Source organism: Mytilus edulis, chromosome 14, assembly GCF_963676685.1.
Source record: "Mytilus edulis chromosome 14, xbMytEdul2.2, whole genome shotgun sequence".
Classification (NCBI taxonomy): domain Eukaryota; kingdom Metazoa; phylum Mollusca; class Bivalvia; order Mytilida; family Mytilidae; genus Mytilus; species Mytilus edulis.
In genome coordinates, this window is record NC_092357.1 from 32,287,148 (window position 1) to 32,431,326 (window position 144,179).

Genomic DNA, 144,179 nt, shown 5'->3' on the forward strand with positions numbered 1-144,179 from the left:
ATCAACTGTTTTCGCTGAAGATAAACAATCTTTACAGAAAGTTAAAGACTGAGCAACACAAATCGCGTTTATTTTGGATGTTCAGCCAGTGACTCAAGTGACAATGATGTGATGCCCTAATCGAGGAGAAAAGAGCATGCATGTGAATTAGACATTTGTGGTCATGATCGACTCAACTGGGACACAGATATTTCAATAACGGGCAATCAACTCATATTGACATTTATAAAACATTCAAGTGATGATTTAAACTTTGACGGTAGATTCTTCAATACAATAAACTGAAATTTCGATAAAAAGAGATAAAAATTCTCAATTGGAAAGCTGAAATCGTCTTTTTGTTGTAAACTATAGTTAACAGCACACTCTCATTGATCATTTCTGGTGCTGATCAAAGTATGCACCAAGCAACAATATTTCAAGCTTTTAAATACTGTGAATTTATTATAATTCGTTGGATACCGATTTTCGTGGGTTTCGTGGATAAATGTGAACCATGAATTCAAATATTATTCAATTACAAATTTTTATAGGTTTTGAATGCAGATTTCAGATGCAGAAACCAAGAAATCAAATACCCACGAAATCACAAGTTTTCCTTAATCCACGAAAATTGATACCAACAAAAATAAATAAAATCCACAGTAGCGCATTTTGATTTATAATTGAAATTTATTCTAATCAAATTAAGAACAGACCTTACAAAACTAATATCTAAGCGGAAATATAAACACCAAGTACACGCCTATCGGAATTGTGTCGTTAGTAAATGATCGAAATCAGTAACAGGGAAAAATAAAGCACTGGCTACGGTTACATGGAAATGTAACAATAATAAATCAAAATACTAGATGTCTTAATTTAAGAAGTCTCCGTCTGTTATATGTCATATGTTTATTTTCTTCATTATTCATTTATTGTCAAAGCGACAACAACCCGAACATAGAGCAGACAACAGCCGAAGGTCACCAATGGGTCTTCAATGTAGCGAGAAACTCCCGCACCCGTCGGAGGCGTCCTTCAGCTGGCCCCTAAACAAATATGTATACTAGTTCAGTGATAATGGACGTCATACTAAACTCCGAATTATACACAAGAAAAAATCATACAAGACTAACAAAGGCCATGCAAAGGCTCATGACTTGAGAAAGGCGCAAAATTGCGGCGGGGTTAAACATGTTTATGAGATCTCAACCCTGCCCTATACCTCTAGCCAATTTGGAAAAAAACAAACGCACAACACTACGCATAGTAAAACTCAGTTTAAGAGATGTCCGAGTCCGATTTCAGAATCCATGGAGGACGTACTATAACAAAAATCAAAAAATTGTATGTTATACTTGTATGTATTGTAAATATAAGATAATGTCTTCAACTTTTATTATTTAGTACATATTACTAGTCCCATCGAGCATTGCTGTTTTTCATGTAACAATAACGCAATGTAACCGTAGTCTCAATGATTATTGTTACATTCGTAATTAATCAGTTCCTTATCCAACCATGCATTCCGGCATTTAGTCCCCAATGTAACAATAATATTTTTATTATTGTTACATTTCCATGTAACCGTAGCCAGTGCCGAAAAATAAACTACTTTACAACAAAATAGATCATTTAAGCATTCCAATTCTTTATATGTTACAGTAAATAGGTGAACACGTAATTACTAAACATTTCAGTAAATACCTGTAATCACTAGTCAATTTAGTAATTACATGTATTTACTAGTTGTTTCAGTGATTACAGGTATTTACTGATTTTTTTTGTAATTTTTACAGCTATTTACTAACCTGATATTTTTGTTTAAAAATTAAAGACATAATTCAAGATATCAAATTAGAAAGTAAAGGATAGGGATTTTAAGGGCTTACTTAAGGATCAAGGATTATAAGGCACATTAAAAGTGCATACTCTTCAGTGTTTGTGAATTGAAACTGGAAAATGGTTGTTTTATAAGTTTTGAAACTCCCTAAAAATCATTTTGAGCATGCAAGACAATGATATCAATCCAAAATTGAGAAAAACATTTTTGAGAAATTTATAGGCAATTTAGCCAGCTATTTTTTAAGATAGACATTAGATTATGGCAAACTTGGTTAAATGATCTTGATAATTCTTAAAATCTCATAATTTTGTTATATTAAAATCTCCATCAGGCATACTCTGCATATCAACTTGGTCAATAACATGAGTTAAATTCCTTTTACAAAATAGGTTTAACTACGACTTCTTTTGTCAGACATTTGCGATGAAGCTGACATTCTTAACAAACAAATTTATACAAATTGATGGCGGTCACATTTTCATATTTCCGTATTTTTATGAGTTCTTCAAGACCTCCAAACTTAAGCTTATATACCTCCAACAATTTTATCACCGTTTCTTCCTGTATATAATGATCTTTTTGTGGATTGACAAAGTCAACTAAATGGTCCATCCCTTTTGTTTTACTTTCAATGATGACATTCTTTTTCTTTTCGTCGAGCCTGCGTTTTTTGTCGCAAAAGCGAGACATAGCGAACCAACCTAATAATTCCGTCGCCAGCGGTGTCCACAAATATTCGCTCTGTGGATATATTTTTTAAATTTTGATAAGTTTCTCAAATTATCCTGAATTTCTACCAAACTTGAACAGAAGCTTCAGTTGTTTATGATCAAAAGATAAATTTCAAGAAGTAAATTTTTTAAAAATAAAATAAAGTTTTTCCATACTTTCCTTATAAAGGGACTTAGTTTTTATGCCAGTTAACATTACATTCACACTGTGGTTAAATTTTTTAAATTTTAATAAATTTCTCAAAATATCCTGGATTTCTACCAAAATTGGACAGAAGCTTGTTTGTGATCATAAGATAATATCTAGAAATAAAGTTTGTAAAAAAAAACTATCCGTATATTACTTATTTAAACGGACTATTTTTTTCCAGTTAACATAACATACACTCTGCAGTTAAAGTTTAGATTTCATAAACCATCCTGAATTTTTAACAAATTTGGAGTAGGTCCGGTAAGACCCCTTTTTGCCCCAAAATATAACAGTTTTACAAAATTGTTAAAATATCAATTTTTAGTTTTCTATTGGACAGAAGAATGCTTCTGCTACATAAATATGTGCCGTTTTTGACAATACAATGCACATATATCGGGTTGTAGCACCATTAAGTCATGCTAAATTACTGAAATCTTCAAAATTGTAACATTTTAGTTAAGTTTTAGACGGTTTCCGTGTAAAACAAAAGTGGCCGCATTCGTGTTCATCCTTAATATTGAAATGTAAGTTGTATTTTATGATAATACATAACATATATAAAGGTTGTGGATGAACACGAATGCGGCCACTTTCAATTTTGACAAAAACCATCTGTAAAGTGACGTTTTTCGGCATATTTGGTAGATTTTTCATATTTGAGCTTGAATCATATCGTTTTTAATGACTAAATCAGTTAAAATCTTTCACATAAACTGATTGAATCAAGTGAAATAGCCACTTAAGTGTTTAAAAAGTGGTCAAAATCTTTCGTCAGATGAACCTGAATTTTGAGGCCAAAATCAGTCCTTACCGGACCTACTCCAATTTTGATAGAAAATTCTTACAGAACTAGTCAAAAGATAGTATCTAGAGGAAAATTATAAATATTTTTTTTCCCTATTTTTGTTGGGCCTGCGACTCACAGCAAAATTAGGCGAGACACTGGGTTCTGCAAAAGCCTTAAAATTTTGATAGCTGAATACTCACCGATTTTCTAATTAGTATTACCATAACTTTTGATCAGTTGACCATATTACTACATTGTTTTAACAGTTAGTAAATAGCTGTAAAAAAATCATTTTAAAATCAGTAATTACTGGTAATTACTGGGCAGTTTTAAGAATTACTTGTATTTACTAAGTGCATCGGGAATTACATGTAATTCCTAAATTTTAGTAATTACATGTAATTCCTAATTTCACCTATTTACTGTAACATATATATAACATATCTATTGGTTAATAACATATTCCAAAGCTTGTATTTCCATAAAATAATTTCTTGAAAGTTTTTTGAGGCTACGTTGAACCAATGTTGTTAATTAGTTAAGTCATGCAAGTTCATAATTTCCCTTTGGATAATTGCTGATGCCGTCATGATTAGGTTGACTCAATACACGAACGTTTCTCAAAAAGGTGGAGGTCAAGTGAAAACTGTGTACAGTCCTAGGCATGAAAACCTTGCAAGGTACGAACATACTTGAAATATTTGTCATAGTATTACTCATAATTAAAGAGAAATTCACATTTTTTTACAAGTCTTTCATCTTTTTTCATCGTTGTCACAGAATAATGAAGACAATGAACATATGACATATAACAGACGGAGACTTCTTAAAATAAGACATCTAGTATTTTGAAGCAGCCATCTTCAGAAATAACAAGCTTTTGAGTAATTACTTAACGCAGCCATACAGCAGGATAACTATCCTTAAGTGGAAGGCTAGTCAAAATTCATTACGTTTATAACCAATGCGCATATTTTTGGTGTGTTGCAATTTTCAGAATACATTTGTTTCATGTTGTACGTAACAGTTCTTAATCATGTTATTTTCTAAACAAATATCTTTCAGTTGATACGATATTCCATGGCTTATATTTCCTATCATCATTTCCTTCATGGAGGGTTGCTGCTCAAAAGGTAGCTTTTAAGCATAAGCAAAAGAGGTGAAGTTGAAATCAACCTACGTACATGTTACAGACGCCATAGTTGGTTGAACGTTATGGAATTTATGTTTCACAGATTACAACGGATATGTTCCAATTGTTACTACAGTCTCGTCCTCTTTTGAATAAGACTTATCACCTAGTCTGTACTATCATGAGCAACACTACAGGTGTCACATATCGAGCAGGATCTGCATACCCTTCTGGGTCACCCCATTTTTTGTTGGGGCGTGTTGCTCAGTCTTCAGTTTTCCATGTTGTGTTTTGTGTACTGTTGTTTGTCTGTGGGCTTTTTCAATTTTAACCATTGAATTGTCAGTTTTATTTTCGACTTGTGAGTTTGAGTTTTAGTTTGGTATATTGGCCTCTCTTTATTAGATAAACTGTGAATACATAAATACAAGGTACCAATTTTCATTGATTTTGTTGGTATATGCTGTAGATTAAAATGAGAACAAAGTCTGAAACTTTTAATAAATTTACATTTCCTTCTTTTTTCCAAACATCCATTTAACTAAATAATAACAATAATAATATTTTCATAAATATTAATTTACAAAACTGATTTATCTGCAAGTACTGTTGTTCATCGATTATAATAGAAAATTGGTCTATTAAACCAATATTAGTCAACCAAGATAAATATTGTAAAATTTTTGAAATGAATATAAACAGTTCTTACTTAATTGTTTGATTGGCTTAGAACATACATAAAAAGGTTCAATGATGAATGACTGCAAAACTGACTGTTTGAGACCCTCATGGGTAGTAAATGTAGTGACTTTTTTTGTAGTCAAACACCCTTTATAAGTAGTATCACTGCAAAGTGCCCTATTATGATCAAGCAAAATGTTTTTCGCCATATACAGTGAACTTCAAGGCATTACTTTTCAAGTGCATGTATATTGTATGGGCTTTAGGTTATAAAACATTACTAGGAACTAATAAAAAAAAATTTTTTAAATTTTTCTTGGTGTTCGAGGCTGTGTTTTTATCAACCAATTTTCTCTTTTGACACTTTGAAATTCCATTCATTCATTACACACCCAATTGAAACAGTTACCTCTTAATATATTGTGTATGTAAAAATGTATCATTTAAAAAGGTGGGGTAACAGATCCACAGCTGCATCCCTATCAAATAAGAATGGAAGTAGATCACCCTCCCAAAAAGAAATAACTAATTACTTTAAAATGGGAAAGCATGTGATGTCAAACACATGACCTTGTTCAGATTCCATTATATGTATAATTCAACCTGGCATTTGTAACAGAAGATCAATAACAGTTGCAGACATAAACCTTGTATTTCAGTCAACTTTCAATGATTAACATTTATAAATGTACACCTAAATGTCTGTGATTACTGTATAATAAATTACATTTTAATTTTTGATTTTAACACTTTATTTTATTTCTTTGATTATCATACATATCACATACATTCTTATAACAAATAGGGTCTTGCCAGGTTTATCTACAAGAAATTGAAAAAATTTCTATGAACAGACAATATTAACAAGTCATTATAATTTGAATCAAGTACATTTAATTGAAAACATTTTGATTATTTCCATCTATCTTTAGACTTGCAAAAAGCATATAATTCAACTCTTTAACATTTTTTGTGACCTGCACAAAGCTACTAACACTAAATAGAATTTGAGCCAGCAAATTCAGTCAAATCACTAAAATATTATAATCTATTTCTAAATGAATCAGCTTTTTAAAATAGATTATTATTACTGTGAAAAACAGTTCACTAATGGATTTTTAGCATAGTCTTCTGATAAACAGTATTTATGTATTGCAAAAACAAGAATGTGTCCCCAGTACACGAATGCCCCATTCGCACTATCATTTTCTATGTTCAGTGGACCGTGAAATTGGGGTTAATCCCTCTAATTTGGCATTAAAATTAGAAAGATCATATCATAGGGCACATGTGTACTAAGTTTCAAGTCGATTGGACTTCAACTTCATCAAAAACTACCTTGACCAAAACTTTAACCTGAAGCAGGACAGACAGACGGACGAACGAACGGACGCACAGACCAGAAAACATAATGCCCCTCTACTATCGTAGGTTGGGCATAAAAACCCAAGGTCAGCCGTTCAAGTAACATGGCTGCCAAGATTAGGGCATTTACAGTACAATGAAATAAGTACTTGTTCCTGAACATTTGTTATCCTAATATTTCATTTAATAACAAAATAAAGAAAAAAGAAAGCATCATTGGCTAAGATTTTTATAAATCATGTTTTGAACGACACTGTTATATTTTGGTTGTTTTGTTTTAAGTTTTTCTCCATCTTCATCCAGGAGAAACCATATACAAGACAATATTTTGTGTGAATATCATTTTGAAAGTGTTTCACTCCATAATAAATTTTACTACAATATGTTCCTTAACAACCAACAGGTCTACGGAAATAAAGTATCTTTACAAACTATGCATAAGGCATAAATATAAACTGAAAAATATAACAATCTGTTTTTTGTAACAATGATATATTATAACTATTGCCTATTTTTCTAACACTACAAATAAGTACAATTTATCACAAAATAATGAAAGACATATAGTTATTCTTACAGCCATTTTGAAAAAATAACAAGATTGCACGCATTTTCTTGCGAAACATACCTAAGCATACAGCTACTCATAATTCAAAGAATCTGATAGATCCAAAAACGGGTAATAACAAAGTACTAATCAACTATCAAGCTACTGAATTAAGTGCCAGTCTTTGTAAGAATCAGGCAATTTAAAAAAAACATCACAACATGGCTGTAAAAAACCCACCTACCTAGCCATCCTATTTTAAGTAACACTCATCCTGAGTTAGAAATGGTAGGTCTTTAGTGTCTGCGTGTCTGGTAACTTGAGAAATCTTTACACAAACTTTGGTTAGAATGATAGTAAATTACAGAGTTAGCTCCCCTTAATTGTTAATTTATAGTACATTGTAACCAAATTTTATCTCCTATTACCAGAACAGGACAATGAAACGAATGGTATATTTTTGCATCATTATACATTTTGAACATAAATTAATGTCAACCTGAGTGGGTTTTTGTTTGTCATGTCATGTCATTGTTTCACCACTGCCTGATTCTTAGGTATACTAGCACTTAAATATCAAGTAATTTCTGAGAAAAGTGTTTTTATAACACTTGTTGGACAAACAGATATTGTGGATTCATTTTTTTTCGTTGGATACCAATGTTCGAGGATTTCGTGGGTACAGACGAACCTCGAATTTAAATATTCAACAATTAACAAATTTCCTATAGGCTTGTTTACACACTATTACAAAACCACGCATTTAAATATCCACGAACATGTAAGTTTTCCTTAATCCCAGAAAATTGGAACCCACAAAAATAAATGAACCACAGTAGACAAGTTGATTGTTATAATACCCCTCTCTTGGAGTAGGGATATAAATCATTCTATGTGAATAACATAAAACAACAACTAAACTGCACTGAAAATTTTATAGAAAAAAAACCTTCCAATACTGGAAGTTACAGTTATCAAAATTCAAAAGGAAGTTTAAATAACATCGAATAGTACATGCATGATGTATTAATATTATAAAATAAGTAGCTAATTATGAGAAAGCAAATCTCGTTCACCATATGTAAAATTTATATGACACTATTCTTATACTCCTGTGAAGAGTTTACAAAATCATTATAAACCAACTGCAACATAATAATTTCAGCACCTTAAAGGAAAAGAAATTTTAAGCACCTTTCAAGGAAATTTTTTTTTAAGCACCTTTCAAAGAAAAGAATTCTAAGCACCTAACTATGAACAAGTAAACAGTCTATAATTAATAAACACATTCTCAATTGAGCATATAACAATGACTATCTAACAAGAGCCCCTTTTCCTTAGCAGTCACTCCCTTATTTTTGAGAACATGACAATTACTATCTAATCCTCTCTGCACAGTTGGCTACAAGTCTAATGCCCCGGACTAGTTAATTTTATTTGAACTAGTAAGTATTTGCAAAACTTGGTTTAAAATCATAAGAAATATGTCATTATTTTTGTCTTAAAACTATTTGGATTAGATTTAGGTGCAGGCTGATAATCCTTCTATGCAATCTTTGGATTATCTGAAGTAACAGGACACTTTATAATTTGAAATGTTTAAACAAAAGAAATAAAATAATGAAATTAACTGTTCAAGCATCAAATGCATTCTGACAATAATTTCAAAAGCCTAAACCATCACAATCCGATTGGTTGAGCACTTTTGAAAAATAAACAAATAATTAAACAATGGCCTAGCATCATAACCTACAATACCTTAAGTTCTAAAAGTAATAAATAATACAAATAATTGCCACAAAAGCAAAATATAAATTAATATTTTCAACAAAAATAAATTAGCATAAAAAAAAACCCCCATTTATAATTTAAATAAATCACTCATAGTTTCAAAGAAGGAGCTGTATCATAATGGGTTCTCTCCCTTTAGAAATCAAACTTATACAAGTGTTTGTCTACATGTACATGTATCATACTTTGATTGAATTTGGAACATTCAATTTATGAGATAAATTTTTTTTTTCTATTTTGTAGGGTTTTTAATATTGTTGCAGATTTAGCATAGGCATTTTTTTCAACCTGACCAATATAAGTATACTATGATCACAAAATAATATTTACGTTTGAATGTAAACTGACATCTTCATATTTTTTTCACATGAAAATTTTGAGGTTAACAAATAGTGCATTCTCCTTTAAAAATAATATTGACTCATTTTTGCAATGTTTGAATTTTTATAAACAGTCTTAAGTAAAAATATAAATTGGAATATATAATTTGTTGATATATTGGAAGATTCATGCATGGAAAATAAACACTTAATTGTAACATTTAGAGAATTTATCGACTTCCTACATAATGCTCATGAACTAAAAAGAAAAATTCAATGGGTATTTATGATGATATTACAAAACTGGTGATAAAAAAAACTTTCCATTCTCAATTTCAAGATTTCTGAACATGTTTAAATTTGATTTGGGATTTTTGTTTACCAAACATTTGAACTGGTGAGTTGCCAATACTTGTCTTCATGCCAGCATAATTGTCAGATTTCACCAATGGTCTCTCAAGCTTTAGAAAGCCTTATACATATTTTAAACACGAAAATCAACTCTTACAAACTTTATAAAACATACAAAAAATGCTGACAATATCTTTTTGGTTAGTCTTAAAACATGTTGCATAGCACCATAACAGTGATCAAGATTCATTTTTATCAAATTCATATAATTAATCTAAAATGTTCACCAGTGTTCATCCTTTCACTGAGTGACCTTATAACAAACTCAAATACAAGCCAAAGTCTGCCTTCTGCAACCTCAGCTTTGTGGCGCGGAGGGGAGACAAAAACCTACATGTCAGGTTAATAACTTTCTTTTTGATTTATTGAAGATAAATCTAAAATTACACTTTCCAAAATGTAACTTACAATGATAAAGGAATTGCAAATATGTAAATTTATAACACAAATAAATAACTAACAAAACATGAGGTAACTCCCTACAGATGGAATGTAATAGTTAAGTAGCATCAAATTTCACCTTAAGTAGCATTAAATCTCTCCTTTAGAAGTCACATCAAATTTTTACTCAAGTCACACCAAGTTTTTTCTTAAGTATATCAAATATATGCCTAAGAAGCATTAAATTGCTCAATATGTCAGAAAAAAATATCCTTAGGTCACGTCAAATTTCTCCTTAATCTAGTTGCATCAAATTTCTCCTTTAGTAAAACGCTTAGAGAGTATTTATATAAATTAATCAACTGTAGAGCATTAAATTAGGCCATTAAAATGTCAATCTCACTTCAAAATTTACCCTTATATATTTTCTAAATTCATGGTTAACTTAAGTTTCCTGCATATAAAGTCTGAACTCGAATAAATTGTACATGATTTCTTTGCTATCTTAATCCTGAACATAAAATGGTCCTTAACCTTTCTTAAATATATATTTTTCTTTTTCTTTGTTAAAAATAAAATAAAATAATAATGTCTTATATAAAAGAAATCTACAATTTTGAATTTTCTTGTTCAGTCTTTCAGAACTGAATTAAATGTTAAAAATTTACCCAATCCGTTAATACCAATTGGCACCTGATATTCCATTGACTTAGTTTAAACATTATATAAAAAATTTCGTTCTATTGAATTACTGTAATTATTCCTTATTTTCAGATTTTATTGGTTCATGGAAAATGCAATAGTTCAAGAGACTATCAAAAACTAAATATAACAAAAGTCCTAATTTGGCTTCTTCAAGGTTTAAATTTCTTAGTTTTATCGAATTATGAAAACTAATGAAAAAAGATATCAAAGTGCTATTCTTGGAAAGAATATCAAACTGTCCAAAAATGATTTTGACCTTAAAACTTTACTTAAGTGAAGTCCGCAAGTTAAAAACTAATTCATCAAAAATGTGAACAAACATATTCTCAAAACTGAATTGTTTTACATTCCGTCTTAGGAAACAAAAATCATATAAATAAATCATAATTCAGTAGACTCGTCTTCTTTGTTTATATATACATAATCAGAATACACAAATGGAATGCTATTACTACGTAAATACACAACTTCTTCATTTTCCCCAGAATTCAACTTTTTTGATTTGCCAGTGTTATTCATTTTTAAACTCTTATTAGATTTGCTATCTGTGTCCTTTAGGTTTTTCAAAGCAATATGTTCATCTGTGTTTGGGCAACAAATACACATCCCACTGTCAGCATCTGAATCCACATAAGAAATATAACTGTCATCCAAATCTTCACCTATAGAGGAAGAGTTGTCTCCCTCAAATAAACTCTTCGATGTTGAAGGTACATGTGGTACTGGGAATGTTTCTAACAGTTGTGGTGATTGGATAAGACTGTAACGATCCCAGCTATTGGTTGAAACTGTACTGATCATGCTCTGTCTAATTCTTTGAAATCTTGTTATACCCTTTGACTGGCAATAATCTGCAACAAAATCAGTTTATACTACAAATGGAAGTTGCTAGGTTATGAAACGTACAAAAACTGAACAAATCATATAATCACATGTATTCTATTCTGAATATTTAAGTGATTATATATAATTAATAGTATCAAGCTTTTAGTGTCAGATAATGTTTCACATAATTCAAAAGAGAAACATAAGTTATGCATATAATTTGTGAAAAATACATGTCAATTTCAACACTTTTACCTAATGTGAATTTATCATTATCAAAATCTTGCATGAGGTCAATTATAGAATATATCATTTTTAAAAATGAATATCGGCTGAGGATGAAGTCTGAGGCCAATACATCCTCATACTAAGACTATAATGTTATATTTGACGATGGAAGTTTTTATCAACCTTGACTGGCTATACGGCCCTTGCACAGTCGGTTATGCTATATTGTTAAGGTTAATAAGCCTAAATAGTGCCGAAATTTATTTGATTGGTTGATTCAGTCTATGTTTGTAAATACAGTTAAACATGTGACTCTTATAGAACAAATCAAATTAGTTAGAAAATATATACAAAATAAAAATATATCAACATAATAAGTTTCTGTAATATACATTACCATCTATAATTTCTTTTTCTTGTTGTTCAAGTTCTTTTAATGCCAATTTCTTGTGAGCTAGAATTTCCTAAATACACAAAAAAAATCATATAAAAAAAGATTCATAATATTTCGGTAATCTCAGTATTATATCTATGTTTCTGGGTAGGGTGTCAATTATCTATGCTTAGGTAACCTTTAATTGATTGACAACAGACTGCTAAACTTTTTATTCAGTGAAATAAAAATAATGTGGTTAATTTGTTACTGAAAAAAAAAATATCCTTCAAATTAATTAACCTTCAATCATATGTCAGTCATGAGATGGGTTGAGTTTTCAAAATGTTAATCCTGATGCTCTTCAACTTTTGGCCTATTTAACTTTTTTGATTTGAGCATCACTGATGAGTCTTTTGTAGACGAAACATGCATCTGGTGTATAAAAGTTAATTCATGGTATCAATGATATGTAAGGCCTAAATTAAAATATTGTTTGTTTGCCCTTTTCCGACCCTATGTTTTGAAACAGGGTAGGTAGGTAGGTAAAACATTTTATTTTTTTCCCCAAAAAAATAACTTGGCTCGGTATATTATTTGTCATGGGTAGGCAGGTAGGTATAATATTTTATTTTATAGATAAAACTCTGCAAAATGTTATTTGTGTCCGTTTTGTTTTTGCAAATAAGTTTTCTGGGACTATTAGTTTAAAAAAAATATCACGTAGAATGTGAAGCTAATTTATATGCACTACTATTTTGTTTTCAAATATAAAAAAATAGAGCTGTGCCGCATATCTTCAACACGTTTATATGCCTGGAACTTTCATAGCCAGAAATTAGTAGTGGTTTTGCTAATTAATATTCATAATATGTAAATGAGAATTGTACCACGTGATAGTAGTTTGAACTGGACTGGCTTGATATCATTAAAATCTTTAAAACACGGATATTATAAGTTGCCCGTCACAGAGTCCTTATTTACAATCACTTTGTTATTTCCGTAAAGTTGTCAGGCGGTCAAAATCAAAACAATGAACGCGAATTTAGTGAATTTTTTCGTGCTTTCGTGAGTTTATTCTTCTTGAAATAGTGACATTTTAACTTTACGTGGGAACCTAGAGTTCAACGACTACACATACAAGGTTTGGACTTGCTTATTCTTTGGAAATTCAAGTTTCAAATTTCACCCGGCAACCTGTTTTCGTAATGACCTTAGTAGCCAATTTTCAACACGAAGTCTGCAAATTTGACGTTTCAGCCATTTTAGCCTGTATTTTACACTGCAATATGAAAGGCCTCTCGCTTCGATTTTTAAAATAGCTCAGGAACCTGTATTTTTGCAACAACAGTCATTATGTTTCGTTTAAATGGTGTATATTTTTGTGTATATTCATTTTCTGCCCCGGCAACCTGTCTATCACTTAAATTAAAATTAAAACAGACATTTTTTCAAAATTCCCTATCATTTTAATGTAATTTCCGTGACCCGTATCCGATTTCTTTAGTATAATATTCAAATAAGCAAAGTGGCGTTGATTTCTGGATATGTGAAGAGTTTGGAAATCAGTTTGAACTTGCACTTTTATTTTGTACTACGTACCTTGTATGCTTACCTTAAGATTTTCTGTAAAAGATAACTTTGTACTGATAAGATATGTCCGGGCAGACATACATTACTAGTAGAAAAAGTCCCTAGAGTGTTAAAAACATCGTGTGTGCCTTTGTTTCCAATAAAAATGCTACAAGACTTTAAAAAACTCTGCAATTGTCACGTATTTTACATCGCATTCATAAATGATCTGTATGGACAACTTGGCGATTTTACTGCCAGATATTCTCCACTTTACAGGGTTTTGTCACTTTCGGTTCATGTCAGATATAAATAATATAGCGGCATCGTTAACATAATCATCCTGATCTGCGGATCAAAAAAGGCCATCCCTACATAGAATACAACGTCCGTTACAAATTAGTTTGTACGCACGTTGATAATTTTGTATCAAACGAACTTTTTTGAAAATGAACCCTGCTCTTTAAGTATAAAGGTACAGAGAAGCGTTCACATGCTGAACATCGATTTCAAACAAATGCTTTGAAACTTCAAATGCAAGTGTTCATGTCAAACGCTCAGGTGATACCAAACGGACTGGACCTTATACGTTGAAGATAAAACCCGAGAATTCCGGATAAAATAGTTTTGAGCGGGAAATACAAATATAAGATTTTTGGTAGGAACGAAAAAATAAAATAAAATAAAATCTTGCTGGTAAATACAAATAAAAGATTTTCAGGCGCAACGAATTTATAGGGTCGGTCGGTAAAGGGCAAACAATCAATATTTTAATTTAAGCCTAATATTCTGACTTCAAGCAGATCGATCTTTGGTTTGACTTCCTACTGCTGTTTGTTTAATAGCAACACAACCATGACAACAGTAATTGAGATGGTTTAAATTGCAATTAATTAAATAATCTGACCTTTAATCTAAATATTCTGTCATGAAGTTCTACCTTCTTACAACAATCTTCAAACATTACAACCATCCTACAATTAAAACATAAAATATTTTCAAATATAAAAAAAAAACGTGTATCTCTACAAAACTATTGTGTGTTTCATTGTGTGGTTTGTCTTGTGAATATAGATCTGTGCTCTTTACCATTATTCTGAAAACAAACTGTTCAGGCTTGTATACAAATCTCGAGGGTTATACCTTTGATCAAAGTGCTTGTAAGCACTGAAGGGTAAAGATAACTTTAATTTATCAGTGGGATTTCAAATTAAACATTACATTGTATAAAGCATTGGTTGTAGTTGATTCAACTAAAATCATAGACAAAGGGAGATAACTCAAATGTTAAATTGAATTTAAGGGCAAAACATTCTGTAACAATAACATCATAGATATGTGTACAAGTTATGTAATTTTCTTGACAAGTAATGATAGGGTAACTATTCTTTTACTACTTGTAATGGTTGACCTTCACCTTTGATCTTGACCTTGAAAAATATAGAATTCATTTCCCCAATTACTAGAAGCAAGATTGGAGCCCTTAACATGTCTACAAACTAGAACATTCAAAATCATGTTGTGACTTTGACCTTTTAACTTTAACCTTACATTATTACTGGATTCAAACTTAGTAGTTCAATATGTTTGAAGAAATTTTGATTGAAATAAGAAGCAATCCTAAATATTTATTTCACATTTTTGTGAAATGATGATAAGGGCTGTTCCAAAAATAAATGTATGGAGGGGGAGGAAGGCACTTTTTATTTGACCCCACCATGCATACATTTTAAATAGGATATTTCATTTAAATGTTCAACAACCTTTTATTAAATAACCACCACCCATCAAATTTCAATTAAAGTGCCTTCCTGCCCCCACCATACAATAAATTCTGGAAAAGCCCTAAGGATTACAATATGAGAAAGGAGAATGTGATTATAAAAGGTATGAGAATAAGAAATTGAAAGAAGGTATGAAAGAAAGAAAGGAAGTACCTCATTGAGTCACCACAACCTCTTATCACTCTTACTAATTCTTTATGAGAATTTCTGTCCACCGATTCACCATTTACTGAGAGTATTACATCACCTGTTAAAATAGTATAATATACATATAGTAAATTAATCAAATGTAATAGAGCCCGAGGGTTCTGATGAACACATATACCCCTTAGAACAACAAATAGTAAACAAGACTATTACAGTGGAGATTCAGATTTCATTTCATAAAATTCCTCGAAAAAAAAAATGGTATCCTGCTTTGCTACTAAAGTAGGTGAAATCATAGATATGCTTACGGTGTCAAGCGTAAACCCAGGGCGTTTTCTGGCTTCTTGGCCGCTTCAGAATGTAATAAAATTTGATAACAGGAAGGTTTCTAGGTGCAACATGCTAGTGTTTTGGCTTATTATTGTAGAAATTACATGTCAATACATTCTGTAATTCAAAATGTTGGCTTCCTTTAACATTTGTTTATAGTTATCCAATAAGAACGACTGTTACAAAATAATTGCATTAGCATTATTAATAAATCAAAAATAAATAGTGAAAACTGTCAAATCTATAATTTTTTGCTACTAATCCTGTGAGATTTAACTTTCATTATATACACTTTATGTTACTTGTTTCACTTGATAAATAATCTTAATGAAACTTGATACAATGAAAATAAAGAATGCATAAGATGTTGAACTTAGCGTACACCAACTTGTAATTCAAAATATTGGAAAACAGAAAGTATGTATCTGTCCAATAGAATTAAATAAGTTTTTACTGTACATAACAATTAACAATATTTAATTAATTAAAGAGCATGCCTACATATGTGAGCTCACATCTATATGCTTCACATCTTTAGTCATATTTAATCTTTGTGTTAAAGTAAATTCAGAAATTATTGTATGCATGCATATAATATTGCAATATTTGAAGACTTCAACTAAAATGCACGATTATATTTTGCAATTTCAAGAAAAGCTTCATACAGATATTTGTATCCATGTATCCATGGTGTTGATATTAGAATGTAAATTGTTATTATTGCAGAACTTGCAACCTTGCACTAATTTTTTAATTTAGATTATTTTAAGAAGAGATTTATACATAAAATAAAGCTTCTAGTGATTTTCTCGATTTATAATGTAACCATACCTTTCCTCATTCCAGCCATGTATGCTGGACCAGTAATCTCAATGTAGTCAACATAAGTCATTATTATAATGTAACCATACCTTTCCTCATTCCAGCCATGTATGCTGGACCAGTAATCTCAATGTAGTCAACATAAGTCATTATTTCAATCTCGTTCGTTTTCTTGTGTTTAATGCCATAAGTCTAAAATAAGAAATAACATCAAATAATGAACCATTTGTTGTAAGTTTTGAGGAATGTTGATTTGTTTTGTTTTGTCTTTTCTTTTTTTTTTTTTTTTTTTGGGGGGGGGGGGGGGGGTTTCTACTACTAGATGTTGATGTACTGTGACCTTTAGTTCTTAATTTCTTTGTCATTTGGTGTCTTGTGAAGAGTTGTCTCATTGGCAATCATGCCACATCTTCTTTTTTAAATGATGTAATTTTTTAAATTGACCATTGGTATCACCTCCCCCCCCTTTTTTTTTTTACTCAAATCTTACCTGCAGAGTAAAGCCCCATGAATTATTAATCTTCTTCAGGAATAGAGTGCGCCTTTTAGTGTTGTCATTGGGATGGCTCTTTATGGATCGTTCAGGCTCTAAACAATGAAGATCAGCACCGATAGAGCTACTTGATGGAATCATTGGGATTTTCTGAAATAAAATTAAAATACTATACATAAAATCTTTGAGAGCATTTGCTTTACAGAAAATTTAGCTTTGCCCTATATAACCATGATTTAGTTTTTTATATCTTTGAACCTATATATATAACCATGATGGCTTTTAATTCAGATGCCAGTCATATATATCATTCATTAAAGAAAAAAATCTATAAGTCTGTGATATGATTGATTGCTGGGTACTATTGATAAAAATAAAAGAATGTGTAAGAGGACAGGAATGCCCCTGTTGAAGCTTCAAGCAAATGGAAATTAGGACAGAAGGAAGGAAAGACAGAAAGTCAAGGTTGACATTCTTTGCCTTTTCGCCAACAGCAGAGGCATATAATAATTAACTGAAACATTTTTAGATGAAAATAATAATTGTATGTATTGTTGGGAGCAATTAAAAGAAATACTATGCTATAGGCATGTTAGAGTTTATGGTAAATTCAACAATGTTCAATATCTAATTCACAGGATTTCATGCTTGTAACTTATTATTCACTTTGTTTCAGGTGAATCGTTGAAAAACCAATGATCATGACACTATTTCTTTTTTTTTTCATTCATTGTAAAATAGCCATTCTATTTCCTTTTCGTCAGTACACATACCCCCTCTTTACAACTATCATATAAATGATCATTATGATAATGATCGATATATATATGTATATACCGAAGCTAATCAATCATAAAAGTAAAATCTATAGTAGCTCTGATGTACATATCATTTACAATTTTCAAAGTATACAATGGTAAGAATAAACAATATTTTCTGCTATTGACAAACTATTTTGAGTGCTTGTAATCATGCTGATGTTACCAATCAATAGTGTTATAAGAAATATAGATAGAATTCAATGAAAACTGGCCAATTCTTATTGGGTTTATCAAATCTAGAACTGGAGTGCAATGTGACGACAAAAATATCTTGTATTGCCAATTTCATTGTGATGTCCAGCATATGTAACCCATTTTGATTGAAAGTATATCTTAACTTGCAAAGCAAAAGAACTGGAGTGCAAAGTGACGACAAAAATATCTTGTATTGCCAATTTCATTGTGATGTCCAGCATATGTAACCCATTTTGATTGAAAGTATATCTTAACTTGCAAAGCAAAAGAATTTCAAATTATAATTCACTTTCTCTCATCTATCACTGTCTATTCATTAACTTGTGACACTTTTACTATATTATTTTATTGAATCAACAAATTATGCCAAAGGATTTGTGCAATATTTGATCTCTTATAATCAGTAATGTTCCTAACTTTTCAGAAACTGAAAAAAAATGGGTTTGTTAAAAAAAATAACATATGACTTGAATATTAAGTCAGTCAGTCACAGTCCATGCACTATGTTTTTTGGTGTATTTTTTAGCTACAGAGCAGTGTATAAATTCACTTACCTAGATGCATTCGATCATTATCTATCAAAATTAATTATACAGTCATGAATGTAACAATAAGTTACTCGACTGACGGGGAAAGACACTTCCTTACATCATTGTGTTTTTCCTTTAATTTTTCAATAATCAATGATAATTGCACAGTTACAACATTGTACAAAAAGACAGGAAATTCCGATTATTATGATACAATTTTCCTGTACATTTAATCTTAACAATAGATCAATTATCTTTTGCTTGTATTAAACAAAGAGATGCAGGATGAGGACAAAATAACCTAAAATTTACCTTTTAATGTTTTAGCAGTTTACAAAACCCTGCTATCAATATGAATATGTATAAAAAAACTCAAGCCATGGATCTCTGTCATAAAACTTTACTTAGTGCTTGGAGAACAACATTTATGATCCAGTATTTTGATTAGTTGAAAGTTCTGAGTACATGAGTACAATAATTGATAAATTTGTATAACTGCAATACTGCAAGGTCACTTCCTATAAAACCTAAAAATTAAACATGATCAAGGAGTCCTTATGTTAATAAAAGTAATATTGTTTCATCATTTGAGATGACTGTCAAATGATATATAAACCAACACTAAATAGCTAAATCTACTTTTGTCAAGTATGCCATTCACATAAAATTGTACTTCATGTGTCAAATGTATCATGTGTACATGTATGATGCCAATAATAGAGTATTTGATACATAATACATGATTACTTAGTAATCTAACTACATGTTCATCACGTACATGTTTGTCTGAATTGGGTACTTTGTTTCTGTAATCTTAAAATTTTAAGTTGTTTTTCTCTTTCTTTTAATTTTTGGCCATTAATTTCATGATTTGCTATTTGATATATAAATATATATAATATAAGCACCACATTTAATATTTCACATACTGGAAACTGAATCGACACATTTAACATTTTATCTGCATTGAGGTCTTAAAACTTTTCCACTTTTTTTCAGGAAATTATTTCTACTAATTTTCTTTACAATCTATTAATTAGCACAATATTTTTTTTTATTATGATTATAAAAGTTCAAATATATAATATTTTGGCACAAATATATATTATTTAAATAAAAGTAGTAATATTTTAATTTTTTAACCCTTGAAAATTAATCTAAATTGGCTGTTAACCAAGAGATATGTTTACAATTTTATGCAAATATACATGACTTTCTTTGATCTAAATAATTTGTTATTCAAAATAAACATTTAATCCATTTATATATATATATTTTAAATACTATGATATACCCTTACATCATAAATACACAGGTAAAGCTCTATATCAAAAATTTATCATTTATATACAAGTATATAACTATATATCTGTTAGTCATGTTTAAAAGGTCATCATGCATGGGGTTATCTTGTTCAGATCAATCTTAATTTACAAAATATTACAAACATCTTGTTTTCACCATATGTTCATGTCAGATGTTTAAATAAATTAAATGAGCACAATTTGTTAATCAATTTTTTAATAAATTTTATATGCATCTTATGTTACATTCTTAGGCTACATTTGCTGTTAATGAAATATGTTTTAGAGTACATTGAGTTTTATTGTTTACATCTTTGTTAAAATCAAAGCGCAAATGCACTGAAAATGGCAAAGTTGGTCTAAATATGTATTTTTTAGGTTTCTGCCTGGAACTGCTGCTTTGAGTGGAAACGTTTTATGCTGACTATCAAAAATATTTTGTCTCAAATTTGTTACTGAATATTTTGAAACTAATATGTTCAGCCATATACAACATGTATAATGATATATATAGCAAAATTAGAAAATCTATCACATGACAAATTTACTGAAAAGGTCTTAGATTGGGTCTTAACTATAATTAAATAAAATTTCTTCTACTGTGAAAGTACTTTAATTCATGGGAATCAATTTTCAGGGTTTAAACAACATTTACATGTTCGTCGGTTTTTAACTTCGTGGATTTTAGTTTTCTAAAAAAAAAACGAAGGAAAAAATTGAAGATAATAGAAACGAAGATTACAAATTGTATAGATTGAAGGAAATTGGATAAAGTCATCCACGAAAACCACGAAAATTGGTTCCCCACGGATAAAAGTACTTTCACAGTATTACAGTCCCATCAGAATGCATGTAGCAAAACAAATCTTGAGTAAAAATAGAGAAGTAAATTTTTAAACAGAATCAAATGTCAACCTCGTACTTAATTTGGCTTTTTTAACCTTTTATTAATCGAATGACACTGATTAGTCTTTTATAGACGAAACGTGCATCTGGCGCAAATACAAACTTCCAACATGTCCAACCCTAATATCTATGATGAGTTTATTTACCAACTAGACAGTTACTTTGTACATTTCTAAATAGAGAAATTTAATATAGCACTTTCTCAAGAATGTAAAGTTTAAAACTGAACACATTTAATATTATACTGTTATAAGAGAGATATATATATTGTACAAGATCAGTCATTCTTAAAAATCAATAATCAGATGATTTTAAACACCTGGATTAAATTACAAATCATCAACCACTTTTAAAGTAAAAGTTAATTTTAAATCCAGAACTTGAAATTCTGACTTTCTATATAAGTATATATAATACATATATTTTCCTCTAATTCTTTGACAATTAATCCCTTTCTGCACCCATTTTATTAATTAACAGCTGCACCATGAGTGCATGATACGCCCATCGTCTAGTGTGAAGTTTTATGCAATAATAAATAGTTTCTGAGATACAGCGCGACAATTGTGAAAACCCCCTTCTTTTTTTTTTATACAAAAACTCAATAACTCCCAAAAGATTTTTGAATCATCACCAAAAAAGAATACAGATCTTTATATTAATATAACTAAGAAGTGTGTAAAGTTTTAAGAAATAATAATTGATGGGTTTTGAGATAGAGTGTGACATGTGAACACCCCCCCCCCTTTTTTTTTTTACAAAAAACTCAACAACTATAAAAAAAAATTTGAATCATCACCAAAAAATGTACACACCTTTAGACATGTTAGAATAATATAACTAAAAAGTGTGTAAAGTTCAAAACAATAATCATAAATTGTTTTTGAGATACGGCGCGACATGTGAACAAAACCCCCCCCATGTTTTACTCAAAAAGTTAAAATCTTATTTTCACCAAAAGGTATAGAGATCGTTTGGCCATTTGACCATCATAAGAAACAACTGTATTAAGTTTCATGAAATTTGAATAAGTGCATGGTTCTTTAGTTACGGTGCAACATGTGGATACTGGACAGATGGTCGGATGGACGGAAGACAGACATTTGAATACCATAATACTTCCCTTCAAAATTTTGATGGGCATATAAAAAATGTAACCAACATGTGGTTGCTAGTGATCTCAGAAGATGATTGGATGAGTTTAAGGGTCATAACCTTTATCAGCTCCCAGAGTAGATGAATAAAAATATCGTGCACATCATTTCAAGATAAGAGAAATTGTTTAAATTCCACTATTAACTCACTGTAGTTGCCCAAACTTTATGCATTTGATTCCTAGCCAAAAACTAATATGGCTTCTTAATGTAGAGAATCTTGATATTTTAATATCTGTCTGTGAGTTAGTTGATGAAGACAAAATATAACTTGAAAGATAAATATTTAAATCAGGCTTTCTGCACTACATGCACTAGGCTCTTATTAGGTTAGCATGGTGGGGTATAGGACATATATCGCATAAGTTCTATTAATACCTTTCTGTTTGTGATATTTTTGATTAAACTGGTAATATTTTATCTTTTTCGTAATATGTGCACTTTGGTATGTCAACAAGTGAAACTGCGAGCTACTGCTCACTGATGATACCCCCGCCGCAAGTGGATAATATTAATAGTGTAAAAATATGCAAGTGTTCGGTAAACAGGAAGTTGTCCAGTGATGAATCTGAAAACGCATCACACAGTATAGCTGACTTATATAAATCCTGAAACCAAATTTCAGAAATCCTTGTATTGTAGTTCCTGAGAAAAATGTGACGAAAATTTTCAAGTTGGCTATCATGTGTAACGTCATACAAGTGTTCGGTAAACAGGAAGTTGTCGAGTGATGAATCTGAAAACGCATCACACGGTATAGCTGACTTATATAAATCCTGAAACCAAATTTCAGAAATCCTTGTATTGTAGTTCCTGAGAAAAATGTGACGAAAATTTTCAACTTGGATATCATGTGTAAAATCATACAAGTTTTTTCGGTAAACAGGAAGTTGTCAAGTGATGAATCTGAAAACGCATCACACGGTATGGCTGACATATATAAATGTTGCTACCAAATTACAGAAAGGGTGGATGTGTAGTTCCTGAGAAAAATGTGACGAAAGTTTCATGGGACGGACTGACTGACGGACGGACTGACGGACGGAGGTAAAACAGTATACCCCCCCTTTTTTAAAGCGGGGGTATAATTAGCTTTGTCCCTTGGTGCCTCTTGCAGTTGTGTCACTTTAAATAGTACTGACTCCTCTGCACCAGGCACGAGGATGACATACCAGTTATATGCAACTTCTTACAATATCTTACTATATATCATTAATGTCCCGATACACATTTTAAGAAGCACCCACCATGCCATATAGCACCGTCCATTGGTGCCTCCTGCAGTTCAGCTAGATATATTCAGCCTACTCACAGTATTCTTTTTTGTTACTTTCTAGAGCTGTGTCTGAGACAAAGGTTTTATGTATACTCATATATACATACTGACATAATAATATATGAAAACTGTTGTTTCTTATTTGTGTTTGTAAAGTGCTATGTATACTGTATTGTTTATTATATTTGTAAAATAATAATATTATAATGATATTATATAATTCTCCTTGTGAGCCCATTTTATGGAAATAAAGCATCTTCTATATACTAGAACACACGGGTCTGTGATATTGCGGGTCCTTAACTGAATTAAAGTATATAACTATGCGTAAGACTTATTTTAGCCTGGATTTTTATTATTGGTATTGTCATCTGATAAAGTATGAATAGTCATGCTGATTATAAGCATGATAAGATGCACAGTTTTCTCTGCTTTCGAAATCTTTCTGTTTGAACCTGTTGACCTGGAACTTATCAATTATTGGTAATATTAATTATTTAGAAAGAAAAAAAGGGCCTGGAATGGCCTGGAATGGAGTAATTTATAATCAACAGCATTGTCCTATATTAGTTATAAATAATGTTGATATCTTTGATTCACCGTTTTTTACATCATGCCAGCAATCAAATTAAAAGCTGTACGCCTTTTTTTAAGTCTAGATTTTTAGTATTTGTATTGTCATCTCATAAAGTCATCAAGTCATGCTGATTAAAATACTACAATAGGATGCAATGTGACAATGATTGAATTAAGTAATATAAAAGGCAAACGAGTATCTGAGTTTTACCTAAAATTGTACATTGTACTTAAGTAATAGGCCTTATGAGCGAGTTATCATCCCTAGTAAATATATACTTACTGATTTTTATGTAAATACTATCAAGGTCCCCAGACTTTAACTTTTTTAATCATTGTTATTGGCTAAAGTAGTGTTGTTTTTTTGTTTAAGATGCACATGACTCAATAACACGCAAAAGACCACTTTCAAGTTAAGTTTTACACCAGAAAAGTTCAATTATGGGCACCTTTTTGTCTTCATTTACTAGAGAGAGGGATCGCCTGTATGCCTGCGCTAGAAAAGTGCATTATGCGTCATTGCGATCTTCATTAAATTTATGCAGCTGGAGGACCACAGACACTTGTTTCTATGCATGGGAAGGTTGAATATCCATGTAAATAGAAGCTTCTATTTATATGGATAGTCGACCTTCCCATGGATAGAAACAAGTACCTGTGTGGATGACCTAGAAATAATATTTGTTCCATAAGTACTGGATCAAATACCCCAATGACAGCAGTGCATATTATAAGAATTTAATTTGCCAAATTATTTATGCAATATAGCATCCTATTTTTTCAACCACTCGTTCAACCAGGGACAACCGCTGACTGACCTAAGGGGGGCCTGCTCCAGTCATGTTTCAATGATTCCCTATATAATCAACCAAATTTTTCCCATGAAAGGGGGGCCCGGGCCCTCCTGGATCTGCCTATGGAGTTGAGTTCAGTTGTCCTGGATTTTAAAACACTTTAAAAACCTTTTGATCCGCCCCCTTTATTAACATTTATTGTTTCCGTTTTACTCTATTACATATTCTTTGGAAAATAATAGCATTATATTTGATAAATACATACTTTCATTGTTATTTAGTCCAATGCAAGTACAACATCAAATGGTTTCTGTAACTTTAAACTCTTATTCGGTTGTTGAATTTAGTTATGTCCCTTTAGTTTCTGATAGCTAGATTTCTAAAGACTTAAATTTAATATGATCAAACCTTTTTATCTTGTTTCCAACTTAAATGGGACACCATCTCCATGGTATTCACCCATGTCATTTCTACGAAACTGTCATCCCGTGGTTTAGGCAGGATTTATGTTTAAACTGGTGCTAATCTCCGCCAGTGCGAGTGGCAACCTGAACTTGCCGCTTAAGCACCCTGAAATAAAAACACTATTTTAAAAATCATAATCTTCTCATCATACATAATCATAACAAATTGATGATTGTCAATTTATTTATTCATGTTTATTAGAATAAGTCTAAAATGAATTATTCGATAAATACGTCATTTGTTAATATTCTTTAGTTCTTAAGCGACACAACCTTTGACCCAGCTTGGAAGCTGGAAAGATGGCAGGGTTGAGAAATGAAGCCCGGTTGTCGTTGGAAATTCGAACTAAATCTATCGAACAGACGTTGATTCCATTGGTAACACAGGTATTTTCTTACAACTGTATTTATAGAGTATAAAAGCTTCAAGTTTTAATTGCAACTGTAATAAAATGAGATTAAATTGCCATGAATAAAAGAACAATGCAAATTATTTATTAATCATGTTAATATTTACATAAGTTAAAACATACATGTATATTTGCATGTTACTCCAACTTACATGCATATTGCAAAAGATAGAAATGATGGAAGAATTTTCAGACCAGGATCCTATATCCTGCTCCCTCCAGGCTACAGTACATGTACATATAGAAATATATTTCATATGTATTTGAGAAATAAACAAAGAACTATACAGGCATAATAAAGACCAAATTCCATTTCATGCTCTTTCTTAGAACTTTTCTACATATATGTGTCACAATGCTCTATGTCACATAGAGGTGAAAATACGGCCATATTTGTCCATTTGTTATGATGAACCTTAAGAACTGTGATTGTTCAATGATGTTTACATCGTTTTGATATATATCATCTGCATAATAATATGGGATCATACAATTACATGTTTGTTGACTTAACATTTGGACAATTGGACCAGTAAATATTTGTCTATCAGACATCTGACAGAAGGGACAGATTTATTACTTACCATGCCTACAATGTACTGTAAACATTGTAATTCAAAAAGTATTGCGATGATTTTATCATAGTGAAAAATGCGAGTGGGTTATAATCATATGTGATAATCGCAATAATTTGAACTCTCATTCTGAAATTTTTTATATGAATTTAAGAGGATTATTTTCAATAACGCAAAACAAAATCACATTTAAGTCTTGAAATGACAATATCTCAACAAAACATGCAATAATTTCTGAATTTACAGTAATCATACACATGTATTTTATTAATTTTGATATGATGATTTATGGCATGGGCCCAGTTGACACAACATTTGAAGAAATACATTGTACTATAGCTAAAAGTGTTCATAATATAATGTTTTATGTTATTTGGGGGAAACATCATTGGTACATTTGACTTTTAAATGCTGTATCTTTTCATTAAACACATGAAATAACATGAATTAAGTAGACCCTGTAGACCAAATTTTGTAAATCAGCAAATTTTATTTAAAATCAAATACAATGAACTGATGAAAATGATGAATATACATCATGCTTTTACAAATAGCATCTAAAGTATATACACATGTACATGTACATGCATGCATGCATAGGAAACAAATCCATAAATTTAATGCAAAAATACAAAACCTGCTTAACCAGGTTAACATAAAATGTAGCAAACCTGATAAACCTTCTAAGTAATACATGTTGAGAAAATTCATTTTTAATTACATTAAACTTTTTAAGCTTATTATGATAAATATTGTTTACAAATAACTGCAGTCATAATTGATTATGACAGATATTACATAATATTATTATATAATTGTTTACACCTGGTACAAGTTAAGTTCAGGTAAATACAGGATCTCCTTTGATCACAATTCCATTATAATATACAAAGTGACATCTGTTTACCATTATCAAGGACTATTTTGTTGCAAGAATAGTTTTATTAAGATATATATACATTGTTTATGGCATAGGCATTCATTTTTCTGATGCAAAAACTGGAGATTTATTTTCCGGACAGAAAATGATGCAATCTCATGCAGTTATATACTTGAATAGAATGTCAATGCTTCATATAACATGTACATATATTAATCAATCTAATCTACATGATATATATGCCTACAATGGCTTATAATATTTATAACATGATGCAATTAAATATATATGATTTGATATACTTTATTTATGGTGGGTCAAGTTAATTTATATTCATCGAAAATGTAAAATTTCTGAAAGAGTACTAGTCCTTTCCTGAAATTATTGCAATAACCTTAAATATATATATTGTGATGACAATTAGACGCACTCAATCAAGTTAGGGAGCTGCCATTTGATTTTTATGGGGGCCTAGGATGAAATTTGAAAAAAAGGCAGGACAGGCATGACCAGATGACAAGAGTTTTGAGTAAAAAAAAAGGTAGGATGACAATTTATGTAAAAATAAGTCAGGATGACGGCTTCCTCTGCCTCATTTTTAGACTTATACCTCGAATTTGACATACACAGTCATCTCAGTACCAGAATCTATGACAAACGAGACGATTTTAATTTTGAAATTATCAATTTCCCCCACCTTAGTAGTAATATACCAACTTCACCTGCATATGGAATATACATTTCCCAACTTATTAGGTATTCAAGAGCTTGCAGCTCCTATTCAGACTTTGTAAAACGTCACCAGTGTCTGAGCAGAAAATTGATGAACCAGGGATATGTCAAAGAACGTCTCGTCCTTTTTCTAAAAAAGTTCATCGGAAGATACCCAGAACTTGTTGATAAATATTCCGTATCAACTTCACAAATAATACAAGATGGTCTTGAAGTATAGATTTTGCGTACTGACGTTTGTTATCATCTTAATTACGTATTATAGTATTCTTTTATATGTCTTTTTTAGATATTCATTTGAAGTGACTCTGTGGTTATGTAAAACCACATACTTTGAACGGCAAAATTATTTCATTTATTGATATTACTTTTACTTAAGGATCTTGACATACTATGAATGACAAAACTATTTTATTCAATAAGACTACTTTTTCTGTTTAGTCTGTTTTTATGATATACATTTGACGTGAAACTGTACTTATGTATCCCGTCATACTTTGAACCACACCATTGTTTTATTTATTATTATTACTTTTACTGTTAAATCTGGTTTTTGTTATATCTACTTTACGTGAGTCTGCATTTATGTATGCCGTCATACGACAAAATTATTTTTATGTCTACCTGTGCGAATTTCAAACGCGCAATTTTACACCAGTAATGAAAACCTTCTATCATTTATGGGTAGACTTTACATAGATAAATTCAGCCGTATTTGACGTGAAACTGTACTTATGTATCCCGTCATACTTTGAACCACACCATTATTTTATTTATTATTTTTACTGTAAGTCTGTTTTTTGTTATATCTACTTTACATGAGTCTGCATTTATGTATGCCGTCATACGACAAAATAATTTTTATGTCTACCTGTGCGAATTTCAAACGCGCAATTTTACACCAGTAATGAAAACCTTCTTTCATTTATGGGTAGACTTTACATAGATAAATTCAGCCGTATAGGAAAAGCAAATTGAGAATGTTGAATTTGATGTATGCCTTTTTGTGCTACTTTGTTACATTTGTTGTTTATGTAGTGATATTAAGATGATAACACAATATTGACTGTTGTACCCCTATTTTTGACATTTTTACTCTTTGAGTATGTTTGTTTTGTTCATGCATCGTTGACAATGTAATGGAATTTGATGCGACTCAACATTTTTCGAGGGATTAGACAAGGATGTCCGTGCAGTGCTTTAATTTTCGTTATTGCTGTCGAGATATTAGCATGTAGAATAAGACAAGACAATAATATTAAAGGATTTGAAATCAAAATAGATGGGAAAACACATTCTTTAAAAATCAGTCAACTTGCAGATGACACCACACTTTTTTTAAAAACAAAACAAGACATTTCAAAAGTATTAAACATGATTGAAATTTTTGGCACTTTGTCAGGGCTTAAATTAAACAGATCAAAAACAGAAGGAATTTGGTTAGGAAAACACAAACATTGCAAAGAAAAATATGAAAATATCAACTTTACAAACAAACCAGTGAAATGTTTAGGAATTTTTTTCGGTTGTAACAAAAATGAATGCCAAAAACTAAATGCAGAAAAACAAATAGAAAAGTCTGAAAAGATCATAAAAAATTGGGAGAAAAGACATTTAACAATGATCGGTAAAATAACAGTTATCAAATCATTGATCATACCAAACATTACCTTTTTAGCGTCTGTTTCACATATTGAAAAAGAATATATTGTTAAATTTAAAAAAATTATCTATAATTTTTTATGGAAAAGCAAAAGAGAAAAGGTTAAACGCACAGTACTCAGTTTTTGTGAACTAGATGGGGGTTTAAAAATGATTAACATAGATAAATATATAGAATCTATCAAAATTGGGTGGATCAAAAGGTTAATTAATGGAGATTTAAAAAATTGGAAAATTATTCCACTTTTTTATTTTAATAAGTTTGGAAAAGATTTCCTTATCTTTCACATGAATATTGATAACACTGACTCTATTCCAGAGTTAAAGGAGCTGCCAAAATTTTATTTCAACATTGTAAAAGCATGGATAAATAATAAAAAAGTACAACAGCCAAAAAACTTTAGATCTATACGTCAAGAAGTTATTTGGGGAAATCGTTTCTTAAAGATAAAAAATAAATGCCTTTTATTCCAAAACTGGATAAATAGTAATTTTATCTTTATTAATGACATCATTGATGAAAATGGTAATATAGAAGAAAATTTTATTTTACAAAAGCTTAAAATAAAAAGTAACTGGATGTCAGAATTTTACCAATTAAAGAAAGCTTTTCCAAGAGAATGGTTAAAGATTTTAAAACAGGAAAACTCAAAGAAAACTAAAGTAAAAACGCCCTATGCAATACATATTATTGATAATTGCAATAAAAAAGAAAAATTAGAAAATGTAGATACCAGAAAAATTTATAATATATTAATTGAGAATGAAATTGAAATACCTGTTGGTTTTTATAAATGGAAGACAAAGCTTAACCTTGTATACATTAAGAGTCTTTCATGTAATATGTTAAAGTTTGTTCATTATTTTTTAAAAGATAATAAATACAAAGTGTTCCGTTGGAAATTGCTACACTTTATTTTACCTTGTAAAGTTTTATTGAAAAAGTGGAAGATATGCGATATTTCAAATTGTCATTATTGCAACACCACAGAGGATTATGATCACATGTTTCTAACATGTCACTATCTTGATAATTTCTGGAGAAAAGTAAAAACACTCTTAGAAAAACTGAATATTAATAATAATATTCTAACATTAAAAAATTTAGTTTGGGGTTATAAAATAAATGATGAACAATACTATGAAATTAATTATTTGATTACAATTATAATGTTTTGTATATACAAGGCAAACTATATGTCTGAACAGAAAACAAAATCTTTAGATGTATATACTGTATTTAAAACAGAATTCATGTACAGCTACAAAATGCAGGCAACTAGTAAACATACTAAGAATAAATGTCTACTTGATAAAGTTGTCAAATTGTTGTAATAATTTTTATGTTTGCAAATGTATAATCTAGCAAAAAATAAGAATAGAAAAAGATAAATAATTTAAAATGTCCAGATCAGGAACTGATTTCGAGAAATAATTTCACCTTTCACCGATAAGCGTGGAGATAACGGTATTGCTCTCCACTTTTTTATCGTTAAAAAAATGGGGAAAAAATTAATTACATTCTATTTTTATCAGAATCGATACACATATATTGTAATATTTGTTTATACATACCTGTGAATTGCATATATTAATCATAAATCATTATTAAAACTGGTATTTCCAAACCAGGAAGAGATATCAATTCAATAATAGGAAACCGATAACGGCAAGTGTGAATTATTTCCGGAAACTTTTTAATTCTAAACAGACTAGATATACATATTGATAAATTAGAATTTCATATATAATTATTTATTTTACGGTTGAAAATGAATTATATACACTATAGTCTAGATAAATTGTACTTTATCATTGTTACACAGAGAGAAATGATATTAAAATGCAGATACTCTTCACTAGGAGGCTGGACTAGTGGAGTCAATTGTTAACAGCAAGCAATATATTGTTGAATAAAAAAAAAAAAAAAAAAAGGAATTTGATGCGACTGTCATACAAGTGAGAGGTTTAGCTAGCTATAAAACCAGGTTCAATCCACCATTTTCTACATTAGAAAATGCCTGTACCAAGTCAGGAATATGACAGTTGTTATCCATTCGTTTGATGTGCTTGGACTTTTGATTTTGCCTTTTGATTTTTGATTTTCCTTTTTGAATTTTCCTCGGAGTTCAGTATTTTTGTGTTTTTACTTTTTATGTAAAAATAAGTCAGGATAAACTAAGAAAAAAAAGGCAGGACCGAAAAGAGTGAAAAATAAAAAGGCAGGACAGAGATAACAACTAAAAAAAAATACAGGAGAAAATTTTTCATCCTAGCCCCTTAAAAATCAAATGGTAGCTCCCTTAGTGCCATCAAGGATATCTCACATAAATGGCAATGGCACTCATATGCCATGTATGTACAAATGTATGTTTTATAATCAACAAAATTAGGTATATATATATATATGTGTAACATTTTTTTCTGAGGGGCCCATCAAGGTCGTTAAAAACTTCCATTTGTTGTTTGAGGGGCCTTAGTCATTTAGTGGACTAGTGGTGAATCATCATATGAGCGTAGTCCAACTACTTCTATTATAAGCCTGTCAACACTGAGGTAGTGTGAGTTCAAACACTGTATGTGGACAGTGTTAACGTTGGAGGCTTGTAGATGGTTAAGGGAGTATGTTTATGATAACAGAAGAATGAGATTTGCATTAACCATGAAATTATGCATATAGATAATTATTACTTCAATTATGGCATGTATGGAACTTTAATTAACAGGTAAACAAATTTGTCCATGGCCAAGAGTGGTCAATCATTAATTCAAATTGACAAAAGTCAAATGTCTATAAATAACTGTGACACTTAACACTACATACAAAATATTAAAAGACTGCTGGAATTGATAAAGTTGAGCAACAATAACCCAATTTAAAAAAAAATGATCGTTGAGTACAATCCAGTGGCAAGTATTTCATGCATATTCAGTACAATAGAATGCAGTACTGTATGTATCTCCAATAACCATGTTCATGCATATGTTATTAGTACTACACTACATGTATATACATGATATATATACATGATACATTTTGTACATGTATACCTTGTATACAAATAACATGCATATTTAGAATTTTTGGTAAAATTCAGATTCTTATTTCAAAATTTAGCAATTTTGGGCATTGGTTTATTATGTTTATAAACAGCTGATAAAGTTATTAAATGTACAAATGTACATTGAATGTAATTAGTTTTATTTTAAATTAATTCCTCCATTTTTTTGCTTGCAATTTATTTTAAAACTTTAAGACACTTTGGTTTTCACCAAGCAAACATTTCACTTTGAATTTATTGACAAGGCTAGACTGCTTATTAGATGTATTCAATTTTAAAGTACAATATACAAAATTTATCTTTAATAGTAATCAGACTTACATACAGACTTATATCTTAATATTTTCCTTTCAGTAATTATTTACATACTGTAAGAACTGAAGTGTTAATGTCAATTTAATTAATAGTTCAGGTTACAAACTGTGTGATAGATCTCTTCACATCCATGTCAAGTAGATAGAAAGTCTAAATATTTTGATTTACTCAATACCAGCTAAAATCTTGATAACCTGGTAAAAAATAACCCAGTAAGAATTGTTATCTTTGCTATTTTTATTGTCCTCCCTCACACTTCAAGTTGCAGGGATATAGATATATTGGGTGATTGTCTGTTTGTCTGTCCATCCTGGCTTGCTAGAGCTCTTGTTTGTACAATTCTTGCTAGAATTATCAATTTCTATCAAACGCTTATATACAGTATGCAATGTCTTAGACTGTTTCAAAAATTGTATCTAACAATCAATTGATCACTCATATTTTTAATTTAAAGTGCAATACCCAATCAAATTATCTGAAATATGGTTAAAAATTATTGCAATTTTAATTAAAAACTGAATTAAAACCAATTAGTGATGTATTTGCTTATAACTTTTGGAAATTTATTCTTACTCATTGAAGGTAGCTACATTTATTTACATATTTCAAAACTTTGTTAAAAAAAGCCTTTCACTTATAATTGAAACATTTAAAAAGCTATATAAAAACTATAATAACTATTTCTTGTTCGTTCTTTAAATGCTATATATTAGATATTTTTGTCCAAATGAATTTGAAAAGGAGCATTTTACTGTATTAAAAAAAGCCCTAAAAACATTAAAAAAACTTCATGTCATGATTTCTTCAAAATTTAGATTATAAGATCTATTATAAAAATTGCATGAACTGAGAATTTGAATCAACATGTGATTCTTTCCTTCTTTCAAAATCTGACAGGGTTCTCCCAAATGGTCACTTAATCCTTTCAAGATATTAACATTGAGGTTGTAGTTTTCAAACTTCAAACTTTATTTATCAAACTCAGGCGCAGTAACCACGCTACAGGAGCATCAATTATATATTAAGAATATTAAATTAATTTTAAACCCTGCTAGGGCCAGGTAATGTGGGTACACATCTGATCTGTATAATTAACGATTTCCTACTGAAGGTCTTTATTGCAATACCATGGTATTCTGATTTCACCAACAAAAAGTGTCTACCCTGATCATGATGATACAGCTATTGAAGTGTGGTAAATAGTGTCAGTGCACAGTTGTAAAAAATATCAAATAAAATCCTGGAAAAAAAGAGAATTACTGTCTTGTGTCTAGAAATGATGTATCACATCCATATCACAATCTACATGTATATAAGCATCTCATTTAAGCAATATCATCGCATCACATTTAAGCAATATCATGGCATCACATTTAAGCAATATCATGGCATCACATTTAAGGAATATCATGGCATAATATGATGTTAAAAGGTCCAAGGGAGAAACAGTGGAAAGTGGGGACAAACACCAAACATTTTTTAAATAGATCAAGATTTCTTTTCTCAACTAGTTTATAACTGATGATAATTTTGCTGCAAAAACAGCTGTCATACAAGCTGGGACCTGGACCTTTTTCATCCCTAACACCATATGACACTTACATTGTATATGGTTAAAGTTGTTGAAGAAAAAATCATTTGCAACTTTAATTTACTTACTACCCTAACTTATTGTTAAACAAACTTGTTTAGAAGAAATGTAAAATTACTTTATTATTGCCTATTTGTAAAAGGATGACATTTCTTTCAATTTAGCCATTTAAATGTTTTATTAGACCCATTACCCTGTGTAATTTTAGACAGTGTATGTAACAGGATGTCTGTTATCATGATGTTTAACTTTTGAACTCCTATAATAATAGTATATTATCTGAAGTTTAAATAGAAAGTAATTTTATAAACATTGTCAAAGTGTGACTTCTGGAGGCAGAAATAGAGACAAGGCCATACCAAAGTTATAATAAGTTTAAAGACAAAGTAATTTTATAAACATTTTCAAAGTGTGACTACTGGAGGCAGAAATAAAAACAAGGCCATACCAAAGTTATAATAAGTTTAAAGACAAAGTTATTTTATAAACATTGTCAAAGTGTGACTACTGGAGGCAGAAATGGAGACCAGGCCATACCAAAGTTATAATAAGTTTAAATAGAAAGTAACTTTCAAAATTTGTTTATGGAGACGAATTAAGCCATTCCTAAGAAATTATAGATCTAATAGGCAAAACTGTTATAAATATGGTCAAAGTTTGACTATGGAAACATTTAGGCCTGTAATTCCTAAGAAATAATAGGTTTGAATAGAAGACATTTAGGTGTGACTTAAAAACTGGAGGCAGAAATGGAGACAAGGACATACCCCAAAAAATTAATAAGTTTAAATAAAAAGAAACATGATAAATGTCATCTTTGAATATATTTAGGCCAGTCCTAAGAAATAATAGGTTTGAAAAGAAATTAAATTAGTAAACATTGTCAAAGTTTGACCATGCACTCATGATCAGGTGTCAGTAATTAAGAGAATAAAGGCCAATTGCGAAAGAAATTATAGGTTTGCATTGAAAATTGTTTATCAAAAGTAAAACATTGTCAGAATGGCAGTGATCTAGACAAGGCCATGCCAAAGAAATTATGTTTGAATAGAAAGTAATTTTATAAACCTGGTCAGTGTGACTTCTAGTGGTATTGGAAACACTGCTTTCATCTGACGTAGTACTTAAGGTTGAATTAGGCTGGGTTGAAAGTAATTTTGTTTTATTGATATTCATAGTCTTGACTACTGAAATCAAGGCCTGAGGTTAATTTTAGTTTTATTTGCTAGTTATATAAAAAAAGAAGATGTGGTATGATTGCCAATGAGACAACTATCCACAAAAGACCAAAATGACACAGACATTAACAACTATAGGTCACTGTATGGCCGTCAACAATGAGCTAAGCCCATACCGCATAGTCAGCTATAAAAGGCAGACTTTTTAGTCATGCATAATGCACCATCATTATGCATGGTCAATGATGGTGTATTAGTTATGACTTTTTGAAACAAGACTAGAATAAAAAAAAGTTTATTTGATCATCACAGTAGTCTGTTGACTTGAGACATGCCCATGATAAAATTATAAGGTTCAGATTTATTTATTCACGTTTTGAATGTGTCAACTACTGGAGACAAGATAGGGGAGCACAAACATGTAGGTTATGCGTTTACTTTTCTACATTTGCTAGAGGTATAGGGGGAGGGTTGAGATCTCACAAACATGTTTAACCCCACCGCATTTTTGTGCCTGTCCCAAGTCAGGAGCCTCTGGCCTTTGTTAGTCTTGTATTATTTTAATTTTAGTTTCTTGTGTACAATTTGGAAATTAGTATGGCATTCATTATCACTGAACTAGTATATATTTGTTTAGGGGCCAGTTGAAGGACACCTCCGGGTGCGGGAATTTCTCGCTACATTGAAGACCTGTTGGTGACCTTCTGCTGTTGTTTTTATACGACCGCAAAATTTGAAAAATTTTTCGTCGTATATTGCTATCACGTTGGCGTCGTCGTCGTCGTCGTCGTCCGAATACTTTTAGTTTTCGCACTCTAACTTTAGTAAAAGTGAATGGAAATCTATGAAATTTTAACACAAGGTTTATGACCACAAAAGGAAGGTTGGTATTGATTTTGGGAGTTTTGGTCCCAACATTTTAGGAATTAGGGGCCAAAAAGGGCCCAAATAAGCATTTTCTTGGTTTTTGCACTATAACTTTAGTTTAAGTGAATAGAAATCTATGAAATTTTGACACAAGGTTTATGACCACAAAAGGAAGGTTGGGATTGATTTTGGGAGTTTTGGTTCCAACAGTTTAGGAATAAAGGGCCAAAAAAGGGCCCAAATAAGCATTATTCTTGGTTTTCGCACAATAACTTTAGTATAAGTAAATAGAAATCAATGAAATTTTAACACAAGGTTTATGACCACAAAAGGAAGGTTAGGATTGATTTTTGGAGTTGAGGTCACAACAGTTTATGAATTAGGGGCCAAAAAGGGGCCCAAATAAGCATTATTTTTGGTTTTTGCACCATAACTTTAGTATAAGTAAATAGAAATCTATGAAATTTAAACTCAAGGTTTATGACCATAAAAGGAAGGTTGGGTTTGATTTTGGGAGTTTTGGTTCTAACAGTTTAGGATTAAGGGGCCCAAAGGGTCCAAAATTGAACTTTGTGTGATTTCATCAAAAATTGAATAATTGGGGTTCTTTGATATGCCGAATCTAACTATGTATGTAGATTCTTAATTTTTGGCCCGTTTTCAAATTGGTCTACATTAAGGTCCAAAGGGTCCAAAATTAAACTTAGTTTGATTTTAACAAAAATTGAATCCTTGGGGTTCTTTGATATGCTGAATTTAAAAATGTACTTAGATTTTTAATTATTGGCCTAGTTTTCAAGTTGGTCCAAATGGGGGTTCAAAATTAAACTTTGTTTGATTTCATCAAAAATTGAATAAATGGGTTCTTTGATATGCCAAATCTAACTGTGTATGTAGATTCTTAATTTTTGGTCCAGTTTTCAAATTGGTCTACATTAAGGTCCAAAGGGTCCAAAATTAAACTAAGTTTGATTTTAACAAAAATTAAATTCTTGGGCTTATTTGATATGCTTGATCTAAACATGTACTTTGATTTTTGATTATGGGCCCAGTTTTCAAGTTGGTCCAAATCAGGATTCCATATCAAGTATTGTGCAATAGCAAGAAATTTTCAATTGCACAGTATTGCACAATAGCAAGAAATATCTAATTGCACAATATTGTGCAATAGCAATTAATTTTCAATTGGAGTTATCTTTCTTTGTATAGAATAGTAGTTGATAATATATGTTGGAAATTTGCCAGACATGACTATGATGTCATTTTCTACTTTTATTTGCCAATAACTTTATGTAAATAACTTCATTGGAAATTTGCCAATATAAAATGTTGCTGATGAAGCTTTTTTTCCTTATCTTATCTAAAATGTTTTTAGATAATGTATATTGGACATTTGCCAGACATGACTATGATGTCATTTTCTATTTTTATTTGCCAATAACTTTATTTAAATAACTTCATTGGAAATTTGCCAATATAAAATGTTGCTGATGAAGTTTTTTTTATTGTTTTATACAATAAACAATGTATATTCACTTTTACTACCAACCAATCTTTACCATTCAGTGATAACAAGCACTTTATTTTACATTTTAATATTTTATGATGTATTTAAAAGAGTAGTTATTGTTGCAAACTCCATTAGAAATTTGAATTGATATCAGTTTTGGAAAAAGGGAAACAGGGATGTGAAAAAAAGTGGGGGGGTTTAAATTTTTCTCATTTCAGATTTCATAAATAAAAAGAAAATTTCTTCAAACATTTTTTTGAGAGGATTAATATTCAACAGCATAGTGAAATGCTCAAAGGCAAAAAAAAACTTTTAAGTTCATTAGACCACATTCATTCTGTGTCAGAAACCTATGCTGTGTCAACTATTTAATTTTAGATTTAAAAAGTTTGGAGAAGAAATCTTTAATTGATTTGTAAAATCTTGACATTTGTTTTGTGTAAAAAAAAACCATGTAATGTCAAAAATTTGATCAAAATCCAAATTCATAGCTGTATCACGCTTGAATGTTTTGTCCATACTTGCCCCAACTGTTCAGGGTTCGACCTCTGCGGTCGTATAAAGCTGCGCCCTGCGGAGCACCTGGTTTTCTATGGTCGGGTTTTTGTCTCTTTGGCACATTCCCCATTTCCATTCTCAATTTTATTATTCTTTTAAATCAATGCCAAAGTATTTCAACATTGTAGACAGCAAAAGTTATCTACATTGCTCATTGAAATACGACTGACATAGATTATTGATTTTTGCTGTGTTAGTCTATAGCTAGCATCACTAATTATTATTTAAAGCTGCTCATTGGGAAGGGGGGTGTATCTGGTCCCAGATCCCACTTATTGATTCCTCTGATTCCCGGTGTATTCCATCCTGCCATCACGAACAACTTGTACATGTTATATAAAAATAGAAATTATATCTACCATTGGCCACAGTTATAACAGTTTGTGTCAGTTGGGTGGTAAAGTTTAATGTTCTAAAATATAATTGTATATAAATATGTCATATTCTAGCATCTTGACTTAGAATCTATTAAAAAAAACTGTCAACTAGATTAAAATGTCTAATATTTTGAAATGTGAATTTATGTTTATCCATCCTGATCATAACTACATGTATTTGAACAATTTGATGCATACATGTGTACATATACTTGTACACATGTATTACCTTGAGCAGATAGTTGCATGTAAGTGCACTGCTATAGTAAAAACAAGAATTTCATGTTTGTACAAAAGTGTGTCATACCAATTGTCATCTAAAGTGTCAAAGAAGTAGCGACACTATTGTAAAAAAATACCTTTTACAAGAGCCCTCTAAGTGCATCTTGTATAATTCAGGTCATGTCATGTGTCACAAAGCATTTCTGTTCAAACAGACTTTAGGGTATACATGTAATGATTTCTTCTGATCTTTGAATAAAGGAAAGTTAAGCTTTGAAGATTCTTCAAGCATATCATCATTATTTTTTCTTTTCTAGATATATATATACTGAGTAAAATAAGTGTATTACCTATTCTTATATTAAATTTCAAAAGTTGTAGAAATATATTTTTATTAATATTTTAATGTTATAGCTTTTTCTTCTTTCATTCTATGTTACATTAATTTAGTTTACTAGTGTTGTTATGGTACAGGTGGTGCCTTGAACAAAAGTATAGTTTTGTTTCAATTTAAAATTGAAAATATATGTAGCTGAACTTTTGATACTCAGTATATTCATTGATATTATATAAGTAAAGATATAAAATTGAGTATGCAATTACATATAATGTAGATAGGGCTGTTTATCATTGTTTATTGATCTTATACAATAAATGTACTCCTCTGCCAAGATTTTATATCTGTTAAATAAAACAGTTGCTTCCTTGAAATGATAAACATGATAAAAGGTCAACTATTGATGTGGTACAAATGTACAACAAAAGAGAAAGTTTTTACGTGCATCTACAATCATCTATTTTGAAATATATTAGTATTAAAGAACATTGCAATGCTTAGATCTATAGAATTCATCCTTCAACCAATACTAAAATATAAAAAGAAATTTTTCATTTTATGAATTATTTTCTCTGTTTTGGTAAAATCCCAAAGTTTGTTATATATTTGTATTGATGATCGTAGTTATAAAGCATGTTAAGAATACAAATTTGTAGTATATTAAACTAGACTGCAAAATGAGCATGATGAGATGGAAAAGTCTTTATAAATATTTAAAAACAAAGCAACAGGAATACACATTTCCATCTGAAATTTGCTAACATAGTTCTGTTAGTCATTGTTAGTTAGGGACGACATCAAAAGATCGATGTAGGATAAAAAACTTAAATCAAATAGTTTGGGGGTGGGGGGTCAACATTGCTGCAAGTTTTGTTAATCTAAAATCGATTTTACATATATCCCTATTGGTCAATCAATTTTTCCCAAATTAAGTTAAGAAGGGTGTCAGTGAAAAAACTATGTGAATTAATTTTTAGTGGAAGAAGACGTCAAGTCTTCTGAAGACTTAAGGGGCTGACCATTGGCATTGAGTCTCCGTATGCCGCATTCATTTCGTGTATTACAATTTCAAAACAACTTAGATTCCTGACACCGATTTTTACACATGATTAGGCATCTGAATCATTTAATTTGTAAATTATGATTGTAAAACAATCACTATCGTAAATATGACCCTTTTATTTATGTAAATTATTAGATTTCATCTCATCCACATGAACGTTATTTGTTTACTTGTAACATGATGTTTTAACTGTAGATATTTGTATTACGCATGCGTGAATTTGGTATCGGGACAACTCGCCCTGTTTACAAGTTCGCCCTTGAAGTTACGAATTTGCAATCCTGCAGACAAGAAGATTTTGTTTTTATATAAATAAAAAGGATATATAAAGTGTTGTCTTTATTCATGGTTTTCCTTTGTCATGTGAATTAGATGCCCTTCGTAACAATACATGTGAACCTCCCGTTTAGGAGAAAAAACTCCGGTGTATGAAATTTTTCAGACGCCATATTTGATCATTTCTTACTACTGTACGGGTGTAATTGACACCTGTGTTAAATTTTACCTGAACATCAAAGAAGATGTATAATTATATGGCTTCACTTGACAGCTTGGGTGTCAAACATACTGGTAATCAACGATGTTTACCTCCAGCTATCTGCCGTTGTGTTATCAAAACGATGTGTATTGGGAATATTGAAATACTTTTTTGTTACTTCCCTTTGTTTTATCCTGTTTTCAGTTATTTTGCTTTTAAAAATGTAAATTGTAAAAAGACTATAAATGATTAATATTTTAATCAAATAATCATAAAAGGATGTTGATTAAATGAATTTAAATGATTTTGGACAAATAAAAAAATTAAAATTTATAAATTATCTTAGCAATCTAGACCTCCTTTCAAGGATTAAATTGAAGTTTATATCATAATTTTGTTTACAACAGATTGTTTCTTTAATTAATTTACGATGTTGCAAATATACATGTGGAGCTTATTTCTTTCTTATTTGTCTATACATTTACAAATGATAAAGAGATGAAGACATGAACAAAAATATATACAGATAAGATATATAAATATAATGATTCATTTTCTAGCAATGAACAATCATTTGTCAAAAACAAAACAAGAAACAGATTCTTCTTATTATTTTATTTTATTCAAATAGAGAGGCAATAATGGAACTATAAACATTACAATTTGATGGAAATTTGAAGAAAAAACACAATTTCTACATCATTTGGTTACATTTATGACAAAATTTATGTCGATAAAAAAACATGATGTTTTGACCATTCAGTACTTAACCCTTTCCTCCATAATGACGCTTTTTGACGCCACCCCCTTTACTCCATAATGACGCCTTTTGACGCCTGTGTAGTACCTCAGTTGAAACACTTTGACTACAAAGTGTCTGCAGTAGACTCAATAAAATTTGTATCCAATATGAAAAGGAATATCATAGGAATATTCTACTTAAATTTATTTAATGAAATATTTGTTTTTTGCAATGCATTTTAATACTTTAAAGCCTATTTTCAGCATTTTATTGAAAATTCTATTTTGTGTTCATTTTTTACAGTGGGTTGTGATGATCTTCCAGTTAGGTTACCCTCATTTGGAGTGTTGTTCCCAACCTGTTAAAGGTCCATCTTTGTGCATAATTCAAAATTGGAAATTTCAACAAGCATCTAATATTCTTAATCTGGAAAATAAACCCTGGTCTGCTAGCTTCATGTATATTTTTTCTACCGATTTAATATATAACTAGAATCATGCAAACAGACTTAAGGAAAAGGCATGAAAGTTCATCATACAAATATGACACTTTTTCTAGACAATCCAGATCTTGCAAAATACGTCGCTAAAAATTGTAACCTTTAAAATTGTTGTGCAGTAAAAACCCATATGGGAACTTTCAAAAGTTGGCAGGTATGTAACAAGTCTTACTATTTTTATGCTCCATTTATGGGCAATATGTTTTCTAGTCTGTCCGTCCGTCCTGCTTCTGGTTATAAAGTTTATGGTCGAGGTAGTTTTTGATGAAGTTGAAATCCAATCAACTTGAAACTTAGTACACATGTGTTCCTCTTGATATGATCTTCTTAATTACTGCCAAATTAAAGATTTTACCTAATTTTCATAGTCAACTGAACATAGAAAATGATTGTACGGATGGGAAATCCATGTACTTATGACCTTTTCTTGTTTGAAGAAAAAAAATACATTTTAACGATAATGGAACAAAGCAGCCTGGGTAAGTGGGGCTGCTTTTATGGTAATTCAAGTTACCTTTTATTCACCTTCTTCCACTTCAGAGCTATCAGCTCTTTGATTTTATCCTTCATTGAACTTTTGATGTTGTCCCTTATCTATCATGTCTATTATCTCAATCTGTCTTTTAATGTTATTAGCTATTCTGTGTTCATGGCATTTGTCAAAATAGTGATTGAATTGCTATTTTAAGCTTGAAAGTTATAAATTATCAGGCTATACATAGGTGGATCCTTAAGGGACAAAGTTTGGGGAATACCACCTTTTACCATATGGCTTATGGCTGGAAAAAAATGTGTTGTTTTAGTGCTTGTTTCAAATTTTTTACTACCAGAAGTACCAGGTCCCATCAACTTCTTGCCTAAATTATATGCATTCTTAAAATGTTAAGAACAAATTTGCTTTTAATAAAATCAGCTAATTTAAACCCTGCTATACAAAATATAAATAATTGTGAGGGATTTAAAAGAAATCTGTACTTGTAAATCTTTTGAATAAATTGTGACGTATATATTTCATTCAGATACATTCTACAATTATGTTCATATAAAATATCTACTTTCAGATTACAACCCTTGTTAATCACAAAGAGAAAGCACGCTTTACAGAGAAGACAAGTCGGTCATTGATCAGAGTAGGACAAGGTGTAGCTTTGGCTGTAGAGAAATTTGTCACCGTTGGACAGACAATAGCGGCAGAAAATATGGAGATATCTGACGATATGTGTGAAGCTTGTGAAGAAGCCAGAATGGCGGGTAAACACACTTAAAGTTGTTTGAATTTTATTTCCATTAATCTGACAGAGAATATTTTGTCGAGTAAACTTTATATAGATATAAAATGATGTGGTATGAGTACCAATGAGATAACTCTCGATCCTAGTCACAATTTGTGAAAGTAATCCATTAAAGGTCAAAAGTCAGCATAATAAAATGAGCCTTAACTCAAACGGAACAGCAAGCTATAAAGGGTCCCTAAAATGACTTGTATAAAACCATTCATACGGGAACCAAGTCTAATCTATAAAAATTTATATACTGTAAACTGGTAAATTTAGGCATTATTGCTATGTTTTTATTATTGCAAAAAATGCGACGGTTATAATCGCAATAATTTAAAATTGCATTTTTATTAAAAAATTTTTATGAATTTAACAGGATTTTTCTCAAAATTGCAAAAATATAATTCCATTTCAGTCCAAAATGGCAAAATCACAATGATAAATGCATGCAATAATTTCTTAATTTTCAATATCTATATATATATACATGATATATGTTGGTACAGAGTCTATGATATTTGGTATATAAATGTGTAAAATGTATAAGCATCGACACTTCTGATATCCAAGGAAATTATTGGCCCAGTCCTTCATTCATGGTTCATTAACTTTGAATATTTTGCATAATTTACATGTTTGTGCTAGTATATCAATTTTATTTTGGATTTTGCTATGAAATTGTAAAAAGGCAAGACATATCTCTGTGTTAACAATTAAGTATTCAAAATCACATGTTTTTTTTTCCAGGATCAACAATACAAAGACTAACTATGATTGTGCCTTCAAAAGGGAATAAAACAGTAACAGAGAAAACAGCCATGGTCAGGTCAGCTAGACAGTTACTGTCAGCCATTACAAGGGTACTATTGCTGGCTGATAAAGTTATTGTTAAACAGCTATTAGTATCTAAGGACAAGGTAAAGCCATGATTAGATCAGAATGCACAGTTACCATGGTTACCAAAAAAAAATTTGAAGAGAAGAACAAAATAATGTGCTTCATTCAGAGACCTTGTTGTACTTCTTTAAAATTAGGAATTGTTTCGAATTTAAGATAAAAGTAGACAACTCCTTTTTGTAATAGTTCTTGACAAAGCATTTATCAAACCATGGACTTAAAAAATTATCGGATAAGCAATTCTGTGATAGTTGCATTTCCCTCTGACAAGTCTTAAGAATAGTCATCTGCCTAAATCCTCAAAAACTGTAAATTCAGAACTTTTTACATTAATTTTGAGTTTGTTAATTACTGTGGATTCATTCTTATTCGTTGGATACAAATTTTCATGGGTTTCCTTTGTACAGGTTAACCATGAATTCAAATGTTCAACTTATAAATAATTTTCAATAGGCTTTTCATGCAGAGATTGACAAAACGACGAATTCAAATATACACAAAAATGCAATTTTTCAGCAATCCATGAAAATTGATACCCTGGAAAATAAATGAATCCACAGTATTACAACATGTACAATTTCAGGAATAAGTACATTGTTAATACTACTACATTTATGAAAACTATTCCCTCACAGTTGTCATAATGATAAAAATGTCACATAAACATCTAAAGTTCAAAAGATGTACAATTATTTTCACCATTATTTCATGTTTTATTCCAGGTTTTAAATGCCTTAAATGACCTTGATAAAGTGACCTCATTTACAGACTTTGTGAATTACTTCAGCAAGTTTGGAAATGATATGGTAGAACTGGCCCATCTTACAGGGGACAGGCAAAATGTAAGTCTATAATCATCTAGTCGATAAGGCCTTTTAAGTAGCAAGGAAAAAACAAACCTATAGTTGTTAAGTTCTGTGTCATTTTGTATGTTGTAAAGAGTTGCCTCATTGAAAATCATACCACATCTTCTTTTATATAATTCATTCACAGAAAGCACTGAACTGAAAGTTTTTAATATGGCAGTTCAACAGTGGACAAAACTACATGAAACCTAGTCAGAGATTTGTGTCTGACAGTCTGGTAAAAGACTTGATTGGGCTTTAGGATGTCAGAGCCCAGCCTAAATCGTAAATATGAAAATTGCCTGCTCAAATTTGCGAAAAACCTCTTAGGACAAAGAAATCTTTTTTCAGAAACCCAAGTTAATGTACTTATATCCTATGACATAATATAGAACAAGGTTCAACATGACAGTGATTTCATTTGTGAAAGAAGAGAAATCTCTGTTCTACTCAACAACTTTGTTTTGGAATTAAAATTGAGAAAGGAAATGGTGAATATGTCAAAGCGACAACCACTCGACCATAGAGCAAACAACAGCCGAAGGCAACCAATGGGTCTTCAATGTAGCGTTGAATTTTTTAATGTTTTAAACTTTAAAGGATAGGTGAGAAACTACATTGTAAAAAAAACAACAAAGTTAATCTTTCACTTAAATTTAGAATGAAAATGTGGAATGTGTCAAAAAGACAACAACCGAACAAAGATCAGAAAACATCCAAAGGCCACCAAAAGAAAATCCTGCACATGATGGCTGGCTTTAACTACTACATACTTCTTACATTACAACATTAACCTTTGTTTTCAAAAATATATATATTTCTAAAATGTTTAAATGTTTTGTAGGATCTAAAAAGTGAGAAACACAGAGCACAAATGGGTGCAGCCAGAGCTATATTAGAGAGATCAACTTCCATGCTGCTACCATCATGCAAGGTAAAATTATTTACTTCAGACAAACATTTAAACTGTGTCCATTTGTGTTATACAGTTGTGCTTAATCTAGTGGTCAAGTTTTTATGCCCCATTTATGGGCTTAATGTTTTTCTGGTCTGTGCGTCCATTCATCCCGCTTCAGGTTAAAGTTAGTCCAATCAACTTGTAACTTATTATGCATGTTCCTTATGATATGATCTTTCTAATTTTAATATCAAATTAGAGTTTTTACCCACGGTCCACTGAACATAGAAAATGATAATGCGGATGGGGCATCCTTGTACTTGATACACATTCATGTTTCATCATTAATCTTTATGATTTAAGAAGATTAAAGAAAAATCAAATAAATCACCCAACCATCAATAAATGATACATATAAACTAGATAGATATTGTGGTCAGACACAAATGCACTTTGATAGATGACAGAAGGAAAACAAACACTTTTAAAAGACAGGAGACAGGCATTCAAACTCATCAGTTGAAAATAAAATGAGAGTGGCAAAAATATAGAAAGTCCAAAACAGAAAGAAACAGTATACAAAACACAACATAAAAACTGAGCAGTAATAACCCTACAAATGTACTAGGGTTGATTTCAGATGCCATGGAAGGTTAAGCAGATCCTGCTCACATGTGACATGTTGTACATGGATTACACAAAAATGCAATGGCATAGTACTGTTAAATTAAAAGCAAGCTGAAATAACTATGAATATGAAATTGTGTCTTCTAACATGCATATTTTATCTTTATTAACTTACTTTTGCAAGCCTTTATTGTACACAACTTCAGTGGGTAGAGTGGTTACATGAACAGGTAAAATTTGGTTTTCTTTAAAATTTTAGATGTTTTGGGCAACAAAGCTTGCAAAAGCAAAAATTAAGCATCTATTTATTTATTTTTACTGGCATAAACTGATCAATTCTTGATCCCAAGATTTCTATAAGTTACAATTTATATGATTACTTGAACATTTTTCAGACATGTTTAAGACACCCCGACTGTGGGACAGCTAAAAGAAACAGGGACTGTGTCTTTAAACAGATGAGACAAGCCTTGAACATGATACATTTCATTGTGACTGACGGAGGTTGTAGTCAGATGAACGGTCACAGTTCACCGATTACAAATGGGGATTCTGGGATAGGTCTAGATAATGTTCATCCATCAGCTAGTAAAGCATTAAAAGATCTAGAGGTAACTATGGTAACAACTTACAGATTGTGAATGTAAACTTGCACACTTAATGAATACAGAAATTTTGTTCCTTTTTTGTAATATATAAAGTACCATTGGCATAATATAAGTTTTTGAAACATATAATCAACATTTTTTTATCTGTGAACTGTTCAAGGGGAGAAAATTCAGTATAAACGTCATCATCTCCCCTGTGCAATTTTAGGACAATTTCTGCTAATCAACATTATAATTATAGAGATGACGACATTACAAATAAAATAGAAATGTCTCAATTAAAATGAGCTGAAAATAACTGTACAAAATAAATTGAGAAGAAAAGAAGTATAACAAAAGAAATACATATTTTTTTAGCTATTTAAAAATAACCAAATATTTTTGTATACATGAAACACACAATCTTGGGTTATCTTTCAAAAATTATATACCGAGTAGTATGGTAGCATCCAGCTATTACTAGCTATATAGTGACACATAGGATGACTATTTTTGTTTTGTGTAATTTAGGAACATGGATAACAATTTCAACTCCCTAGAAAAAAAATCAAGTTTAATTATTTGTTTTCAGGAAGCAGTAGAGTTGACCAGAGTAACTGGTGTGTCTGGTCAGTCTTGTGAGAAGATACACAGTGCATTGGATAGTGTGATTGAGACTGCTCAGGACTTCACTGACTCTGCCTACACATCACATGACAACAGAGAGAAAATAGTGCAGTCATGTGACCAACTTAGAAGTGATCTGCAAACAGTTTTTGAGAAATCATCTAGTCAGGTATACATATAGTTTGTGAATAGATAATATTCGTTTGTTTTGAAAATCATTGTTCTTCCACAAATAGTGATATGACTGTTACATGGTGGCTCATCAAAACATCATAAAAGTCAAGCACTTTTAAAATATATTTTAATGAATGAATTCCAGCTAAGAGCAAGACAAAACAAGAAACTCATTTGCCATGCCAACAGTCCACAAACTTCTAATCAGCTGTGAACTGAACTGAATTGAAAATTAAGTTAGTTTGTTGGTGTTTAAAATCATCTTACACCTTGGCAGTATAATGGGGCCTTTTTATGTTGGTGAAATTAAAGAACCAAGATTACATTTAGAGAATCACTTACCTTCAGCAGAAAAAAACTTGCAGTCTGAAAATTCAAATGCCTTTCCTCTACACAAAAATAGACATTAGTTCTAATAAAAAACAATATAATTATGGTGTGATGTAAACTTTTTTGATGTTGCTTATTTTCAAAATTGAATTTGAAGCTTTTGGTAATTTGTGTATTCACTCAAAATTGACAACACTTTCAATAATTGGATGTTTTAAAAATTGTTAAGTTATATAATAATCTGTCTAAGAATCAGGCAGGGGATGAAAACTTGACAAACAAAAAACCTATTTGCTTTACATTGATTAATGTTCAAAATGTATAAAAATGCAAACAAAAATATAACATGCATTTCTTTTTCCTGTTCTAGTATTAAAAGATATGATTTGGTTGAAATCCATTAGAAATTAACAATATAGGGGAGATAATTATGTAATTTGCTACCATTCTAACCAAAAGTTATCTAGAGATTTCTTGAATTACCAGGCACACAGAAACGAAATACCTACCATATATATCTCAGGAAAAGAGAAACTTGAAAATAGGATGATCAAGTTTTTTTTCAATAGTGTTTTGAAATTCTTCAAAATTCTGTGATTGTGTGATACAAAGACTGGCACTTAATTACTGATAACTGTCATAATACTGTTGTTTCTATTTTTACAGAATCAGAATGATTTGTTGTCTACACAGGAAGCTGAGACGGCTGTATTGAAAACTATAACATCAGTTAATGGACTCAAGAAACAGGTTAGTTTCATTATGTCTATTTTCATGTCATATTCTTTCTTAAGTTAGAAATACTGTAAGCAAACAAAAAACAAATGCTTCCATTTATTATTGTGAGATTTTTTTAACCATGGACACAAATGCCTGTCACAGTGTTTGCAATTATAAAAACATGACAAAATGTGTGAAATTACAGTATATTGAACTTACACACTTTGCCAAATCTGACCCCTAAAATAAACCTTGTCATGCTGTCAAAAGAGATTGGAACATAAAGCAAGCAACAATCAATCAATCAATAATTATCAGAGATGGATGGATTGTTAGTAGAATAATGATGTTTCCATTATAAATTTCAACAATACTATAAGGCAATTGAGAGATATAAATATAGACATAGGAAGTTGTGGTATGAGTGCCAATGAGACAACTCTTCATCCAAGTCTAGTAAACCATTATATAGTATGTTCTTCAACACGGAGCCTTGGCTCACACCAAGGAGCAAGCTATAAAGGGTCCCAAAAAGTTACTAGTGTAACATTCCAACAGGAAAACCAACGGTCTCATTTATATATAAAAATGAGAAGACACATAGTCAAGAAGTCTTTCAAATTTTGGAAAGTTGGCTGAAAAATTAAAACATGGTCAATGTAAATTTTTACCTCACTGTAAATTGAACCAATCACCAATCAAATATATTGTCTGAAAACAAAATCATCAAGGAAGTTTACAGCAGTAGATTCACTCATTGGCTAGGTCAAATAAGGTGTTTATTCATATTTTAACATGAAAAATGTTTGATAGTTTCATTTTTTGTTTGTAGCTACAAGAAACAGCTATGGACCAAGCATCAGAGTTATTTAAAGCCAATGAAGACCATGACCTCCTTAAATGTCTCAAGCTGGGTGGTATCAATGGGAATGTCAAGAAAGTTGATGAACTGTCAGTTAAATTTGAGGAACATAGAGAACAACTTGAGGAGGTACAGCAATATTTCATAAAACATGAACATGATATAAAAAGAGGGATAATTTTTTTGTGTGTCCCTGCAACCAATTGTATTTTAAATGATGCTAATGTCCTCAGCTCACGAAAGAAGAAGAGTATATGGTATTCAAAGTGTCCATTTGCCCATTTCACTATTCATTCATTTGTTCATTTGTTCTGTTTTTTATCTGAAATTTACAAAACCAAGAAACTTCTTGAGAATTGAGTTTAGCAACAATTATAACTTAGCTTAGTCTGGTAGTATAGCACACAAAGTTCACAGGGGCCATTTGGAAAAACTTGAAAGGGGTCATGTATTTTTGTTGAACTAGGTTTACATCCTGCATTCAACTCTCAAATAAGTCAGTTACATATTTGACATATATGTATTCTATTCATGACATTTTCATTATTTATTTAAAGTTGATGACAGATTAACATAATTTCAAATTATAGATGGCATATCTTTGATTTGAATTTATTTTGCAATGATTTTTGTCGAGCCTGCAACTTTTGTTGCAGAAAGCTCGACATAGGGATAGTGATCCGGCTACGGCGGCGGCGGCTACGGCGGCGGCGGCGTTAGCTAACTTCTTAAAAGCTTTATATTTTAGAAGGTAGAAGACCTGGATGCTTCATACTTTGTATATAGATGCCTCATGTTATGAACTTTCCGTCAGTCACATGTCCAATGTCCTTGACCTCATTTTCATGGTTCAGTGACTACTTGAAAAAAAAGTTAAGATTTTTTGTAATGTTAAATTCTCTCTTATTATAAGTAATTGGATAACTATATTTGGTATGTGCGTACCTTGCAAGGTCCTCATGCCCGTCAGACAGTTTTGACTTGACCTCGACCTCATTTCATGGATCAGTGAACAAGGTTAAGTTTTGGTGGTCAAGTCCATATCTCAGATACTATAAGCAATAGGTCTAGTATATTCGGTGTATGGAAGCACTGTAAGGTGTACATGTCCAACTGGCAGGTGTCATCTGACCTTGACCTCATTTTCATGGTTCAGTGGTTATAGTTAAGTTTTTGTGTTTTGGTCTGTTTTTCTTATACTATATGCAATAGGTCTACTATATTTGGTGTATGGAATGATTGTAAGGTGTACATGTCTAGCTGACAGGTGTCATCTGACCTTGACCTCATTTTCATGGTTCAGTGGTCAAAGTTAAGTTTTTGAGTTTTGGTCTATTTTTCTAATACTTTAGGCATTAGTCAACTATATTTGGTGTATGGAAATATTTTATGATCTATATGTCTGTTACGCAGGTTTTATTTGACCTTGACCTCATTTTCACGCCCATTGCTAAGTGTAAAGTGTTTGTGTTTTGGTCTGTTTTTCTTAATTTATAAACAATAAGTCAACTATATTTGTTGTATTGAAGAGTTGTTAGCTGTACATGTCTGCCTGGCATGGTTCATCTGACCTTGACCTCATTTTCATGGTTCATTGATCAATGTTTCGTTTTCTTTGGTTAATGTTGAGTTTATGTGACAGTTGTAATAAAGCTTTATATTTAGGTCTATCAACATAATATCAATGATTAGTAAAGAAGGCGAGACATTTCAGTGTGTGCACTCTTGTTAAAAAGTTTTAGTGTATAGACTCTTTGATATTTAAATGTTGTTTGGTATTTTGTATTGATGCTGTAGTGACAATTCTTTTTCATTCATATCTCAAGAAAATAATTAGAATATATAGTTCAAAGTAATATTGTTTTGATAATTTTAGGTGTGTAAACTGTTCCGACATATAGCCACAACAGAGCCACTGGTCATTACAGCTGAACATAATGAATATGTTCTTAGGAATATAGGGGAAATGGTAAGTAAACACATACGTAATTTATTTCCAAATCAAAAAGTTTTCAGTTGATAATTTTAGGTTAGTTTCGAGTAGATATGATGAGAGTTGAAAAAAATAGAATTCTGGAAAATTCTTACTGCAGAGAAAAAATACTTCAATATTGTGAATCCTTTTATTTTTTTGGGCTTGAGCAAAAATTGTTTTTCATGATTGTGCATAAGTTTGTGAACAAGCCTATAGATAATTCATACTTGATCCACATTTACAATTGTGGTTTACCTATTCCCCTGGTTTAGAGTAATTATGGCCTTGACTCTAAAGCAGGAAGATGGAGGTTGGGTGGTGGGATATAATTGTTTATGTATGTCTTTCCAATAAGCTAATCAAGTATCACTTGTATCAACAAATATGCAATTTATTTTTCTTAAATTCCTGAAAATTAGATAACTTCATAAAATATTGTTTAATTGAATTTCTCCAATTTTTGCACTATTTTCATATTTCTTCATCGGTGCGAGAAAAATATTTCTCCTCACTAGTGGAAAATAAGTTTTTGGCAAATGATTGGTTGAAATTTAATTGTGACGTTAAATTTTCTCGGTATTGTCTGAGTTTTCCTATTGTGACGTCATGAAAAAAGGCAATAATGCCTGATGACGTCACATAAAAAGTACACAACTTTCTTCAAATCTTTGAAAAGGAAGGATAAAAATCATAAGAGAAACCGATTTCACCACTATAATTTTTGTATTACGATATTTCTCCACTCTCAACAGTTAAACTTTAATTATTTGAAAAACTCGGCAAGCCTCGCGCTTTATATATCAAAATTTAACGGTCTAGAGTAGAGAAATATCTTAACACACTTATTGCAGTTGAGGAATCTATTTGCAATTTCTGTTTATTTTAGGTTTTGCTAGCTGCCAAAACTCTTGCAGAATATTCCAATAGTAAAATTGCTCGAGAAAACTTGGAGAATTTTGCAGAGGCCTGGGAGAGTCAGATTAATGACCTTTCTGTACTGGTAAAGGAGGTCAATGATTTCTGTCAAGGACGTATGGACAAACCTGTGTATTTGTCATTACCAAGACCAGGGGTTAGTATTTTATAAATTTTATTGATGCATTATATTTACCTCATTCTTTAAATAACAGTGTTCTTATCAGATCTTCATTATGGCAATTTCCCTCAAGTAAGAAGCAAATTACTCTTATACAGTGTATTCTTGATTAATACACACGTTAAAAACTCTTCTGCTAAATCTTTAAAAAGTACATTTCATATGAATTAAACTAAACCAATCAGAAAATACACGAAAGTTGTCTATAATGGAGTAGGAATGGCTTAAATTTCTGGAACACTGGAGTTCATTACTGTTTTGGGGTTAACATTGTGTTAAATGCAATCAAAACCCTATGGTACTGACTCGATATCTAAATCTTGCAAACTTTATCACTAATTTTGAAACTTCAAACAGATAAGTGCACTGAAGTGATCATTAACATGATTAATTAGATGATATCCATTTAATGTCAAGCAATTTGTTGACTATATGTTATACTTTGATATTGAAGTCAAAATATGGTGTGTATTTGAGGTACCATAATTTTCAAGAAAACATTTTGGTACTTTTTATGTGACGTCATCAGGCATGGTCACCTTTTTTCATGACGTCACAATAGGAAAACTCAGAAGAAACCAAGAAAATTTATTTATTAAAGTTATGCATGGTTTATGAATCTCTTCTATACTATTAAACGAGAAGACCTCATTTTTGGTGTCGCTTCTCTTCTTTCCACAATAAATTAATCAACACGCCTCTGTGTCCTATAGGTACAGTGCATAGTCGCATTTGTCATCCATTCATATGATTATTCAGATTGAGTTATTATGGGAGAAAAACGAGAAAAAAGGCATCCGGATATTGTCCCGTCATTGGACGAAATTTTAAGTCAGATTAGACTTCCGGTTTGCATTTTTCTGTATACTGTGAACATACATGTATACTTCGAATAAAGTGTATTTTCAAGTTTACAATCCACGTAGGTCACAGAGTTTATTAAACAGAGAGGGTCTGTATACTGTATCAATGACCACCATGGATCGATTAGCAAACTAAGAACTGAAAGTAAATACACTTTATTTATATAGTAATGAATGTTCATAATATACAGATATTAAAGCGCTAAAATTATTCATGTGAACTTTTGAGATCTTTTCTGAAATTCTCCAGTCATTAAATCTTTTACAAAACAGTGGCGGATCCAGAACTCTTTGTAAAAGGGGGGAGATGACTGACCTTACTTAGGGGGCCTGCTCCAGTCACGCTTCAGTGATTCCCTATATAATCAATACACTTTATTTATGTAGTAGTGAATGTTCATAATATACAGATATTAAAGCGCTAAAATTATTCATGTGAACTTTTGATACCTTTTCTGAAATTCTCCAGTCATAAAATCTTTTACAAAACAGTGGCGGATCCAGAACTCTTTGTAAAAGGGGGGGATGACTGACCTTAGGGGGCCTGCTCCAGTCACGCTTCAGTGATTCCCTACATATTCAATCATTTTATTCACACGAAAGGGGGGCGGGCTTTTACAAAACAGTCGCGGATCCAGAACTTTTTGTAACGGGGGGCTGACTAACCTAAAAGGGGGGGGGGGGGGGGGGGGGGGGGGGGGGGGCTACTCCTGTCACGCTTCAGTGATTCCCTATATAATCAATCAATTTTGGCCCCCAGTCCCCCCCCCCCCCCCCCCCACACCCCCCCCCCCCTGATTCCGCCTATGCAAAATTCATTGATTGCTTTAAAAAAGAAAATGTGGTATGATTGCCATGTTGAGACAACTCTTCACAAGAGACCAAAATGACACAGAAATTAACAACTATATGTCACCGTACGGCCTTCAACAACGAGCAAAAACCATACCGCATACTCGGTTTAAAAAGGCCCCGAAATGACAATGTAAAACAATTAAATCGAGAAAACTAGCAGCCTTATTTATGTACAAAAAATGAACGAAACACAAATCTGTAACACATAAACAAACGACAACCACTGAATTACAGGCTCCTTTCTTAAATGTTCATAACATACTAAATGTATGTTCATATTGAAATTGATAGAAAACCAAAAATTGGGAATTTTAATTGGAAATAAAGGAGTAGGGATAAAAAACATTTTCCTGTCCCCAATAACCTTTGATACCTTTGATACTTTTGCTGAAATTCTCCAGTCATTCAATATTTTACAATATTCTTCCAACAACACTTTACATACTTTAAACTACGCTCTGAATACCCGCGATTTCGCGGGTGTGTTCTTGTATAAATAAAGTACAAATGTTCAATCATGAATAATGGAAGATAACTCCACCTAAAAAATTTATATGTCAAGCAAAACACAATTCATTGTTTTATTTAAAAATTCACCAAATTGCAAAACGAAATCGTTCTTTAGACTATATTACTAACTATCAATTTGATTCAAGCTGGGTTTACTGTTCTAAAGCCAATAGATTGGCTCACTCTTTATTTTATTTTCACCTGGATGCCTTCTGTTTTTCTCAAAATTATAATTTAGATTATCTCCCCTTGCAAATAATTTGTTTTTAAAAAGTAATGGTTAACATTACATGAATATATATGTATCTTAGTCAATGTTACAGATTGAAGGCAACTCTTATTCCAATCATATTTAAATATTGTAAGAAAAATTATTTAGTCGTTCACATATAGAAGTGCTTGGTTGGGGAGCACGGAAAGGATTCTGTTGGCCACTTACATCCAACATGAACATGTAGTTTATATATAATTTTTAATAGGTTGTTCACATATTTTAATTCAAGAGGCTTTTTTAATAAACATTATTGGCATACAGCTCCATACTAAAAATCAAGGATTCATTACCATAATTAACACCATACACTTGTGAATTTTGTATTCTATTTAGAACTAAATTTTGTGATTTAAGGCGGCAACAAATTTATCAAAAAAATATTTCCCATTAAAAGTATGGCTTTCATAGTATCTAGGACATATGCTTAATTATGAGTATTTCTATATTAGAAAATAAACAGCCAGTTTCTCTAGACACAGGGTAAATTCATCTATATAAGGGAGATAATAAAAGGTCACATGCTAACATTAACACATTAATTAACATTAACACATTACTAACATTAACACATTTACTAACAGACAGCACCTAATACACCACAAGTAAGTTTACTATGTTGTATTTACATGTCTTTTATATATTTTAAGTATTACATTTAATTGAAATTCTTCTTTGTCTGCATGTCGTATTTTGTTAAAAACCTAGAATTTTTTTTCTAATTCTAGTTTCTTTGAATGTTGTATTATTATTATATAATAAATAAATGAATCAATCCACGAAATGTAAGGTTGATTGGTGAATGCTTTGCTCCGCATCAGCACAAAACAACTATATTGCAGCAAGCTAGATACACATGATATATAAAGCATTTCAATTTAATTTATTTCATATATTGCTATTTTATAGCTGAAAAAAGAAGCATGGAACATGTCAAATTAAAATATGAAAAATTACTTTCTGTCATTAATTTTGGATGTAAGTTTTTTCAGGAACTTATATCACTTTAAATCAACAAGTTGCACTGTACTCAATAGGAATATCAAATGTAAATTTGGAATTTATGAAAACTTTAAAAAAAAAAAAAATTTGAAAGAAAAATTATATGAGATAGGAAATATTGATAACACTTTTATTTTTTAATATTATAACTTTTTCAAATTCAAAGACATGACACGATGATAATATATGTCACAGCTTGTTTCCATAACATCACTACATGTGTTAAATACCTGACAATCACCTACCCATGAACCTGACGAGCACTTACTAATGAATCTGACAATCACTTACTCATGAACCTGACAATAACTTACTCATGAACCTGACTAGCACCTACTCATGAACCTGCCAAGCACTTACTTATGAACCTGACAGTTGCTTTATCATGAACATGACAAGCACTTACTTATGAACCTGACAGTTGCTTTATCATGAACCTGACAAGCACTTACTAATAGATCTGACAATCAATTACTCATGAACCTGACAATCACTTACTTGTGAATCTGACAATCGCTTACTCATGAACCTGACAAGCACTTACTCATGAACCTGACAAGCATTTAATTATGAACCTGACAGTTGCTTACTCATGAAACTGACAAGCACTTACTAAGGAAGCTGACAATCAATTACTCATGAACCTGATAATCTCTTACTCATGAACCTGACAATCTCTTACTCATGAACCTGACAATCTCTTACTCATGAACCTGACAATCTCTTACTCATGAATTTTTAGAAATATTTACCCATGAAACTGAAAAGCACTTGCCCATGTCCCTGTCAAGAATTTACCAATGAACGTAACAAACACATACCCATGAACCTGACAGGCACTAGCACATGTACCTAGAACAAAAATGTACTCATCAACCTGATAAGCAATAACTAAAGAACCTGACATGCACTTAGCTTGCTCATGTAACTGATAAATATTTACCCATGAACCTGACAATCACTTCCCATAAACCTGACAATCACTTCCCATAAACTTAACAAACAACCTTACCAATGCTCTGCTTACTCTTAAGTTTTCTATGTTGTGTTTTGTAGAATATTGTTACCTTTTCAAAGTTTATTGTCTTATTGTTGTCAGTTTGTCTTTGCCGTATGAGTTTGCATATCCCTATGGAGTTTCCTTTGCTTGTCTTTGAACACTACTAATATTAAGGATGTACTTAGGTGAAATTTTAAACATCTTGAAATTGATACTACATGTTGAATGAGCACCAGCTAAGGAACAAAATAAACTAAAAATATTAATAGGTCATGGAGCTCCTTTTCGAGTTATTTGAGTTTTAAAAATTGGCGGGAAAAGGCTGACTCTGACTTTTACCTTACATTTGCATTGGTATTATTTGGGTCTCAAATCGAAAGAACAAAAATTAAGAATCTGCTTAAATTTTCGAAAATGGCCTTTTATGAGCTATTGAAGTCATTTATGAAAAGAAAAATGGGTGCTATAGGGAAAAATATTTGGGTTAATGGAAAAAACCCAAGGAGTCCGAACATCTGACACTAATTTCCAAAACCTCACCTAAGTACATCCTTAATAAGTGCAAGTGTTTGCCTTCCCTCAATGAATATGACTAATTCATTCTGTTTATTCTTGCATTTACTATGTATTCAAATTTTTTGACACGGTCAGTTTGAGGGAAACCACTAATGATAGCTCCATAATACTTGGGATGGAGATATATAAGCATTGGCAAATCTTGAGCTAAAAATGTTTTGCATATAACTTACATATTAAAGTTTATGACTGTTTAGGTTAGTTTTAAAGTCAGTGGTATTTGATATGCAATTTTTATAATTATATATCTTTTTACATAAGCTTTGATAATTCTCATTTCCTTGGAGGTAATTTTGGTTATGAACCTTCAGTCATGGTTCATTGACTTTTATATGTTTAAATATTGCTATTTTGCAGGATGTACAAATATCTATTTAATCTAGGTCCCACATGTAACAAGGGAGATAATAGAATTTACTGACTTCAATATTGCAATATCGGGTCACTTTCTATTGTAAAACGATAGGCACATCATTTTGCGAGTTGAAGCACAAAACCTACTTACTTTAATATTGCAATATTCCGTCACTTTCTATTTTAAAGCGAAAGGCATATCATTTTGTCAGTTGAAGCACAATTCTTGTTATTTTTATGCCCCTGCTGCTAAGAAAAGGGGCGTTAGGAGTTACCCTTGACTGTCTTTCCTTATAACATGTTTACAGTATGTCGATCTGTTCTTTTTCCTATCTCTTTTGGTTTCCGCACTCTTAACTTACGTTTTCCTCATTCAAGTTTTTTGAAACGCCTAGACAATGATAAGAACCAAAAGTCACAGACATAGTTCAAATTGGGAAGTAAGTCAGATTTGGTTCAAGAGTAAGGTCCCTTTCTCACTGGAATTTTTTTTTTTTTTTCGTTTCTGCAATCGGATACTTAAGTTTGTTATGTTAAATTTATGAAACTCATATACAAAGCTGACTTTGACTAAAACCAGAGAACTCTTAAAATCTAGCAGTGACAACAAATGCTCTTTAAAAGTATTTACACATGTTATTAGCAAGCTTGAGGGGGCATTCCTGTCCTAGGACACATTATTCTATTATATTTTTCGGGGAAGGGTGAAGTAAAGATGTGGTGTCATCTTAAAATTTCAGATAAAAATAAGGCATTCTTTTCTGGATCTTGATTCACACAAAAAGAAATATATGCATTTCTGACAACCAGAAATATTTGTTTTCACACACTTAAAAATTATTTCGGCAAATATATTTTATATGAAAAAGCCAAAAATATCCCTTTCTGATATTTTAAGTGTTTTTATTTATAATGAAAGCAATTTTAAGATATGGTGTCATTTTGAATTTGACAGCATCATGATCATTATATTTTGATAAATTATTGTTTATTATTCAATTCATGACAGAAAGGAAATCTACTTGGTATTCAAATATAAAACTAGAGTTTGTGACAGATGATTAGCTATATAACTTTTTCTTTTTCTATTTATGTCTAAATGACAAATTAACCAAAACTTCTGAACGTAGTTCTTTAGAATGGCATACCTTATTTAATTTATTTTGTGTCTGCGAGTGATTTAGATGAAGGAATAGTTCTAACTAGACAATAACAAAAATAATGACCGTGTGCTTGACATTTTATAGTGTAATTGCATGGTTTAAAACAAAATGATTCAGAAATTGAAGTTTTTATGTCTTGTCCCTATTGATTTGCATTGATACAGATACACAGAACTACTTGCTGGGATGGTTGAGATAAATTGTTTTTTCTGTGCTTTACTTTAATGGTTATTGAAATTTTACATACATTAATCCATTGCAGTGTTCACAGAAAGGAAACTTAGAGAATGTATAGACATATTTCTTTTTTCTTTTTTTTTTTTTTATTATACATATATGTGACTTTTCAAAACTTTTTTTACCATCATTAATCCATTTTAGTGTACACATTTAAGGAATCTTTAGAGAATATATATATACATATTTTTTGTGTGTTTTTCTATATATGTGACTTCTCAAAAAGAATAGAAAAGTGAGATTTCAGATACAGAAACTTGCTAGGATTGTTTAGATCTTGAGGTAGATTGTTTGTCTGTGCTTTACTTTAATGGTTATTGAAATTTTACATACATTAATACATTTCAGTGTACACATAAACGAATCTTAGAGAATATATACTAGACTTATTTCTTTCTTGTTTTTTAAACATATATATATGACTTCTCAAAACTGAATAGAAAAGTAAGATTCAGATGCAGAAATTTGAATATATAGCTGACTATGCCGTATTGGCTTTGCTCATTGTTAAAGGCCGTATGGTGACCTATAGTTGTTAATGCCTGTGTAATTTTGGTCTTTTGTGGATAGTTGTCTCATTGGCAATCATACCACATCTTCTTTTTTATATTATTTCTTTTTTTGTGTTTTTATAGTTTTCATACATACATGTGATTTCTCAAATTGAATAGAAAAAAATTGAGATTATAGATTTTTTAGAAATTTGCATGATAGTTGAAAAACTTTTGATGATCAAGTACTTATAAATCAATTATATTATATAAATCATTGTAAATGACTTTCAATGTAATAAGTATAAATGATTTATTGGCCTTAATTTGCCCCATTTATTTTTAAGCTCATTATAAAAAAAATCATCAATAAGATCCAAAGAATTGAAAGCAAAAATAAGATCAAGGGATGTTTCAATTAGTTTCTCTCTCAAATCATGCATAATTCAGTAAAAAGTCAATAAAAGGGTATTTCCTTCCTGGTCTAAGCAAACTTTTTAAATAGAAGAGACATCAATTCTGCAATTTCCTTTCAAAATATTATGAATATAGAAAATTCAAAAAGCTTGAAAAGAAAAGTTGCATTTTTTCTTGTCAAAGTGTGTTCTAACCTCTGACAGCTCTTTAAGGACTTGTCATTACTTTGCATGGGTCAATCGAAAATCCCCCCAAAAGATGTCAGAGTAATTTCAGAGAGTAATTTCAGAGTACATGTTATAAAATGATGTGTCTATTATAATGATTGTATGGTAGTAAAAAAAAATCTAACAAGATTGATTTTAAGTTATATTGACTTGTTCATAACTTACTCTTAAGGATGTTCGCTGCTCAGTTTCAAAATAAATAACTTTTCATAAAACTAGTATGCATTGATAGGGAATATATTGAGGAATCAAAAAAGCAAAAAAAATATAGAGGTCAATGTGTTTGTTTTCGAGATATTAGCCATTGGAATTTTGGCGGGAAAATGTTCTCTCTTGATTTTTCATAGCTTTATCATTGACTAGTTAAAGTTCTCAAATACTATTAAAAAATAAATAAAATTTTATAAGACTTTTACAAATGACTTATAATCATACATGTAAAAGATTTATAAAAAGAAAAATGGGGGTTCATGGGGAATTTTGTTTATGACATTCAAATGGATAAAACCAGAGGATTCTGAAAATCTGACAAAAAGACCAAAACATTACAAATAGACATCCTTAAGAGATTTTTGTGTATTAAGTCCCAGGATCCTTTCCAACTATGGGCCTCATTGTCTGATTGTTCTTTTAAGTCCATCTGCTGTTATCAGAAGCTTGGGAGCTTGTCATGCTTCTGGCAGGTGCATTCATCTCCCATGATATATGAAAAGATTGCCAGTTTTACTGCTGAAGGTTGGTTGGGTGGTTCTCTCCCAGTACTGCCACCATTTGGCAAAAGTGCCGAAAGTGTTGTTAAACACTAACAATAATCCAAACTGAACTCTAAAGCATCAGGACTTATAAGCAATAAATATAGTTAACTCATATGCATTTTGTATTGAATTGCAATTTTGATTTCAGCAGGTTATAAGTTTTAAGGGGAATTATGGTACAAAAGTTAACTTGTCATTGCATAAATCTACTCAATTTGTGACAGTAATTCAGCAAATTACTTGTCAACAAATGTAAGCCTACAATAACACAGTTATTCCTTCACTACAAATTAAACCAAAAAAAGTTTTGTAGAGTTTTGTCATGACAGATTTCACTGTACAAACCAGAGGTATATAATCTCCTTTGCCTTGTAAAAATTTGGTGAATTATTGATGATTGTCTGGATTGACAAATAAAAAAATTGACATGCATGGTCATCTCAAAGACATCTTTGGTAAATTATTTATATGTCTGGATTGACAAATAAAAAATTGACATGCATGGTCATCTCAAAGACATCTTTGGTAAATTAATTATATGTCTGGATTGACAAATAAAACATTGACATGCATGGTCATCTCAAAGACATCTTTGGTAAATTATTTATATGTCTGGATTGACAAATAAAAAATTGACATGCATGGTCATCTCAAAGACATCTTTGGTAAATTATTTATATGTCTAGATTGACAAATAAAAAAATTGACATGCATGGTCATCTCAAAGACATCTTTGGTAAATTATTTATATGTCTAGATTGACAAATAAAACATTGACATGCATGGTCATCTCAAAGACATCTTTGGTAAATTAATTATATACTAGAACACACCCGCGAAATCGCGGGCATTCAGAGCGTAGTTTTTAGTATGTAAAGTGTTGTTGGAAGAATTATGTAAAATATTGAATGACTGGAGAATTTCAGCAATAGTATCATAAGTCAAAGGTTATTGGGGACAGGAAAATGTTTTTTTTTTTTATCCCTCCTCCTTTATTTCCAAAATTCCCAATTTTGGTTTTCTATCAATTTCAATATGAACATAATACATTTAGTGGGGAATTTCAGCAAAAGTATCATAAGTCATAGGTTATTGGGGACAGGAAAATGTTTTTTTATATCCCTCCTCCTTTATTTCCAAAATTCCCAATTTTTTGTTTTCTATCAATTTCAATATGAACATAATACATTGAGTATGTCATGAACATTTAAGTAAGGAGCCTGTAATTCAGTGGTTGTCGTTTGTTTAGATTTAATAACTGGAGAATTTCAGAAAAGGTATCAAAAGTTCACATGAATAATTTTAGCGCTTATATAAATCTGTATATTATGAACATTATATTTCATTACTATATAAATATAGTGTATTTACTTTCAATTTTAAGTTTACTAATCGATCCATGGTGGTCATTGATATAGTATACAGACCCTCTCTATTTAATAAACTATGTGACGGCCGTGGATAGTAAACTTGAAAATGATAGCAGATAGAATTCTTAAAATACAGTATACAGAAAAACGCAAACCGGAAGTCTAATTAGACTTAAAATTTCGTCCAATGACGGGACAATATCCGGATGCCTTTTTTCTCGTTTTTCTCCCAAAATAACTCAATCTGAATAATCATATGAATGGATGACAAATGCGACTATGCACTGTACCTATAGGACACAGAGGCGTGTTGATTAATTTATTGTGGAAAGAAGAGAAGCGACACCAAAAATGAGGTCTTCTCGTTTAATAGTATAGATATGTCTGGATTGACAAATAAAACATTGACATACATGGTCATCTCAAAGACATCTTTGGTAAATGTTTTATATGTCTGGATTGACTAATTAAAAAAATGACATGCATGGTCTTCTCAAAGACATCTTTGGTAAATTATTTATATGTCTGGATTGACTAATTAAAAAAAATGACATGCATGGTCTTCTCAAAGACATCTTTGGTAAATTAATTATATGTCTGGATTGACAAATAAAACATTGACATGCATGGTCATCTCAAAGACATCTTTGGTAAATTATTTATATGTCTGGATTGACAAATAAAACATTGACATGTATGGTCATCTCAAAGACATCTTTGGTAAATTATTTATATGTCTGGATTGACAAATAAAACATTGACATGCATGGTCATCTCAAAGACATCTTTGGTAAATTATTTATATGTCTGGATTGACAAATAAAACATTGACATGCATGGTCATCTCAAATAAAGGCAACAGTAGTATACCGCTGTTCAAAACTCATAAATCCATGGACAAAAAACAAAATCGGGATAACAAACTAAAACCGAGATGATTAATTTATTGTGGAATATCTATACTATTAACCATCTTTGGTAAATTATTTATATGTCTGGATTGAAAAATAAAGCATTGACATGCATGGTCATCTGAAAGACATCTTTGGTAAATTATTTATATGTCTGGTTTGAAAAATAAAACATTGACATGCATGGTCATCTCAAAGACATCTTTGGTAAATTATTTATATGTCTGGTTTGAAAAATAAAACATTGACATGCATGGTCATCTCAAAGACATCTTTGGTAAATTATTTATATGTCTGGATTGAAAAATAAAACATTGACATGTATGGTCATCTCAAAGACATCTTTGGTAAATTATTTATATGTCTGGATTGACAAATAAAACATTGACATGTATGGTCATCTCAAAGACATCTTTGGTAAATTATTTATATGTCTGGATTGACAAATAAAACATTGACATGCATGGTCATCTCAAAGACATCTTTGGTAAATTATTTATATGTCTGGATTGACAAATAAAACATTGACATGCATGGTCATCTCAAAGACATCTTTGGTAAATTATTTATATGTCTGGATTGAAAAATAAAGCATTGACATGCATGGTCATCTGAAAGACATCTTTGGTAAATTATTTATATGTCTGGTTTGAAAAATAAAACATTGACATATATGGTCATCTTGAACTTATTTGGAGAATTATTTATTTTGTCTGGATTAACAAATAAAACATTGATCTTGTAGACATCTTTGAGAAATTTTATGGAATAAGACATTATGTGATTCACCCCTCACCAATCATCCAAAAAACTTTTGATGAGGTTATTTTTAGTTGATTAGTAATACACGGACGGATCAATAGTGTAAAATTTGGCATGTTTTTCTGCTTTCCCCATTCACTGACAAATATGATGCTGCAATCATGATTTATTATTTGTTTTCTGTTTTGATATGTTACAAATATTTTATGAGCTTTGATTGAAAATAAAGTATCTAGGATTATATTGTAAATTAGTCAGTAAATGTGAAATTTTATTATTGAATTAAAAGTAATGCTTTTATAATCTATGCTTTATTGCTCTTAAGAGGGGAACATATCATTTTGCTAGAGAACAAATATTTATAAAAGATCAATCATTACTTAATATTCCTGCATGTATTACTGAAGATAAACTTAGATCTGGTGCCATTTTACCTCTGCTTTACAAAACTTTCTTATTTAGTGATCAGGCAGTCCATCCCATCCCTCCATATTATATCATATCTGATGAATTTAGTTAAAGTTTAAAGTTAACTTAACTTTTAATATCATATCTTGGGTATATAAATAAAAGAGACATAGAGCTGTTTAAGTCAATAAAACTATGCATTGTTGGGTCTTTGTCAATCAAATTAAAAATTGATCTATCATCATCTTTCCTGTTTTCTGATGTATGGCAACATAGCAGAATAGGGAAGTGATGTAAGATTGGCTTTTAATTAGATTGGGTATCTGTCTTGTTGATGTCTTATTTTTTACAGCTTCTTAGTTGGTATTAATGTCGATTGGAGGATACAAGGTATAGGAGTATGTATGGTGACTTGCAGTTCTCTGATCTAAAATCCAGTAATAAGACCTGTTCATTGTCTGTAGGTGATATATATATATATATACAAGTCTAAACGTCTAAATTAAAAACAACGTTCAAACCTATGATTGCATTGGATAAAAACCGCAATTTTTATATGTGTGCATGTAACAAATTTCCTTGTAGAAGGGTCTAAATACAGCACAAATAACATTTTCCAAAAGACTAAAAGAGTGAAAAAATATGTTAAAATAAAACGCATTTGACTAGCAGGTCAAACAACTCCAATGCGATTGCCAAATAAATTGGTCACAAGATGTAACAAAATGGATCCCTATATTAATTTAATAAGAAGTAAGAAAACAATATTTTGCAGGAAAGATGGTAAACCATCACAAAAGGTGGTTATATATATATATATATATATATTAAAGTCCCCAGTCTGACTGGACACTACAGTACGTGTATTTATATACAGCCATGTCTAATGATTAAATAGACTGCCATGCTCTTTGCATGTGAAAGACTGTTGATAGGTTACTTATTCAGTGGTCTAGATCTGTAGGTCAAAATAAAGTAATTTGTTGTAGTGCAAGTTTTCTCTTATTTCAGTTTAACAAACTTTAAGTATTTTCCTGATCATTGTCAGGGTTGACCCTGTGACCTTGCTATCTCAAAAGATTTTGTTTTAATTTATCTTCATCCTGAATATATAAGATATATTTACTAAAGCAAACAACCCAGAGCGAATCAATCAAAACTTCTTTCAAGATTGTTTTTTATTATCTTCTTTGAAATTCTCATAGGACCTATAGGTTTCAAAGGTTAGGAACACCTTCATTGAGAAGTTTTACAACTAAGATCATGAAGATGTAAAATGTTCTGCTTTTTGAATGATTTATGATCTTCTTTTTTGTATTGATTAGTATACTTAGTAAAACACTCTTGGGATCTGTTATTTAGAATGGACTTTTAATACTGAAGACAATTGATTCGAAGTAATTGTATATATCTGTGTCCTGTTAATTTATTTACAATAAAGTAGACAGAAGGTCTCTATTGGATTCATATAGCTTCTGTGCTGTTGTTATTTTCATGATTGACAGTTTTGCACATTTTTAAATATCAATTTCACATGATATTTCATGGATTTAACTTAGTAATAAATATAAAGTAACTTAATTTCATGCTTTATATAAATGTGTCTTGAAAATTTATTTAACAATAGAGTAGTCAGAATGTCTATTGGAGTTCATATATCTTTGTGTTATTGTTAAATGTCTTGATTGTCTGCATTTTACATTTTTTAAGCATTTTGAAAATATCAATATTAAATGATAATTAAAAGGATTGAATTCAGTCTAGGAAGTTATTGTATATATATCTGTCTTGGAAATTTATTTACAATAAAGTAGACAGAAGGTCTCTATGGGAATTAAGTTAGCTTCTATGCTGTTGTTATTTTCATGATTGACAGTTTTGCACATTTTTTAAGCATTTTGAAAATATCAATATTAAATGATAATTAAAAGGATTCAGTCTAGGAAGTTATTGTTTATATTTGTGTCTTGAAATTTATTTACCAATAAAGTAGTCAGGAGTTCTCTATTGGAATTAATCTATCTCTGATATTGTTTTACATCCTGGTTGAAAGTGTTGCAGATTTTTTGCTTATTTTGAAAATATCAATATCACATGATATTTATGAATGAAAAGGATTTAACTTTGTACATGAAGTAAAGGAAATATTTATATATACAACTCGTCTAAACATCAACCCAACAATGTTAGATCTGTAAATTTTGCTTTCGTATCTGTGTCTTAAAAATTTATTTACCAATAAAGTAAGTTGGAACGTCTCTATTGGAATTAGTTTATCTTCATTGTTGAAATGTTGTTATAGTCCTGATTGATTATATTGCAGCGTTGTACATTTTTTTAGCATTTCAAAAATATCAATATTACATGATATGGAAAGGATTTAACTCAGTAATAAATCGGAAGTTATGATTTGTTGAGGAACTACTTTATTACATCATAAAGATATGTAAGTACTTCTTGTAAGCTTTCAATACACTATAAGCATACCCGTTCACTTGATTATAACTCCACTTTAAAAAGAGCCCTGGGTAATTATTGCAATTGCATTGTTGATGATCATTATTAATTATTCTCGAATAATACTGGTATTTGTGTTTTTATGCCTCACCTACGATAGTAGAGGGGCATTATGTTTCCTGGTCTGTGCCTCCGTTCATTCGTTCGTCCCGCTTCAGGTTAAAGTTTTTGGTCGAGGTAGTTTTTGATGAAGTTAAAGTCCAATCAAATTGAAACTTAGTACACATGTTCCCTATGAGAGGATCTTTCTAATTTTGATGTCAAATTAAAGTATTGACCCCAATTTCATGGTCCACTGAACAAAGAAAAAGATAGTGTGAAGCTCAGGTTAAAGTTTTTAGTCAAGGTAGTTTTTGATGAAATTGAAGTCTAATCAACTTGAAACTTAGTACACATGTTCCCTATGATAGGATCTTTCTAATTTTGATGTCAAATTAAAGTATTGACCCCAATTTCATGGTTCACTGAACAAAGAAAAAGATAGTGTGAAGCTCAGGTTAAAGTTTTTAGTCAAGGTAGTTTTTGATGAAATTGAAGTCTAATCAACTTGAAACTTAGTACACATGTTAACTATGATATGATCTTTCTAATTTTAATGCCAAATTAAAGTATTGACCCCAATTTCACGGTCCAGTGAACATGTAAAATGATAGTGCGAGATCCATGTACTATGGAAACATTCTTGTTGTTGACTGCCATACAAATATAAATGAGTTAAAAACTTTTTAAAAAATATTGACGTTGTGCCTAAGATAGCAGGAAGCATTATTTGATGTTGACAGACCACACCAGGGCCAGGAGAGGGAAAGATTTATAATTAGGGCTTATACTGTTATGAACCTTCACATATTCTGTATTTGTCTGTCCCAATACAATCATTTTTATAAGAGCCTGTATTTCATGGTCCTGTTTGAATGGTTTTACAATTGTAATTTTTGGGCCCTTTGTAGCTTGTTAATTGTTCAGTGTGAGCCAAGGCTCTGTGTTGAAGGCCATACAGTGACCTATAATGGTTTACTTTTATAAATTGTTATTTGGATGGAGAGTTTTCTCGTTGACATTCACACCACATCTTCCTATGTCTATTAATTGCTGATTGCTGTTTGCTTTATCTGTCTTATTTTAATTTGTCATTTTGTAATTATAATGATATTTTTTTTTGTGTTTAATTTTTTTTATTTTGTCATGTTAGGGGCCTTCAACAGTGTGTCACTGTCAAATTGATGATATGAATTTTACTCATTGTTGAAGGCTGTCCAGTTGCCTATAATTGCTTAAATCCAGATAACTTCATCACTTTTAAATAAACTTCTCACTGGCAATCATACCTATGACATCTCCTTATATAATATTATATGTTTTTGGAATGTTCATTCATCTTTAAATTGAGCATGTATCTCAAAGTAAAGTTTTTGTATAAGCTCACATCAGCTTGAAACTTAACATACATATATATATATATGATTATCAGATACAATCTTTTTCAAATTTAAACCAAATTGAAAATCTTTTAGCCCCTACTTACAAACCTCTCACTCTAAATTTCATAGTATGCACCTTTCCAAAGACTGACCTAGACATTATAAGTATCATTGGATTTACTATTCAAATCAATTATAAATCTGAATTAATGGTCAAGTTGAATAATGATTAATTTTTGAAGCTTCATTTTGACCCAATAGATATTGACCATTTATCTTCAGACTAGCTATAGACCATGATTGTAAGAGCTTATTTGATTAAGTTAATGAACTATAGAAGTTAATACACATTATATGTTTGCTTGATTAATCGTCTGTCTGATTAATCGTCTGATTGATTAATCGTCTGATTGATGATCAGCGATTGTTGTGTTTTATTGGTGATTAGAAAACGACTTTCACTTCAAATAAATCACAGCCTCATTTGGAGTTTTTCTGATAAGATTGTTGTTAGTATAAAAACATTTGTACTTAAAATTTCCTTTTAACATGGTCGATAAAGCACTTTAGAATTGCTAACTTTATCAACTTTATAAATTTGTTTTTGTATCATACAATTGAATATTGGATAATTTGTTGTCCTGGGATAGAGATATTTCTTATGGTAGAATTATTTTATAGATACAATAATTACAGCAGTATGTGTTAAGTGTGTAGGTAAAGATAGAATATTTAGTTTAAGTTTGCTTGTTAGCTGAACAGTGAAGTCATTATAAGGTTAGGTAAACTAACCTCCTAAAATGTTCAGTAAGAGCCACATTCATCTTTATCAACTGTCATGCATGTTTAGAGGCTTAAATTAAAAAAAACAACTACATGCAGCAGGAATTTAAATCTAACAGCAAGTTTTGGAAGAGCATTTTACAAGTATCCAGTTTGCTTTTTGAATTAAGATTACACACTTAGAAGTTCTCTGTTTACAGCTAATTTCCTAAAGCATGTAGAGCAAGACTTTAGTTAGCTTATTTGCTTTATTTTTATAATGTACAATCATTAGGATAACACCCAATTTAATTCAAATATGATATATACAGGCAGGGACGTCTATATAAGTCCTAGATACAGGTTAAATATGTCTATATATATTGTTTAAAAATGTCAATCTTATTTTCAAAGCTTGCATAAACAATTATACATACAAAGCAAGCAGCTCAACCAAAGTTTTGCTTTACATGCATTAGGAAATTAGCTGTAATAAATTTGATAAGTTTAAATTAGTGCAGACAAAAAGCCTTAGGTACAGCATTTACAAAATCATGAAAAACACAACTGATACCTGAAGTTTTTATTAGTGCAGACAACAGACTTTTGGTTATAACATTTATATATATATATCATAAAATACAATCATTTTCTTTTTGGCAGATGAATATAATCTTCAATAATACATACAAATTAACTATGATCATTGGAAAATTAGTTAAAACTATATATAAGGTCTACCTCAGTTTTTATCTCTATAAGGAAGGGATGGTCCTGCCATTCTTATTAAATAAAAAGTTTGGTCATTGGCTGTAATGATCTTGCTTTGTCACAATTTTCTTATTTAAGTTATTTGAACACAGCTTATCTTAGCCCTCCTTATTTTGTCTGTAAAAGTAGCACACCCAATCCACAAAAAGTCATTTTTGTCAATTTCAAGACTTAAAGGAAATTCTACTCCTAAGCTGTAAACTTCCTGCCATAAAATAAGTTCTCCAGCAGAATTTAATACATGTATAGAACTATTAAAACACTCAGAAACTAAAATCATATCCTTAGAAGTTATTATCACACTCTCAGGATGAAATTTAATTTTCAGCTGATTATAGGGTGTTAAAGTGTACCACCCTTTATAGGTCCAATGGACCTGTCCCCCATAATTTAGCTTTACAACCCTCCCCTCCCATTCACTGTTAATTAAATCTACAACTACTATCTCATCATCGAGACTTCTGATTCTGTGAGGATAAGTTAATATTCTTTGATTGTTCTTATCCTGTTCAATAGTGTGTTGAATGTCACCATTCTCATTCATAACTATAAGTCTTCTTGTACTACCTTTTGGCCATGGAAGTGTTACAGGGTAAAACTCCACTAACCCTATTATAATCTGATTGTCTTTAGTTACATGCACGCTTAAAGTTTTCAAAGGAGAAAAGGACTTAAATGTTTCTAATTGTCCATCATTGGTATATAGTTTTAGATTGTTATATCCATCTGCTATAAGAATTCCCCCATCCTTTGTCTTTGCAATATCAATCACATACATCTGAATTTCTCTCTCTACTTTGATAGTATGATTTTCAAATCTGACTTTTTGCAACTTTTGACTAGAAGGGCTAGATATGAATGCAGTATTTTGATCACGCCCCAATACTAAACTTTTCACGCTTACAAGTTCACTTTCATAAGTATCCATAAGTTCAATGTCTGGATGTGTATAAAGTTCACCAAACAATAGTGGTCTTTCTAATTTTACCTGTATGTTGCTAGGAATAAACACTGTTGCATTTGATTTCATTTGCATTGCTGAATACTTTGGAAATGGCTTATCTAAGTTTTTACTTGTATTGAAAATGTCTTCTGCTTTATGAGACTGAAGTGATTTGTTTATATTGTCCTTCCTATTTTCCATATCCATCTCGTTTTTTATAACATTAGAGATTTCTTCATTTATCATATTTTCAGATGGTTTCCACTTTGCTTCAAGTTCTTGTAAGAGGTCTTTAGCATGTTTTGCAATGGAGTCTTTCATTTCTTTTTCAGTCTTCAGTATTGCATCTCTTGCTTCTTGAAAATATATGTTCCCATCTGAAATCATCTTTTGAAGTTTGTCCTTTTTATATCTAAATAGCTCAATATAGATTTCAATTTGTTTTATTTGTTTCTTCATTTCAGAGAGTAGATCCTGATACACTTCATCTATAGCTTTATAATCATGTAGTTTATGAGTCTCCATTAAACACTTTGAACAAGCAGGCTCACTGCAATCTTTACAGAAAACAAAACACTTTTGTTTTTCATGGGTTGTACACCCCATGTTTTCAAGGTCGACTTTACGTACCGAAGTTGCAAAATCCTTTTCTTTAAAATCTTTCAAATTTATCATTTCATGTTCTTGAGATGTTTTAATTTTGCTATGTATCTTTGAACAGCACAGTTGGCATAGAAATAGTTCACAGTTTATACACTTCCACTTAATCTCTGGTGATTCTTCACAGAATTGACACAGTGCTGGGGTCTGTGCTGTCCCCACAGACTCCGAAAATGCCATTTCTGTAACTTGTGAAATCAACAAGAGGCTTGTATAATCCAGTTACTAAGAATAATTTAAAAATAGGTATCATTCTTCCCCATTGTAGGACAAGGTGACACACTATGTTTCATAGATATATGTTATACAGATATGTATCATTCAAAAGTTTAAAGGTCTCTAATTATCATTACTTTAAATTTGGATGTTATCAAATGATATCAACATTTTAAGATTGATCAAAACGAGCTACAAAAGAAAAAGTGTGTATTATAACTGTTGGGATATAAATGGCAATTTTGATTTTTTACGATTTTGAGAAAAATCCTGTTTAGTTTATATAAAATATTTCAAAATGCGAGTTCAAATTAGTGTGTTTACAACTCTGTTGCATTTTTTGCAATAATAAAAACCTTGCAATTATAATTTCTGAATTTACAGTATTGTTAAAAAACATCAAATAGTTCTGTAAAAGGGCCCTTAGCTAGTAGCCTAAGTTGTATAAAAAATAATCCTCTGAAGTAAACATTGAATACCTGAGTTTATATCCTTTTTGAACTTTTTGATGAAATTTTATATTCTTATTAAAATGAGGAGATGAGGTATGATTGAAAAAATTATAATCCACCATAGTTAAAATGTAGTGATAGTTAGCTTTTTAAGGCCACAGTATGGCCTTCAAAAATGAGAAAAACCCATTCCAGATAGGAATGGATCGATCGTCTTTCAATGAATTCAGGGAATTCTCAGTAATGATATTAAAAAGTTAACTTAATTTCTCTTAAAAGTTAATAGTTGAAAGTTGAAAGTTAGATAAACTTTGTAAGAAGCCTCTTATTTGAAATTATTTTCACAAAATTAAAGCTGGGAATTTATTTTCATTCAAGAAGCTTAATCAAGATCTTTATCTCTTGTGTTTCTTTATATTGTATACAAAAATGACTGAACACAATGGAACAAAATTGTCTTTTTACTATCAATTTGATGTTCAGAGTTGAAAGTGAAATAAACTCTGTCTTGAAAGTTGAAGGCTGTATATTTCCCATGTGTTTCTTAACTTTGTATACACAAATGACTAAATACAATGGAACCTATAATGTCTTTTTACCCTCAATTTGATGTTAGAGTTCAAAGTTAGATAAAGTCTACAACAATATCATGTTTTGAAGGCATTCTTATCCCTTGTGTTTCTTTACTTCCTATAAAAACATGAATAACTTCAATGGAACCAAATTGTCCCATTACCATCAATTTGAACATGTCTTGAAGGCTTTATTATATCCCTTGTGTTTCTATACTTCCATTTACAAAAATGACTAATTACAATGGAACCAAATTGTCTTTTTACCATCAATATGATATTCAGAGTTGAAAGTTAGTTTATGTCTACAAGAAGCTCAACATCTTAAAGACTTTATTATCTCTTGTGTTTTGCTTTCTGCCTTTAAAAACACCAATAACTACAATGGAACCAAATTGTCCCTTTACCATCAATTTGAACATGTCTTTAAGGCTTTATTATCCCTTGTGTTTTCTTTACCTCCTATACAAAAATGATTTAATACAATGGAACCAAATTGTCTTTTTACCATCAATATGATATTCAGAGTTGAAAGTTGAATTATGTCTACAATGTTCTCATCATCTTGAAGGCTTTATTATCCCTTGTGTTTTGCTTACTTCCTAACAATGACTTAATACAATGGAACCAATTTTGGTCCCTTTAGCATCAATTTGAACATGTCTTAAAGAATACATTATCCCTTGTGTTTCGCTTACTTCCAATACGAGAATGACTAAATACAATGGAACCAAATAGTCTGGTCATCAGTAAAATTGACTATCAATATATTAACATTGTACATGATCTGTTTATACAGTAAATAATTCCTTGGTGAGATTAACAGCAGTAATTGATCAATATTTTGTTTTTATGGAACCAAGTAGAACTAATTTAACATTTGCTTTCATGCAGACATGCAATGTTACAGTATTAAAGGCCAATATATATGTTAGAAAATGAGCTTTTGATTAAATTAAAGATATTGGTATTTTTTTGTTTTTATGATCAATCTTTTTAAGGCAAATTGAGGTGATAAGTGTCCTACAAATCTCTTCTATTGGTGATGTTGATAGATTCATATAAATATGTAGACAAAATGGGAAAGTTTTTTGAGTTATCTAGATTTTTTCAAGATATGAAACTATTATTCGGTATATTACTTTATTTAAGTTCTTATCCAAATTCTGTATAGTTTATCAAAAATTTCAGAGGAAAAGCATTAAGAGTTGTACTGTTGAAATCCATCAAAAGTAAGTAGAAAAAAAACCGATAACAACTATTATTGCACCTTGAGTGAACTATTGATGTTGTGATTGGGTTAACTTGGTCACATGGGGACCCCCTATGGAGCTCTAGGTATCAGTAGATTTCATATATAGGTATGATGACATCTAGTCTACTAATAATGTCATCTATTAATGTTATTGTATTTTTATACAAAACTTTGCAGGAAAAATCATGTGTGCAATGAATTTATTTTACCTTTCATATATGAATCCTTAGGGGGTCAGTAGTAAACTATATAACTTATAGTATGTTTTCTCTTTACAGAAACATGGTACATCTATGAGAGGACCAAGACCAATCAAGCTTGATGCCGAGGTAAGATTCATGTTATTAGTAACTTAATTAAACAAAACGGGTCAGAGTTATTTTTAGAAAAATATACTTGAAATGTAAATAGATATCCATGAGGAGGACAAATTCAACAACCCATCCATACAAGCAAACCACCAGTGAAAAGTCCTTTATAACCTACCCTACGTATGGGGTTGTCCGCATTGTTGAAGCCCTTTAAAAAAACACCATGCAGCAAATTAATAATCACAATTTTTCAATTAACTTGATAAGAAGGATCAAACTAAAAATATTCACAATGATTTATATTTGTGTTATTTGTCTACTCACAAAAATTATGAAAATTAAACTGCACGCAAAAAAAAGTTCGGTTTACAGTATGTTATCATGGATATACCATGTATATAGGGTTTTCAATCACATCATATAAATATTCTAAATGACATTTAGCGGTTGTCATACATATGAAAAAAAGTTCAACGGTTTTACAAAATTTGTTTTTTCTTTGAAAATATATCGATTTGAGAACTTCTTGTTTTGTGATACTTAAAAGGAATGATATGAGATTTTGTTTCTGAGATTAGTTTGTAACACTTAAAAGATTTCATTGAACATTTCAATGAATGTCGGTAAATCATTCCAGCAGTTTTATTGGTTTGTTTTTTAAGTTTTAATGATGTAGAAGTGAAGTTGAAAACAATTTTTTAAGATCCACAATTGTTTTATGAGCTGATGATAAAATTTAGTGCGGGATTTGTATTTGGTATTGAAAATAAATTTGAATTTATTTTATTTTGTTTGTCTTAATCTTTTGCTATATTTTGAATTGGAAAGAAACAACTTTATTTTTGTTGAGGTTATATAATTTGCTATATTAGAAAGCTACTCTGAAATAATTTTTTATACGCCCGTAAAAATTTTGACGGGACTAATTATGGTATACAAATGTCTGGTGTCCGTCCGTCTGTACGGTGTAACATGTGGCACCGTAATTTGAGAACAACTTATCCAAATTTCATGAAACTTAATATAGTTGTTTCTAATAATGGTCAAATGATCTGTATACTTTTTGGTGAAAATAAGATTTAAACTTTTTGAGTTACAGCACATTGTAACTAAAACTGGGGTGTGTTTTTTTTCACATGTTGCACCGTATCTCAAAAACGATTTTTGATTATTGCTTAAAACTTTACACACTTCTTAGTTATATTAATCTTAATATCTGTATTCTTTTTGGTGATGATTCAAAATTTCATTTTTGAGTTATTGAGTATTTTGTAAAAAAGGGGGAGGGGGTTTTTACATGTCGTGCCGTATCTCAAGAACAATTTATGATTATTGCTTAAAACTTTACACACTTCTTTGTTATATTAACCTAAAGATCTGTATACCTTTTGGTGATGACTCAATTTTATTTTTGAGTTATTGAGTATTTTGTAAAAAAGGGGATGTTTTTTTTTTACATGTCGTGCCGTTCTCAAAAACAATTTATGATTATTGCTTTAAACTGTACACACTTCTTTATTATATTAATCTAAAAATCTGTATACTTTTTGGTTTTATTCAAAATTTTATTTTAGTGATATTTAGTTTTAAAAAAAAAAACAGGGTGGGGGGGTTCACATGGCCCGCCGTGTCTCAAAAACAATAAATGGTTATTGCTTAAAACTTTCTCGAAAACTATTGATGGTTATTGCTTAAAACTTCCACACAAGACGTTGGGCGTATCATGCGCTCATGGCACAGCTGTTTATTTAAAAATCATAACATTATAGAGTTGTCTATTTCGTTTAACAATATTGATAGATATTTCTTAGTTTCTATATTTAAAATTCTTTCATTTGAAAATTTGGAGTTAAATACGTTCTGACAAATAACATGAACAAAAACCCAAATGCTGATATGATCAAATTTATATGTAGCATTTGGAGGATACAAAATTTAAATGTTTCAGCAATTAATATTATGCCTATTAATAACTCAAATCAATATCTTTCAATTGACAAGCCTGACTGACAATTTCACTATTTCTTTTGACAAGGATATTATTCTTTGGGTTGTGACATACTTTTCCCCATACACAATTAAATGAGAACTGAAGCATCCAGTTATATTATATTTCTGTCTTGAATAAACAAATGGTTAAAGATTTCTGATATTTGAGCCATGATTTAATTACAGTAATAAAGATTTCTGATTTCTTTATATTTATTTTCTTTCTCAGTGTATTGATTGTAAAAAATGTTTTGTTAAACTGTTTTTACCAATTGCAACTTGTTATTTCATTTGATTTTTTCAGAAAAGCTGATTTAAGGAAAAAAATATCAGATGTTTCAATCAATTTTTCTCAGTTCATACTATAGCTAGTTATTTTTAAGTTTATATACCATATCTACTTTATTACCTTATAATTTGCTGAACCTTTACAGCTCTTTGGTGTAAACAAGTAAGTAACAAGTTATAATTGCAATAAAGCAAGTTTAATTATGAATAACCTAAATCAGACTTTTTAACTAGTGAAATATTATTTTTAAAGAAATTACAATCGTTTTTGTAGCTCTGATTTTTATACAACTGCAAATCAGGGTCCAAAATTAAACTGTTTGATTTCATCAAAAATTGAATAATTGGGCTTCTTTGATATGCCAAATCTAACTGTGTATGTAGATTCTTAATTTTTGGTCCTGTTTTCAAATTGGTCTAAATAGTCCAAAGGGTCCAAAATTAAACTAAGTTTGATTTTAACAAAAATTGAATTCTTGGGCTTTTTTTATATGCTGAATCTAAACATGTACTTAGATTTTTGATTATGGGCCCAGTTTTCAAGTTGATTCAAATCAGGATACAAAATTATTATATTAAGTATTGTGCAATAGCAAGAAATTTTCAATTGCACAGTATTCAGCATTAGCAAGAAATCTTCAATTGCACAGTATTGTGCAATAGCAAGAAATTTTCAATTGCACAGTATAATGCGCAATAGCTAGAAATCTTCAATTGCACAGTATTGTGTAATAGCAAATATTTTCAATAACACAGTATTGCGCAATAGCAAGAAATATCTAATTGCACAATATTGTGCAATAGCAAGAAATTTTCAATTGGAGTTATCTTTCTTTGTCCAGAATAGTAGTTGAATCAACTTAAATCATTGTTTTATACAATATACAATGTATATTCACTTTTTCTAGCAACTGATAAATTAAAACAATCTTTACCATTCAGTGATAACAAGCACTTTATTTTACATTTGAATATTTTATGATGTATTTAAATGAGTAGTTATTGTTGCAAACTCCATTAGAAATTTGAATTGAGATCAGTTTTGGAAAAAGGGAAAGGGGGATGTGAAAAAAAATTGGGGGGGGGGGGGGGGGGGTAAACTTGTCTCATTTCAGATTTCATAAAAAAAAAAGAAAATTTCTTCAAACATTTTTTTGAGAGGATTAATATTCAACTGCATAGTGAATTGCTCAAAGGCAAAAAAAATATTTTAAGTTCATTAGACCACATTCATTCTGTGTCAGAAACCTATGCTGTGTCAACTATTTAATCACAATCCAAATTTAGAGCTGAATCCAGCTTGAATGTTGTGTCCATACTTGCCCCAACCGTTCAGGTTTCAACCTCTGCGGTCGTATAAAGCTGCGCCCTGTGGAGCATCTGGTTTTTTATATATTGATGTTCATTTAGAACTAGTCTATTAACTGTAGGTTAAATTTTAAAAAAAATATCTGTGAGTAAGGTTATTATCCAGATATTAATCATGTTAAATGGTTTTAAATGCCAGGATGGCAGAGTGGTTAAACTGTTCATCCAATAGCAATTACTAGCTGCTTTGTATATAAGTAAAAGGAATATTATGATGAATGGAAATTTGAGTCATTCTCTGCAAGTGGTGGGTGTATTAGACCTTGACCTTTATTGACTTGGATTCTGAAGGTTTTGGTTCTCTCCAGGCACTCAGACGTTGCTGCGTCAATATAGATGAAAGTCCAGTTGTTTATTTGTACATGAATTTGCAATATATTGAAATTCTTCATTCCTTTCAGCATACATTTATTATTCATTTATATAAAAAAAAAGATGTGGTATGATTGCAAATGAGACAACTCTCCACAAGAGACCAAATAACACAGAAATTAACAACTGGTTACAAAAAGAAGATGTGGTATGATTGCAATGAGGAAACTCTTGACAAGAGTCCTAATGACACAAAAATTAACAACTATAGGTCACCATACCGCATAGTCAAAAAAGTTTAAAAGGCCCTAAAATATGTAAAACAATTCAAACGAGCTATAACAACTGAATTACAGGCTCCTGACTTTGGACAGGCACATACATACAGACTGTGGCAGGGTAAAACATGCAAGCTGGATCCCAATCACCCCTGGGACCTGTGACAGTGGTGTAACAGTAATACAGTTGACTATTAAGTTATAAACAGACAAATGATGGAAATAAGGTCTGTTTCACCGTGCTTAAATGTCATTCACTAATTGGTCCAATTGTCCTATCATTAAATCTTTTAGTATTTTTAAAACAAAAGCAAATATTTGTCTTTGCAGGAACAAGCCAAAATTGCCAAGTTGGGGCTGGAGATGAAATTGATTACATCTGAGATGGATGCAGAAACAGATAAGTGGGAGGAGCCAGACAATGACATTGTCAAACGTGCCAAAAACATGTCAAGCATGGCATTTTCAATGTATCTGTTTACAAGAGGGGAGGGACCATTGAAAACAACACAAGATCTGTTTGTACAGGCTGAATATTTCTCAGAAGAAGGATATAAACTGTATAAATCTGTCAGGGAATTTGTTGATAGGGTAGGATTAATGAAAAGTTTTTGAGATATGATATATTTAAGGTTAAGAAAGTGTTTGCATACAATAGACACTGTTTTTAATGAAAATTAAAGCTGTATAAATCCGTCAAGGAGTAAGTTGATAGGGTAGGTTTTAATGATGTAAACTTTAAAAATCTGTCAGGGTTTTCGTTGAAATGGTAGGTTTAATAAAAGTTGACCTTGACAAAGGTCAACCTTTGCCAATTAGTCATTTGGAATTAGCTCAGGATTTAACTATCACAATAGAACAGACTGAAAATTGGCCTCCTCTCTTCTCATGGCAACCATCAAAATCCATCATTCGTAAAAAGTTTTATAGTGTGTTTGGACCTATGGCCCCCACTAGTCATGCTAGTAGGTGAAATCTTTTATTTAGAGAAACTAGATTAAGTGGCACTTTGGCTCATCAACTTCCTGTTCATCAAACAAATATTAACAGGTATGAATTTAAAAACTAGAGCTCTGAGTTCAAATTGTTAAGGACTATTCCATTAAAATGTATGTGGGAGGGAAGGAAGGGACTTTCAAAATATTCCTATACATAAATTTTTTTTATTTTAGATAGTTTTGCATATTGGCAATAGATGTTTACTGACAAATGACCCATGACAACCACATTCAATAATTAATCTTCCTTCCTACCCTCCAACATATATTTTAGTGGAACAGCCCTTACATAATAATGTTGTTATTACCATGATTACAGGTACCAGTTTGTGCTCACAGAGATGAACTGCTTTCCTATCTTGAGAAGATTCCTCCCTCCTGTCAACAACTACACTCAACATTGAAAATCTCTACTGTGGGTAAAGCAGCTACATTCAGCAAGGTAAGAATTCGAAAATAACTCTTAAGTTTGAGCAGATCAAAAATGTAGATACAATATTTGGAAACCTCAGTTTGTGTTAAAATATATGATTTTTTATTTTAGTTTCTTGTGTATAATTTGGAGTTTAGTATGACGTCCATTATCACTGAACTAGTATATATATTTGTTTAGGGGCCAGCTGAAGGACGCCTCCTAGTGCAGGAGTTTTCTCACGGCATTAAAGACCTATTGGTGACCTTCTGCTGTTGTCTGTTCTATGGTCGGGTTGTTGTCTCTTTGACACATTCTCCATTTCCATTCTCAATTTTAAGATTGTCATATATCCAAAGATAGCAAATTTGCAAGTAACGTAGTGTAATTGGGAGCTAGGAAATAACATCAAAGTTTATCTGACTTTCAAATGTATATAATAATCTAAAGGAACATGAGTATTAAAATGAAAAATCATTGCAGCAAAATGCATTGAGTTCTTAGGTAAAGGTATTATCTTTGGTTAGCTTGCTTGATAGCTGAACTGTGAAGTCATTGTTATGTTCCGCATTCTACCACCTTTATGGGTAGACTAGTCTGATAGATTAACAATCTATATGTATGTAGGACTAGACTACTCTTAAAAGGAGGGTAGTATATTTAGGCTTATAATGAATTCACGGTTCAGCTTACAAACAACTTACCAAATATTATACCTTTACATACACACTTAACGCATTTTGCTGTAATGATCTTTATTATAAATTTCTGCTTGAAGATAAAGATGGACAAATTGGCAAAATTATTGCTTAAATCTGTTCCATGCTAGGTAGCGATTAATACTTAAAAATAAATCTTCTACATTTCAGGTTGATGGTGCTATTCAAGAAACAAAGAACTTGATGAATGTCATTGCTAAGGTTGTCACTACATCATTCATATGTGCTACAAAGGTAAGATTTCTAAAATATAATGCATTCTGGGTAATATTATTAAAAGCTTACACCAAAGCATTGTGATTGGTTATAAAAATCCTATATAATGAAAATTCAGTTATGACAAGATATTCAATTTTTATGCCCGAGCAACTGCAGAGAGGTCATTCACCTTATCTGTGTGTATATCTGTCAGTCTGCAGGGATAGATAGATAGTTTATTCTCATGAAACCATGCAAGTACAAAGGTTACAGAGAAGTTAAAAAATAATATACATATTGGAACATACAAAAATGAAATAAAGTAACAACTTAACAATGAACAAACAACATTTAAAATTTTGCATGATTCTTTTCCTCCACTTATACAAAACAGGGTGTATAACAAGCTACAGGAATGAAAGCACTGAAAATAGAAAAATGTAAACTTATTGCACAATAACAACCCACATTTAGATGTACAGGTGAATAATTATTGTTGTAAAGACATTATAAAAAAGAAGATGTGGTATGATTGCCAATGAGACAAAATTATTGTGTATTTTGTATGATGATATATTTGTATTGATGATGAATAAATATGTTTAAACTAATGAGACAACTATCCACAAAAGACCAAAATGACACAGACATTAACAACTATAGGTCACCATACGGCCTTCAACAATGAGCAAAGCCCATACCGCATAGTCAGCTATAAAAGGCCCAGATAAGAAAATGTAAAACAATTCAAACGAGAAAACTAACGACCTAATTAATGTAAAAAAATGAACGAAGAATGTCTTATGGTAAAGTTAAAGAAAAAGGAGGATATTTACTATATAGCTAACAAATCAATACACCAACGCAAAATTCTCTACAGATTTAATTTAGAAAACAATATAACTGGACTCTTACATTTTAAGCATTTTAAAAATACTAAGTTAATGTTGCAGTGAAGTTTCAGCGTATTCTATGTGTTTAAGTCATTGCTATGACTTTATGAAAAAAGTAGCTTTAAAAGCACACTTATTTCTATTTAGCAAGTACTGACTTAGGGGGATTTTGTGTGATAAATATATGCACTGAATCCCTAGTTTTAAATTGTTTTGTCCTAAGATGAAGTTTGTCTATTATAGTACAGTATAGACTATCGTAGATCCCCAGGAGGGACAAGACGATGGAGGACGTCCTATGAGAACAGATCTAGTAGTGATAGTGAATCAATGCACAGTAGTACACAATCAGATGGTCTTAATAGAAGTTCATCATCAAATAGACAGTTCTCAAGCAACAATAGCCTGGAAAAGGAATCTTAGCGTTTATGTGTTGGTCATGATTGTAAATCCATTTTATAAAACTACATGTAGTCTGGAAAAAGAGTCTTAGCGTTTATGTTGGTTGCCATTTTGAATCCATGTCATAAAACTTACTCAGTACTCAATATGTGCTGGAGGATACAAAAATGCATAGGATGTAAAAAAAATGTTTTTTATTTGAAAAAAATGTGTACAATTCAGTACGGAAAATTTGAAGAGTAACTAAAATTTATTTGGTAAATTCATATATACCAGAAAAGCATTCCTTTTTAAAATGACCACACTTTACAGAAATTCATTGCTTATCTTTTAATGTTTTGTAAAAATTCCATCTGATAAAATCTAATGTATTTGAAAGATCAAGCAAGAGATGGTTTTCAAATGGAAGTAAACTTTGTCGAAATTGTACATGATAAATGATACACAAATCCTCATTGTTAAAGGATGTCTAAATGTATGTTTATCTTTACATTTTTCATTTTTTAAATATTTTTTTTATGTGTTCATGTGTGTTAGTGAAATATTTTAACAAAGTGTAATATAAGGGATGATAATGTGTAAATATTTTATGAACTTTTTGATTTATATTTGCTTTCTGTATTAAGAAAATTCCCCTATAAGATTGTATGTATCTATAATTAATCGGATTTCCGAAGGAAAAATCAGTTATTGATTTAATTTTGGGATGTATGGTGGGCGGCTGTAAACAGTGTCCATTCATTAACATGAAAACTCTTTGACATAATCTTTTCAAATTAAGATATGATGTTTCCTGCGACTAAATGAAGGTCAAGTTTGATAATCAAGATTTAAGATTTGTAGACCTTTCAGTAGCAATTAGCAAAAGAGATTCTTGTTATATGATTATATTCAGTTATTTCCCTTTGATTAAAGTTATCAAACTGGCCATAAAAGTCTAATCGAATCATCAATTCATTTCATTTCATTATTCTGCAAATGCCAGTTTATAACTTATTAATAGAATAAGGTTGTATTTTATTTTCTACCTCTTATTTTTCCTGTATTGAAATTTTATGGTATGTGAATGATTGACAAACATTCTAATGAGCACAATCAATCTCGGGTCTATTTTATTAGAATGAATGTAAAAGGGTAACAATAGGAATTTATTTAAACTTTGTTGGACATGAGTAGGGGTCATTAATGATTGGATATTCATTTGATGTAAAACTGTATAATTTAAAAAAAAAAAAAATCTTTCACACTCTCAGTCCGCACGGAAATTTGTTGAAACTACCAGTCTGAAGACCAATATTCAGATATTTTTCTTATTTGTTTTAATATGTCTAAAAGTTTTTAAAAAAGTTACTAGTCTGATTAAAATTTTACTAAAATTCGGACTAATGGCTAATAGCTATAGTGCAGACTGCACTTCCATTTATTTTAATGGAAATGAGCTCTTTTTAGTAGAAATTGTGTGTATGGTTGAGTCATTGCATCACATGCTATTTGATAACATTTCAATGGTATTTTTTAATAGATTGTATATATTTGACAGGACTGTTTTTTGCTTTTGTTTTTTCTGAAATCCATTAATTGTAATGCATGATATATTTCTATGCAAAATATTTTTTTGTAAAGTGTCATCTGATTGGTAAGCTTTACATAAACATGATAAATAAGGATTATAATTCTAAAATGTGTTTTCTTGACACTCCCTTCCTTTCTACCATTGAAATGAAGGCAGATCAAACTATTCCAGCATAGACTCTGGACCTTGTTTTTATTGTGTTTTTGAGAAATTTTGTTTTATTTCTTTAGAAAAAAAACATTATATATTATAATAACTTAATTAATTAATCCAATGATGACATTAAATTCAAGTTCATGTTTTTATTTTCTTTACATGAATGCTGGTATTGAGTTAAAATTTATAATACATTTGTAATATTTTAAAATTATAATAGTTTTTAGACATTTTTTTTTAAATCATGACCTGTTTATTGTAATATTAATTTAAAATGTTTAATAAAGATTGTATTTATCAGAATTTTTAATAATTTATAAAAATCAAGATCAGTATATTACAATTGTAATGTTTGGAGTTTTGCATTTTGTATTAGAAGAGTAATGTCCCTTTAATGGGATAAATTTGCATATTTCTTTTGAAAAGTTTGTATATTAATGTTTTGACTTTATTTGTATATATATTTCAAATGATGTGATATAGTATAGAATTCTTTAGATTGCTAGATATTTTTAAATCCTTCATCTCTCAGGCCTTAAGTGCCATTTTTTGATCTGTGCTCCTGACCTTGAACAGGTCAAATAAGACAATAACCAATCAAAACCAAGGAGTAAACAAAGACTCAAAAAACCAAAGGACATTTACATCAACAGTTATAAATAAGACATGAACACATACTATTTGTTTTATTATTATAATAAGCATTGGCAGTATGTAATGCATTGGGCCATTCCAGTTAATTTCTGACAGGTGGAAATGGATGGGGAGATTTTTGGTATACATATCAGAAAAAAACATCATGAAAACTACCTATCAGATCTAAAAATTTAAGACCTATCAGATGTAGAGTGTCTATTCATATTGTGATGGATGGGCTTTAATGGGAAAAAATTACCAACTGCTGTAAGACCCTCAGAAGTTTTTTGCGTATAATTGCATGTGTCAGATGAAAATAAAACCAAAATAACACCCCTAAGATGTATGAATTTTACACCCTTCAGAAAGGAAGATCAATCCCCCTTTAGCAGACATTAACTGGAATGGCTCATTGTGGTCTTGAAGTTATAAAGGAAAACAAAATAAGATTTATAAAATTTTATGAATTTTATTTATCTACCTGCAACAAACTGCATCTTAAAAGTATTTGAAAATGGACTTTTCAAATGGTCAAGTGTAAATATTTCCTGGGGTATAAATCCTGTAAAAATTAATAGTATTTAAAATTTTACACTTTGTTTTTCACCTGAACATCTTTAATGTTGTCTTTGTATAATTAATTTTGAATAATGTGTTCATATCTGGAAAAATAGGTACAATTTGAACTCTAGACATTAAGTGGTTCTGTAAAAAAGCATTATTTTAATATCAGGGTTGTTTTAAAAATAAACTTATGTTTAGACCTTAGGGCTTTTCATTTAAAACATACATGGTACAAAGGTACTTTGATAACAGAGTGAGAATCCATAGGAACAATTTTAGAGTCATATAAAAAAGAAGATGTGGTATGATTGCCAATGAGACAACTATCCACAAAAGACCAAAATGACACAGACATTAACAGCTGTAGGTCACTGTGCGGCCTTCAACAATGAGCAAAGCCCATACCGCATAGTCAGCTATAATAGGCCCCGATAAGACAATGTAAAACAATTCAAACGAGAAAACTAACGGCCTTATTTATGTAAAAAAATGAACGAAAAACAAATATGCATACATTTTAATTTTGCACACTCTTATTCAGAGTGGCAAATTCAAGTTGTGTTCCCTGATTCCTATATATGTTTTTGTGGAACAGTCCTCATGAGAGAGACTAACTCAGTTTAAAATGTTACACTTTCTACCATTTTGCCTCTGATTTTGTAATGTTTTGAGTTATTTCCCTTTGATGAAAACATTCAAATAATGATTTATAAAGATTTTTCTTAATGTTTCTAATTTTCTGTTTGCTGCATATTGGAAGTTATAATTATCAGTTTTTTGTATGCCTTGGACTCCTGCAGCTTTTTTATGCCTATCTTAAAAAGAGAAAAAAAAATTCTTACAGATTAAACAATTAATCCCAGTACATTTAACATGTTTTAGGGGCTTGTACAAATGAAATTATAATCTGTAAAGTATATTTAAGAATCTTGTAATGATTTGCAAACAAGATAAATATCTCTTACATAACAAAATACTGTAAATTCAGAAATTCTTGTGTGCAATTATTATTGCAATTTTGTCATTTTAGACTAAAATGCAATTTTTATTTTTACAATATTGAGAAAATACTGTGTAAGTCAAATAAAAAATTTCAAAATGCAAATTTAAATTATTGCGATTATAACCTAATTGCATTTTTTGCAATAATATAAACATGGAATTGATTCCTGAATTAACAGTAGACAATTCATAAGCTTTTACATCCATTCCAATTTTTTTTATTCATTCCAGTACAAATATGCTTGTTATTATATTTTTTGCTTTTTGTATAAAACTGCCATATTTATTTATTGCCTTGAACTTTAATAAAACTGGTGTGCTGTGACGATTTGTTTGAATCTATAGTTTGTTTGTGACTGAGAGAGACTTAAGCCTTAACTCTTAAGTAGTGTTGCTAAGTGTTGGGTAAATAGTCTCGCTTGAAAATGGCGTGTAGCAGCTGTGTTTTTTTTCCTAAGCAAACATTTTTATACATGAATTTTTATTTTATCTGCCATATTAAGAGTTAAAATGATTCCCTGTTTATTTATTTTTTTCCTAATTCTGTCACAAAACAAAACATTTTATGTTATAATTTCAAATAAGATTGTGTTTTCCAATGTCACTAATTAAATTGATAAAACTTAGTTCAATCTTTGTAATTTCCAGTAAGGCTGAAACCACACTGTCCTCAAAGGATTGTATAAAGTAGACCCAAGGAAAGGGAAATAAATATCAATAGTATGTTTAGTTCTTCCATTTTAATAAATTCTGTTTCATTTCACATGAATACCGAAAAAGCATTGTGGTATCTGGCTAAAACTAAGTACTGATCTAAAATTATTATCTCCCTTTAGCTATGTTTAAACCATTTAATTGTATTACTTTACCTCATCATTACACACATTGCTTGGTGAGCTCAATACAATTGAGAATGGAAATGGGAATGTGTCAAAGAGACAACAACCCGACCATAGAGCAGACAACAGCCGAAGGCCACAAATGTACTCTCCAAGGCATTTTTTATACTGAATGCTTAAATATGTTTTGTGACATTTTTAAGGAAAGGGGGCTTTGAAAGTAAGAGTTTTGTGAGAAACTTGACTGGATTGAAGGAAATGGGGTAATATTTATACTCAAATTTTATATTATTTCAATGGCATTTTCTTTTTATTTCTTTAGTGTTATCTGGTTTCTGACTAAATATTTTATATATAATTGTTCGCAAATTATTTGTTTATGATTTATTATTATTTTTAAATCTTATCTATTACCTCAAATTAAGTTATGATTGTTTTCTAACAGAGAATGTGTACCAAAAAACAACTTTAAAAGGAAAATTCTAGTCTAAAACAGAAAAAAAATTATTGTAAAAATTCTTATTTGATTGGAACTATACTAACTTAGCCTCAAGTTTCTATTTGGTTTCCAAAACATGAGAGGAAAACCAATTTTGAAGTGCCTTTGTTCCTTTTTTTTCTGAATGTGTACTTCATTAGTGCAATAAACAATGATGTGCAATTACAAAACTTTATCCAATTGATTGTTACAGAATTTAATGCATGATGGGTAATTGTTACAGCATTTAATGCATTATGGGTAGTATTTTCAAAAGAGTATACAAAGAAGTTGTGATTATTTTTAAAGTACTAAATAATTGAAATTCAACCGATGATGTTTTGCAATTTACATTGTGTTGTACGAACAATTTGACTACCCATAATCCTTTTAATTCTAATTCAGCAAATTAAAAGTATAATATACCACATTTTGCATTTTATTTGTATGGATTTTGTTTACATTTAAGATAGTAATACTAATGTATTTATATTTTAGTATCTTTTAAATGAAATTCCGATTTCCATTTGATTCTATTTACTAATGTAGGGCATTCAAATTGATAAGTTACCTTGTATGAATGAGTTTCTATTTATTATTATTTATGCTATAATTTGATTAAATAATTATGCTCGTTATTTTGTTGTGTTTTATTAAAATTCCATGTTCATAACACTGTGCCTTAATTAGGAGGTTCGCTACTCAGTTTCAAAATAACAAGCTTTTCATAACACTAGTATATATTAAAAGGGGATTTATAAAGGAACCAAAAGATCAAAAAAAATAGATAGGTCAATTTGCTTGTTTTCGAGATATTAGCCATTGAAATTATGGCGGGAAAATGTTCTCTCTTGTTTTTATATAGCTTTTTCATTGACACGTTTAAGTGCTCAAAAACTATTAAAAGATAACAAATATTTTATAAGACTTTTACAGATGGCTTATAATTATACATGTAAAAGATTTATAAAAAGAAAATGGGGGTCAATGGGCAAAAGTTTTTCAAAAGGCATTCAAATGGATAAAACCAGAAGATTCCAAAAAGCTGACAAAAATTCCAAAACATGACAAGCAAACATCCTTAATACAGGGGTTGTCATTTGTTTCTATGATACAGATTTGTTTTTAGTGCATTATCTTGTACACAAACGAGGCCCTTTTGTTTTTCTTGTTTTACTTTTGTTATTTTAGGGACTTTCAAAGCTGACTTCTTGGTATTGGCTTTGCTCATGGTTGAAGGTCTTACTGTGACCTATAGTTGTTTATTTCTATGTCATATGGCCTCTTATGAAGAGTTGTCTCATTGGCAATCATACCAAATCTTATTTATCATCATCTCGATTTGCTTTTTCCTGCTTTTAACATAGTCAAGTGAAAGGGCTTACAGAGCTTACAGATCTATCTACCCTGAAATTTTCAGACCATTCAGGCAACCAGTTGTTGGGTTGCTGCCCCTGAATTTGTAATTTTAAGAAAAAATTGCAGCTTTTGTTTATTATTATAGATAGAGATAAACTGCAAGCAGCAATAATGTAAGCAAAGTTATTCCTAAAAATAAGTCAGCATAACTAAATGGTCATTTGACACCTTAAGGAGTAATTACCCTTTATAGTCAATTTTTATACGACCGCAAAAATTGAAAATTGATTATGGGCCCATTTTTTAAGTTGGTCCAAATCAGGATCCAAAATTATTATACTAAGTATTGTGCAATAGCAAGAAATTTTCAATTGCACAGTAATCAGCGATAGCAAGAAATCGTCAATTGCACAGTATTGTGCAATAGCAAGAAATTTTCAATTGCACAGTGTTGTGCAATAGCAAATATTTTCAATTGCACAGTATTGCGCAATAGCAAGAAATATCTAATTGCACAATATTGTGCAATAGCAAGAAATTTTCAATTGGAGTTATCTTTCTTTGTCCAGAATTGTAGTTGAATCAACTTAAATCATTGTTTTATACAATATACAATGTATATTCACTTTAACTACCAACTGATAAATTAAAACAATCTTTACCATTCAGTGATAACAAGCACTTTTTTTACATTTTAATATTTTATGCGGTATTTAAATGAGTAGTTATTGTTGCAAACTCCATTAGGAATTTGAATTGAGATCAGTTTTGGAAAAAGGGAAAGGGGGATGTGAAAGAAAAATGGGGGGGGGGGGGGGGGTGATTCAATTTTTCTCATTTCAGATTTCATAAATAAAAAGAAAATTTCTTCAAACATTTTTTTGAGAGGATTAATATTCAACAGCATAGTGAATTGCTCAAAGGCAAAACAAAAATTTTAAGTTCATTAGACCACATTCATTCTGTGTCAGAAACCTATGCTGTGTCAACTATTTAATCACAATCCAAATTTAGAGATGAATCCAGCTTGAATGTTGTGTCCATACTTGCCCCAACCGTCCAGGGTTCAACCTCTGCGGTCGTATAAAGCTGCGCCCTGCGGAGCATCTGGTTTACAATTTTAATAAATTTTGTATATTTTTACAAAATATTTTCCACTGTAACAACTGGGTCAAGTTCATTACAGATAGAGATAGTTGGAAGCAGCAAGAATGTTCAGAAAAGTAAGATCTACAAACACATCATTACCACCAAAACACAATCTTGGCATGAATCCATCAGTATCCTTCGTTTAATATGCACATAGACCAAGGTGAGCGACACAGGCTCTTTAGAGCCTCTTGTTTTCTTATTTGAATGAATAGTAGCATATTCGAAAGGATTATGAAAATATTCTTAAACTCTTGGAAATGCAAATAATAGATCTTTATGCCATTATTCATACACCCTACTTGCTGTGCATAAAATGATATATGCTATTGATTTTCATTGGTCTGTGTGACCATCCATCTGAAACTCATCAAGACATGAGGGATCATTTAAGGTAGCACAATAAAAAGATTTTTCATCCCCAATCGGACATCTTTAAACTGATGTAATTCCACTCATCTTTCTTTAAATTTTATAAATGAGGTACCAAAAGAAAGAAGAGAAGAAGGATTAATCTTTCAAATTGTGATAATTTCATTTTGACATAATTATTACATAATTAATTGTTATTGTACAAGAATCTATAAAATATTTCGGGATGCTATGAAGAACAAAGACCATAAATTCATTCAAGTGTGGACATCACAATATAGCAACTAATTACATAATAATTAATTATGTAATAATTATGTCATAATGAAATTTTCACACTTTGAAAGATTAATCTTTCTTCTTTCTTTTGGTACCTCATTTATAAAATATAAAGAAGGATGAAATAAATTACATCAGTTTAAAGTTGTCTGATTGGGAGTGAAAAAATCGTTGTATTGTGCTACCTTAACATAAACTTTTATAATTGATAGCATTATTTGTCATATTCTCTGGACAATGCTATATTGGAGTTACGAGACATTAAGCACTCTGTTTTAGTACTGTTACAATGGAAAACCATGCTAGCTCAACTTCTTTAAATCTGGGTTACAAAAAGCTCTCTTGTCTAGAATTCTTTGCAATCACGTGTTCAACGTAACTATAAGGTGACATATTATGTTGTACTGTTACACCACTGTTCTATGTAAGGAGAGGATTGTTCGCCTGCAAAATGTCTCCAACAATTATATTAGGAAATATTGTGTGATTTGCGATTAAAACCTGGCTTGATAACTCTATGTTCCCGAGTTAATCACTACCTCTGTGCAGAGATTTCAACATACTTTAGATGTTATACAGTCAATGTCATGTAATATATTCTTTTGTTTAATTCAGAATTGCTGGTTACAAAATGATGGAACTCATAACTACTATGCACCGAATGAGGATGAATTCCTGGTAGGATCTCAGAACGTTCTATTTTATCGTGAATGGCAAAGGCAAAGATGAATCCAGCTCTAGACCATACTTCCATATTTCAAAGATTTTATTTTTGAGTACCTTCTTAAAGTCTTTATACCAGAGGTATCTCTGACGATTGAAAACTGAGATTAGCGCATCTGAAGAATCGTATTTATTTGGGTGATTTTATATATTTTCTTCGATCATTATCAACATATGTTGAAGACAACAAATTTCCTCGAACTCTTGTAAACATTTTCAATGGCCAATGACGTTTACATTCCTAGGAATTGAGTAAGAGAGTGAGAGTTTCTTTATAAGTGTGATAAACAACGACAGCAGTAATATACCGCTGTTCAATAGTCATACATTAACATCATAACAACTTACGAAAAAGGTGTTGTATGTACACTATTGGTTTTATTTTCACACCATCTCATAAGTGTTGGGAGTCTTGACACTATGCATCATAAATGAAATATCAGCTGGTCAATCCAATAAGCAAGTTGCAAACAAACTTTAAGGTGACAAATTGCGTTGTACTATAATACCACTGTCCTATGCAAGGAGAGGATTGGGCGCCCACAAACATGTATTATCTAAGAAGCCTTTTATTTAGTGGATGTCGTTAGTTTGATGGAAAGTTGTCTCGATGACAATAATACCGCATCTGCTTATTAGCTATCGAAACGATACAAAGGTAACCATGGTAACATTTGGTAAGCACACATTGAAAAATGTGATTCCAGAACAAGTTTGTAAAGACATAACATGTGGTGTGTTAACTTATTCATCTTCATCTAATATATACATGAAATATGGTATGAGTGCCAATAAGATAACTCTCCATCCAAGTTAAAAATTTGTAAAAAGTAGGTCAAAGTACGGTCTTCAACACAAAGCATTGACCGAACAGCAAGCTATGAAGAGCCCAAAATGACTAGTGTAAAACCATTCAAACAAGAGAACCTTAAGTCTAAACTGTATAAAAAAATCGTAAGGGTTCCGCGCAACTCAGGGTCTCGGCTACTTTAGCTGTTAATGGCAGGCTCAACAAAAATGAGGAAACAAATAAATAAAAATATTCTTCTCGATATTATCTTTTGATTGGATGTGAATTGGCGTTCAAAGTTAGTTTTTCACATAGCGAGAGAGTTACATGATATTCCAATCAGTTTATATAGGTTATATGACCCTTATGAGTTGCCAGTCTTTTTGACTAAATGTCTCCGATAAAGAAAACTGTCATCTGTAAATCACAGTATACAGCTGTGATTATGTAGAGAAGTAAACTATTTGGGAAAGTTGGTATTAAATGAAAGCGTAAAGAATTGGGATTGTTTTCGCCTGATTGATTTATAACTATTGAACAGCGGTGTACTACTATTGTCTTTATTTAGAACCCTTGTTAAAAGGTTCTTTTGAGTAAACCAAAAACACATATGTTGTTTAATTATTTCGGTTATTATGTAGACCTATGACACTACATTTACGTAATCCGTTTAAGAAAACTTTAACACTGACTCACGTAATTTTTAGATCTGATCCTGTAGGTCAGGTCGTTTCAATTAAATACTAAGAAAAACAAATCCTGGACACTTCACAATAATTATCACTTTCAACATTTCAAATATAAAGCAATGTGCAATCATTGCAGATCCTAAGAAATATATATATTCCTTCAGCAAACCACCAATAGTTAACAAATATGTCTTTAGTTTTACCTCCATCAGGATTATTTAGAACGGAAGTACTTTTCAATTCTATTTCGTTGCAAGAATTTGTATCTACTAATACTAGCTATAGTCAAGTGATATATACCGACCAATGTGGTAGAACTATTACAGACTGCTTCAGCTTTATTGACAACGGAACGTCAACATGGTAGTTGCTGCGAACGAAAATTAGACACTACAGTTTTATCATAGTTTTGAAAATTGAAAAAAAAACAAAATGAAAGAATCTAAATTTGTCAAGTCAGGAACCTGTTGTTAAGTGGTTGTGGTCTGTTGATGTGCTTTATACGTGTTTTCGTTTCTCGTTGTGCTTATAGATTAAATATATTTCCTGTTAGCACTTGTTTTACAATAATCATTGTCGGTCCTTTATAGCTTGCTGTTTGGTGTGATCCAAGACCCCGCGTTGAAGGCCTCACTTTGACCGATTATGGTTTATTTTTTACGCATTGTCACTTGGATTCGTGTGTTGTCTCATCGCGACTCTTACCATTTCTTATTTCTTTTTACAAGAACCATCCGACAATACGATTAGGATTACACTGTTTATTCCAGACCGGCGTTTCTTATACACTTATTTTAACTAAGAACTGAACTATAGGAGGTGTAAGTTAACTACAGGAAACGTTTTGCAGAATGTTCAATTGAGGAATAAAACTTAGAATTGAAATGGAGAATATGCCAAATGGATAACAACACGAACAAAGAGCAGACAACAGCAAAAGGCAAACAATCGGTCCCCAACGCAGCACGAAAATCCCGCATCCGGAGGTGGTCCTCAGCTGGCTTCGATTTTTTTTTATGTACTAGTGAAAATGGACGTTATTCTTAACTCTAAAATCAACCTTGGGAGCATAATACAACAGGATAAATGTTTGTATATAAATAATGATTTATTTTTGAAATATTACTAAATAAAAGTTGATATATTCTATACGTGTACATAATACTTCAAAAGGATTAAATCAAAGATATATGAAAACGACGAAAATTAAATTTTAATGGATGATGTATATAAATATTGTTTAGAATAAATTTTCGTTTTTTTACATATTTGTATATTCTTGTTTTATGAAATATATTTTGTGATGTCGTTAATGATAAATTATATATCTTTTATTTTAAAGATGAATTATGTGAGAAATGCAATTGTTTAAATTGTCCTTTGGAGCTAATATTGACGGAGTTGAATGTTACCTGTTGTAAAAATCTGTTTCTGCTGGCTCTGCTTGGATTAACCAGTTAAAATTGTATTTTCGATGGTAAATATCTAAAGCGAAAGCGCCAACTCATTTTAACAAAAAATCTTGTGATGTTTAAGATTTGTTTAATTAATGTTTACATTGTTTATTTTGTATTATCAAAACGTAGATCAATGACACTGAATTACGTAATACCGTTGAAGGGTCAGGTCGTTTTCAATTAAATATTAAGAAAAACAAAACAAGGAAATTTAATAGAAATTATCCTTTTCAACCTTTTAATTTTAAAAAGCAATGTCCAATCATTGAAAATCCTAAGTGGTATATCAGACCTTCAGCGAACCACCAATAGTAAACAAATATGTCGTTAGTTTTACCTGCATCAGGATTATTTAGAACTCAAGCATTTTGCAATTCGATTTCGTTGCTAGACCTTCCATCGACTGGTAGTAGCTATAGCGATGTGTACTTACCAATGTGGAAGAACAATTGTAAACTGCGTGAAATGGAAGGAGATTGTAGTTTCGACGTTAGGAACATATCCGATATCATTTGGGAAACGTTATTTCATAAAGGTCAACCAACTCGTGATGGCGTCCGTAAAATTTACGAAGAGATGATTTCCACTTCACCATTTGGAACTCTTGATTTAATAGCTTCCTTGTGAGCAACAACCCTCTATAAAAAAAATCATGATAGGAAATGCAAGCACGAGAAAATAATATCAATTGGGAGATATATACACCGCATGCAGTAGCTGCTAGAATGTTGCTACTTAGAAATGGAAAGTTCTCAATCGGAAAGTTGAAAAAATCTTTTTTGTCGTAAAATTTTGTTTTCAATCGACCCTCATTGTCAACGTCTAGATGTAAGAAATAAATATTGATGAATGTAAATTATACTTGTTATACAAATCTGTGTTCCTGGCTCTGCTTAGATATACCAGTTAAACTGTATTATCGACGGCAAATATCCAAAACGAAAGTTTCAACTCCTATTACAATATTTATCGAAGCGGCTTTAAGCATGAAACTTATAAGCTGTTTTTTTCCAAATAAATGTTTACATTGCTTACATCGAATATCAATACGTAAATCAATGAATTTACGTAATGCCGATCAAGAGATCATGAATACTGACTCCCGTTACTTAAATCATACCCTCTAGGTCATGTCATTTTCAAAGACTTACTGAGAAAACAAATCGAATAAATGTATCAAAAATTATCACGTTCAAAATTTCAAATATAAAAAGCAATTTCCAATCATTGCAAATCCTAAGAAATATATGACACCTTCTGCGAACCTTCATTAGTTAACAAATATGTTTAACCTTTTGAGTATTTTGAAATTCAGTTTTATGCAAGAATAATAATCTACTGGTACAACACATTGTCTGGTATTTAAATTCTACTGTTGATGAATTTTATTTCGAAATATACTATCAAACATAGGTGAACCACGACTCCGTGTTGAAGACCTATAATGATTTATTTTTACAAATTGTAACTTGTATGGAGAGTTGTCTCATTGACACTCATACCATGTATTCTAATGTTATAATAAAAACGAAGAGATACTCACATACAACTTTATAAACCAAATCACAGTTCGTGTTTGTACCAAGTCATTTGTTTTGACATTGTTGTTGTCTTCCTAGGAGCGATATTTATGTCTTTTGCTATTATCTACGTTTTTTTTAATAATCTACAATTCTTTTAATGCCATTTGTCTAAAATATGCATGTGAACTATTGCCATCATGCGGCTTGCATTCGTCGCCGTCAACTTTTACCAACACCCTCTCTTAAATGACAGAACTTATTTAAATAAAACTTTCACTTTAACATGATGAAATCTAGTGTTATTTTTTTCACCCCTGCCAATAAACCATCATGGACAGTTATGTTTTGTTTACATGCATTATTATCGAATCTTTAAAACCATTTTGGACGGAGAAAAATCCGACAGCATAAACGTTTTGATGTCCAACAAAATGATTGAATTACTCTTCATTTACAATTTATGAGGTTTTGTACTTACATGATTCTTTTCAAATAAATGTATGCCTAATATCTTAAAGTGATAAATGTAAACTATTTAAAACTAGCAATATTGATCTACTAATTTGCTTAATGATTGAAATCATTTGAATGTTCCTTACAAGATAGAGTTAATATTCTTAAGAAGGTTCGCTATTCAGTTTCAAAATAACAAGCTTCTTATAGCACTAGTATAAACTGTAGGTGATTATTAAAGGAAACAAAAGATCAACAAACAAATATAGGTCAATGTGCTAGTTTTATAGATATTAACCATTAAAATTTTGGCGGGAAAATGTTCTCTCTTGATTTGTTTATAACCTTATCATTGAAAAGTTTAAGTTCTCGAAAACTATTAAAAAATAACATAGATTTTATAAGACTTTTACAGATGGCTTATAAAATACATGTAAAAGATTTATAAAAGAAAAATGGGGGTCAATGGACAAATTATTTTAAGGCATTCACATGGATAAAACCAGAGGATTTCGAAAATCTGACAAAATTCCAAAAATATGACAAGCGAACATCCTTAAACGACGATTTCAGACTAATATACAAGTTTTTGCATTTTGTCTTGAAGTTATAAACGTAAAAACCGCGATAGAAAAAAATAAGCTGTACAGCAGGTACAAGATCCCCTAAAAATAGTCATGGCACTTTAAGCACAATATTTACTTATTTTCGACTTTTTGTCTGTTAGCTGAAACTAGTAGACAATTCATAGCAAAAATAACGAAAAAAAGTATGCTATTAAGCATCTGTACTATGTGTATACATCTTAATGGTGTCAATATTAAAGACGTTTCGATTGCAATATTGCACATCGGTATATAAGAGAAGGGTAATGAGCTCAGTGTAGTTTGGTTGTAAAATATTAGTTTTTCATTTGCGTAAGGACCAACAAGTGTTTTAACTGCACTGGCTACATTTGTACACGAAGCACGACAAACAAATTTGACGACACAACCAACGTATGATGATGACAGTAAGCATCTGTTTGTCATCATTTGCGTGCTATTTTATCCGAAAACATACAACATTTAAGTATCAAGAGAGCGAAAAATGAATGACTTGAAAACAATAATATACAAGAAAAAGTTGTCGTAAATATAATGTCCATGTAGAAACCATATACTGGAAGTCGTAGGGAAACAAACTAAGAAAAATTAGGCGTAAAACAAAAAAAAACCGAAGACTGATTGTGTTGAAAATCGAGATATCACACCATCAATATTACATGTGAACTTGTGTGACTAACAAATTATATGAAATGTATATTAAATAAACACATCAATAAATGAAACTCACATTCAAATATCCAATTCATCATTGTTTACATTTGACATTATATATTGTAAGCACTATACACGCAAGTTCATAAACCATTAACAATACTGAGCCATCCATACTCAATGTACTCAACTTGTATTAAATGTTTTACTAGATAAATTGATGTCCTCTCCTAATTCCACAAATTCCGGTAAAAGGCGTATGCGAACAAGTAATCCCACCCCACCAAAACGTGAGGATAAAAGATCACGTACAGACGTAATGGATCAACAATACATAGGCGTTAGTTCTCATACTGCGGAAGCGGTACATACACTTTTACCACAATTTACCATCTCAGATGAAGACATACAAAAAATAGCAGATGCTGTAAAGTCCAATATCATTACTGACATTACAAATCTAATTAAATCGCACACAGAGCCATTACTTGAACAAATTGACCAACTGAAATATGAAAACAAAAAACTTAGAGAAGATGTAGATGCTGTTGAGCAATATGGGCGTAGAAGCTTGATCCGAATATCTGGTGTCCCTGAACCAAATGATGAGAGAAGCACAACAGAAGTTGTTCGCAAAATTATCTCTGATATTGATCCTGAGTTTAAGGGAGTTGACATTCTCAGATCACATCGAGTTGGTAAATTATCAGACCACGATGTAAACAGTGACCCAAAACATCGTCAGATAATTGTTCGATTATCAGAACCTGGTGTCAAGTTCAGGATACTTAAATGTAGAAAACATCTGAAAGAAAATGCAAACTTTAAGTCCGTCTACATCAATGAAGATTTAACCATGCTTCGCAACAATATACTCTATCACTGCAGAAAACTGTTGAAAAAGAACAAAATTAAACAGATATGGACAACGAATAGGAAAATATATATGCTTGACAAACACGACCAATACTATGATGTTACAACTACAACTAGATTCGTCCAAGCAGTCGACAAGTTAGACCCGTCCTACACTACACCAGATGGATGGTAGTCTAATATGATAGCAGTATTAATAAACTCATTTGTGTTGTACTTGATTAACTATGATAATGACATCTTAATATCAATACTACGTTCTTTTGCAACCAACGAAACAGGTGTGTGTGTGTTTTTTTTTTTTTTTTTTTTTTTTTTTTTTTTTTTTTTTTTTTTTAATTGTGTGGTTTTTTTTTTTTTTTACTACTTTTATATCCATAGTAAATTCCTATGAGGTGAAGGTTATTATATTTCAACCAATCGAGTTGACCATGTCATTTACTCTTTTTTCATTGGCCAATGAGTAAATGAATTCACACGGCAATTGTTGATGTCAATTTTGTATGTACCACATTAGAGACTTTATCGATTTTTCGATACAAACATTACCTGTGTACATGCAGACATTCAAAATTTGAGGAGTTATGAGGGTTGTATTTTGTTTATTCGTATGGCATATACGTGGATAGTTTCATTTTCATTATTTTGTCTTTTCTTCTGATAAACATTTTACATCTCAATTATATTATTGAAATTTAATTACAGCATTCCACATTGTTTTAAGTAAAAGTTGTGGTAATCGCTATCTCGTTTCTCGATATTGTTGAAAAACAGTTAAAATTATTATACCTATGCACACAAGCATTAAAATTTTAGTACGTATCCACGTATATTATATTTTTTTCATGCAAGATTATACTAACTACATTATTTTGTATTCAGAACCCCCGAACAATTTCTCAAAAATATATTGTTCTTGTTATGTTCACCTATATTTTTTGTTCCTTGATTTTTCTTATTTTTATTACATTCTTTCTTAAATTTTGTGACACACTTCGAATCGGACCACGCGCTACTGAAAAATTTCTCCTGACGAACAGGATGATCCGCTCATATGTACAGGTCATGCTCTCTCGCGCCAATTATGTGCATACCTCGGGAGTCACCTAATGGGGGTTGACGTATCATGCTACCGAGAGAGTATTGGCCGGTTTTTATGTGCTGCGCATACTGTCAAGAAGGGAAAGAGATTATCGTTTCTTGACATAATCTGCATTTCACTTTTCGCAAAGTACGGTATCCGTATGTTACCAGTTACTATACTGTTACATTTTGTATTTCACCAAGTCCATACACGTAGCATTATTTCACAGCAAGTTGATAAATGTGACGCTAGGATTTCCAAGTGTTCACACGACCGTTTACATGATCATTGTGATCTTATCATAACTTGCTCGTTCAGTATAGTTTGTATCTTGTTATTGATATCGGGCATTGAGCCAAATCCAGGTCCGTTGACTACAGAGTCAAGCTTTAGTAGTAATAGTAGCCAAGATGATGTTTTTAAAAATGCTGTTTCATTTATGCATCTTAATATTCAGAGTATTGTTCCGAAGCTTGAGTTGATTGCCGCTGAATATTCTTGCCATGAATTACTCTCGTTTACCGAAAGTTGGCTTTCATCGCAAGTTAGCAATGAATCCGGGTTATAAAACACCATTCCGAAGAGATCGGGTGGGGAAGGCAGGGGGAGGTGTTATAGTATATGTTAAAGATAACTTGAATTGCTCTGAAAGGCGAGACTTAGTGGTCTGTGGTACTGAGTGTATATGGCTCGAAGTAAGATTCAAGACCAAAAAATATCTTTATGGGACCTTTTACGTCCCACCTAACAGTAGCCTACAGGTATGGGACAACATAGAACAGTCTATCGACCTTGCCTTATCATGCAATTTAGATATCATAGTTACAGGTGATTTTAACACCAACCAGTTAAGGAACACCACTAATGATAGAATTAGCATGATTAAAGCACAATTCAGTCTACATCAAGTTATCTCCGATCCAACTTATATTACAGAACACAGTTCATCACTTCTAGACCTTATTTTAGTAAATGACCCTGTTAACCTCCTATTTTCTGATGTTGGGGCCCCGTTATTTGATCAAATACGATATCATTTACCTGTAATAGGTATCCTTACCCAGCCATGCAAGTTACATCAAGTTTTTAAGCGTAAAGTATACATGTATGATAGAGGTGATTATGACTCATATAGACACCAGCTATCACTTGTTGATTGGGATGCTTTATTTATTTCCAATGACGTTGATGTCATAGCACATGCCATAACGGACGAACTTATTGACAAGGCAGATAAAAACATTCCTAACCGAATTATTACAGTCAGAAAAAATAAACCACCATGGCTTACCGCTGATATCAAAAGGATGATTCGTAAAAAAAATCGTATCCATAAAAGAGCCAAAAAAACAAATTCTGCTCCGGACTGGACAAAATTTCGATTAGTTAGGAATAAGTGTAATAAACTAGTTTTAAACTCTAAAACTGATTATTTTTCAAAATTGTCAACCAAAATTATATCTGAATCTCATGGTGGCAAACACTATTGGAGTCTTATTAAATCTTTGATGAAATGTGACTCCAGCGACAGTCGCAACATTCCCCCTTTACAGATAGATGATGATCTGATCTGTGAAGATACAAAAAAGGCAAAAATATTTAATGATTATTTTTGTGGTCAATCAAATCTTGATGACTCTAATACACACCTTCCAGACATACCTGACACACGAACAGACGGACTCGGTGATATGATAATATCTGAGAACGAGGTAGTAGACATCTTGAAGATTTTGGATGTATCAAAGGCATCGGGACCAGATCGTATAAGCCCACGACTTCTAAAAGAAGCATATGGAATTATGTAATATTCTTTGTGCAGGTTATTTAACCTATCTTTATCAGTTGGCAAATTTCCTTCCGACTGAAAATGTGCAAATGTTACCCCTGTATTTAAGAAGGACTCTCCAAGTGACTATAGAAACTATAGACCGATATCATTGATAAGCGTTATCGGAAAAGTCATGGAAAGATGTGTTTTTAAGCATATTCATAACTATCTAATAGCTAACCAGATAATCACACCCAACCAATCAGGATTCACCCAAGGGGACTCAGCCATTAATCAATTGCTGAATATTACAAATGAGTTTGGGAAGGCATTAGATGACGGGAAAGAAATTAGAGTAATTTTTTGTGATATAAGTAAGGCATTTGACAGAGTTTGGCATAAGGGGTTGTTACGGAAATTAGAAGCTATTGGCATTAAAGGTTCGGTTTTGGCATGGGTAAAAAATTATCTATCTGATAGAAAGCAAAGGGTTGTAATTAATAGTGTATCATCCGAGTGGGGTAATATAATGGCTGGGGTACCCCAGGGGTCGATCCTGGGTCCTCTTTTATTTTTGATATTTATTAACGATATCATATCTGATATACAGTCTTCTATTAAGTTGTTTGCTGATGATACAAGTTTATATTTGATAGTAGATGACCCTCAAGAATCAGCAAACAACTTGAATAGTGATCTCGAAAAAATCCATAGATGGTATTCAGATTGGCTAGTGACCTTTAACCCTCAGAAAACCGAGACCATGACAATTTCACGGAAACTTAACAAACCTGATCATCCAAAACTTAACATGGACAACGTAACTGTAGCTGAGGTATCAACCCATAAACACCTTGGATTACATATTTCAAACGATGGCACTTGGCACAAACATATTGATGTAATAACCGAAAAGGCATACAAACGACTGAATGTTCTTCGAAAATTTAAATTTATCCTTGACAGACGGACACTCGAGACAATATACCTAACATATATAAGACCATTATTAGAATATGCTGATGTCATCTGGGACAACAACACACATCTTTTGATTGATAAGATTGAAAAAGTGCAAACAGAGGCTGCCAGGATCGTAACTTGGGGTACTAGGTTGGTGTCCCTAGAGAGATTATATCTCGAAACGGGTTGGGAAAAGCTTAAAGATCGAAGGGAGGACCACAGGTTAATTTATTTTTACAAGATGAAAAATAATATTACTCCGGAATATTTATCAACCTTAGTTCCAGAGTCCCATGCAGCCATACATTATCATAATACGAGAAACTCGTCCCTAATCCCCCCTGTTCGAACAAGAACAGCCCTGTATTCAAATTATTTTTTACCGGCAACTGTACGTTCATGGAATCTCCTCCCTGATAATTCTAAGACCAGTACTTCGGTGGGGGCATTCAGGAATTGTGTCCAGTCTCGGGCGATTAAACCTCCAAATTATTATTACATTGGTAAGCGATTAGGTCAAATTTATCACTCAAGACTTCGTATGCAATGCAGTTCTCTAAATCATCATCTTTTTGTTAAAAATATAGTGGATTCGCCACTTTGTTTATGTGGTGCTATAGAAACTACAGCGCACTACTTGTTGCACTGCCCCCGTTTTCACATTATGCGTGAACAGCATTTTTATAATATCAATATAATACATTTTTTGTCGGAAGAAATCTTGCTACACGGTTCAATGGACTTCAGCTACGAACAAAACATTGAAATATTCTTGGCAGTTCAAACATTTATACTCAGTAGTAAAAGATTTGTCATATGATAGCACACATCTTGTTCAACAAGTAATACTTATATCTATAATTGTGTCCGTTCAGAAACATACACTTTATTATTCCGATGTATATATTTTTTCTTCTTTCTTGTGTGTCACAAACCTTATTATATGTTTTTTTCTTCTTTCCATCTAGTGTAACATTGTTATTTTTTATAACATTTTACCCTTTGAGTATTAAAATATGAAATGTTCTTATTAGGAAACGGATTAATATAAGCTAAGAGCTTGTTTCTGGATCCTATTAATTATTTCACTTGTATTATTATGTAAATGCCTATGTATGTACCTGAATATAATTAATAAAATATGTTTACACTAAAAAAGATTTTGAAAGTGAATTGAAGATTTAAGAAATTAAATATTTTACATGCGAAAATACTTTAGTAAAATAAGATGAGTCAACGATCTGATTTAAAAGCAAAACAATATACGAAGACAAAATTATATCCATCAACCAATGACACCTACTGAATGGCATTCTTCTGACTTGGGATTTACACATAAATATGTAGTGGGGTTAAATATGTTGGCTGGCTCCAAGTCCTCCACCCATCTGGGACTGTGGTGTGATTATGCAGCGTCAGAAAAAAGGGATTATTGTTATGATACCAGATGGCACTATTTTCCTTCAAAACACCTTAATCCTAATTTCAGTAAAATCTCATTGCCTCCTTGTTACTTTTGGTAGAGTATTGACATTTGATTTACATGATGAATTTACAACGACCCTTTGATACCGACTCCCGTAACTACATGACCTATCCTATAGTAAAACATTTATGATCCAAATAAAGGCAACAGTAGTTTACCGCTGTTCAAAACTCGTAAATCCATGGACAAAAAACAAAATCGGGGTAACAAACTAAAACTGAGGAAAACGCATTAAATATAAGAGGAAAACAACGAAACGACATTAAAATGTAACACACACAGAAACGAATGTATAGATAAACATCTTAGTAACGCAACACTTATTATCACATTTAAAAGTTCAGTATAAAAAGCGACGTACAATCATTGAAAATCATAGAATCGGTATTGAATCTTCTTATAATGACCTATCCTATAGTAAAACATTTATGATCCAAATAAAGGCAACAGTAGTTTACCGCTGTTTAAAACTCGTAAATCCATGGACAAAAAACAAAATCGGGGTAACAAACTAAAACTGAGGGAAACGCGATAAGGATAGGGATCTGCTTACCCTTCCGGAGCACCTGAGATCACCCCTAGTTTTTGGTTGGGTTCGTGTTGTTTATTCTTTAGTTTTCTATGTTGTGTCATGTGTTCTATTGTTTTTCTGTTTGTCTTTTTCATTTTTACACATGGCGTTGTCAGTTTGTTTTAGATTTATGAGTTTGACTGTCCCTTTGGTATCTTTCGTCCCTCTTTTTCTTCAAACAGGCAATTATTAACCAGAACTATGTCTGTAGTTTTACCTTTAGCAGACATTTGTAAATGAGAATTAATGTGCAATGGAATACAGTTGCAGCAACAATTAACTACTGGAAAAAGCTTGAGTCTAGTGATATTTTCCCGACAATATAGTAAATATATGCGTTTAAGCTCCAGCTTTATAAACAACAGGACTTCATCATCATTATTTGATGAGAGAGAAAACTAAATACCTGTTTATGCTTTTGAACGACGAATTGGATTACACCAAAACCAAATACTTTTGTTTATTATCGGCCTGCCGATATAAAGCTCTGTAAGACACTTACACATCTACAAACAGAACGAAATTAATGGAATGTAACGAATGGAGTTATAAAATATGCGAAAGACTTTTAATTATCAACAGTCTTCAAATCTTAATGTCTGTATGACACTTATTAAATCTACAATGTTTTCATCACACCACTCGGATTCCCCAACAAATAACCAATATATCTGACAAGTGTATTTTCGATATCAAGAATACAATATGGCAGCCGAAAATCTTTTTTCAAGACGCAATGAGGCATAAATTCGTCAATTGTTTTATCAACAAGTCTATATTTTTAACACTTTAGTGTTTTATTACCAGTTATTGTAAATAATAAATGTTTTTAATTCCTTAGCAAGTAAATACTGTGAAAATCAATTAATTCTGAGTTACATCTTTAATTCATCTCAACAATTTTTTTTAACATATATAAATTTACATTGCACCGACTTGACTGACGTTAGATTAATTAATTGAAGACGTTTAAAGCTCTTAAATTGTGTACAACAAACTATCTTATAGAATTGAAATGCAGTTACATTATAGTCTAGAAAAAAGTAAAATAATGGCACCTAATATAGGCACCTATAACATGTAGAAAGCAAATTTTGTAATTTCAGATTAACATTGCTTCTTGTTTAATCAGACTGTGAGACAAATATTCAGTTATCAGTCAAGGAAATGCATAATATATTACATCTAAACGAAATATAGGTCCTTTTTTAATCGTTGTCGTATAGAGTTTTCAGTTGGTTTCAAAAGATCCATCCCGAGGTACTAAAAGAACAATATTTCAAATTGAAAAAAACGGAAATTTATAAAGATGCTGATTATAAACAATCCATCCTCAATTATAAATGTACTCAATCATCAGGCCAGTACTTGCATATTTTTGAAAGGAAGAAATGCTGACAATTTTAATTCTTTTCGTCATGATTTAAGAAAACATAAAATAAAAAAGTATGTGTAAAACTATAACTTGTATAACTTTAAATAATATAAGATAATATTCGTTAAAAAGTAAGTAAGTAAGTAGGTAAAGTACATGTGTAAATATGTACAAATTATAAACATACAATATATGAAAAATATTTATACACCCAGTCCAATGGACCTTTAAGTCACCTCAATTGAAATTAAATAATTATTATAAAACAATTATATCACGTTCTTGAATATAGCAAATTTTTCATGAAATTATCTTGTAGTTAACGAATGTTAATTTTTAAAAACTATAACCATATGAGCTATCTGTAATATGACATGGCTCCGTACCTGTTCTTTCTCGTTATTGTTTAATTTAACTACGGTATATTCTTGTATTCTAGCCTTCCATTTCTGCAAATGTGCTTTGTCTATATTCCTCTTTGTGTTTCTTTGTTTCGTATTTGTTTGTTTTTATAGCGATCAAGATTATTATGTTGCCTGCAGTACCTTAATTTTTTACATTTTTACCAATTATGTCTGGGTTTTTTTTACGCAACGTTGTCAATATAATGGAACTTTAGGCGACTGTTATACAAGTTAGAAGTTTAGCTAGATATAAAACCAGGTTTATGCCACCACTTTCTACATAAGAATGCCGGTAGAAAGTCAGGAGTTATACATTCGAATGATATGTTTTAGCTTTTTGATTTTGACATTTGGTTACGACCTTTCCGTTTTGAATTTCCTCACAGAGTTCGGAATGCTAATAAATAACGAAAGAGATCACGAATTTGAAAATTAATAAAGTGGTGTCTCTGTATTGTCACCTCTTTTAAATGTTAACAATAGATATCAATATTCATTATTTACAATTGACATCAAACTACTTGCTAGAATACCATGATTATTACACTTTCCAAAATAGACGAAGCTAAAATACATGAAAACCTTAATTGCTTCAAGATGTCGTTAAAAAGATCAGAACAAAGTAATGAATTATCACAAAATGCCACAAATACGTCAATTTCATTTTTCACTGTAACGTATTTGGATTTTTTTTAATCAATTCGTTGCTTTTAATGACATGTGTACGTGATTTTTGTATAGTTGGTCTCTTATATTGTGCATATTTGTAATAGTTGACTGATTGGCAAACTTATCGAATTGTCTTGTTTTATCTTCTAAAAAAACTAATCATAATAACATAAACTGCCCCGAACCAATTTACTGTACCAAATGCGCAAGGTGAAAATCCGCGTCTCTTCAGAGATGCTCGAGGCCAACATATTCAAAGCGTATTAAACATGTTAACAGGACGGAGAGCTATAAACCAAAGAAGATAGTTAAGTAAAGACAAAGCCGGGGAAGGTAATTATAATAATAATGCTCATTGAATGAAAGAAGAGGCTTTTACAAGATACCAAATTAACATTCAATACACAAGTCGAAAAAACCCCAGAAACAATGATATTGCAAATAAAAAAAGGAAAACAACGAAGAACTGCTCATATTGAAACTTTCGACTAATCAACTCTACCCCATAAATATGCTGATAAGTTGCATAAAATGATGAAGCATCCTGTAAAAGTTGATAAAGTTATTGACCCTCAGCCTTCATCGTATTTTTTTCATATTATACCACTCACTAACAACAATCAGTTCAAGATTATTTGAATGTTATTTCGATACATCATCACCGATTTACAGTCTTTTTGATTGATGATTTTCCGCCAAATCAGTTCAAAAACTTAAAAGAACGTTAAAAAATCAAAGAAAAAGAGTTCGCTACAATATAAGTTAAAACAAAATGTTAATGGATGAAATACTCTCAGTTGTAGATTAAGGCAATACAATGTAGTAAAACAATAAAAAGTACCACAAATAGTAGAATAAAAGAAACTTGATATCCCCCTGCCACTGATACTAGGTTTATGTACCAATTATCAGGTTTCTATACTTTTATACTTTCAAAGACCTATCGATAAAAGAGGATGGAAAATATGCAAAAGCTCATGATAAAACGCTGATGTTATGATTTTATCGATAATTTTAATGAACGAACTTCTATGTTATTTCCCCAAAGTATCAAAAATATTAAGTCAAAAACCCTAAAGAACAGGTACAAGTGATATTCCGAATAAAGAAACTTCAAGCGCGTAATGTTATATACTGACTTATAACCAGGTTTGTATTAACAATGACAACAAGACGGGTGACATATATTGAGCACCCAAATCATAACAAGAACAACAAGACGGGTGACATATATTGAGCACCCAAATCATAACAAGAACAACAAGACGGGTGACATATATTGAGCACCCAAATCATAACAAGAACAACAAGACGGGTGACATATATTGAGCACCCAAATCATAACAAGAACAACAAGACGGGTGACATATATTGAGCACCCAAATCATAACAAGAACAACAAGACGGGTGACATATATTGAGCACCCAAATCGTAACAAGAACAACAAGACGGGTGACATATATTGAGCACCCAAATCGTAACAAGAACAACAAGACGGGTGACATATATTGAGCACCCAAATCGTAACAAGAACAACAAGACGGGTGACATATATTGAGCACCCAAATCGTAACAAGAACAACAAGACGGGTGACATATATTGAGCACCCAAATCATAACAAGAACAACAAGACGGGTGACATATATTGAGCACCCAAATCATAACAAGAACAACAAGACGGGTGACATATATTGAGCACCCAAATCATAACAAGAACAACAAGACGGGTGACATATATTGAGCACCCAAATCATAACAAGAACAACAAGACGGGTGACATATATTGAGCACCCAAATCATAACAAGAACAACAAGACGAGTGACATATATTGAGCACCCAAATCATAACAAAAACAACAAGACGGGTGACATATATTGAGCACCCAAATCATAACAAGAACAACAAGACGAGTGACATATATTGAACATAAATCATAACAAGAACAACAAGACGGGTGACATATATTGAGTACCCAAATCATAACAAGAACAACAAGACGGGTGACATATATTGAGCACCCAAATCATAACAAAAACAACAAGACGGGTGACATATATTGAGCACCCAAATCATAACAAGAACAACAAGGCGGGTGACATATATTGAGCACCCAAATCATAACAAGAACAACAAGATGGGTGACATATATTGAGCACCCAAATCATAACAAGAACAACAAGACGGGTGACATATATTGAGCACCCAAATCATAACAAGAACAACAAGACGGGTGACATATATTGAGCACCCAAATCATAACAAGAACAACAAGACGGGTGACATATATTGAGCAACTGAGATCACTCCCAAATTTTGTTAAGGTAGGTGTTACATTTACTCAGTCATCAGTTATTTGTTTTTTACAATTATTTGGTTGATTGTCTTTTCTTTTTAAGCCACAGTCAGGGTCGCTTTTTAATGACGCCACAAAAGAAAAAAATCAGAGGAAAACATACCAGTTTACTCCATTATTGAATTTTGACCAATTAAGAACTGAGATAAAACGAACCACAGGCTTATTATATACATGTATAGACAATCAACAGGTTAAATTTAGAAGAAAAAAAATTATACAATAGTTTTTATACACAGAAAGACAATATTTTGGCCTTTTAAACTTTTTTGAATCGAGCGTAACTTATAAATTTTTTGTAAACGAATTGTGCGTCTGCAGCACAAACACAATTTTAATCCTGGTATATATGATGAGTTTAAGGTTATGTAGGACTTTAGAATACTGTTCAACTCTTTCAAAAAGTGATTTGAATACAAAATATATGTGAAATAGGACTGCATAGTTTAGCTGTTGTTCAGATAATGAGTTTTTGTTTACTTAAAATCAGAATCAGTATGACAATCTATGCATTTACAGATATGATCAATTTTTCAACCTAAGCCATGTACAGGATAAAGTAAAGTTTTATTAGGAAATTCCAGTAATGACAGCAATTTATATAAAAAGCAAAGTTTCTATGAAATACTGTAAACCAACTTATTTTCGCGGATACTTTATTTCGCGTTTTACCCTTTCTTGACCCCTTCGCGGCTATTTAATTTCGCGATTTTCTGATTGATTTGATGAAGTTTATTAAGAAAGATCCAAGTTTTACATATTCGCGACGATTTATGTTCGCGTTATTTTTCTACTCGCGAAAGTCGCGAAATTAAATCGCTCGCGAAAATAAGTTGGTTTACAGTAGTGGTTATTCGATATGTTCGGGTCAAATTAAAGACATTGGAGATGAATCAAAGTTATTATTTATGATTAAAGACTACCTTGTGTTGTAAATCAGGTCCGATAACTCTGTTTCATCATAGGATAATATCAGACGCGAATTATTTTCAAAATCTCCGTAATGCATTTCTCATGCTGGTTTTTCTCATCAGTTTTCATATGCAAAAGACCGCATGCATTGTTTGCTTCAAAATACGAAAATTATTTCATATTTTGTTTGAGTTTTCTTTATGTAGCAATTAAGCATTTTGAAATTCATATTTGAATTTCTAAAAAAATAATAATAAATACGTAGATCATTGCAAGTTGATTTATGTGATGCAATTAAAAAATGGCAATAGGTCTTAAACATTGACTCCTGTAACTTAAAATCATACCCTGTAGGTAATGGCATTTTAAGTAAATACTTAGAAAAAAACAAATTCAATATGTTTAAACAAAATTAACACTTTCAATATTTCAAATATAAAAAGATGTGTACACAATGTATAAGCACATCACATAGTAAAGGCTACATAAGACCTTTTTGGAACAAATAATCGTTAACAAATATGTCTATAGTTTTACCTTCATCAATATTTGTCAGAACACAGGCATTGCATGTATTATGCAGTAAAATTTGATTGCAAGATATATCGTCTACTGGGAAAAGTTATAGTCGAGTGATGTGTTCAGATGAAGATGGTAGATCAAGTGTGGACTCCGTCAATATCAAGATGTGTTTCGTATGTAGACAATACCATCCTATCCTCTTATTGTGATATAAATTGAATATTTCTACGAACAGAACTACAAAAGATTGGAGCTAACTACTGATCTTTTGTAACGTTGTTATTTTCTTATAATTGTTTTACTAACCAGGATTTGTTTTCTTTTAATGGATTAATGACTTTTGAACAACTGTATTACTTATTTCCTTTATTGCATCCATATATATGTTAACAATGTATCAAACATTGTTTTTTTTTATGTTTTGAATAATATATGTCTTTTATCTTGCCAATAAAACATGAGTTAAATATATTGTTTATATTTTGACTCCGAGGATAACTATCAAAGTATATAAATGACGCTAATTTCACAAACCTGATATCCTCGTTCCGTTCGGTTTTACCTGTTAGATATTTTTTTGACAGTTAATCTCCAAATTGGCAACAGCAATTCCTGAAACACTATTTATGTAACACTGCAAAATTGTTCCATTGTTGGTTGCTGAAGATGCAATTATATTTTGTTTGTCTTGTTTGAATGAATTATATATACCCGACTTGAACTGCATGTGTTTATTCATTGAATTATTGAATATGCAATTTAAAAATTTGAATTGTTTCGGAAATATAAATACCTCGTGCACTAGTCCCTAAGATTGTCTTCCTTCAAACAAGTACTGAGGAACATGTGCTCCTGAACTGTAGTGATATTTAAGCCTGCAAAACTGTTTTATTCGCTGGCAACTGATGAGTCTTATGTAATAAAAATGCAGTGACACATTATAGGCTAGGTATATTTAATATCTTTAATCCACTAATATCACCTAGCCCCGCCCGAATCGACCAACATTATCAAATAGTTCGTTATATGAGATGGTTTAGTTATTGACCTTCAATGAAGAATTTCGAGTTTTTGCCTATTATCTTGGAAATTTAAATAGACAAGTAGACTCTGTAGGTTGACTCCTTACAGAAAATTGCTCCTTAATGGTGATTGTAGACTATATATAATCTATAGAGTTTTTGCTTCTTATTTTGAAAATTTATAAACGAATAGTAGACACTGTGATAAGCAAAAACGATGAACTATACAAGATGAAAAAGTGCGTATAACCTATACCTTCGACTAGAAATCAATACACTTAAATGACGAACTTGACTAATTATCAAGTTTTGCTTATAAGATGCACATTTTAGTCGATTCCTTACCATTTTTTTCTTATGAAGATCTGGATTGGCTAACAGAGTGGTGAATAACGGGCAAAACAGATTAACAATTAAAAAAATGCTGCGAAATAGAGAATATTGGGGAGCAACATTACATTTTTTTTACCAAGAATAAATTGTGTTCTATATAAGAATTTGATAATACCATACTGATTACAGACATGAACGATATCCTGAAAAAAAAATTAATTTAATAGCAAAATTATTTACATGAACATTCCATGTAATATGCGATAATTTTACGTATAATATTAGTTACATAGTGTCCTTGATGCCAACAAGAACAACTTGTTAGGTTTAATGTGTTTCATGAATTTATTTCCAACGTAATCATCAATTTCTTCGTCTGTTGAAACCTTAAAGATTTTTTCTCAGTACCGTTTTGATTTTATAAAGGGACGTAACACCATTACTAACCGTGTATGAAATGAGCCCCGCCTTCCTTCTTACCTAGTATGGAATATAAAGGGACGCAACTCCACTACTAACCGAGTATGAAATAAGTCCGCCTCCTTACTAACCTAATATCAAATATACACAGTTTGCAGGCGGACGCTTTTAACCAATCATATTCATAGAAATGTATAGGGGGTAGGATAAAGAAAAGTGCTCTTAGAATTTTGAAAATACCAGAGGGACAGTCAAACTCATAAATAGAAATTGAACTGACAACGCCATGGTGCTTGTATAGGGTATCAATTGCGAGATACATACTCAAAAGTTCTAGATATAAGCCAAGATATGAGGCAGACTTAACTGTATCTGTTGTATCCTTTATCTCTTGTATGATTGGACAGATTCATTCAACATAGTCACCAAACTTGGAATTATTTAGTGAGAGAACATCGTCTATATAGCGGAAAGGAAAGTTAAAGGATAGTGTTAACTTCTTATCTTTCTTCCTAAGAAGTTCCTGTATGAAGTCAGCCTTATAAAAATAAAAAAAATGTTGGCAAGAAAAAAAGCACAATTGGTTCCCATTGTAATGCCGTAAGTCTGTTGAAAAACACGTCCTTCAAACGTAACAAATATGTTGTCAATCAAGAAATCAAGCATCTTGATAATGTCAGTTTCAGAGAATTTTTTATTTGAATCAGTAGAAGCATTTATCCCTTCTTAAGACAAGATACTTGTATCTACGATTGCCATTCTTTTTAATGAAGCAAAACCATCACAACTTGTCTTTTAGTTTGGAATGGGAAATACTTGTGTAAAGTGTAGAAAAGTCAAATGTTTAAATACTATTGCAAGATGAAAGAGTCTTAGATTGTATGTACTCTTAAAGATTTTTTGAAGTGTTTAAGTATCCACATCTGATTAATGCCACCTCTAGAATAGGCAGTTTCACAATAACTTTGAAGCCCGGCTTTGATTGTTGATTAAATAGATGTTAATAATTTAACTTTTTTTTACAGCAGTAAATTTATAATAATTACTAATTCAATGATAATTTATGTCAACATATAAGTGCTTGCTACGGGCTTGGTAATACCTTCGTTTTATCAGTCAATGATAATTCGTTTCTATCTAAATCAAAGCTATTATCTTATTTCGTTTTAGCAAAAAGTTCTAACGAAATACCACAAAAAAAAAGATTTTCATCGAATTTGATTGTCGAAAACACCGTTCTGCTTGTGAATCCGACCAAAGTAACAAAAATGTATTCAACAGGCATCATTTTACAACCATCTATTCTATTTAAAAAAAAAATTAAACATGTTCATTAAACTTTATAAATACTTTATTAGTAAAATATATGCCATTAATTACATATTTTGTTTTTAAATGAATACATATTTAGGTTAAGGTTAAGGTTTAACATACATGGAATATGTGTCAACTGTTATAGGCGTAAGGATAAATAAAATATTTCGGAATTACATATGTATATATTAATCATTCAACTTTGTGTTCCGCCTTCGGTTATATCTATCTGACGTTAGTTTCTTCAGAAGATTTCTGAACATGTATACAATATCTCGACATAGATTAAAAAATCAATTGGTTTGGCTCTATTTCAATTCGTCTCACAAAATGATGTACATATAGTTTAGTCTTCTTCATCAAAAGAGATCGATGCTGGTGTACCATTGTTGATAAAGCTGAAACTATTTTGAATTAATCTACTTCTTTGGTGGGAACACATCACAAGACAACAGCTATTACCAATTGATGATTGTTGTTGCAACAATGTTTTTGTGCATATTTCGTCCTTCTTACAAATGTTCGATGAGGGTAAAACAACAGACATAGTTCTGGTTAATTGTAGGAGGTCTGGAGAAGGTTTAGTTTCGATTCTATGATGTTCAATGATCATACGTTGGTTTTTATACTTGAAATATTGAAGGTGATAATTCGTGTCAAGTTTTCTTAATTTTTTCACAGCATGAAATCTAGAATTACAGGAAAGGCATGAAGTTACGGGAGTCGTTCTTTATGATTTGGTGTTATTTCGTCACATAAATCTAATGTCAATAATCTACACACTAAATAGACAAAGTCTGGAATCTGATGTGCAGTAGTTGTTTGTTGTAGTGGTTCATAAGTGTTTCTCGTTTCTTGTTTTAATATATATTAGATCGTTGGTTTTCCCGTGTGAATGGTATTATACTAGTCATCTTTTGGGCCCTTCATAGCTTGCTGATAGGTGCGAACCAAGGCTCAGTGCTGAAGACCGTACATTAGCCTATATTGGTTTTCATTTATAAATTGTGACTTGGATGGAGAGTTGTCTCATTGGCACGCATACCAAATCTTCTTATATCTAAAGACATTTTATTGCAATTTCTTTTAGATTTAGAGGTTTTGAAGGGGAATAGTAATGTCCGATTTGTAATTAATTATATGATAAAGATTTAAATTAGGTAGTTTAAATAATAACAAGTAAAAAAGTAAGATGTTGATGATCAATGAATACGAAAAAATAAACAACATGCAATAGTTATCGTATTCAAATCTAAACAAGACTATTATCTATTCTCTATTACAATCATTTTAAAGTTGTATCCCCAATAGTCAGATTCGATGTAATTATTGTAACTTATAAGTACTAAAACATTGTCAATAACATAATGTCGATTGCGATATATCATAAGATTTCAAACCAGTAACAATGTAGGATACTACACAATGTATGTGATTTTGTCAAATATCAGAATGTCTTCAATATTTCTGATGTTTGAATGTTGATTGGAAATTGTATTGATCAACAAATACACGTAGCTGTTGTATCAATATCTATGTCAAAGCAACTCATTGATCGAATTGAGTCGGAAATAGGTGTACTTTATAGTCATGAAAATTTATGGTACGAAACTGAAATATGCGAATCTACAAAACAACAGTACTGCTGTCAGTAGTTTTATTCATTTCGCAGTACAATTGCAGTATTCCTGATCATTTATCAATATATCAGCAAATGCTGTAATGATTTTTATAATTGATCAATCAAATACAATAAGGAAAGATCATTACTGAGATTCGCAATAACTACATTGGACCAAATCATGTCTTAACCGAGCATATGATGTGTCAATAGGTCCGAGACCACAGTTATTTCTTTTTGCATTTCTTTTAGACAAGAACAGAAAATTTAAAAAATCTCACCTGCGCTTTCTTTATAATTTTTTAACAGTGTGTTGTACTACTTTTGGAACAAATTATATCAAAATTGTACAAAATTTTATCGACTGTAACTCAAAATATGGACAATATGATACAAGAAAAAACGACGAAACGTTTAATACAAGAAAAAAGTTGACTAAACGCACGTCTGACGTATTAAATTAAAATAACCATCACTGGATGTTAACCAATCAAATTTCTCCCTTAATTTAACCGTTGAACATGCCTTAGTAACCATGTTACCTCAAGTTTCAAACATATTTTATTCAAAAACCCAAAATAAAACAATAATGGAGCATAGAAATACCCAAGATATATGTTTATCACCAAGAAATGTTTTACTGCAATAAACTGTAGGATTAATTACCTACAACTGTTTTAGGAAATATCTTTTTTCCGACCTATTTTCGGATGCAACCGGATGTGCCGTACCATGATTTATTGGTGTTACACCTTGACAAATAATAGCAAAAAAAAAATGAAATATAATTATTAAGTTGTTCTCTAAATGTATTCATTTTAATACTTAAAAAAAAAGTTATTTTTATAAGTTAGAAAACACATTAAGATAAATTGTACCAATAGGAGTAGTATATTGTGCTTTCCTTTATTTCCGACGGAAACATATTTTTCATTGAATTTTATTTCGTGGTTTTTTGTTCAGCTTTGCATGAAAGCGTTTAAAAAAAAGTTTATATTTTGATGGATATTCTAATCGTTAATCATTTGTTAATGTGTCTAGTAAAAATATTAACTTTTATTCATTCTTGTCAAAACTAGAAAAGAAAGATCAAATATTATGAAGACGGCGATAAGTAATAGTGATAGGCCATAACATTAGTAAAGAAAAATAGTTTTGAATTGAAAAATATTTGTTTTATCAAATGATATTGAACACACCCAACCTTACAGTGATTGTATTGTAAACATTATCCATTTTATCATAACGGTATATCAAAACTCAATACCATATATAAAGGCAACAGTAGAATGCAGCTGTTCAAAAGTCATAAATCGATTGAGAGAAAACTAATTCGGGCAACAAACTGAATTCGAGGGAAACACATCAACAATAAGAGGAACACAAAAGGAAACAAAAATACTGAAGTGCACCAAAAACAAACACCAAGCTACATAGAAACGAAGTATTTGATAAGAATAGCCATATTTCTGACTTGGTACAGGACATTTTAAGACGAAAATAAAAGATTGAACCTGGTTTTATGGGTAGCAAAACCTTGTTTTTATTTGAATGTCACTATCCCCTTTAAAACATCTAAATCTCAAATACAACAAAATGATTCAATCCCTCTCTATATCTAGATCACTAAAATTAAGCTTATGATATGCAGTAACACTGACTCTTCTTAACACCCACTACCGACACTGTGTGGTATATCATGTAGTGTTGTCATTCCTGGGTCATTGATAATAAACAAATGTAGGAAACGTATCCCAAATTATCACTTTTAATTCTTATAGTATAAAAAGCGATGTTTTTGAGAATAAAAAATCATATGATTGAATCTGGACCTTCTTTAAACTACCAATAATCACCCATGTCTGTAGTTTTACGTTCATCAAACATTTGTAGAACGGAAGTAATAAATAATACGATTCCGTTGCAGCACGAATTACCTACTTTGAATAACGTTTGTCTGGTGACATATCCCCATGAATATAGTACACCAATTCCAAAGAACTCAACTTTAGTAGACAACTGGACGTCAACACAAATATTTGCTGTGAAAGAAGATTAAATACTAACTTCTCGCTTTGTTTTAAAGCAAACTGAATGAAATGTAACAAAAGAGAATAACTACTCAACAGTTATCCGTAAATAATTTCTGTAGGACTATTATTATAATTAAGATAATAGTAGAAAGGAGTCAAATGCTGAGAAACTTAACAAGCAGTGTGTTCTTTAACGGAAGAAGACACTGAGAACATAATACAAGACAAAAACGTTGGTATAATACTTTTGATTCATTATGTAAAATTTAAAATAAATATGTTATTTTTTATTTGCACTAACGTATGTTTTTTAAACGTTCAAACAATATTTCATAAGAAACTAGTAGCATGTATATTAACAAAAGTAACAACTAAAGTTTGATTGAATAGAAAAATATATATTGTATTAGAATACATCTATTATTTCATATGCTGATTAGAATATCGACGCTTTCGATTCCACAAGCCTTTTAATTTAGAGCTGTCAGAGACTGCTTTCTTTAATTACGGACACCTGTTTCTTCCTTTTTGCATGTTTGATGAAAAATTGATGTCATGTCATCAAGGTTGTAAGTCTTTTATTCAAAATATGTGTTAATGCACGACGGAAGCCACATGTGTAGCAGGATCTGCTTACCCTTCCGGAGCACCTGCGATCGCTCCTAGTTTTTGGTGGGGTTCGTATTGTTTATTTTATAGTTTTCTATGTTTTGTCATGTGTACTATTGTTTGTCTGTTTGTCCTTTTCATTTTTAACCATGGCGTTGTCAGTTTATTTTCGATTTATTAGTTTGACTGTCCCTCTGGTATCTTTCGTCCCTCTTTTATTATCGTATTTTCATTGTGGATATGCATTGATAATATTTTGCTAAGTATCTTTATATCCGATTTGTACTAGGTAAACAAATCAAGTAGTGTTATAATTACCAATGAGACAACTCTCCATAAGAAACTAAATGACATGCACACAAATTAACTTATATAGGTGACTGTACTGTCTCTGACAATGATAAAGCCAATACCGCATATTTAGCTATAAAAGGCCATGAAATGACTTTTGTACAACAATTTAAATGACACCATTTGCGCCCTAATCTATGTACAAAATAATAAACGTTAAATTATACGAGTCGTATTTTATCGCGTCATTGAATGTAAATCTATAATGAATTAAGGTCTTTCCACTAGTAAAAATCTATTTTGATATTAAAATATGAAAAAAATCAGTTTATAATAATATGATGTATTAATATGAATTTGAAGCAAAGGTCAAAGTCTAGAACGTCCAATTAGCCTATGCCTTGACCTAAATTTCAAGGTCACAAACAAAGGATCTAAAATCAAAAGACCCTGCGCCTTTAATATGTATGGTTAATGAGTTATATCAGTTTACGCGTAGTTCTAAATTATGGATGGGAGAAAATTCCAATTAATTGTCTACGTACACCAGTTCAACAAAAATGTATTTGTAACGACATGTCGCAACTAACAATTAAGTAAAAATAATTTGTTGATATGTAATACAGTGTTTCAAAATGAGCCAACAGCCAAAATCAAAATTGAGAATATGACCTTGACCTCTGACCTTAACCTAATTTTCATTTTTTAGACCAATGATCTCAAATCAAAAGACCCTAGTTCTCTATCACTTATTGTTTACCAGTTAGAAACGCATTTCACTTATATCAAATAGATAAGGGGGAATAGATCTCATATGGAGTCTCCAGATACTTCGGTCCAAATGAATATCCTAATCCTGAAGATGTAACGAGCAAGTTGGTAAAATAAATTTGTCGTTATCTTTTACGGTTGCGAAGGAGTAGTAGCAACAAGAAAAACAGTGTCTGGGGAGAGAACTCTTACAACGTAAAGGATTTGGTAACGGGATTGTCATTTTTAATGCGAATAAACTATACGATACCATATTCCAAATATCTAAGCGACATCTTATGAAACAACAATACTACGGAAGAAAAAAAAAATAATAATCAGAACAAAATCAAAAGGGGTTTCCACGGAAAGATGGAAAGACCTAATAATATTTGAAATTCTTGAATTATAAATATCTATAGTTACACTGTTTCAAGATTTGATTTCTTCCGAACCAGTATCGAGGTAGTCATGTAGCGAACATACGTACTGGAATGAGCTGTATATTTTTAAATTACAAAATACGTCGTATTTTCTAGCTTTAGTGGGCAATCCTTTTTTATTGTTTTTAATTTTCTTCATATTATAAACTGGCCATAAATCTATTTTTTTTAAATATGCATGCACCACTGAATCTCATGTACACGTACACGATATTACCTGTAACGTACTTAACTAGTCTAATATATGTAATTATGATGGAATTGATCTGATAATATTATAGACATACCAGTATACTCTATGTGTATTGATCTTCAAATATTCACTTCTTTCGTGCTCGAATAAAAAAAGCTGCAAATTTCAATTTATTCACTTGTTTTGTCGATTTATTTAAGTAGGTTTGCTCCTCTTGCTAAATCTGTATTTTTTTGGGGGGGGGGGGGAGGGGGATAAGAAGAGGTATAGGTAAAATACCATAAATACCAAACACCAAGGAAAATACTCAACTGAAAGTCTCTGAGCAAAAATCAAAATTAAAAGCTGAAACACATCATACAAATGGATAACAGCTTCCATATACCGAACATACCGAATTTGGTACAAGCATTTTCTGATGTAAAAAATGATTTGATAAATAATCTTCATCTTGACTATGGCGAAGATTATAATTTGGGATACTATTTAATTTGTTATAATTGGTTGTTACGTCAGCATTAAGCACAATAGTAGTTTCATTCCAACTTATGGATGTTATGTTTTGCTAAAAACTTCTCTTTAAAGCTGATTTGCATGTTTTTAAGTTTATTTGTGACAAAGTTTCAATCAGTTGCTTTTGTTTACAAGCAAATTTGCCTTTAATTAAAGACACCATAAAACAAGACATAATACTACTGCTTGTTTAAAAAGCTGCTTCACATTTTAAGTTTGATATCAATTAATATTTGAATTATAGTTGTTTGCACTCGTAAAGTCCATTTCACATTATTAGTAACTGTTTTATTAGATATGACTCATAATTGATATTAGGTAGATTGAATACTTATAGATTATGGTCAAACGTATATTCGTCACTTAATACTTTCACTATATTTTTTTTTAATTAAAAACTACGTTTTATTTTCTTAAAATTATGGTGGGGTAATTTGTGTTGGTATTTGAATCGGCTTTGTTCCAATTTATCAAGAGCTACATGTATTAAAAACAAAAGTTTTCTTTAATATTGATATTTTACGAGTCTGAATTAGGTTACTCATGATTATACTTATTTAATTGCAAGTATAACTTTTTATTTCTTGTTTACGCCAATGAGATGTAAAGCTTAAGCCAGTTATGGTAATAAAGTATATTTAGTTATACATTTTTGTAGTATATAAAGTTAGATAACTATAGTAATGCACTGAGAAACAGAAAAAATGATTAAAACATGTGATATTTATCTTTAAATCAGCTTTCTTAAAAATCAAATGAAATAACAACTTGCAATTGGTTAAAAAAGTCTAACAAAACATTTTTTACAATCAATACATTGAGATGGGAAATAAATATAAAGAACTCAGAATTCTTTATTACTGTAATTAAATCATGGCTAAAATATCAGAAATCTTTAACAGCTTGTTTATTCAGGACTGAAATATAAAATAATCGGATGCATCAGTTCTGTTTTAATTGTGTAAGGGAAAAGTATGTCCAAAACCAAAGAATAATACCCTTTTCAAAAGAAATAGTGAAACTGTCAGTCAAGCTTGTCAATTGGAAGATATTGATTGAAGTAATTAATAGGCCAAAAATAAATTGCTGAAACATTTAAATATTTTTCCTCAAAATATTACATAGAGTTTTTTTTGTCATTTCAGCACTTGGGTTTTTGTTCATGTTATTTGTCCAAATAGTCTAGTCAATTCAGTGAACAACCTGCAACTAATTGCTACACAAGGTTTTTCTCTGAAAGACAAGTATGTTAGTATCTATGAACAACATACTAAAACTATACAAAAATATATTTTGCGGAAAGTGGTTTAATTCACGAAAATATTTTGTAATAAAAGTAAGATAATATGAGTTGCTCCCCTTATTTGCCAAACTTGAAAAAAAAAAAATTTACACAAAAAATGTTCTGTATTTGTTAAAACAGTTCAAGTAATACAATATAATGCATAATTATCTCAATTCAAAAGAATAATATTACAAATGCATGACTTTCCTATCTCAAAATTTGTATATTTAAATAAAGATATAGACCGAGATTGTGCTCTGCTATTTTACAATTCAAAGATCTAATTCTCCACAATTTTGATGGTATGTTAACTATTCTGAGTTAGATTAATCAAGATAGTCACAATCTTACTAGGTTTTTTTGAAAGAAATCTATCCCTGTGTCTAAGATAATTTTAGTTGGGGGAGGTGTTCTCGAAACACATGTTTTTGGCCATTAAATTTTTTTTGAAATTCAGTTTTAATTTATTTTTTTACCACAACTAGAAAACATCTTTTTGCTTATTTTTCTTCTTGAACAAACATGTTAAGATTTGATGAAAAGAATGATGAGTGTAAAATTATTATATGTTAAATAATTTTTCACAAATGAAAATTCCAGGCTCCTGAAGCAAATAACTACTCATGTAATTAGCAATGATCTCAGTACTTAATTACACACCCTATAAATAAAGTGTTGGCTGTAACACAAAACCCACAAGGGTGCAAGTTCCATACCAGGAAAGTCGACCCCCAAAACATCAAATTAATATATAATAATAACACTGAACCCACTTTTTACTGGTTTCTAATCGGATGTGTACTGATTTATATTTCAGTTGGTGTCAAGAGTATTTATTCATCAACTGTAATTAGCTTTGAACTAGCTATTGGAACTCAGTGTCATTTTGTTAATTGGTTTAGTATATACTCTGCGCTGACCTTTTTGAGTTGAGCCCTTTCCAACTGAGTTTTACCATTTGCACTTATGTTGTTTGCTATTTCACAACTGTTCCTGATAATGGGAGGACTGAGTGCTCGCAAACATGGTTAACAATGCACACTATGAATATGATTATCACAAGATATGATCCTTACTTCGTAACTACAACCCCCTTCCCTTTCATGAATGTGACCTACCGAATTAGACTATTTACCGGATTTGTTATCACATAAACAACACGACGGGTGCCATATGTGGAGCAGGGTCTGCTTACCCTAACGGAGCACCTGAGATCACCCCTAGTTTTGTGTGGGGTTTGTGTTGTTTATTCTTTAGTTTCCTATATTGTGTCATGTGTACTATTGTTTGTTTGTCTTTTTCATTTTTAGCCATGACGTTGTCAGTTTATTTTCGATTTATGAGTTTGACTGTCCCTTTCAAGGTTGGCAAAGTATTACCCGCCCGGTAAAAACCAGGCGGGAATTCCCAGGTTTACCCGGGCTGGGCAATACTCCCAGAAATGGGTAATACTGGGTAATACTGGGTAATACTGGGCAATTTTAAAGCTTTTAAAGCTTATTTTAACACAAAATATTTAAGTCTTGTGGTAGTTTCATAGTATTATATCTAAATATATACATTTTATACAGACAACCATTTAGAGTCATGTTTCTAGAAGATTGAAAATTCAATTTCATTCTTTTCTCCACTACTTCTATGTAGGCAGAATTCAAAATTTGAATATTTTATGATTATTAATACCTTTTTAATTTCCATGTATTGTTTCAACTATCCAAACTTGAAAAAAAAATGCATTTTATAGCAGTGTTTATATGAATTATAAATTTAAATGTCTATGCAATCATATTGCTAAATAAACACCCTACAGGGTCAAGTCATAAACCCTTATAGAAATGAAAAGGCTGAATATTGTTATATAAAGATATCAATGTCCTAATCTGAATAAATACTTATAAATTAGTGGTGCACACATGAATTATGCAAAAGTAATTTTTCTTACATTTTCTTGTTAATTCTTAATGTGAGATATATACATTTGATAAATGAATTCTTGAATTTATGTTAACAGTTTGACGAATCTAGACGAGAGGGTGATTTAATAGTCTTTCAGAAGATAATTATTGATAAAGGCCTTTTCCATTAACATTTATGTTATATGTGCCTACCTAGATATAGGAAGATGTGGTGTGAGTGCCAATGAGACAACTCTCCATCCAAATAACAATTTAAAAAAAGTAAACCATTATTGGTCAATGTACGGCCTTCAACACGGAGCCTTGGCTCACACCGAACAACAAGCTATAAAGGACCCCACAATTACTAGTGGAAAACCATTCAAACGGGAAAACCAACGGTCTCATCTATATAAAATAAAAAAAACGAGAAAAAGAAACACATATAAATTACATAAATAAACGACAACTACTGTACATCAGATTCCTGACTTAGGACAGGTGCAAACATTTACAGCGGGATTAAACGTTTTCCCTTTTTCTCCCTTCTCCTTCTCCCCTTTTCTGAAACGATAGCATAACATACTTTATTTACTTGTCTCATAGTTGCAAGAATAGTACTTTTTCAAATGTATATACACTTGTATTATCACTCTCAAACAAGAAAACTAATTTCAAAATGTGTTTCTAAATATCTTAAATGTATTGCAATTGAGTTTGATCCTCTTTAAAATTCAGGCCAGTATTTTATATTACCCAGTATTGCCCAGTATTACCCAGTAAAATCCAGGTTTTCGCAGTATTTCCCACTCTGGGCTGGGCAATACTCATAAAACCCGGGTTTTTGCCAGCCCTGGTCCCTTTGGTATCTTTCGTCCCTCTTTTATCAACGATGTACAATATATAGTAGGCTGTCCCAAAATATTGAACAGAGAAACAAACTACACCTACAAACTATATAAACCCCCGACATTTCTACAAACAAGAAAAATAAGAATGGACCAGTGGAAACAGTCGAACATGTCGAATAAACCTTCCTTAAAACATGGCTTCTTTGCTGATGAAAGATAGAAGAAACCCCAAAATATTGAACAGTGCAACCAACTGCACCAACCATCAACTCCCGACTTTTTCACAAAGACGTTTCCACTCCCGACTTTTCCACAAACAAGAAAAATCAAAATTGACCAAGGAAGCAGGTCCTCAAGCTCCCCTTCATGCAGTAAATGTTATTGAGTGAATATAAAAACGACCTCTTTGATTATTAAAGATGTATAGTAGGAATCCCCAAAATATTGAATAGTGCAACAACTTACACCAACCATAAATTCCAACTTTTCCAAAAACAAGATTAAAACCGACCGAGGCAAGAGGTCAAGTAAACTTTCCTTTATGCAACAAATGTTGCTGGGTGCATTCACAAAATAGCCGTTTCGCTTATTCACTCCATAAACTTTAAAAAAAAAACATAGATAAAGAGGCATACATAGTCTAGATATCGACAGGAATACCCCTAATTACTGGTACTTGTAAATGGGATAGAAAGACCGCAACCTTTTCGTGTAGCAGGTTTGAAATATACCCACTTCTCCAGGAGACTAGCTGAGATATCTTGAAACATTGGTTGTATATTTACTGTGCTAAAAGAAGAAATAAATAAACAGCATGCTTAACAAATATAATTAATTTTCATTCTGAACTTTAATTAATGGTTTAAATAGATCTTGCGCGATAGAGAAATTATGGAAAAAACGAACAGATATTAGAAATAGAGAAAACTAGACCAAAGTAATAGAGAATAGATAATGATGGTGTTACAAAAATACAGAAAATAATATAGAAAAATGGAATACAAAATTAAAAAATAATGAAATAATTTACTAATCATTCTCATAATTGAACTCGAGAGGCAAGTAAATATTCAAAATTGTCAGGCGACCGGAAAAAATTACAATTTACAAACTTTGTTGATTAGTTAATCATGGATGCAGACTTTGAGATAAGATATATCATAATTGTCCCCGAATACAACTTAAAATTTTGAATATTTAATTATATTTCTTAAAAAATACATCTGAGGACACGTAGGAGTATATCAATTATCAGTCAAAAGAATATGTTACTTTTAACCAATTATTATCTTCGAAGTAATGACGTAACAAACATTTATAAATTGCAGATATGCATATATCACCTGGATAAGTTGATCTATTACAGTATTGAGACAGACTTGAGCCATTACGTGATTGTACAGAAATGTTGAGGATATTTATTCTGCTTGATATAATTTGTGTCATTATTCGAGTGGATTATGGGAATTCGCTTACGGTAAATGATATACTAAGTACTTAGGTTGTAGACTTATATATCAAAGCAATACTATTTTCAAAAACTTATAAATTTGTTAAATTAATGTAATTTTATTTAAACATTTAAAACTTCAGTCATTGGTGATATCTTCATGATATTTCAAACTATGCTTGACCTGTTCTTTTTGCAATATAATATGAACTCATTTCGAGGGACCAAGACATGAAATCATAAACAAAATAGTGTTTGAGGAATTGTATATATTATGTTTTGTGCATTGTTCAACTAAAACTTCTTAAAACAAAAACAAAAAATATGGTTGATGCACAAATGTTTATACAATGTAACAAGTGCTTCAACTATTTCCGTTTGTATACATCGAAAGCTTGTTTCATAAATATTCGGGTGTGAACTTTCCTGATGACGGTAAACCAAGAAATCTATTTCAAAGGGATACAGTATATAAAGCATTTTTTTTAATGTTTGTTCCAATCGATATTTATCATCAACCCTGTATTGTAGAGATTTGCAACCAACTTTATATTATTATTATGTTTATATTTTCGATTTACGCAAACAATTGCCATACTTTCTGATTTTACGGAAACAATTGCCTTCATGGAAGAAAAGACTTTTTTAAAGTGTAATTTTTGAAGATTAATTCTTTATGAAGACCCTTATTGTCTATTTTATTTATATTCTAAAGCTTCTTTGATAAAACGATATTCAGAATTGAGAATTTCTTTTCGAAATATCATCATGTTGCTGAATCATTCTAACAGAAGGCACGTTTCGTCATATACAACGGATTTTATTCTAAAATTCAGACGAGTGAATGTCTTTTTTATTTAACCTGAGCACTTTTCCTTTTGGCACATATTACAAATTGATCTCGTAGGCAAAGTATGCATTTCAAATGTGATTAAATACATAATATTTGAACGTGGAGAAATAGTTTTGCGTTAAACTTTATCGTTTTATTTTGTACTGTGAATCATAATTTTAAGGGGCACTAGGTACGAGATATATTTTTATGCGTATATCGCATATATGATCATCGGAAGTATTCGGAGATTAACTAGAAACGAGTAAAACAACTAAACAAACAGAAACAATGAAGTGCAACAAAAAACAAACGACATTACAGTATATATAGAAACGAACTATTATATTACAACTGCTGAACTCATGACTTGGTATAGGACATTTTATAAGGAAATGGTGTGTTGAAACTGGGTTTGTGACTGGCCAAACCTCGCGCAATATGGCAATGTCAAATATATCGCTTAAATGATAACAGTACAAGCCAGGAATACAGTAAAAATAAATGCAAAACACCCAGGACAGATAAATGCATAAATAAATAATAAAATAGTACATTATCGATATGTTAACGACAGAATAACAATGAAAACCCAAAACTAATTTAGGACAGCACAAAAAAAAAACACCACACCAGAATTACTATCTGTTAGTCACACGAATGTATCAACGCCACAACAAGTGACGTCACAGGTAAAGTTTAAATAATAAATATAAATCGAGATTATGTTAGTAATTGTGTTTCGATGTACTTTATAAGAATATTAATATAGAAATGTTTATTGTTTAATCTGACAGTGTCGGTTTTTATTCTAAATTAAAATGTGTGAAACAAATGCATCCTTTACAGTGCATAAAGTTGCATTCAACTAAAAGCATACAAATGATGATAATTATCTTTACTTTTACATAAGAAAATAAAATAAAAAGATGATATATTGCGCTAATACAAAATCTATATCAGCTTAAGTTCAATGTCACGAAATAATGAAAATTGCTAAGTTTTTATATGTTGAGTTTTGGACACTGTTGACTTGACATTGCCATTTAAGAATGTCCCGTGTGTATCAGTCGCCTCTTTTTCATTATTTTTTATTAATCAGTTATGATCTGAAACGGAGGCCTAAAAAACTCAAAGTGATATTAAAGTCATAAGTCCACATGGTAAACAACATCAATCAAACATAATAGAGGAAAATAAAAGACCAAGCAACAAGAAAGCCAACTAAAACCGGTGGTGATCGCAGGTGTTCCGGCAGGCAAAACAGACCCCTCTCTATTAGTGGCACTCGTAGTTTGACTTACTTTTCATAAATGTTGTGTTTCGTATTTTCTTTTCAGTGTTCGAAACAATTGAACGGTAAGACAATACTAGTTGTGCTTTTGACAATTAACGTATCAACAAATCAATGAAATACTATTTGAGTGTTGTATTTTGTTATGTTTAATGTTCGATCTATGTTGTATGTATGTTTAACAATGTTTAACCCCGCTTCATTTTTGTTCCTGTCCCAAGTAAAAAGCCTCTGGCCTTTGTAAGTCTTATATGATTTCTTATTTTAGTTTCTTTTGTATCATTCGGAGTTACGTATGACGTCCATTATCACTGAACTAGTGTACATATTTGTTTAGGGGCAAGCTGAAGGACGCCTGCGGGTGCTGGAGTTTCTCGCTGCATTGACCCATTAGTGGCCTTCGGCTGCTGTCTGCTCTATGGTCGGGTTGTTGTTTCTTTGACACATTATCCATTTCCATTCTCAATTTTTTATTTAGAAAATAGTTTACGTAGTTGAATTATCTTGAAAAAGAGTAACGAAAGACACCAGACTCAGCAGTCGAAACCAAACTGACAATGCATGGTAAAAAAAAAAAAAAAAAAAAAAAAACAATTGTTCATTAAAGTCCTCTCTTTTAACTTGTACAGAGAAGTTCAATATTGGGACAGATGGAAAACTTTCAACCAAAAAATGATGACAGACTTGCTGATGGCAAATTTTCATTGTCAACTTCTAATTGCTCATGCTTAAACTATGTGTACTTGGTTAAACGGTATTTTACAGTTTACAAGAACTGATACACGTGATACATGAGAGCTAGAAGGAGAAATCTTCATCTATATAACTTTTTTACGAAGTTTAGCGGTCAAAATCACGAAAAAAAAATGAGAATGGAAATGAGAAGTTTGTCAAAAAGACCAAAGAACAGACAGCAGCCGATTGTCACCAATGGGTTTTCGAAACAGCGAGACAATCTTACATCCGGAGGTGCTCCTAAGTTAGCATTTTTCGTTCATAGTGTGTTACTTCACGTTTTTTGATCAAGTTAAACCTTCCAATTGATATTTTATCGTGTTGTTCTATGTTGTGATTTTATACTATTGTTTCAGAAAAAAGAGAAGGTTTGGTACCATTAAAACGTTTAATCCCGCTGTAAATGTTTGCACCTTTCCTAAGTCGGGAATCTAATGTACAGTAGTTGTCGTTTGTTTATGTAATTTATACCTGTGTCTCGTTTCTCTTTTGTTATAAAGATAATACCGTTGGTTTTCTCGTTTGAATGGTTTTACTCTAGTAATTTTGGGGCCCTTTATAGCTTGGTGTTCGGTGTGAACAACTGCTCGGTGTTAAAATCATTCGGGTCCAGGACCAATCCAGTATTTCTTATCATAATTCTTCGTTTTTAAATCAATTTCCTATGTGCATACATTTAGAGTAATTAAGAGCTGGTAAACTCAGTGTATAATAAATATTTCCGCTGATGGAATACATTCTTCTGCATTTATTTCCATATTTTTCTAGAAATTCACAATTGCATGCTTGTAGTAGAATTGTTGTTTGTATACTTTAAAAAGGGTGTTTCGGTTATGGTCATGTAGACCTAGACTTATCCTCATCAGGTATCCCGAGCCTTTATGTTTCCTCCTTTGTAATATGTAGAATAGTTCAAATTTGATTTCTCTTATGGGGATACGACACCTGTTTATACATTCGTTTTTATTTAAATCTTTTTCTTCTTTCTATTTTTTTTTATATTGTTTCCTCTTTTTTTATCAATAAGCTCTGCAGTTAGTTTATTGTTCTTTATATTTTTTTGTTTATTGATATCGTGTTTATATATGTTTTCCTTCTTTGAATTAGTTAAATACTCTTTTAGATTATTATGTCTCTTTGTATGTAAAACGTTTTCTCATTGCGTTTGATACTCTATTTGAGATATTACATATCTTTTTTTGTTATTTTATTTGAGAACAATTTAGTTATTAAAGCAGTGTTTGCTATTCTATTAATAGCAGTCTCTATTGAGAGATTATTATATGTTCTTTTTGAGAATAACTTGTATTATCAATCCTCAGAGTATCAATCTCTATTTAAGAGATGATTATTACTGTTTTATCAATCTCTATTTGAGAGATGATTATTACTGTTTTATCAATCCCTATTTGAGAGATGATTATTACTGTTTTTTCACAAAAACAAAAGCAGTCTCTATTTGAGAGATTACTTTAATTTTGCTATTCTATTAATATCTCTTTTTGAGAGATTATTATATGTTGCTATTCTATTTGAGAATTACGTGATTTATCAAACTCTATTTAAGAGATGATTATTACTGGTTGTTTTAACAAAAATAAGACACAATAGTCCTTTACTTCCGATGTTATAGCATAAACATAGATCCTGTCGGGTGTGATAGATAAGTATGTGTATTTTATCAGTCAAATATTTCTATCTAATTGCTTCCACGTGATTACAATATCTCGTATGCTGATTGGTTGATTCTATATACGTCACAGATGCATGCACGTGTGTTTTTGACATCACCTGACCTAAACTTAATCTTAAAATGGTTATGGAGTGTTCGTAACATGCGTAACAGATACACATAATAATGTATTATTTTCTTCTTCTGGATCGATATTACTAATGAAAATAAATAGAAAATCCTTTACATATATTCTATATTGTTCTGACAATTAATGGGCTTTATTCTAAATGGAAAAACAACTAATTGACGTTAACTATCAAACTATAATTATTAAGCTGACCAATAAATAATACTATTATTTTAATAGAGATACGAGTTATATATATAGAATATATGTAAAGGATTTTCTATTTATTTTCATTGGTAATATCGATCCAGATGAAGAAAACAATACATTATTATGTGTATCTGTTACGAACACTCAGGAACTATTTTAAGATACAGTTCAGGTCAGGTGATGTCAAAAACACACGTGCATGCATATGTGACGTATATAGAATCAACCAATCAGCAAAACGACAATTGTTGACAATTGAACAAAGGACTACTAGCAGTTACTAACATGACAGCTCCAGACCTCAATAAACTGCTTGATTAGAGATTTAAACAGTTGTAAACAACTCGTTCTTTAATTTGACCAGAAGTTGTCGTCATTAACATTAATCGTTTGATGTGTTGTGCTTTTGATTTTGTCATTTGATTAGGTTTTTTCATTTTTTGAATTTCCTCCAATTTCAGAATTTTTGTGAATTTTTTTTCTATTATTGTTCTATCTGTCCCAGATACCATACATACAGTGGATTCATTAATATTCATTGAATACCAATTTTCATAGATTTCGTCGGTACAGGGAAACCACGAATTGAAATGTTCAACGAATTGAAAATTTTCTAAAGAAATGTATACAAAATTTGCCGAAACAACGAAAATAAATATCAACAAATATGCAAGATTTCCTTAAACCGCGACATTTGATACCCGCGAAAATAAATAAAGGTACTTCAATCAAAAATCAGTATTTTCAAAAATCGTTCTAAAACCTATGATCAGCTGTTTTGTTGACCCTTACGTAAAACATGTTACACTCATCTTTTAGGATTTAAAGAATATTAAATATTCTGAATTGTTATAAAGGATCGATGAATTACAATATTTCTGGATACTTCTTATATTTGTACAGATTCATCGAATTACATAGGCTGTTTTTCGGATCCTTATAATAAAGTTCTTCCACACCTTTATAATGGAAAAGGAAATCATAAAATGGAAAACAGTAGATGCATACTTTACTGTAAGGGAAAGGGCTACAAGTATGCCGGTACGAAGGTACGTGAAATAAACTGAATTTATGTATTCTCAAATTTTTGCCTTCACTTGAAAGGAAACAATTTCCGGTTTCTACAAGTCGAGAGCTACTATTCAGCAACATTTTAACCCTTCACGAAAAAAAAAAAGAAGAAAATCCAACAATCATCACTGCATTGCTAACTCTGTGTTAAACTGTGTAAACATCTTTTAAGGTGGTATTGGAGTCTTAATTGAAAATGATAGAATTTGTTCATACTTTGCGAAAATGTAGTATATTTTGATATTTGTTCAAAAATATAAGTGAAATAATAGGTCACCGCATTTTCTCAAGCTACAGGTTGTGACAAAATGATGCATTTTGTATGGATTATACAGGAAAAAGCATCATTATGTGTTTAGGAGCTAAACTTAATAATAAAATTGTAAAAAAAATACGAGCAGACAGCTTTAAGAAAATGCTGTGAGAATATCAAAAGAAAAGATAGGGTCACCGTACGTTTTTTTTTTCTTGCTAAATTACAAAATAGCAAAATTCCATTTAGATTCCTTAAATAAAATGCACTATTTCAGAGTTTCGTTCCCCAAACATGCCAATTTATAAATATTAAACATCAAATAGATTTAATCAACTCTTGTAAAATTATTGATATTTATAAGTTACACTCTTATAATTGTGTTCTTTTATACGATACAGTTACAGGGGAGGTAATGACGTTGCTAACGTAAAATGTTATTTTCGCGACGTAAAACTGTGACATATCGAGAAAAATGCATTTTTCGACTGATTTTTATCATTCAAACTGATTTAATTTGAAAACGAGTGCTTGGACCCCTATTTTTTTAAAATGACATTTTGTTTCAGATTATGTGGGCCAATTTTATCAAACTGTAAATAGTGCATTTTTTTAAATTTTGATAAATATACAGCAAAAAATGACGTTTTTTTCTCAATTCATGACAATTTGATAAATATGTATTATTTCTGAATAAAAAATGCATACATTTTTAAGATACTTATAAAATACAGAAATACCAATTATTTAACAAAAAACAATTTGTGTTTATCTTTTAAAAACAAAAAAAGTTATGACTTTCTTTCGAAAGGGAAAATACGGCCACAAATCCGAATTTTGAGCAAATATACAAAATTTCGACCTCATTTAACTCAAAAAGTAGCACATGAAGGTATATTTTTTATTACATATTTGATTTAATCAGGTAACAAATAGTCTATATGCAAATTTTCATCAACTTGTACATACAGGATCAAAACTGTATCGTATTCCCTTAATTGCAAATTTGGCTAATCTTAACTGACGTTATATTCTCTGTTTTTTACAATCCAAGACGGCGAAAGACACCCATACCACCTTAACTCTGCTTTCTTATTCACAATAATTTTTAGCATATGTTTTCAGAGGGAATCAGGTCCTAAATGTTCTTCAAGTCGTATTAACTGAGTTTCTTGTAATTTTAATGTTAGCGAAATTACTGAACCAATCGACGCAAATTTACATATTCAACTTTTCTTTTGATTTGAAGTTTTATATGACATTACTTATTGGAATACAATTTTAAATAAGGAAAATACACATGAAATTGTCAGTTTTCCTTGTAAAATAATTTTTTTGATAATATTACATTTTAACTGATTGTTAAAGAATATCCATTATACGTCTGACAATATCATACTCATATGGACCTCCGTAACGTTTATCTTATTTCGCCACTAGACGCATAGTCTGCCTCTTGAATCCCTTCTTTTTCGTCATGATACGTCATGCTCCATACTATGTATTCTGGATTCCTTTGGACAATATCTTGTGATCTAGTCTCACTTGGTATGTTTCTGGTTTTGAAATTAGACTTTAAGGTAGATAGGGTGTCTTCCTCCAACTGGGAATTAGAAATACCAGAAAACAAGGTCTAGATCTTAAATACAATGTAAATTGTTTAGAGTAGTAGGTAATTCGTGTGTAAGAACTTTCATTTTGATATAGAAAATGACATGTTTCATCGTATTTATGTTTGTATTTACAAAAGCAAAAAAACTTTTGTTTGATTAATTGTTTTCCAACTTTACAACATAAGGGAAAGCAACTTAAATGCAAGGGCAGATTATTCAGATTAAGGTACTTTTACAATAGAATGTGTTAGGAATTTACCTATTTTATAATGTAGCGAAAAGCGGGTCCGGTGACCCCATATTTTTTTCTTTTCCTTAACTGAAAAACATACTATTAAAGCTATCTTCTCATATGTTATCTTAACATTTTATGTTGTAGTTTTCGCTTTATTGCAGAAAATTTGGGTTTCCATGCATACTCTAAACAAAATCTGCCAATTTGGAACACCCTGTAGCGTGAAAACAAGCCCCATGACCCATTTGTTTTATTATTATTTTTTAAAAAGCATGATATAAACTTCATTTTGGCAAATTATTAAAAAATTCTATGGTATTACCCACTTGTAAGCAGACTATATCTAACGACTAAAGTAAGAAGTCACCACTACATATATAAAACCGTGATTTGAAAGTCAATGAGACTACTCTTCACAAGAGACCAGAATGACACATTAATTAACAGCTATTATAGGTCTATTTCGGAGAACATTTTATCTAATTAAGTTTTCTATAGAACATGTTGAAGCTTGTATAACACTTGTCCATTCATAAATCATATAAAGATATGATACTAAATTGGTCCAAATAGCGAGATCCTTGCAGGGATTTGGTGGATGACACCCCCCCCCCCCCAAAAAAAAATATTGATTAAATAACAAGTATTTTGCACTTTAAGAGTTATTTTATTCATTTTTGCAGTATAAACGTTGGAACAATCACTATATTGGTCAAACTTCAGTCCGTATACAGTATACTCTGCATTATACCTTACTTCTAATCAAATTTAAGTTTAGAATATACAAGCTGACTTCTATTGATTGGAGATGTCAATCTTAATTATAATACTTAACAAAACATTTATACAAACAAAACAATCAACCCAATATCACCTCATTTCAACCTTACAAAGAACGTCGTAAAAGTAAAAAAAAACCGGAAAAATTACAATTCATATGAGCGAGACGTAACATATGCGCAAATACTCGAATGCAGTATATACAAGTATTATAAATAAAATGAATATATTCAGTAATAATTAATTGAAGAAACCCAACAATTTGGAATAACATTTCAAATCTAACACTTCCCATCATGACATTGCGTAACAATTGTCACAACACACAAACTGACAAGTTATAATTCATTACTGTTAATTCTATTGTAAACATTCAAGTAAGCATAATTAAGTTACAGGTCCAACAAATTAAGACTTTTTTGATCTGATCACACAACTACCGATAAGACTATCACGACTATTTTCTTTTGGTATATTGTCGTCCTTTTAAACTTAATTGACTCTTCACTTATATCTTGTAATATAATCTTCCCCTTTCAAATGATTGGCGCACTGAGTCCAAGTGGGTCAAATATGGAACTTATCGTAGAAGTTATTCCACGTCTTGTCAGCATCTTCTCCTAGAGTTTAACTGTATATTTGATGGCATCATAATTTACATCTTATAGCTTGTCAAAGCTGTGTTTGACATCAAAACTTCAACCGAAGGTGCTCGTTCCGAGTTTCTCTCTACGCCTAATGCTACCTCTGTTTCATGTAACCTTCGCTGTCAATAGCTGTCTTTTTCAATGCGTATGCGTCACAACTGGGCGATGGTGTTTCTACCAACATATGGACCTGCATCTGGTATTGTTTGGCTGTATTTTTAAGTTTTCATTTGGCCACAATAAAAATCTAGTCATCGTCCTTCACATGGAATGGATGAAACATAGCCTCAACATCAGCAGCTTATGCTATGTGGTCTTGTCTAAATCTCATCAGAGCTCCTACTAAACAGTTTATAAGGGATTAACCTTGTAATAATCGTTTTTTTAACAAAACATCTCTAAATTTGACTGCACAGTCGAAATTTTTCTCACCTTTCTGGCTTAAGGTTCATTTGTGAGAGGGGTGTGTGGAAGCTACCATAAGTGACTTGACTTTAATCAGTAACTTCCTTTGCATATCCCTGTTATATACTATCACTTACCGTTGCTGTATTCATCTCAGTCAGCTTATAATTATGTGAAAATTTGCGGTCTGATCGGTTTAATCGAGCGTATTTAGTTAACGCATCTATGTAAATATAACGGAATTTGATGAGACTGTCATCAAAGTGAAAGGGTTAGCGCTATCAAACCAGGTTTTATCCACCAATTTCTACATTTGAAAATGCCTGTACCAAGTCAGGAATATGACAGTTCTTGTCCATTCGTTTTTGATGCGTTATGTTATTTGATTTTGCCATGTGATTATGGACTTTCCGAATTGATTTTCCTCTAAGTTCAGTATTTTTGTGATTTTACTTTTTATGCTAAAGGCAAATTTTTCGGCAGTTTTACATTTTCATCCCGACACGGTAATCCGAGTTTGTAGTCTCAATTTCATAGGCTATTGTTGACTCCATTACTTTAAAGTCGCGTTTATTCTCCAAAGATATGTATATTTTCCCCGTGCTAGGCTGATGGAGAAAACCAGTGGTTCAATGCCGCTCTAATTGCTGCTGCAAAATTATATTATCTGCGTTCTCAAAGTTGATGTTTACTACATCACTGGTTCTTAGATGGTTAATGGTGAATCTAACGGTCCATCATAAGCGTGTTAGTACGGCATATGGCTCATTACATACCCTAAACACACTTCTAAATAACTCATCATAGATACCAGGACCAAATTTTGTATATACGCCAGACGCGCGTTTCGTCTACAAAAGGCTCATCAGTGACGCTCGAATCCAAAAAAGTTGAAAAGGCCAAATAAAGTACGAAGTTGAAGAGCATTGAAAACCAAAATTCCGAAAAGTTTTGCCAAATACAGCTAAGGTAATCTATGCCTGAGGTAGAAAAGCCTTAGTGTTTCAAAAAATTCAAAAATTTGTAAACAGTAAATTTATAAATATAACCATAGCAATGACAATTCATGTCAGCACAAAAAGTGCTGACTACTGGGCTTGTGATACCCTCGGGGAAATAAATCTCCACCAGCAGTGGCATCGACCCAGTGGTTGTAAATAAACTCATCATAGATACCAGGACCAAATTTTGTATATACGAATGGGTACTTCTGGGGTATCGATACCTATTTGCATTTTATTGCTGCTTAGCTCTAGTATATAAATATCTGACAAGTGCTTAATACTTTTTATATCGTTATTATTTGCGGTTAGGTGTGTCGATATTTGTAGGTTTTTAACTGATCATACCTTACTAAGTGTTATCGGACAGTTGTTTACCATGTTAGTCACCTTCGTGTCGGACTCGTTGTGCTGTAAAATGTAATCGATCTACTGTCTGTTTCTTGTATTTGTTTTACTTGATTAATTTCACTGGACTGGGCGGAAATTAAACGGTTCGCCCATCATAGACCAGTCCATCTATGTATAGTTGTTTAAGGATAAATTCATCAATGAAGTGTCCAGTTATGTTCATTGATCCGGTTAAAAGTATTACATTCAATAAATTGTGGATAAAAAAATTACTATGACAACGGCAGTTTCAAAATATTCATATTTCGTAATTCTATAACATTTAAATATACATTTTCCTTCCTTTTAACTATTACATGCTATACTATACTATATTATTACTTTAATAGTCCCAGCTTTATTCCGAATGATTTTGTTGTTGGAATGGGACGTGGGGCAGTTGGATAACCTGCATAAGGGAGACGAAAGATACCAGATGGACAGTTAAACTTATAGATAAAAAATAAACTGACAACGCCATGGCTAAAAAAAAAAAAAGACGAACAAAAAATAGAACAAAAGAAACAACTTCAAATTCAAATAAATCACCAACAGAATTATCAAAATATCTTTCGTTCGGAACCAAGGGTTTATTTATTGTCGAACGTGCTGCGTTTTCGCACTTTGTAGTTATTTCTTTTTGTGTGGGACAAATGGGATGGTTACACTGTCTCTCTTTTTTTCTGATTTTGTTCAATACTTTTGCTATGTTTTCAACTTCGATTTACATGTAAAGCATATAAAATGAAACTAATATTTTCATCACAGAATGGTAATGTATCACAGACGTTTGAAAATTATACAATTGAAAGTAAGTTAAACATTGTCATTTTTTTTTTAACGATAACAAATATTTTATTCAATCATTTCCTGCTATATAAATACCTAAGTAGCCCAGGTCGCATACTTAGGGGCCCCTGTATTTTAACAGCCTCACTTGACCAGGGAAAATATCAAATGAGTTTATACAATAGTTTTACATACATAATTATATTTAAATAACCAATACAATTGATTTTCACACCTGATAAGCATCACTGTATAAAATCACTATCATATATCCGGTTCACTGAACAAACATATGTTGATTTAAACTGGAAAAACTTTAAAATTTGATTGCGAAAATAAGTTATAGTTTGACTTGAAGAATTTTGATGTGATTGAACAGAATTTGAAAGTATGCTTTAATATATATTTATGGATTATAAAAAAAGGATAAAGCACATGTGGTGAGAACAAATGTATTTCGAAGCATAATATATGTGGTAATTTACTAATGTAACTAATATGCACAGACATAGATTTAAATAATAATTACAATACAAAATATTGTTTTTCTTTCTGTTATAATAACTTATTGTTCACTACTTTATACACAAGATACAATAAGATAAGTATATATATGGAATCGAACACACCTTTCGTTTAGAGCAGTAGAACTAAGTACATCTTCCTAAATTTTTTCGATAAAGAGTTTAATTTTCGTTTTGCATATATACTTTATATCCGAGCTTAGCAGAAGAAATTTTAATTCGTTTTTCATGTGCAGTTTTAGCAAAGCCTGTATAGACTGTACATTCAGTTTAATTTTATCGAATTTGCATTTATTACGTATTTTCCAAATAGCCCATTTGAAATAAAGTATTATTGCATTAACAATGTAATTATTCGAATTCTCTGTACAAGTTCCTAATAAAATATCTTTTTCAACGAGAACCTCGTCGCTTATAAGGTTACAAAGTTTAAATTTCTAACAACCGTTTCTATCAATGGTTTAACATTGATACATTGATAAAATAAATGCTCAAGAGTTTCAATATTATTAATTTCATCACATAAGTGACATTTTCCATTTGACATGTGCATTATTTTCAGTCTGTTTTCAGTATATATAATCCTGTGTATACATTTCCATTGAAATTCTTTAACTTTTCTATTAATATTCATTTTAATTAGATTTAGCCAAATTTTTCCCCAATTTATATACTCGCTATACAAATTTTCCCATTTTGTTTGACACTTAGGGGTCTCAGCTATGTTAATGTTTTATTGAACATATTTTAATGTCAAATCCTTGATTTTAATAATTTTATTGTCTGGATTTAAAAATTCAAGGTTTTCAGACATTTTTATTTTGTTGCTTTTTAAAGCAGGTTGATCATCGTTATTTTTTAAAATCTGCATGAATGTTTGTGGTATGGAACTTTTAATTCGTGAATATTCCGAAATACAATTACGTTTATCTATTAATTGTCTATATATTTCATTGCACGATTTAAAATCTTTGGTATTATCGTCCCATATATCACCAATAGTTTTGATATGACTTTTTAAAAAGGAAGAATAAAATAAAGATTTGCCCTGAAATAAAATATTTGAGTTTCCAAATAATCGCTGTTTCTTTACTTCCATTTCGTTAAATATATCCTGTGTGATCTTTGTCAATTTTGACCACGATTGTAAAGCGCTTTTGTAATAATATGGTAGGTTTTTTATCTCAAGACCTGAAAGGTCAGAACATTTACACAGAAAAAGTTCATCCTCAAATTTCTTATCACATTTTTTTTAACCAAAATTTACCTATTGCATTCCAACTAGATAATGGCTTATGTAATATCGAATATAAAGATTTGATATATTTACTTCTATCCAACTATCTAAATTTACCATCCCCATGCCCCCCTTTTTAACATCTAAACAACAAACCTTCCGGTCTACTTGATTCACTTTCCCATCCAAAATAAAATTCCATATTATCTTATTCAATTCTTTTTTGTATTTTTCGGGTATACCTCTTATTTCTAACTCATATCCACACACTGATATAATTAAATTTTTAATAATAAGGACTTTTCCAGAGTAAGTCAATTTTCGACTTTTCCAGACGTGTACACAATTTTGTACTTTTTCTAATATTAATTTCCAAATTTTGTCATTGTCAATGTTATAACCATGGTGAATACCTAGTGTTTTTATGTTATCTGTTGTCCAACTTATTTTTTTAAAAGTAGGTCGTCTGCGTTTATTTGCGCCAATATTTATTCCCTCAGTCTTTTCGTAATTAATTTTAGAACCCGATGCCTTTTCATATTTGTCTAATATTTCAAAAGATTTTTTGACAGAACTTTCATTTTTATTAAATAATTGTGTGTCGTCTGCAAACATATTTAATTTGGTTTCTATTCGCTAACCATTTTCTTCCCCAGGCAATATAAGGCCTTGAATTTCCTTTTCTGCCCTTATTGCACAGGCCAAGGGCTCTGCCTGTAATATATATAAAAAGGGGGCTATTGGACACCCCTGCCTGGCTGATCTAGAAATTGAAAAATATTTTGAGACGTAGCCATTTGTTTTAATACACGTCTTTGCACTTTTTAATAGCATTTGAACCCAACCACGAAAATTGTCCCCAAAATTGAATTCCTTCGTAACGAAATCTAGCCATCCCCATTCCATCCTTTCAAAGGCCTTTTGTTGGTCTAAAAAAACATTGTCATTATTGTCACTATGACTGTCACTGCTGTCTACCAGATCAATGATCAATCTCTCCATTTGTTCGTCTATTACAATGTCTCTTTATCTGTATTCTTCTTTGATAATTGCAACATGACGGCAATCAGAAACTGTTATATCTGCCACTGCTTCATGCGCAAGTTTTAAAACATCGTCAATCCTGTAGGTAACGTTTCTTGAGGCGACACTTTGTTTTACTTGGTTCCATATCAGTTCTATTAGATTTAGGTCTGGCAATAAGGAGGGAGGCGTAAAATTGCATTTCCTCTCTCTCTGGCGATATTGTCTATAATATATTTTGGCGTTTGGTTGTTGGCTTTTGCTAAAGCAAGAAGCTGTGGACGGAGAAGTTTATTGTCAAACTGTATTTCGTGTAATCGAAGATAAGCCTAAATATCTGCTTTCTTGTTATTTGTTGTAGGACATTTGTCAAACTGTACAGAATGTTATGATGCATTGTCCATTATTATAACTCTCTTTTCGGGTAGGTTGCTCAAAAGTTTTTCTGTAAATCACTTGTTAAAGTTCTCACCATTCATCTCGTGTTGGTAGTCGCCAGTACACGATTTAGCCTTGTAAATCAGCAATGCATTTGGTACAAATCCCAACATTCAGCCCCATGAATGACGATAAGACGTTGTCCGCGGCTTACTGGTTCTAAAACACCGCATTCATCTTCATGTTGCCAACATTTCTTTGCAGTATATGCAGTGTCAATGCACATCTCATCTATTGTACCAAGTTCATACCTTTCTTCCGGTATCTTTTACTCTATTCAAATACTGAATTCCTTTTCAACGATGGCATCCTTCTCGATCAGAACCTTTCTCTTTGTTTGAGAGCGCTTCCACTGGAAACCAAGTTCCTTCACAATTTTCAGAAGCAGTTATTTACCCCCGGGAAAATTAATGTCGCATTTAAGCGATTCATAAAGTCTTTCAGTGGTTGGTAACTGATGTCGGACTGTGTAAAATTCATGAATCTTCTGTCTTATGGCACATTTATCGAAGTCATCATCACGCTTATATGGACCTCTTACTTTCTGTCTTTCTGTGGAAAAAGGTCTCCATTTTTTTTTTCGCGTCGAATTCTCCGTAAAGTAGCCTTGCTAACCAGGGTAGCTTCTGCTGCCCTTTCTGTGTGTGGTTTTACTGGCGTGGACGTCGGTTGCTGAATCTGCAACTAAAAAAACTTTGACACTTTGTAGACTATTTCTTTTGAATGAGAGGAAAGTATTCGCTTACGCTCGGCCATTATTCGTAATACAGAATGATTTACCAGAATTATAAGATGTGCTTAAATAGTAAATATAAGAAGCGTCAAAACATTCACGCGTAAATAGAGAATTTCTTTTTTTAAAGCTTTTATTATGATTATATTTAAGGAAGGAAAATGGGGTGTAAATATCTTATTTTTAACATATATTTTTTTTATAATTATTATACTAATCTCACAGTAAGAAATATTTGAATAGAATAATACCAGAGCTGGTACTTTCAAATACTTAGCTATAGCACATATAAATATTTTTTATTTCAAAATTGTTCTACATCTCCAATATCATGCACTAATCCTTTAGTTAATGTGTTAGGTGATTAGAAATCAATAACAATTATAACTGCAATCATCCTCTCACACACATCTTCAAATAGACTGTCCTTAGGCAAATTAAAACTTAAGATCCGCCCGATCAGTTGAACTCACATTGGTAATATCAAGCGCTCGTCATATAACGTTTTATCTGCTCCATCATTAATCACGGCATAAGTTTGGCAAGTTTTCACGTTTAACCCTTTAACCTCGACGGTTATAATTCCCAGACAATTCTAAATAACAGTCCCGGCGGTTGAACAATCTATTGCTACCTTGGTAGTCATGCGATATGTGTTGTTATCTTTATCCCAACTATTCTTTAAAATGTGATGGTTAGATCTACAGTTTTCTACAGTCATACATTTTAGCTTTTCTACAGTCCCTTGAAAAATGTTGATCCTTTAAACAATTAAACCATAGCTAAGCAGTTCGAACAAAATTAACTCTATCAGTTTAGTTGAAAGACCTGAATTTTACTCATATTTCTAAATCATAACACATGTAACATGTACCATTACAATAAATACATTTACGATCTTGTGTTGTAACATTGCTTACATGCATTTTATAAGAAGCAAATTAAGATACCTTCTATCGTGTATTCATATCAGTTTGTTTGTCTGCAGAAATCTAGGTTCTCTACCAGTTTCAGTTATGTAATTTTAGAAGTGACTAGTACAAACACATTCTTCAACGTATCTCTTATATTCTACAGAATTTCAATACTAGTGTGTGCTTTTGTGGAACCAATGGAACAAATTTTGACGATTATTATCTTCCGAAGTTCTACTGTAATTTTCGTTGTCCAGGAGATTCTATGCAAGTTTGTGGAGGATTTCGGAATATATCTTTATATGAAACAGGTATTACTTAAAGAACTTTAGAATAATTTCAAATATTTTAGACTCGAGCATTACTGACGAGACATTGATTTTTTAAATGCAAAAGAAAGGCTTCCGTTATATTATTGTTGATATAAAAATTAAGAGAGTGTACCACTTCATTCAATTCCACAAGCTTGTTTGAAGAGGGTGTTAACGTTCATAATATGCGGTTTAAAAAATCTCCATGTTGGATATTTAAAAAAAAAATACAAATAAATGTAATATATATGCTAAACTCAGATCGTTAGCAGAAAATGATA

The 144,179-nt window shown here is 31.1% G+C and overlaps 3 protein-coding genes and 1 long non-coding RNA gene across 5 annotated transcripts in view; 3 read left to right on the forward strand and 1 right to left on the reverse strand.

Annotated features, from left to right (window-relative positions):
* Positions 1 to 6,967: 6,967 nt before the first annotated feature.
* On the reverse strand, positions 6,968 to 33,124 carry LOC139502520 (cytohesin-interacting protein-like). 2 transcript variants are annotated; one of them, XM_071292007.1, is made up of 8 exons: positions 33,109 to 33,124; positions 25,411 to 25,572; positions 17,444 to 17,596; positions 17,043 to 17,145; positions 15,808 to 15,901; positions 14,778 to 14,844; positions 12,323 to 12,389; positions 6,968 to 11,723 (listed from the first exon to the last, which is right to left on the reverse strand). In XM_071292007.1, the coding sequence occupies exons 2-8, from the start codon at positions 25,468 to 25,470 to the stop codon at positions 11,254 to 11,256; spliced, it is 1,014 nt and encodes a 337-aa protein (XP_071148108.1). In that variant the 5' UTR covers positions 25,471 to 25,572; positions 33,109 to 33,124; the 3' UTR covers positions 6,968 to 11,253. The 2 variants fall into 2 exon arrangements, with proteins under 2 accessions (XP_071148108.1, XP_071148109.1); XM_071292008.1 differs by lacking the exons at positions 25,411 to 25,572; positions 33,109 to 33,124 and adding an exon at positions 19,305 to 19,459.
* LOC139502519 (alpha-catulin-like) lies at positions 25,728 to 85,377 on the forward strand. Its single transcript, XM_071292006.1, has 16 exons — positions 25,728 to 25,853; positions 43,586 to 43,775; positions 44,549 to 44,718; positions 45,421 to 45,540; positions 46,388 to 46,477; positions 47,464 to 47,679; positions 48,248 to 48,451; positions 49,453 to 49,536; positions 50,339 to 50,497; positions 52,245 to 52,337; positions 53,230 to 53,415; positions 75,459 to 75,509; positions 80,057 to 80,317; positions 81,044 to 81,166; positions 82,006 to 82,089; positions 83,190 to 85,377. The coding sequence occupies exons 1-16, from the start codon at positions 25,767 to 25,769 to the stop codon at positions 83,367 to 83,369; spliced, it is 2,298 nt and encodes a 765-aa protein (XP_071148107.1). The 5' UTR covers positions 25,728 to 25,766; the 3' UTR covers positions 83,370 to 85,377.
* A 15,783-nt stretch (positions 85,378 to 101,160) lies between these two features.
* On the forward strand, positions 101,161 to 102,417 carry LOC139504124 (uncharacterized). Its single transcript, XM_071294184.1, has one exon. The coding sequence runs from the start codon at positions 101,161 to 101,163 to the stop codon at positions 102,415 to 102,417; it is 1,257 nt and encodes a 418-aa protein (XP_071150285.1).
* A 30,020-nt stretch (positions 102,418 to 132,437) lies between these two features.
* The window catches only part of LOC139503629 (uncharacterized), a 14,178-nt gene continuing 2,436 nt past the window's right edge, over positions 132,438 to 144,179 (forward strand). The window contains exons 1-2 of the long non-coding RNA XR_011659150.1: positions 132,438 to 132,583; positions 143,751 to 143,898. This is a non-coding gene — a long non-coding RNA (uncharacterized lncRNA). The remainder of the gene's footprint in view (positions 132,584 to 143,750; positions 143,899 to 144,179) is intronic.

Excerpts from the sequence above, each read along its gene's own strand:
- LOC139502520 (XM_071292007.1), bottom strand. The coding sequence starts at position 25,470 with ATGACATGGGTGAATACCATGGAGATGGTGTCCCATTTAAGTTGGAAA. Across the intron at positions 15,902-17,042 it reads CATGGCTGGAATGAGGAAAG|GTGATGTAATACTCTCAGTA; the intron begins GTATGGTTACAT and ends CTATTTTAACAG. Across the intron at positions 14,845-15,807 it reads GGTTGTGGTGACTCAATGAG|GATGGTTGTAATGTTTGAAG; the intron begins GTACTTCCTTTC and ends TTTTAATTGTAG.
- LOC139502519 (XM_071292006.1), top strand. The coding sequence starts at position 25,767 with ATGGCAGGGTTGAGAAATGAAGCCCGGTTGTCGTTGGAAATTCGAACT. Across the intron at positions 44,719-45,420 it reads TATTAGTATCTAAGGACAAG|GTTTTAAATGCCTTAAATGA; the intron begins GTAAAGCCATGA and ends GTTTTATTCCAG. Across the intron at positions 49,537-50,338 it reads TTAATGGACTCAAGAAACAG|CTACAAGAAACAGCTATGGA; the intron begins GTTAGTTTCATT and ends TTTTGTTTGTAG.
- LOC139504124 (XM_071294184.1), top strand. The coding sequence starts at position 101,161 with ATGAATCCGGGTTATAAAACACCATTCCGAAGAGATCGGGTGGGGAAG.